General features: G+C 35.2%; 1 protein-coding gene across 1 annotated transcript; it reads right to left on the reverse strand.

Moving 5' to 3' along the window:
• Window positions 1-35,243: 35,243 nt before the first annotated feature.
• On the reverse strand, window positions 35,244-96,515 carry brinp3a.2 (bone morphogenetic protein/retinoic acid inducible neural-specific 3a, tandem duplicate 2). Its single transcript, XM_056460132.1, has 8 exons — window positions 95,934-96,515; window positions 74,436-74,739; window positions 61,777-61,967; window positions 57,201-57,391; window positions 47,331-47,436; window positions 44,363-44,599; window positions 39,871-40,093; window positions 35,244-36,834 (listed from the first exon to the last, which is right to left on the reverse strand). The coding sequence occupies exons 2-8, from the start codon at window positions 74,633-74,635 to the stop codon at window positions 35,718-35,720; spliced, it is 2,265 nt and encodes a 754-aa protein (XP_056316107.1). The 5' UTR covers window positions 74,636-74,739; window positions 95,934-96,515; the 3' UTR covers window positions 35,244-35,717.
• Between the last annotated feature and the right edge of the window lie 47,664 nt (window positions 96,516-144,179).

The raw sequence follows: 144,179 nt of genomic DNA on the forward strand, positions 1-144,179 counted from the left end.
CCTTCAAATCACTGAAGGCATATACCATGTTATCATAATGATATAATGTGGCAATAAGATCGTAACTAAACTGCGCATTTACACCCTGGTCATTCATCTGTGTAAACACACAAAAATAACATTAACATTATACTAGACACTGTAAAAAGGTCATTCCTAGCCACTAGACTTTTTTGACAGAGTACTTAAGTGTCATCGAGGGACAGAATGTTGTGGTATTGCTATACAGGAGTTACTATTATGGATTATAGATAGGGAAATTTTGCGGTTTTTATTTTAGTGTTTTTTTTTAAGCATGACGGTAAACACGAACGCCGTTATGAATATATTAATTATGCTTGTTTGTTGTAAAAAAAAAAATCCTAATACTAATTTGTCCATCTCCTGGCTTCCGTGTGCAGCCTTGCTGCCAATATAGGTGGTGTATTCTGGGAAATTTTTGTACTTCTTTGTTTCGAGTGTGGTCCCGGAAAATGTCAGCTTCAAGGGCTATCTTGCCCTTCCCCTTAGCCCTTCACCTGCAAACTCAAGAGAATTAGGGCACCCCTACCACTTCACGTGAGGGGAAGTGCTAAGGGGTAGAATTGAGATTAGGCCCTGGTCTTGCTGGATGAATCGCCATTTTGAACAGATCTATTGAATTAATGTGATTCAATTCTAAATATATAATATATACATTAGTAAAAATATAAATATATTAGTACATGTTGCATGACTACAGTATACTTAAAACTGAAAACATTTGCATTTTTAAAGATTTGTACTCTCATGTTATCAAAACAGTTGGCGTTCACAAAAATGACCAGAAATGCTGAACTACTTGTGTATTAGATGTGGTCTGCCTAAATAAAAAAATAGCAATATCTCTTTGTAAAAAAACTAAATTCCTGTACATCTGTGCACATACTAAATATTCGGTATTTTCAAAAACTTATATATTTTATTGTTTTCAAAAGTTGCCATTTTCAGGTCTCCAAATGCCTTTTTGGAAAAAAATAGAATGCGTCAATTCCTGCTAATTTTATTATGAACTAGACCCTTGACATCAGTGTTTATATTCAGAGTATAACCATTTATGCTAGTACTTATATACATACTAGTATATTTTATGCTGTTACTTTTGTAACATTTAAATGTTTGTAACAATAAGAAAACTACAACTGAAGGCTTATTTACTGCCATTATAGTTTCCATAAAGAAACTTTCACACTCACAGAAACTTTTCATTCACTTTTTATTACTTTCTTTACATGTTATTTTGAATGTTCCTCACACTTGAGAAAAATAAAATTTCAAAAAGTGAAAAAGTGATTTGAGGAAACAAACAATGGTGCTTCTCTAACACTCCAAAAATCCCTTCTTCAAACCCTCCTTTATCTGATAACTATAAAGAGATTTAAAGAAAATTAAACTGCCTTTTCCTTTTTAGATCATTTTATTCACTCCTATAAAAAATAAATGCTATACCTCAGTCACGCTACAACACTGAAGTCAGTAGTCATGTCATACAGAACTACACTCTCTATTCTTTTTTTACGCTCGCTGGAAAATCCATTGTACCCTTTTCTCATCTTGACCCTCTCGAGTGAAAGTGCACGGCTCTACAGGGCTGTGCAACTAATGAGTCCAAAAATGTAGCCAGACACTCACTCACCACAGGAGGCTTGAAATGACCATCCTAAGCATTCGGCCTCATATGAGCAGCTCTCCTGCTTAAAATGCACCAGTCAAATCCACCAATTAATGTGTTTAGTACAACCTTGATGGGAGACATTTATTTAAAGTCCTTGAATGAAAGAAAAAGAAATGATAGGCTGCTTTCTGCTGCTGGAATTTTAGTACTCCCGATTCCGTTTTAAAAATGTCGAAACTCTTGAATTATATAGCTGGCTAAACTTAAGTGATGGGGATTAGAGCACAGCTTGCATGTACTTGATAATACAGGAGAAAAGGAAAGGTTTTCAATAGTTGTGTGCAATAAGGCAGTAAGGTGATTTCTTTTTTTGTATTCCCCCCTCCCCCTCCTCTTTTTTTCTGCATTTCAATGGGTCGTCGTTTTCAGCTCACCTCAGAAATGTCATATCCATCTTCCGCCTGCCTGAGAGTTTTTAACACCCAAACACTTCCTCCACGAGCTTGGCCTGTCAGCCTAAAAGCTTCCCTCCTTCATTGTGATAACGCAATCGATAAAATGGAAGCAACAGTTCCTCCTCCTCCTCCTCTTCTTCTTCTGAGCTGCATTGAACTGCTTTATGTAAGATACACTCGAGCAGATATATAGATTGTAGGATACAGCTATTAACATTTGAAGAGGGAGGAAGGTGGTTTATTCTGAGATGAGTCGAAAGGTCTGAGGGGGGAAAAAAACATGTGATACAAGAGTTTTGCCACAGAGAGGTGCTGTAATGATAAACCCTGCTGGATCCTTTGCATTGTTTTGAAATCATCTGCTGGTAGTGTTATTAAGCAAAACTCAGACTCTGTGTGTCTTTTTAACTCCACGTTTATTATTTCGTGTCAGCTATCTGTCAGAGAGCAACATGAAGTGACTTACAGAGCAACTCGATTTGCAACATTAGCTCAAGACATTTTATTACATAGTGAATGATGAAATCGAAAGATGAACGAGCTACAATGATGAACATCAGGGCTTCTTCCTCTCACCCAATTCTTCAGTTAAAATGCCATATATAACACTATAAATATATTCATGGATTTATTAAATAATGCATAGGGATTCAGGACTTTCATAATTATAAAAGCATTTATCCCAATATTTTGTCCGTGTTCACCAAGTAATAAGATGTATTGAAGTGCTCTGAAACATGCATTTTTATTCAATAGCTGCATTTCCACTGTCGGGCCAGTGCAAGCCAGGGCTTTTATCGGGCCGGGCTGGGCCAATCACCCTGGAGCTTGAGCAGTGAGGCTGAAATCATGTTGCGTTTCCACAGTCAGGCTAATAACTCACAATGCGGCACGCAAATCCCGATCACCCTATAAATCAAACGTCACACAACCCGTCCAGTTTAGCGGGAATCAGGCAGACAAAGCACACTATCGCATCACCACGAAACGATTCAAATGAAGACAACCGAAACAAGCAAATTACACTTTACTGTACAGCATTACATTACATGTCTATACGCATAGACCTTTGTATGTTCATTCATTATATTTGTTTACTCCCCAACCAACTGTTTACATCGTACATCGAATGGTCTCGCCACTAATGGAAGGATGACCCATGTAGCACGCCATCCATAATATAAAACCACAGCATTTATCCGTTAATAACTCTGTGTACTCAGTTTTTTTTTAGAACGTCCTTGTTTCGCTAGACATCATCAAACACTCAGCCTAAATGCTCTGGAGAGACCTAAAACATACTTTCAAAATATTAAATATCCTTCTGATTGTAACGTGATGTGACGCTGACAACAGAAGTGTGGATCCAAATGCAAGTTTATTAAACAGAGAATGATCAGGAAAGCAATGGTCAAACCAGGAGTAAGCAGATGTACACAGGCAATCTAGAGCCGTAGTCAAACAAGCAGGCAGATGGTCAGAAGGCAGGCAGCAGACACCAGTAAACAGACAAACAAGGCGAGGGTCCAAACACGGCAAAGAAAGACAAAGGAAATGCATTGTAATGTCAAAAATGCAGTAAACAAGACTCAGCAACAGTGTGTGTGTCTGTGCTGCTTGTAATCAGTCCTTGACAGTCCTCCAGCTGTGTATATGCAATCAGTCAACATTAGGAACTGCTGTGAGTGTGTGTGATGCATGACTGGATCTTGTAATCCATAAAATGGCGGATTTGTAGTCTGTTAGCGATCAGTGTATATACCAGCGCTCTGCTCAGGCTGGATCGCTGGTGACCGTGACACTGATGAAGCTCTACATTTTAACTATAATTTTTAAATTTGACCACATCATATGAAAACATAAACACTTGTTTGAGGACATAGAACACATTTTTTTACGTTCAGTTTTCCCCAATCCATCTATCGAGCAGTGCAGGACTGGATGACAGAAAGGAATTGAAAGGTAGTTTCTGATGGTTTTGCTCACCCAAAAATGCTCTGTTTGCACAATTTGATTAATCTCATTGTATCCAAATACTTTATAAATAATCTTTCAAAACTCCTCCTTGTTTATTGTTTTTAGAAAATATATAAAATCTTTTTTTTTCAGATTTGTAAAATGAAAGTGCAAAATGGCTTAAAACGGTTTAATTTATTTGGATTGTATATACCTAAATTGTTATAGCTTTTGTTTATTTTCTATTAGTTTTTTATTATTATTTTGTTTATCAGAATATACACAATTTGAGATGATTTATACAAATACAAAGAAAATGTACAAAAATACAAAAAACAACAACAATACAGTCAAATACTGGCAGGTGCGTGTGTGCGCGCGCGTGCGCGTGTGCGTGTGCGTGTGTGTGTGTGTGTGTGTGTGTGTGTGTGTGTGTGTGTGTGTGTGTGTGTGCATGTAAAAGTAACTTGGTAAACAGGTTAATATATATATATATATATATATATATATATATATATATATATATATATATATAAAAGGAAAAAAAAAAAAACAGATAGAAAGTAACCAGTCAGTGATAAGGAGTGTCAACAATGCTAGATATAATGATAGTAATAATAACAGTAAACAAGCAAGAAAAGACAACAGTAATAATCATTAACAACAACTACTACAAGAATAATAATAATAAAATAAATCGCAAGCACTACACCAACTACTACTACTACAGTTTCTAATGCTACAACTATTACTACTGCTACTACAGCCACAACCACTACTACTACTACTACAATGTCTACTTCTACTCATACTATTACAACGACTACTACCACTGATACTACTATTACATCTACTACTGATACTACTACAGCAATGACTGCTACTACAACATCTACATCAACAACATCTACTACTTCTGATACTACTACAGCGCCTACACTGAAACAAATTATTCAAAGATGATTCCTTGGATTTACAAATTTTTTTTTACGTTAAGTGGTTGTAAACAATTTATTTGGGTTGAATTTAAACAAACAAATTAAGTTTAATTTTCTTAAATTTAATTTGTTTGTTTAAATTCAACACAAATAAATTGTTTGCAACAGTTTTGCAGACATCATTTTTTTCAGTGTACTACTACTACTACTACTACTACTACTACTACTACTACACATCCACTACTTCTGATACCACTATACCAATGACATCTACTACTACAGATACTACTTCAACTACTACTTCAAAAACCCCAACTACAACTACAACCGCTACTACTACTACTACTACAACTACAGCAACCTGAAAAATAACAATGGTAGAAATACTTGTAATAATGATAATGAGGAGATCAGTCAGGACAGCACTAATAATAATGATAACAAAAGTAGAAGTAAAAATATTAATGATAATAGAGGAAAATTCTAGTATAATAATACTATATTCTATTAGTTTATTTATTTAATTAGTTTTTATTATATCCGATATTTGTAATTCTTAAAATGATTTCAGCCTATATTAAATGAATAAGCCTATAGCTTATTTTATCTAGATGTATGACACTACAAAAGTGGACACGTAATTTGTAAAGTTTTATGTTTTTGTTGTATTCATATTTTGTATCTCCAAAAGAAAGAAAGAAAGAAAGAAAGAAAGAAAGAAGCTGCTCGGGGCAATGACAAAGCTGTGAAATATAACTAATTAAATTAAAACTACTTCAATAATTATTTTTACGCAACAGCTTTAAATTTAAAAGGGAAACATAAGGGCAATCTTAAGCAAAAGACTCCTAGTCTTTAAATTGTTTTATGCAATATCTTAAGCTGACCAGTAGCTATGTATTTTTTCTTTCCCTTATGTATTTATTCTTTGGCACATGGCCTCGTTCGTGATGGGAAAACTAGTGTAATGACAACGGCACACCATTTTGCATACTCTGCCTCTGCTTTCACTCCGCCCCGAAGCCCCAGCTGGCTCGCTTTGGCCCAAGGTGTTTGGTGGGCTGAAAAAGGCCAGCTGCTGGCCCCTAGAAAGCCCCGCTTTGGCCCGATCGGGCCCTGGAAGTGACTGTCGAAACACAACTGGTCTTGGCTCGCACTGGTTCGCTCACTTTAGGAGCGACAGTGGAAACGCAGCTAATGTTTGACATAATCTCAACTGAAACACATAGAGAGGGTACATAGAGTTGCTCCTCCCCCGTTTTGTCTCTGAGAGTGGTTGAGCTTAAGCACATCAAATAAAAAGCAAATGAGAAGCGTCCTGAAGGGGGCAGGGCATGTCAGACACGAGAGGATTTGACTGGTTATGATTTGATGAGAAACTCAAGTATGAGGTGACCTGAAGTGACAAACTAAAAGCTTTACAAGTTTACATCAGTTTTATATCTTTTAAACGTGAATTTGGCCACTGTTTCAGAGCACACTATACATATATTACAAACTAACGATGATGATACTAACATTTAAAAAACTTTTAGTTTTTTATTTAATGGGACTTTAAAGATGTTTTGGTCACAGGCAGATAATGGAGAAACGTTGCTGTTTACACTTAGCTATTACAATCTGTCTCTTTTGACCACTTTTGAGTCTATGGATGGGTAAGTAAAGTCTGATTTTGAAATCTAATATTGTGAAATAAGCTGCACTCTTTATTGTAATAAAATAATAAACTGATACAAAAATGAGCCAGGTGTGACTTAGATGCAATGTCGAATTGCAGAGCTTGTGCAAAGATTCACATTTTGTTAATGAAAAAAAAAGGTACAGTACATTTTTACAATATTTACATATTCATTTTAATACCACTTCAGCATCAGTGGTATTAAGATGTTTGCTAACAGAACACTGCTGATAAAGATTTATCCCCAAAGAACTAAGAACTTTGCTGCGAATATTTTAGGATATTTAGAGTTAGTCAAATTAATAGATTTTTAAATTTGATTGGTTGGTTGGTTGGTTGGTTGGTTGGTTGGTTGGTTGGTTGATTGATTGATTGATTGATTGATTTTTTTGCAAATTACACAAAAAAATTTTAAAGATGAATATTTTTTAAGTTAAGTGCTTGTAAACAATTTATTTAGGTTGAATTGAAACAAAAAAATTAAGTTACTAAATTTAATTTGTTTGATAAAATCCAACCCATATAAATTGTTTGCAACAATTTTGTAGAAATCATTTTTTTCCCACTGTAGTTGATATTAAACAGATATACTTTACTAATACTCTAATTACTGCTAGTTCATATTTACTTGCAAAGTTACTAAGGGTCAACAGAATATCTAATAGGGTCCGTTAATATAAAGTGTTACCACAATCCCGATTTCTGTTTTATACTGAGAGTAAGGACGATTATGTAATCCTTTGAATGCGTCCATGAAAGCAAACAACAAGGCCTTTGGCAGTGATAAATGCCTGATACCATCAGGGTCTTTATACCTTTAATCCTTTTGGTTTCTTTTACCAAAATCGGATCAGTGTGTGAAGAAGAACATATCTTAAATACAGAGATTATTCTTTTAAAAGCAATGTTAACAGCCTTAAAGGTCAAGTGGCTTACAATTGACTTACAAGCCTGGTCTATTTAAAAACCTTCATCAAAGGTGATGTTTTAAAGGGATAGTTCACCCAAAAAATGAAAATTCTGCTATGGTTTACTCATCCTACACTTGTTCCAACCCTGTTTGAGTTTCTTTCTTCTGCTGAGCACAAGGGAAAATATACTGAAGAATGTTGAAAAAAGCAGCTATTGACATCCATAGTATTTTTGTTCCTACTATGGATATCAAGGAGTCCTTTATTTCCACCATTCTATTTTTTCAACAGGAGAAAGAAATGCTTAAACATTTAAAGTCACTTGAGTAAATGTAAGTAAATGTGAGTAAATGATGAGGACATTTTCATTCTTGGGTGAACTTTCTCTTTAAAAAATATATAACATAAACCAGGACTCCAACAGCTCTCCATCCTGAAGTGTTACACATTCTTCTGCATTATGCTAGACTTCAAGCAAATCCCAGTTTAACAATACAAAACTGTATTTTCTGAGAACCCCTTTGCCAAACAATCAAAGGGAGCCTGGAAAAAGCAAGGCTGCTTAAATTCCACATTCAGAACAACCCTGTTCATGCTTAGGGCTGAGTTAATTATGGACAAAGTCATGCTTGGGTCTAAGCCAAAAGTTTGCCCTACTGAAATCAAAAATTAATTGGCTGTCTGAAAAGGCATTTGTGCACTTTTCAAACATGTCACACAAAATCCCAATCCTAAATTGCATCAGGGACAATAGCACAAAATTAAAATAAATCGTATGGCATCGGTCGTAGTTAGTTTTTAAATTGACTACAGAAGATGAAAGTAGTGTAATAAATATGCAGACTCAATATAAAGAAGACTTCATTCCTTCAGGTGATCGTCGTTCCAAATAAAATACATACAGAATGCTAATTTTTATTTTCTGTGTTCATATGCAAAGCACATTGGCACATAAAATATATGTATCTAAAGTGTTGACATTTATGCTCTCCATACATTAAAACAGAAACATGTGAAGAGAAGGATAATGTTCCTTATATGTTCCTTTAAAGAAATACACTACTTTGTTTGGCTCAAGTTACCCAGAGTTGAGTTTTATCATTAGCTATGTTTCCATCTAAAGATGTGAATTAAATATATGCACAAAACTGGAATATCGCATAAAAGACGTGTAAATAAAGCAGCATTTCCATCCAAAGAGTCAAAGTAAACAAAATCACATTAACAGGCATCAAAAATCAAGAGTAAAAACGTTATTTCAAGAGTTCCCACTTAGATATGCTTGGCGTATAAAGCAGGTTTGGCATGCTGTCCCGGAGAGAACCCTGAGCTCAGAGATATTTGAGCCCAGGGCTCCCGCCCGGTCGATAAGCATATCAGGAGATCCGAGATCAGGTAGGTCTCGAGAGCTCCCCCTATAGAAAAGGGAGGAAAAGGAGGAGATGGGGTGGAAGGGGGGATTCTTCCAAACGAAGATAGAAACAGTAGGGAGAAAATGATCCATTTATAGTAGACTGGGATCACTCTGATTAGATTATTACTGATTACAGATGAGTGGCCAGACGTGCTCAATCATATGACGTGCTCCTCTCGAAATTAGTTTATGAAACTCCACTTATTGAGGTAGGAGAATATGCATGAATCTTTTCCTCATTTAATAAATGACTTGGGCCTCAGAAGACAATGCCAACACACAAGGAATGCCGTGGTGGCATTCGAAGGCATCAGACGCGGAGCACAGACGCTCTTGACAGTTCTGAAGGTAATTCATAAAATAATAACACTAATACTAAAACAGTTATGGCATACTGTTATTTGTTAAGTAAAAGTGTTTCCATCGTAGTTTATGCACATCTTTTCTTACTGAATAAAAAGTTTACCCTACTCAGTAAGGCACATACTTTTTTTTATGCACATTTTCTAAACTGATGCGCATCTTGCCATTTCCATTAACCACCATCAATCTCTAAAATGCACATAAAATAGGTGGATGGAAAGAGCTATTTTTGAATCCATTCAGCCGATCTTCAGGTCTGGAAGGAGAACTTATTTTAGCTTAGCATAAATCATTGAATCGGATTAGACCAATAGCATCTGGCTTAGATAAATAAAAAATAAAAATAAAAGTAAATGAATAAATAAATTTGTGTTGTAAAAAGTAAATATAATTTTTTTGTTTTGTTTTGTATTAAATATATTTTATATTTATTTATTTACACATAGCACTTATACACAATGAGAACGCATACATTATGTAAATATATGAACAAATGCATACAAATATGTAAAGTTTTATTTTGGATGCGATTAGTTACGATTAATCATTTGACTTTACTAAAATAAATTAAAACATTATAGGTATTAAATTAAATAAAATTATTATTATTATTATTTTTTGCTGGAACGCTAATTGTCTTCTCTGGTTCAATGATTTATGCTAAGCTAAAATAAGCCAAGCTAAAAGTCTTTCCACAAGACCTGAAGATTAAGTAAATTCAGCGATGATGAAATTGAACTCTAGGGGAGTTGAAAAATTTGCCTATATTAAAATAAAAAAATAAATTAAATTAAATTAAATTAAACTAAAAACTAGGGCCAGACATTTTTTACTATTTCTGCGCAGAATATTGTAAAAAATCTGCAGATTTATGTTGAATGATTTGGGGTGTATCGTAACTAAAAACTTTTAATTAAAGTGAACATTGAAAATCCAATTAGATCCATTTATTTGGAAAACAAAACAAGTCTCTAATGAATGTAATATACAGTTGAATTCTGAATTATTAGCCCCCCTGTTTATTTTTTCCCCAATTTCTGTTTAACAGAGAGAATATTTATTCAACACATTTCTAAACATAATAGTTTTAATAACTCATTTCTAATAACTGATTTATTTTATCTTTGCCATGATGACAGTAAATACATTTTGACTAGATATTTTTCAAGACACTTCTATACAGCTTAGTGATATTTAAAAGCTTAACTGGTTAATTAGGTTGACTAAGCAGGATAGAGTAAATAGGCAAGTTATTGTATAACCATGGTTTGTTCTGTAGAACAAGGGGTTTAATCATTTTGAACTTAAAATGCTTTTTTTATTTTTTATTTTTAAAACTGCTTTTATTTTAGTCTAAATAAAAGATTTTCTCCAGAAGAAAAAAATATTATCAGACATACTGTGAAAATTTCCTTGCTCTGTTAAACATCATTTGGGAAATATTTAAAAAAGAAAAATAGACACTAATAGGCAGAAATTACTTTACAAACAGCATTGTAAGTAAATCATATGAACGTTTTCATATTAGTCAGTAATATTACTAAAATTATTTAAAAAATGAAATAAACTAAACTCAATGGGCTGAAAATCTGTGGAAATCTGTAGATTTCTGTGCACGCAGATTCCATGTGGGCCTACCTATAACTAATATTTACAGGTTTCCAATGGTTCTGAACATAAACAGAGGATAACTGGAAAATAATTCTACATAATTCTGAATCAGTTCAGAGGTTAATGTAATTATGGTTAGAGATCTTTTAAAGTCACAGACCTTTGGCTGTATAAGTGGAAACCTCAGATTCTTCAGTTCATCTGAGAGCATCATCTGTCTTGAGCGTCACAAGCACTTGACGTTAAAGTCAATTGTGAATGCACTGCTATGTTTCAAGCCAACAAAAATCAACCCCCTTTTTAGTCCTTTAGAGTCTGTATATATTTAAAGTTCCCTTTAGATGACTTTGTGAAACCCGACTCGGGACCCAGATCATGCACACAGGAAGGATCAATCCTCCTGTGATGAAAGTCAAGCAGTTTCTTATAGCACATAGACATTGATCACCCAGGTGGACACATCAAAAAGATTTTTTCTCTCTCTCTTTTCTTTCGGGCAGCAAGTCTGATTTATTCTACTTGCCAATCACTCATCATACTGGATGATTTAGCTGGGCTTTGCTTTGTTTCTGTTGCATATACCTGCAGCTTCACAGGGTTGTTAAGATGCATTCGTTTTCATTAAGATTCAAGTTGATGTCTGTAATTTTGTCGATGTTAAGGTACTTTAGTTTCGGCTTAATTTGCAGAGATGGCTGTAAGTATGCTATTCACAGTCTGAATGTAACCACTGAAGATGTTTTTCTGCTTTGTGACCAAATTAACACAGAAAAGCAGAGAAAAACAACTTCAGAAATCACTGCAGCATTTAGTGATTTTCCTTTTTCCCACTCAGAAGAAAAACAAAACTGCCACCTTTTGCTCTCTTTCTCATTTTACTGTAGATATTACTGTGAAACGTTACCAGCTACATTTGCTTAGTTGTTTTCACTATTTAAAACATTTAAAACTTTAAATTACTGAATTTAATGGGCTGATGTACAAATATGTTATATCATGAAGAAAATAAAAAATATATATTTTACAGAAAAAATGTAGATACTGTTAAAAATGCAATAAATATATGATTTTAGCAACAATATAGTCTTAAACTCAATGTGAATGAGTAATACCACATTTAAATTTAACCAAAACATTTTCCTAAAAAAAAAAAAAAAAGAAATTAAGGGATGGATCACAGGATGGATTCTACAGATTTGAATATTTTTCATGAGATCATATTGTTTAAAAAAAAGTACTGTCTCAGTGTATAGTATGGTTGGACTCGGGGGCAGACTTAGCCAATAAGCGAGGTAAGCAGCCACTTAGATCCCCAGGGAATTGGGGGGCCCCAAACATTGCCAGGAAGCCTATAGTAATCATATAGCTCTTTTATCATTTTTTTAATCTTATGTTGTAAAATCTGTCTATAACCATTAAGATTTTACCATTACTACTTCTTTTCAAAACCGGCGGCCCCCATGAACAGCCTAGTGGAACGTTCCTTCTGTATTGCGCATACAAATGTTAAAATCTAATTACAAATATGGCTAAATAAGGCTACATACTGTGAAAATTTCCTTGCTCTGTTAAACATCATTTGGGAAATATTTAAAATTAAAAATAAATTCAAATGTTAACATGCAGTTTATTTACAAAAAATAAAGAATCTACCGAGACCAAAAAAATAAATAAAAATAACTATAGAGAATTTTTTGAGTTTCAGTGCTAGGGCCCCATACTTGCTTAGGGTACCTGAATTACTAAGTCCGCCCCTGGTTGAACTTCATTTTAAGGTGTAATCAAGTTAAATGCTTAATTTATCTACTGAATAATGTTAATTGATTGCAGTTATAATTCGTCTATATGGTTTGGTTTAGAATCCGGGTTAGGTTTAGGGTTCTGTAAGGTGTGATTATGCATAGTTACAAAAGGTAGTTATTATAGTAGTAAGGGGAAGGGGTGTACTATTGTAGGAAGGGGGATCTGGTCAGTTTTGTGTGAAGTCCAAAAAGAGGTCTCATGTTAAAACAATGAGAATATATATACACATGTATTCGAGTCCTGATCGGGAGGTAACGTCCAATTCCGATCGAGTTTAAAACTGCGTGATTGGGCCCGATTTCCGATCATGTAATCGGATCTGGACATCCCTAGTCGACAGTGGCCTCTAGTGAATTTACGTGAGAACAGCAGGCGCAAATGACACTCGCGAGGCCTCTGGTGGATTTGCGAAAACAAAAACTGCAAAAAACGTAGCTCCTGGGACATATTTGGTGAACTCCAGAGATTGTATATATGGGTCAATGTCAATAATGAGCCTGGGTTGGATAAAATACAATGAAGCACTATTGATAAATGTTATTGATATTGATCAAAGCACATAAAAACATAAAAAAATATATTAAAATTAAGTGCGAGGTTTAGGGTTACTTACGTGTGATTATGCATAGGTACAAATGGTAGTTACTATAGTACAGTAAGTGTGTGTTTATTCAAGTACTTAATAATAAATACATTTTATTATAAAATTGTTTTCATTATTATAGCTATATTTTTTTATTTTTATTTTGTTAACAATTTTTAGCTTTGTTCTATGTGGTATTAGACTATATTAGGTATTATCTATATTAGATTTTGTTATAGCTAATAGTTATTCATTTGTATATGGTTTCAGATAACTAACACTAAAATAACATTAAACACAAATAGATTTTTACAATGAAAATGAAAAACTGAAACCATGATACTCTCTGAAACCCAGGGGTTGTGAAAACTATTTTCCCTTGTCTAGCCAGGTTGTTTGTTTCTGTCATTTTTGGTTTGTGAGAGGCTGTGAAGAGGATCATCTCTGTTATTGTCAGTGCCACAATGGTTTTCTCTCTCTGAGCCTGCAAATCAGGGAGATGCACTCAGTTCCTCTTGATTATTTTCAAGGCCCTCTTTTGTATCCTCTTAAAAGCTCCTGCATGCTTTTTGTACTACCAACTAATGGCACATTGCCATGATCTTATCACAGAGTAATGTGTACTGATGAGCTTATCCATGGAAGCTTTAATATTTTGACTCTGTCTTGGTCACGTTCCTAAGATTGCTTGCTTGTTTGTTTGAGTGGTCCCCTATGGTATTGCTACCACAACCAATGACATGAATGTAGAATAGGAGTATCTGTGTGGTCCATTCAGTTTAAAAGGTTGCTCTTAAAATGACATTTTAGTTAACAATGTATTTTTTCATGGTCACTTTTGTTGACTAAAGGCTAATTTTGTAACTAGACTACTATTCAACTGAACATATTGCTGAGTTGGCTCCCTGGTTAAGCTCAGGTGTTCTTGAGTTTACACAGGAATAAAGGGTTTGGAAACTGTCACTGAGTTACTGTTCATTCATTCTTTTTCTTTTCGAATTAGTCTCTTTATTTATTTATTTTATTTATACGGTTTTTTATTCCACAGCAGAATGAACCACCAACTTATCCAGCATATGTTTTACACAGTGGATGCCCTTCCAGTTGCAACCCATCACTGGGAAACATCCACATATCCACATCCACATACACACTCATTTACTACGGACAATTTAGTTGATTCAATTAACCTATAGTGCATGTCTTTGGGCTGTGGGGGAAACCGACCCAGCCAACTGACCCAGCCAGGGGTCGAACCAGCAACCTTCTTGCTGTGAGGTGATTGTGCTACCCACTGCGCCATCGTGCTGCCGAGCTTAATCATATGTATGGTAAAATTACACTGCATTTTGTTTTTGTCTGAATAAATGAAATATTGATTAATACGTCTTGAAGTCAGAAAAGTTATTTAGCCAAAAAGCAGTAAGTGATTTTTCTTTTTCAAAATTTTTTATTTGGTTATTAATGACAGAAAGTACTTAAGGTTACTAGGCTAGTTAGGTAGTTAACATGTAATGCATGGATAAGATCCACACAGGCTTATTGTGAAAACTTTTACATTTCTGGAGAGTGCAAATTATGTACCTAAAGTTCATATGACTGCATTTCTTCTGTAAATTAAACAATACAGAGTGGTATAATGCTTCTGTTTCTTTTCGCGCTACCAGCTGACCGCTTAGCTTTGTGTGGATGGCTTTTCTGCTGTTACCAGTTTGCCCAGTAGCTCACAATATACGTTGGCAGACGTATATGTATATATATATGTATATATATATATATATATATATATATATATATATATATATATATATATATATATATATATATATATATATATATATATATATATATATATATATATATATATATATCGGTTGTGTTAAGAAGGTTATTTTGACATAATTCTATAGCTGCCCATTCTTCAAAAAGCAAGCTACAGAAACAGGTCTACATTATCAAGGTACCAAATCTGTCACTGGGCTGGGATCTTTTGAAGGCAAATGTACATTTTTGTTCCTAACAGGTCCTTGAAGGTAAATATTAATACCTAAAAAGTACAAATGTGTACCTCACAGTTTTGTGTCATTATTTCTGAGATTGTGTGTTTTTCCTGACATTTAGACAAAATTTATAAGACATATTTGACATTATAAGATTAATAAAAGCTATAGAAGTATGTTCATATCGACTAAAGCAGATAAACTAACCTCTATTGTAAAATATTTTTACTGTATATACAGTACAAGATTCGTAAGTATACAATAGTTTTTAAATTCAGGAATTAGTAATGTCACACTTCATCAGTGTTTTCTCCAGAGAATGTTTGCCATTTAAATGAAAATATGTAGTTTTTATGTATTAAAAAGGTCAATTGTTCATCATATTTTTGGGTCCTTGCCTTTCAAGTTTTTTAAGACAACAAAGTCTAGTATTTTGTTGCTTGTACAGTTTATTCCATCAACATATGTAGCAAATTTAAATGCCTATCATAGATGTTTCAGTTTTTATCCACTACAGAACTCAAATGCATGAGCTCACCGGCCAAACCTTTTATTTAGTTTTTACATTTCTTTTGGTTTTAACAAGCCATACCATTGTATAGTTTTATGTACGCTGTTTGCTGTAATTGATACTGGTCTCATGTCCTGATTTATATTAGCATATTTTGCCTTTGAAATGAGATTTGTCTGTGATGTCACTTCTACAAACAAAATTCCAACACTCTTGACAGGCACTTTTAATAATTTGTTCCTGCCGACTATGAAACAGTGAAAAAATATGGGCTACACCTATAATAAGTATTCTCGTTGGCATAATTTAGCACCAGACTCTGCATACATTACCGGGTTGCACCGCTTTAATATATTGCGTAAAAGTCCTAGTATATTCTCCTCCATACTGAGAAGTCATAGTTCTGCACCCACCAGGGGCTATCAAACCATCTCTTCCATTTGGACTCTATTGCAGAGCTCTCAAGAGAGACTAAATATGTCACACACATAGAGACACATACAAAGAGAATGTGAAATCAGAACCCGGGTGATGAATGTTTGTGCATTGCATTCAAGGAAAAAAAGAGGAGAAGAAAAAAAAACAAAAACATTTCCATATTCAGCACGGGCTGTAAAACATCAACAGGAAATGTGGGCTGTGACAGCAAGAACAAAAACAAAGCCATTAAATTTTGACATTTTATAAAATTGTCTCAAGTTAAATGTATTATAATTGTGAATGCATGAACATTGAAGACATACTAACTACACTTCCATTTATAAAAACTGTCAGCGAAGTCTTTTTTGTTCTCAACATGAATTGCAACATTTACCTCATGCATTTTTCTCATATCATCAGTGTCAAGCAGAGATTTTTGTTTAATTAATCAATGTGCGACAACTACTTAGATCACACTGCAGTGAGCTTTTCAGATTTTGAATCCCTGCTAACAATGCCATGAATAGGAGTTTCTGATTCTGCCCTCTTTCTAGGTCACTAATCAAATGAGCAAATTAAGCTTGTTTACTTTGTACAGACAGTGCGCTAATTTTGTTTCCAGTTAAACACAAGATGCGATTCTCAAATCATTACAGAAAACATGATCATCAGGTTTATCAGCTTAAGTTCATTCAGCTTGAGTTTTTCTGTCATTTAATGTTTGTGAAATTAAAATATAGGGTGTAGGGATGCTCCGATCGATCGGCTGAAGTTCGGTATCAGCCGATAATCACATTTTTGAGTCTATCAGTACTCGCCAATCTGGGGTGCGTTTCCCAAACAACAATGTAACTCGCGGCTGAACTATCATAGTACGATGCATCGTTTGGGAAATGAACTATGTAGTGACGAGTGTTTCCCAAAACCCATATTTTCTCTGTCGCAGATCTATAGTTGGAACCACGTTAGTTATAATGTAAAATGCCCATAACGATGCTCTAAACAGGGTAGACTAACAACTTCTTTAGAGAAGAACCTCTCAGCATTCTACCCAAGTAAGAAATGAAGTTGCCCTAGTGTTTGACAAACGAATCTTGACACAAAGTGCAACTTTTTCCAAAGGCATGTAAGATGACACTTCTTTAATCTACATGGAAATAGAAGATAGTTTAAAATCTTTCCATCTCAATATTATACACTTTATGGCTTCTAATAGGGCTTGTCCTACAAATCTCTGATGAATTCTTTGTTGATCAAGTGTAGTATCTCCTAAAAGAGTAAGTCTAGGCTCTTTAGGCACATTAGTACTACACATCTCTAAGACCTCTTTCCAATATTCTTAAGGGCAAGACCACAGCATATGTAGGAGAGTCCAGCATATGGAGGGGCTTTTAAAAGAGTTCAATCTAAGTATAATAAACTATACCTAGTTTGGAATATAGTAAACTCTTTGCATCACAATGAATTGGATGAGTTTATTGATAGAAAAAGTCTGAGCTTTCTCACGTATTGTTTCCCATACGTCGTCTGTGAATGAGGACTCCAAGTCTTTTTCCCACTTAAATTTTATGTCACAAATATTACTCGCTAACAGCTGTAACAACTTGGCATAAATAAAAGAGATGAGACCCCTAGGACCTTTTTAGTCTGACAAAAAAAGCCTCAAGAGGTGAACGAGAAAGTTTAGATAAACGACCTTGCTTGATCTGAATACAGTGTCTAACTTGTAGGTTTAAAAAAAAAAAGGGGGAAGGGTAAATGTGCCTCAACCAAATGTCTTCAGCCTTTAAATTGTTTATCATAGTGCCCTGAGGTTTGTTACAGGCTTACGTAGACTAACTCACCATTGTGAACTGTATGCCAAAGCTGAGTGGCCTTCTCTGAATGTAAGAAGGTACACCCACTATTTAACTCTGGTCTACAAGGCTCTCCTGGCTCTGGCGCCTTTATACCTATATGTTCCCTTCTTCATAGGTTAAAAAAGCCAGTATATTCAAGTGAAACTCATGATTTATCTGTTCCCCGTGTTCAAACTGAAATATAGGGAAGCAAGCCTTTAGTCATGCCACCTCATCGTCCTAGAATACTCTTCAGTCTGAACTACAATGTCTGAGCTCATCCTAGTTAAATCATTTCACTCTTTCATTTATAACAAACAACAACAGTCCATTTCTTAATGTTTGTGTTTTAAACATATTGTAATGTGGTATAGCTGAGTAAGTAAATTGTATTTTTGTATTATTTTTACTTTTTATTTATTGTTATTGTTATTATTAAGTCGTGTGTTGGGGACCTCTTGGCCAGGTCACCCTTGTAAATTAGATCTTGATCTCAATGTTTTTTTTTATCTGGTTAAATAAAGTAACGTATACATATAAGTTTATGTTGTAGCTGCGCAAACGACATGCGTGTCCTCATAAGATTCATCAAAATTTGGATGCCTTTATCATACCACTGTTTGGCTATGCCATCTTTAAGGACAGGGGGTAGAAAAGGATTGTAATAAAAAGCAGTGGATCTGAACATAGTCTGCTTGCATTTCATCTTTTTTCTTGACGTGTGCAATAATTTTAGAAGTACCAACAATTAGTGTGTTAGAGGTCAATTTCTTCAAACAGTTTATAGAAACAAAAGGTATTGCAGAGTTAAGCTGCGGTCACACTTCACTTTTCTTCCCATAGACTTCCATTCATATGCACGCGAATGCTTCAGACCGGAAACGCAGGGTCATGCGTCAAGTTTCGCAGGTTGCTGCAGTGCAAAGTTCAAGCTTTGTGAACTCTAACCTGCTAAATCGCATCACTTTACTGCATGAAACCAATCGAGGATCAAAACACGACCTCTCTGGGCAGAAATGTAAAACATGGAGCAATCGCTAGTTTTTTTTAATGTCTAATCATCTTGTTTAATCCCGCCCCTTTTCGCAGCGCCGCACGACAGAATTTCGCACACACAAAGCCCGGTGTGACCGTAGCTTAATACCCTACTTGGGCCTCTTCTATTGTCACCAAGCAGGAGGGGAAATACATTTTGATTGTCAGATCCAGAAAATGTAATATAAGTAATATAAATATAAATAAAAGTCCAGTATTCTTATTCCTAATATTTTATAAAGGAATGATGCACAAAAAGAAAGCTTCGCCCCTACTCAATATTTCATTTCTGTTAGAAGTACATCAACATAATGAAATAACTGACTTAAAAGTGAAGCAAGTGAGAAACGAAGGGCATTGTGAAATGCTTGTTAATTGTTTTATTCAGTTTACAGCTGTTCTTTTTTTACATTTGCAATAAAAAAAAAAATCTGGAAAAGAAGCAAATTAAAAAAAAAAAAAAAAAAGAGAAGCATTTTCAGTCATGGTCTCTAAGTTTTGGTTTGTTTAGTAGGAAAGACAGTGAGAAGCATCAATGTCAGGAAAATGTCAGGATAATGAACCCCTCTCACCACCCAGTAAGCCAGTAGGTTTAATGTTGACATTGCCTAAATATACACAGACATACAGGTTGAGAGTGTGAGTTGCTGATGACTCACCACATGGGAACATTTTAACAGCTTTAAGCATGACTTACTCTTATAATGAGATTTGTATACGCTGCAGGAAGGCTACAACAAACAATTGTCGATTGTAAAATAAATAAATAAATAAAAAATGTTATTTGACTAAACCATTATTTGATAAAGTATGCTCTGCTTTTGTGGTTAAATATTGTTATACATATTGTAGTCACCTCAACTAGTAAAAATTTAAGATTATATTACAACTTAATTTGCATTAATTTGTGACTCTGGACCTCAAAGTCAGTCAAAACAATAAATTTTTGGAAACTGAAATTTATACAATATCTGTATAAATCATAACTACAATATGCTGATAAGCTGAAATGTAAGGTTTCCATTGATGTATGTTATGTTTGGATTGAAAAATAGTTGGCCAAGATCTGACTATTTGAAAATCTGAAAAATCCGAGTTCGATTCCACCTTGCGGTCCTATGCCGATCCTTCCCCTCTCTCTGCTCCCTATGCTTTCCTGTCAATGCTCTCTTCTGTCCTATCAAATAACCGCAAAAAAAAAATGTCTAAATGAACAGCTTAGCAATGCACATTACTAATCAAAGATTGAGTTTTATATTTTTTACAGTAGGAACTATGGAGCATAAAATATGCCAAAACAATCTGAATTTGATTTGTGTTCATTTGAATTATTAATAATTTTTATTTAATAAAACTGAATATTATATACCATTGAAAAATATTAGAGTTTCTTAATTCAAATTTCTTAACTTAAGTATTAAACATCTAAAATTTAACCCGTATGTACTGTTGGGGATGTTTTCATCCACTCTGGGGTGAGTTTGAGTCTTAATTTGGCTTAACTTTTTCTGTGTTTCACAGAATGATTTAGCAGAATGATTTTTGGTGACAACTTATTTTTTTTAAGAACTCAATGATACACTGTGCAAATTTACTACCCTTTTGTTATGTCAGGGATGAAAACATCTACTCTAGATTAAACTGCTGTAAAAATTAATCAGATAAATATTTTTTGCATAAGTCTGTTAATCCAAGCTCAGTCCTGATCAAAACTATTAAATTGCTTAGAAAATTACAGCATTTTATTTCTTTAATTTCCAAATACACAAATTATGTCACTGATTTGGTGAGAATAAAAAAAATATTTTTTTTAATATAAAAAGTAACTGTGGGCTGAATTTTTAATTTTTTTTACATTTGATCAAAGTCTTGGACATGTGAAAAAAAACATTGCCTTTTTGATGCGTTGTTTTTGATGAATTTTCTTTTTTCCTTCCTAATTTACTGTTGGTGGCTGTTTTTGCCCCATTGACTTCCATTATAACCACATTTTTTGGATTACAAAACCATGACACCATATAATCATGCATTTTTGATTGTTGGTTGTTTTTTCCAGTTGGGATGAGGTAAAATTAGTAATTTTTACTGTTGATCATCAGTTGACACCATCAACCCTTTAGATGCCTGTGCAAAAAAACAAAACAAAACAACTTTTTTTAAAATGGAGTGTAACAACACATTAAAGTGTGTGCATGTGTGTCTGTGAGGGTGTGAGAGTGACGTTTATGCACATACCTTGATATGTCTGAGAAAATCAAAATATGATTCTAAATGAACTACAAGGAGTAAATAAAAACAATAAAGCAAAAACAGCCACCTACATTAAATTATGGAGAAAACATTAAAATCTAACAATGAATCAAAATCAATGTTGTTACTAATCGTTCACATGTGATAAAAGGTTAAAAAAATCCAGTCCACAGTTACTTTTTATGTTGAAAATAAGTCTTTTGTGTTTTCATTTTCACAAAATCAGTCTCATCATGTGTGAACTTAGCAGTTAAAGAGTTAAAATCCTGTCATTTATTTTTTGGTGTGTTCCCTTTATGTTTTTGTGGCTAATTTTACCAAATGGTAAGAAGGTTGCATTCTAGTACCAATAAAAGCATGATCATGAAATATTGTGCTGTTTGTCTTCATGTGTGGCCATAGGCATCTATTAAAAACATTTGAGTTAATTTTACATTAGGTTATATGTAGCTAAAAACACATTTTTACCTATTTCTTGAAAACTTGAAATAGTATTTTAACAAACTGGATATCTGCAGTTTATGAATTCAGAACCAAAAAGTCTGAAATTTGAAAATACATCTATAAAAATCTGCCTTAAAAATTCAGTTGTCTTAAATTTCAGATGGCAGTTCTCAGTTTTATTAAATTTCAATTGTACAATTGTCAACACAATTCAAATTCAGATTGTTTTGGCATATTTTAAGCTCCATAAGGAACATGATTTTTTCTTTGTATTCTAATGGTATTTGGCATTAAAGTAAAATCAATCATTTTTACCCATTTAGTGTATTTTTGGCCATAGCACCACACTTAACTATCTTTTAGTCCTAACTAAAAGGGGCACTGGCATTTTTTAACCATAAAGCAATCTAATGTATGACCGGCTTTATGTGACCTGACATGACTGCAGTGCTAAGTTGCAGAGCTTGTGCAAACATCTACATCACTATGATAAGATGCTTTCAACGCCATCAATTTTGTTGTGTTTACTTTGTTATTGGAAGGAAAGTGTGCAGTACAGATTTGCATATTCACTTAAATGACACTCTCAGTTTGGTAACAGTAAAATGCTGCCTGCATACATAGTGAAAATCTATAACTTGACTTTGCATTAAATGAATCATGAGTTAAAAACTGGTCTCCTAACATTGCATAACAAAACTCGATAAAATCATCACCATCTACTTAAACGGGTGGATAAACTTTACCACAGATTTACTTAATCAATGTGTTCTAAAGGTTTAAGCTAGAGATTTATATGTGGGAGTGCTAAGATAATTGCTATTCATGATGTCTACTTGATTATAAAATGTCATTATTTAATAAAGGATGCTATTGTAAACACATTTAACAAATATGTATATTTGTTTGCCAATGAGTAGGCATATTCACAAAACAGACACAAGCTCTGTGTCTTGTGACCACAAGACAACATCAAAAATCTTTTGCAATCAGAAGTGAAAGACTTCAGAACAGGACATGGCTACCATCCCACACGCCCCAGTGTAACATCTGAATTATTTTTATCAGTGACTTGTGGACCACGGATAATGCAGGTGAAAATGCAGATTGTGAATCCCAGTTTAAGCAACAGTACATTGAAAAGAACAGAAGGACAAAAATGGAGGGTTAAAAGAAGTTTGGTAGACCTTGTATGGCGTGACTTATCCTAGTTGTTTGCTCCAAGTTGTCTTTCAAGAAGCAAATTAAAATAGCATGGCTAGGCAAACAATATGTTCGGATGATGTGTTCCTCTGGTATTCCAAATAAATTGATACATGTGGAAAAAAAATACTCTCCGTTATACCATGCGCTCTTAGTTGTGTCTCCTTCTGGCAGCAACAACTGCAGCCAAAATTTAAGACATACTTTTTAGGCATTAAATAATAGTGCAAATACTCGTACAGTAATTTGAAGAGCACAAACATTAGCAAATTGCGTTGTGTGATTCAATACATTGTCCTCCCATAAAATAGGGTCTGACTGGAAAACTTTAACAAATGAATAATGAATATTCAGCAAGGTAAGGAAGATAATTGTCCAGGCTTTCAGCACAAACTAGTAAATACTGACAGTAATGTTTTAACGCTAGGTGTCAGATTTGCGATGGAGAAATTTATTAACAAATCTGGTCCTACAGTATGTGCTGATGTTAATAACTTTAGTTTTATCATTTTGAGGGGCTACCATCATGCTAAATAGTGGTATTTGTCGTGCACATCTGAGCATGGTTTCTCTCGAGGTTTCTTCACTTTCGTCAATTGGTGAAGTTTGAGACTTTAAGTTTGATAGATAGATAGATAGATAGATAGATGGATGGATGGATGGATGGATGGATGGATGGATGGATGGATGGATGGATGGATGGATGGATGGATAGATCGATCGATCGATCTTGTTCCTTGCCACTCGTGTTTAAGATGTTTAGATTTTTTCCTCTTCCTAAATGTTGCTTTATCTATGTATTCAATATTGATTATTCCTGTAATTCTTATTTAATAGGGGAAAAAGAAAATAATATATCATCCATCTGTGATTGTGTATACGAGAGTGGATTTTCTGGGTGGATATGGAAAATGTTAATAGAAGGAAAATACATGTAATAGTTCAATTCAAATTAATTCAATTCACCCTTATTTGTATAGTGCTTTTACAATGTAGATTGTGTCAAAGCAGCTTCACATGAAAGATCATAGTCAATGCACGTAGCAATTGTACCTTTTCTGTTCAACTTGTATTATTTGAATATTTTTTATATTATTTAAAAAAATGGTCAGGATCCAATCTAAATGTCATTTATTTTCTTCAAGATACTACACTGCAAAAACAAAATGCTTTTCTTACTTTTTTGTATGGTTTATTGTTTCCAAACATCTAAAAATTCTTAAATCATGAAGCATTTTCTAGACAAGCAAAACTATTTTCTTTTTTCAGAAATAATATATCAAAATTAACTGAGTTTTTCCTTAAAACAAGCTAAATAATCTGCCAATTGGGTAAGAAAAATATATATATTTTTGTTTTGACATAAGATTATTTTGCTTTTGCCATTTGACAGACTATTTAGCTTGTTTTAAGCGAAAAAAGCTCAGTTCATTTCAAAAAAGATTTTTGTTTAAGAATGAATCATCATGAAAAAAATATTTTTTTTGCAGTATACAGCACCATGGAGAACTTTATTAATAATAAAAAAGCCAAGAAGACATGTAATATTTTTACATTTACATTACATTTACATTTAGTCATTTAGCAGACGCTTTTATCCAAAGCGACTTACAAATGAGGACAAGGAAGCAATTTACACAACTATAAGAGCAGCAGTGAGCAAGTGCTATAGACAAGTTTCAGGTGTGTAAAGTCTAAGAAGCTAAGCATTAGTAAAAAATGTTTTTTTTTTTTTTTTCATGAATATACGATGTTAATAAATGAATAGACACGCTGGCATAAAGTATGTATATTGATGTATATTATTCTAAATTATTTTATGTTTTTCCTTGTTTGTTATTTAACATAAAGTAGCATTACTTGGTATATAAAACAACCATGAAATCTGTAAAAAAAAAAAAAAAAAAAAAAAAAAAATATATATATATATAAAGAATACCTTTCTCCCTTTATTAGAATTTTTGAGTGTATTTGTGAACACTTGACATGGGTTTGATTAGTTTTTCAGTCACACCGAAAAGATTGAAACATTAAAATGTCAAATCAATTAAATACATGCAATAATAACTACCATTTATTAGCATTTGTTAGTATTTGTTAACAACTTTTTGACAGTCAGAACACTGTTAGACTCATGGCTTGATGATATCTCTTTGAAACTTGTTTCAAGCAATTTGTGTAATTGTGCATCAAAATTATTTCTAACCCTCATGGTTGAGTCAACATAGTTGAGCTGTCAGCAATAATTGAACATAATTGGTGGCATCTCTGAAACAATAATCAGTCATTTCAATAATCTGAAGTCTTTCAGGTCATTTTTTTGTTCATTGTTTTCTTTTATTGTGCATTTTGTTTTCTGCAGTTTTTTTTAGGGTTACCATTTTACATAATGTCAACATTTGCTTGCTTTTAAATGGCTGTGAAGTTGCTCATGAAAAGCTGTATCTGCGACAATGTTTTTGCCCTGTTAAGTAAAATAACAAGTGAACAAATGTTTTTTGAAATGTCATTCAGCCTGTAGCCTAAATATCAGTGAAAAAATAAAACTGTAATCTCCTTTTTTATGCGAAGGCACCTGGGGTGTCATCATCAAATGATGTTACATTTGAGAACACAATAAATTACTAATGTTTATTCCTTTTGAAATTATTTTTTGTGGTGAGTGCAAGTCACATAAATTCAAGAAGAGTTCTTTGTATTTACTTGTCTGTTCATTTGTAGTATGTTCAGATGTTTCACTGAATTTATAAAGCCCGAAGCATGTTGTTTATGCATTTATAGTTTCAACCTACCATTCAAATATGCACAAAGATAGCACACTGTATGAGGCTAATGGCTTTGCCTTTTAATGTTGATTTTCTTTCATAACTCAACACAAGTTTTTCATTGAATCAACTGTTCATACACTAATGCACACGCACAATGACAAACATCTCAAACAGGCACCCTGATAGAAGACATTTGTAGAATGTGCCTTTAGTCCTGTTAGGTCATAAATGACTCCTGCTCAGACCACTGAAAATCCCGGATGAGTGTTTCTGTACAGGAGGATTATCTAATAAGGGATGCATTTAGAACCACGCTAAGGGATCCCCAAAAGCAATTCGCTGGCAATTTGAAATGCGGTATAGATTGGTTCTTGTGAGCTGGGACTGATTGGGTCCTATTTGTTTCTGTCAGGCTGGACTTCTCTCCTGTAACCCCCTCATGAGAAAGCAGAACCATGAGTTTGACTCACTGAGATCAACACAACTGATCGGACATTAGTCTCCTGGGCTTTTGTGTTCCCAAAATCACTCCATAATTGTCTGGTTTTAATGAGTGAAATCATAAAAACAGTGACAGGAGAACTCAAATAAATGATGTAAATCAATTTAGTAATATCACATTGAGATATTTTTTTCTAGTTGGGAGGCAAAGTATCAGTCTTACTTATGGATGGATGGGTGGATGGATGGATGGATGGATGGATGGTGTTTTTAGCCAAACTTGGAGATTTAAAAAGACTCAGTGTCTAAGTTTAAAATATAGATAGATAGATGAATGGATGGATGAATGGATGGATGGATGGATGGATAGATGGATAAACAGTGTTTTTAACCTAACTTGGAGACTTAAAAAGACTGTATCTAAGTTTAAGATGGATGGATGCATAGATAGATAGATCTCTAAGTTTAAATAGAGATAGATAAATTGATTGATGTTGCTAAGATGCTTTATTTGTTTTTAGCATAGTTTATCGCACTGTTAGCAGGTTTTAACAATGGTAACATGATTGATTAAACACACAGTGATGGAATATTTCTGTTGAAAATGTATCATAACATGTCTTGCTTTTGGTAAAATCATAATGGTACCCATTTGTAGAATAAAAAAAAGAGGATTTGAACCATGATTGAGCACCAGTATTGTCAAATTATGATGGCTGCTGGTTTAAGATGGTTCTTTGCTGGTCATGTGCTGCCTTTTGCTAGCTGCTAGCATGTTGGTTGCAACCCAGGCTCATTCCGAAAACGTAGTCCCGAGGACGTTTCTGGGGACCGCGAAATACATCCCGGGAGGTACGTATTTTTGCAGCTTTTGGTTTTTGCTAATCCGCGAGAGGCCGCTGTGTGCGCCTTTTTCACTTCTCGGACGTCTCCCGCGAGTGCTGTTCGCGCCCGCGCTGTTCTCGCGTGAACCCACCAGAGGCCGCTGTCTGTGCGACTGGCTGAACGATTGACTGGGCGACCGGCCAATCGGCCGGCCGACCCACCCTCCTCCTTCCCCGAACCCAACCAATTTTACAGATTGACCCGCCCAACAATTTACAAATGCTGTCCGGAAAAAGAAAAGCCCTCATTCCATTTTTATTTTTTATTTTATTTTATATTTTTTTTTACCACGTTTTCGGATTTTACCACATTCTCACCCTGTTATGAACCTCTTCGCTTTATTTCTTGGATTCTGTTTTAGTCTTACCAGATTTCAAGAACCGCTCTTCCCCGGACTCGAACCCGGTGCATGTAGCATGTTTAAACGTTGATTTTTCTTGCATGAATTAACACACTTCTAATATATTTTAGTGCAAAGTTCAACACAATTTATCAGTCTCCTGTGCATTTGTGTTCCCATAATGACCCCAAAGTCATACTATTTTACTAGTTGAGAACATTGAAGATTGAAAAGATTGAAAAATTGAAAAAGAAAAATTGAAAACCACTCCCTCACTTTCCTTTGGCTTAGTCCCTGCTTTATCAGAGGTCACCACTGAGACTCAGTGAACCATGTATATCACGGCATGTATTTGTCTGAAAATATCCAACATAAACATTCATGAAGACTGCTACCATGTTGCATACTGTCCATAAAACATCTCATCCCATATTTATATACATTAAATCCAAGTAGCCATAGCCTGCCTTACTCTGTGGGCTCTCAGTTTATTCGTTTGTGATGTAGCTGCATTCTGGGAGTTGGATGCAAATTGTCTAATTCCTCCGACTCTTCATTACAGCAAAGCTCATCAAACAGTGGAGTTTGAAGCAGGTGTAGGCCCTTCCCTAAGGGAGCGCTTCCACTTGTTGTGATCAAGAGGGATAATGTAGGACTATATAATCCTTCAGGAGTGAAATACTTTAGCTTTCTGTACAGAAACTAGTGAGGGTGTAGTTTAAAGAGAAAACTGTGCAGGTTGGGAATAGTTATACATTTAGACCTGAAGGGAGGCTGAATATGTACTGTAGCACGATTTTAATGTTCAAAGTGGGAAGGTTGTCAAAGTCACTTATTTTCTCAAGTCCAGCCGACCACATGCAGCTTTTACCCCAGCAGTGTCCTTTTTTTGTCTTCTTTTTTCCCACTTGTTTATGTCAGCCAGCAGAGTGCCCTAGATTCCCAAAAGGACTGTTTTTGGAAGCAATACATTTCTTCAGAGTATCTGAAATCAGTGACCTCTGTAATTAAATTTCTCTAACCTTATGTACTTATAAAGATAATGCATACTTTTTCTTTGTCCTTGGGCTCTTGAGACTGTCTGGTTTATTCTCTGTTAAAAACGTATGTATTTGATTATGAATTATTAGTTATGTTAATGCTTTGTGTTAAAAGATGATTTTTTTCCTACTCCTAAAGGCTTACTTTATTTTAGGCAGACATAGACATCATGTCTACTATGTATTCATATGCTTGTGTTTAAGATAGACTTTCCATACATGCATGAGTGTTGAAGATGATTCAGTGATTCTTTTTAAAAGTAAGATAGTAATGCAGGACTCAAGTCGCCATATTTGTGTGTATGTATGTGAGTTATTTGAATTTTTCAGAAATATTACTTCATTTATGATCAAAAGAGCCCTTCTTCCTGCTGAAATATCCAGCTTAAACCAGCCTAAGCTGGTTGGCTGGTTTTGGCTTGTTGACCAGCCTGGTTTTAGAGGGGCTTTGGCCATTTCCAGGCTAGTTTCCAGCATTTTCCAGCCTGGTCTTAGCAGATCAGGCTGGAAAATGACCAGCTAAAACCACCTTGCCCAGCCTGGTTTAAGCTGGTCAAGTTGGTCATCTTCCAGCCTGACCAGCTAAGACCAGGCTGTAAATAGCTGGAAACCAGCCTGGAAATGGCCAAAACCCCTCTTAAACCAGCCAACCAACCTAGGCTGGTTTAAGCTGGTTTATTCAGCAGGGTACAGATAATATGTAAGTAAATCGTACTATGGATATATATTATATTTACATTCATTAATTTTCTTTTCAGCTAAGTACCTTTATTAATTAGGGGTCGCCACAGAATGCCAACCGCCAAATTGTCCAGCATATGTTTTACGCAGCGGATGCCCTTCCAGCCACAACCCAACATTGGGAAACGCCTGTACACTCTTGCATTTACACACATACACTACAGCCAATTTAGCTTTATCAATTCACCTATAGAGCATGTCTTTCGACTGTGGGGAAAACAGGAGCACCCAGAGAAAACCCACGTGAACACGGGGAGAACATGCAAACTCCACACAGAAATGCCAACTAACCCAGATGGGGGTCGAACCAGCGACCTTCTTGCTGTGAGTCGATCATGCTACCCACTGCACCACCGTGATGCCAATATATTAACATATTATTTATATTTACACTTATCATGTACAAAATAAGTATATGCAAATTGTATCACGTCTCTTGTCTGTGCTTTCCAAACTGATTTTGAATCTGTTAATGAGTGCTGTGGCTCTCTTTCTGATTGTTATAGCATTACGCCAGTAGGTGGAGACAAGTGACCGTCTTTATGAGGGAGCCTGTTTAATCACCCACACAACTGATTTAATCTAAACTAGAATTACATAGAATTATTGAATTAGTATGCTAGAAATTAAACAGCTCTGCTCTTTTTTTTTCTTTAAGCATACCCTTAGCTTTTGATTTTGCTGTGACTTGAAACTATTTCATATGATAGCTAAGAGTTCAAACATGCTGCAAGTTAAGAAAACACATCATGCAAATAGAAAAACATTATTGATTTGAGAAAATATCTTCAAATTTGACAACACGCACATGCCAATTCTTACAATACATGCAATAGGACACTAAAATTGATGAAATCAACTAGAGTATTTATTAAATTAATATTTAATGTAAAATTAATTGTGCTATTTGTTAGATTAGTAGGGCTAAATATAGAAACAATAAGAAACATAAGATCAGGACATTAAAATAAACAACAACAACAAAAAACACTCACCTTTCAGATCTCCTACATTAGTTGTCCTCAACCACCAGGCCGTGGCTTTGTACCAGTGCGTGGATCAATTGGTACCGGGCCGCACAAGAAATTATTAATGAATTAACTGTTTTATTTATCATCTGAGTCTAAACTGATCTTTTATTTTAAAAAATATTTTATTTTGAAAACTGACTATATTCTCTCACATCTCAGTCACTGAAATGACGTTACAGACGTCAGGGGAAAAGTTAAAATAAATCAGTATTATATATATATATATAATAATTAAATTGGTTTTTTGCTTTTTAAAAATGTCAGTGATCTCCTTCAAATTACTGTTATGTTTTTTTAAAACAGTTTTTTTTTAACTGCCCAGTTTCAGTGTTTTAATTTTGCTTCGTTTTTCTTATGTGCGTGTGAAATATGCACACATAGCAGCAACAAAAATGGGAAAATGTTGTATGAGATATATTTAAAAAGTATTGCAGCAGATCATTTTAATGCATTTAAATCATGTTTTTTAATGCATTTTTAAATTGTGTCTGTGTCAGTGTGTGTGTGTGTGTGTGTGTGTGTGTGTGTGTGTGTGTGTGTGTGTGTGTGTGTGTGTGTGTGTGTGTGTATGTCTGCTGTGCAGAATAATATATTTCTGCACAAAATTTAGGCCTAAAAAGAAAACTAGCTAGATAATTTAATCTATTTAATCTATTTATTATTATTAATAATGATGATAAACATAAAATTATTTTCTTTTCTTTTCTCGTTTTTTTCTAAATAGTTTGTTGTTAAGCAGCAGGGTTGCACAGTGGTGCTGAGTTCTACTTTTAAATAAATCACTTTTATTTATTTATTTTTTTTATGTTTTTATTTTTCCGTTTAGTTTCCCATTTCTAAAAATCTTAAATAACTGCCTTAAATTAAAGCACGTTGATAATTTTTTTTTTTTCATAAATAAAACTTGTATCAGAGTGACAGCAATGTTTTGTCAGCTTGTCATCCTCCTCTAAGGAAACGGTTGATGGTCGCCTAGCAATTTACGAACCACCGCCCCCACCTCCCTGATCCATGGAAAAATTGTCAAGCGTTGCCCGGTCCACGGTTATCTAAAGGTTGGGGACCACTGTTCCACATTACAGCTGTCTCTAAACAGGATTTGTCACTTTTTGAGTTTCCCTGTCACATTTCCATTGTGGTCTGAGTTACTTGCAGCATTTTTCTGTATTTGCATTTGTTGTCAAAATGAAAATTTCTCAGTTTGTTAGTGTTTCTTAAGCCTGGTTTATGCTTCTGCATCGAGTGATCAGCGTAACTCACAGCGCATGCCTTGGGTGTTGCCGTGCATTTAAACTTCTCCGCACTGTTTGTGTTGCTCTGCAAAGTGGGTTTTTAAGTTCATCTGTGTCGAGTTTCTTCACTGGGTTTTGTTTCTTCTGAACGCTATCATAATGTAGAAGTAGCTTAAACTCACCTATTTTGAGGCTGGAACCGGTGGACGTGCAACAACTTTAATCAGAAGGTGAACACAAAACAAAACTTTCCATCTGGAGCTCCTTTACGGGGCTCGACACTTGTAAACACTCACTCCAATGGGTTCACGTGGCTCTTGGTCCCGCCCATACTCATCAGTGCTACCAAGCCAACCAATCACAGAGCTTGCGACGTGTAGTTGCATTTTTTGAGAGGTCAGCGTCGACGAGGGTTATGAGCCCACGTGAGGCTGTGCTAGAGTATATGAGTGCGCTTGACCCAGAAGTATAAATCAGCCTTTAGTGTTCGCTGACCTACTGCTTAATTCTGAAATAGAATCTTTAAAGGTGCAGTATGTAGGAATGACCGTTTCGCCAAGGCAAGCCAGGGTTACAATAAATAATTGGGTAAACTGGCAGTGGGCATAGTTACACAGGCCAAAACAAAGGCAGACATTCCGAAACACAGAACCACACTTTTTCAAAGTAGAATAGCTTACTTATACACTGTTTTTTAGATAAATATTGATGCTAACTTACAATAGCATGTTTCCTAAAAAAATACAAACATATTATGGTATTTTTATGCTTTAAAATAGTCAAAAACTTACATACAGCACCTGTAATTAAACCCCATGTTTAGTATGTGCTTTTAAAATTCCACCACAGCAAAGTGAAAGCAATAATGCGACCCAATGTCAATTCTAATTGTATGTATCACCAGAATTGATTTCTGCTCATATGAAGCACATCAAGCGGAAAGGACAGCATGAGTAATAAAATGATGTTTATACGACCGTGGCCCTGGACAACAAAATACCACTGGTATGTGAGTCGGTGGTTCTTGATGGCATTGATCTCCCTGCGGATCCTTTTGTTCTCTCAGGTAATAAAGCTGCACATTGATTTATTGGCAGTTGACAGCTACCTTTTGCCTGCCTCCTGTTCACTGCAGTATCTAGCCTTCCAGAAACCTACGGTAAAGCCCAAGATAAAGTTGGTGTCAAGTTAGCAATGCATCTTCATCTGGAATCACAAGAACATAACAATGTTTACATTGAAGAGATCAAGGAGGCAACACGGCCACTATTGATCAAGCGTTGGCGCATTGCCTCCGAGTGCTTAGCAAATAAAGCGCTAACCTACTAAGCTGATCCGTGCTCTTTCTTTAATCTCTGTCGGCGCTCAAGAGTTTTCCATCTTCATCAGTAGAGCTGCACGGTAAATATGACGCAATGCTCAGTCTTTTCTTTTGCAGAGCTCTTTCTGCACAATTACAGCAGAGTGATAAATCGTTTGTCAGGCTGTGAGAAAGACCGATCGCCTATGTAATGTTTTGCCATTTCTTATTGTCATATTTGTCATTACAACAACGTGTCAACTCATTTCAGCACAACTGACAAGCTCTCATTTTACAGGCTCTCGGCGCGGCGCGCAGGTGATTTGTGTATGCATTCTGGCAGTAACTGCTCCCTTGGTCATTTGTGTTCGCAGAGTAATTGCTACAGCGTGGGGTGTTTCACATGTGAAAACGTTGCAGGAGCTGCATTGCGGTTAGACGCTCGAGGAAGACATAAAAGTCGACTTCTTCGCTCTAAGAACTTTCTTTGCTCTGGGAGCTCAATATAACAGATTCGCTTTGGGGATTTTTAAAGGTGTCTCTGTTATCATATTATATGTCATTTCTCTTCAGATAGCATTTTTCTTCTGACCTTTGCATTCTACAGTCTGTGTAAATCGCTGGTGGATTTTCTACAGATGTGTAACATCCCTTGAAAGAGAAAAACGAGAATCTCCTCTGGATAAGTATCAGCCCATCATCCATTTACCTCCATTTTCCAAGTTTCCTCACATGAAAATTCTGTCTTCCTTCACTTTAACTTCTGTGTGTTTGTTCTGCAAAATAGTATGTGCATTTTAAAAGAGGATGTAGATGAATTAAGTAAGGCTCATTTTATTTATTGTGCTAATTCTAGGTATAAGGTGCAAACACAGATTATGAAGAGGCGATTGACACTTTGGTGGCATTAAAGGATCTGTCATTGTGTGTTGATTCTAAGTAATTAGCATCCATGCTGTGTAAATGAATGCACTGTAATGCAAGGATAAGTGAGAAATAAATTAAGTGCATAAAAACAATTCACTTTTTGACAAGCTTAAACAGCTTTGAAATAATATTTACACAAAAATAAATTAAATTACATACTGAGATGCGCTAAACATGTAAATCAAAACTGTATACTATGTATTCACAAAGGCACACTGGATTCCACAATCGTTGCCCCATTTGGGGATCACTGTTACATTCCAATAAAAGGCTCTTTTATAATCAGATATAATTTATGGTTCAGAACATTTCTGATGTAACAAAGTGTTAAAAAACTGAATGAATCAAAAAAATATGGAAAAACAAAATGATGAAACATGCTCAGACAAAGTTTAGAGAAATCCTGAACATCAATGCAAAACCACCCAAAACATTGCATATGTATGGTTCGATTAAGTTTGCAGTAATATATTCACAGAACCCGTTATTTTACAACACAGGCTCATTCTGAAAATTTACCCCTATATACATTTCTGGAGATTGTGAGTTATGTAGCCAGAAGTATGTATGACGCCATTCCTAAGCTGACCGCTTACCTCCGTATGGACGGCTTTCCCGCTGTTACCAGTTTGTTCAGTTAGCTCGCCATGTACGTTGGCGTACTTGAGACGCAGAGAGGAGTTGACCATGACGATGGGGTTCAAGTCTGGCGAAGAACGGTTTCAGGAGCAGGTAAGACAAAAACAGAAGCCAAAAAATAAAATAAAGAAGTAAATAACAGGGTGAGAATGTAGATTTTCTGGATTGTTTTTTAAAACTGTCAGTTGGGTCTAGGGAAGTGGGTGGGCGGGTCAATTGGTGCTTTTGAAAACAGTATTGGTTGGGTTTAGGGAAGGTGGAGGGTGGGTCAGTCAGTCAGTCATTCAGCCAGTAGACAGCAGCCTCTGGTGGATTTACGTGAGAACAGCAGGTGCAAATGGCACTTGCTAGAGAAATCTGAGATCTGAAAAAGCATACACAGCAGCCACTGGTGGTTTCACGAAAACAAAAACTGCAAAAAAACTGAGCTCCTGGGACATATTTAGCGCTCTCCAGATATGTATAAGGCGGTACGTTTTTAGAATGAGCATGGGTTGTTATTTTCTTAAATGAAATCCCCATGGCTTTAAAAACGACATTAATAATAATTTTAAAAATCCATAAATAAAAAGACAGAGCATTTAAAACTCTCACCATTCCCTTTAGTCACCCCCCTCAACTTCTTAAGGGGAACAAAAATAATATAAAGGCCAACTTATGATTCAGAAAAGTCATCACTATACAGTAGCAGACTTGCAAAATCAATATAGAAATATGGGAAAATTATAATATGCCAGTGCACAGCTAATGTAATGTAGCACATTCTGATTATGAATAAAAAAATACACTCTTACAATGAAATCTGGATAAAAGAAATTAACTTGAACCTAACAAGCACATAATATACCCATATTAATAATTCTGTTTCATTCTTATTTTATCGAAGTCATATATCACGTTCATATCATTAAGTGCACTCAGTTGCAATTATAAAACGCAGTTGATTTTCCAATAAACTAAGCTGTCACATAGCGATAAAAAAAATCTGCTGATAAATAATGCAACTGTTACTCAATTACGACCATGATGTTTTAATAACAATTTATCTACAAAATCGACTGACATCACTGTATTCTTTCCAAGGAAAGTGCACTGTTACTGAAGCGTGAAAGAAAAAAAACAGATATAAAAATTACAAACATACACTCCATATATTTTCCAAACCTCATCTTTGATCTCAGTGTACTATACAATAAAAATCAGTCTGTTCTTTTGAGCAAGACCTTCTATTAGTCACAAAAACAGTGTCTCTATCACCGAAAGTCTTTGGAGACTTGACTCCGTTTTTACAATTCTTCTATTGCTGTCTGTTATGATGCTTTAGCTGTTAGCTGCAGAGTTTAGTGGTCTCGTAATCCAGAGAGTTGGGCAGACGGGCATTAAAAGATTGGAGCGAGGCATGAATGCGCACCACCTCATTAGCTGTCAGTTTGAGACGGTGGCGTAATAAGCATGCGAACAGATCCAGAGGTTGTTGACCCGGCGGAGAGAGACGGTTGACCCGGTCTCGGATCTCCAGCAGCTGGAGCAAGGCCGAGTCCTGCGAGCCCTGCGTGTATGGATAGTCCAGCTGCAGGATCAAGTCCCGGATCGCTTCCGGGTCAAAATGCATACTGTAGCCGAACACTTGAATGCTGTTAATCTTCATATACCCCAGGTTTCTAGTAGGGTCGGCCATTTCCAAAGGCTCTAGGTAAATGCTCTCATTAGCCCCGGCTCCAGAAGTTTTAATGCGGCTTCTCAGATAAATATGGATGGTTTCAAAGAAAGTCTTCCACTTGTTCCCGAAAGTCAAAGTCCAGTTAAAGCACTCCAGCGGAAGATCCAGCTTAGTCGACTTCCAATCTGGAAAACCGTTCTCATTTACAGGAATTAGCCAGCTTTCAGAGTGGCTGCCTCCGAAGGGATTGATAAAGAGGGTGAGCGCGGGTTCCAGAGTGCTGTTTTTTGTAAGGCAGATTTGAAGAGAGATGCCTAAAAGCATATGGACTAGGTTGGATTTGTATTTATTACTCTTTAGCGTAAGCAGCATCCTCTTCCTCCATGAAGGATCGAACCAGCTATTTAAACGCATGTCATTACTAATAAAGATAGCGTGGACTTCCAAGCGCCGATCGGCTCTTTGGAGGAGATAGCGAAGCTCCAGGTCTTGAAGATCGGTCTCAAAGCCCAAGTAGTTCTCGGTGGAGTCTGCCACCATTGGTCGACAGGCTCCTTGACTTAGCATGTAGCCGATATTGCAGCTGCCGCAGCGAGTGTGGTTGTCGCTGGCACACACAGCGCAGGCAGCACCTTCACCAACGAAGCATGGTGTGGGAACCTGGCAGGTGCTGTGGTCGTATGAACAAATGCAGGTGTGAAGTTCTTCCGAGAAGGATCCCAGCTGGTTGTTTTCAGAGCAGTATAGCAAAGACTGGAAGTAGTTCAGCCAATACGACTGTGGCCTGTATTTAAGGAAAGATAAGATGAATATCAGTCTGTTAGTCTGTTTAATCGATGGAGGCTGAGATTGCATTATGTACGGCGGCAGATGGCAAGATTAAAACTAGCACAAGCATAATTCTGCTCCCTAAAAAAGAAAAAAAACAACTGTCAAATTTAAAATGACAAGTACAGACATGTATTATTCCTTTCTATAAATGTTAAAAGTATGGAAAAGCTGTCACTTAGCATCTCTCTCTAACATAATCTTTTTTTTTTTGTAAACCTGTAGATATTCTGATACCAAAAGAAGTCTAAGCATTATGAAGACTATTTGAAACTTCTGGTTCTCAACCATAGATGTTTACATTAGACGTCACCTACGCTATTGTTGTCTATTGAAAGGAATGCATCAATAGAGCCGCCATTTTAATACCGGGTAGTGCTCCTTTGAAATGAATGTGGTACCAAGGTGTAGTGGAGGACTGGCCATCCAGAGCTTGAGATATATATATGATCTGGGTTTTCCGGTGGTCAGTATGCAAATATTTTTTTTACATTACGAAAATTATAATTTTACATCGATGGATAAGTGATCGCATGGGCATTTCTGACAAAGAGCGTGTATTTGTGTGCATAGAAATGTATTATCCTTCCTCCCTGTTAAATCTGATCTAATCCGTGTCCTAAAACACACCCTCTCTCCTGCTTTCACTTCTCATTCTAATGGAGGAAGCGATTCATTCGTGAATGAATCTCCATTATGAGTGACTCCTTCACTTAGCCGACAATAATACAAGTTTCTAGCAGCGCAGCATCTTGTTGTCATATTCCATTTACATTGTTTGCATATTTTATTCAACAAAACTAGCATAAGCCTGGTATTTAGTGCGAGTTGGTGCAACTTTGCCTTATGGTCAGTGCAGTAAGTTACTGTATTTCCATCAATACTTGTTTAGCACAAAAGTTTGTAACATACAAAAACGTAAAAAACTAAATCTTATCTATGAAATGTTCTGCCTTTGTGCTTTGTTTTCTTTGTTTGCTCATTACTACACCCGTACACAGCGCTAGTCCAGCATCTTCATATTGGCTTCAGTCTTGACTAAGTGCGGCTGAATGACATTTGTCCTGGGAGCCCTGTACAAATGTGGCGGCGCTATTGACACATGCTTAGGGTCCGTTTGCGATCTGGTGTATATATCTATGGTTATCAACTAGTTGGTTGTGACCTAAATCAGGGTTGCAGATATGTTTTGTGAGGCCAGGAAAAAGAATATGCTACTTTATCTGAATAATATGGATTTTTAATGTGTTTAAAAAATACTTTTCCACTGTGCATTATGTAATATGATTCTCTATATATTGGAATATGCAGTGTGTGAATCATATGTTTATAATGAATTGCTGCATTTCGGTGTTAGATGTGATCTGTGAGCATTTAAAAAATTAAATTAGCATCAAATTAGGCATAATTACAACAGAACAGCAGTTAGGCTTAATAATAAAATAATTCATTAAAATAATTAGGTCAGCTTTTTAAAAGAAGGAAGACACTTTAAAGCAGACGCTAACACTGATTATGAATAAACTATATGCCAACGTCATATCTAAACTAACTTGTTATTATTATTATTGGCGACGCAGTGGCGCAGTAGGTAGTGCTGTCGCCTCACAGCAAAAAGGTCGCTGGTTCGAGCCTCGGCTGGGTCAGTTGGCGTTTCTGTGTGGAGTTTGCATGTTCTCCCTGCGCTCACGTGGGTTACCTCCGGGTGCTCCAGTTTCCCCCATAGTCCAAAGACATGCGGTACAGGTGAATTGGGAAGGCTAAATTGTATGTAGTGTATGAGTGTGAGTGTGTATGGATGTTTCTCCGAGATGGGTTGCGGCTGGAAGGGCATCCACTGCATAAAAATGTGCTGGATAAGTTGGCGGTTTATTCTGCTGTGGCGACCCTGGATTAATAAAGGGACTTAGCTGAAAAGAAAATTAATAAATGGCTGTGACCTAAAAATGGGTTACTGGTCTGATTTGACTAGTCTTTATTTCAGAGGTTGCCACAGCGGAATGAACCGCCAACATGTTGTACGCAGCAGATGTCCTACCAGCCGCAACCCAGTATTGGGAAACAGTCATTCACACACACTTATACACTACATACACTTTAGTCTATTCAATTCACCTACAGCGCATTTCCTTGGACTGTGGGGTAAATTGGAGCACCCAGAGGAAACCCACTCGAACACAGGAGAACATGCAAACTCCACACAGAAATGCCAACTGGCCCAGCCGGGACTCAAACCAGTGACCTTTTTTCTGTGAGGCAAAATTGCTAACCACTGAGCCACCGTTCTCAGAAATTCACAGATTAAAAAAAGCTAACAATTAATGCTATTTCATCCATCAAAACACACCATACACTCTCAATTCCCTATGCATAATGTGATTACATTTACAAATGTATATATTTTTAATACCTGCTTTAACAAGTTTCTTTTCACTGTGTACACCATACATTTAATGTATTTGTGCATTTCAGTGTTAATTATTATTAATTATTCACTTGTATTTTAATTAGCCATACTTACGATAAAAAGTTATTATAGCATAATAGCAGAATAATTGGCCTTGTCAAAGAAAAGGGAAAGCACTTCTCAAAGAATCTTTCATTTAAGCACATTTTTATTTACTTCTCTAAAATAAACTACAACTTTGGTTCAAAGAATCCAATGCAAAATCTAGGTCCTGGAGCAAAAGCAGCTGAAACGCACTCTATCAACACTAGTCTTATTGATTGCAGGTAAACACAAAGTTATCTCTCCGGAGACAAGAACACTAGTGCTCTCTTTCACTCTGGAGCAAACTGACAAACATTCCTCTCGGCAGCCAATGGAGTCTGAAATACAGGCTCAGGAACACAAGTAATAATGATGATAAATGCTATGTGGAAAGCTTTCCTCTCTTGATACAGTAAATGGGGACATTATTCCGTCTCGGAATTAAGTATCAGTGTATTTATCACCACAACAATGAGGAGATAATGAGTCTGTTGTGCTCACCTTTCACGCGGCAAGTTGATATGGGGCTGCTTTTGGCACCTCTTGCTGAGGCTGAAGAGCTTGTAAACCACTCGCTGGGCTCGTCTGAAGAGACTTTTCATGTTGCTTTCCAGCTGCTCGTAACGCCGCTGAAACACACCATCCAGCGACCACAAATGTTGGATGGTGGAGGAGTTGAGAAAGAAATTCTGCGGCAGCCTCATCAGAAATGTTTTGAACTCATCTGTTGAAGAAAGAGTTTGTTCTTTCAGATATAGCAGAGTTGTCATGTAAACTTGACTGAACAATGGGCAAACGTCTGAACATGCCGCCTTTGTTCTTCACTCTTTTTGACAACAAGAAGAAAACATTGCACATTTTTTTAGCAGTTCCTTCAGAGTGTTTCATTTTTAGCTGATGGGGCAGAACTTTGAATGCCTTTGATGCCCCTAAAAGAAGGACACATTTACGATACCTGAGAAAGTGTGTATACCTGGCACTTCCTGATAGCTCTTATAACATAAAGTTTGAAAGTAATTGAATGCTGGGATATTTTGGGAAAGGTGGGGAAAAAAGATGACTGTGTGGAAGAAAAAAATCCATGCGTTTAATTTTGCTCGAGCATTAATGGTCACTGTGGGGTGACCTCGATGGGCTGTAATACAGTACCTAAACATTATGCTAAGTGCTCTCATTCATATGCTTGATGAAAGATGCTGGATGGGCAATAAAGCATTTTATGGGTGATTAATCCTGCTCGACGTACTGTAAGGCAATATGTTGAGCAGGATCTTTTTTCTGATCTCACACTGGCTCTGAAGGGCATGGATGTCGGGAATTACTGAAAGTTGTTCAAACGCATTCAGTCTGGCCTTAAAATTACTATGAGATATGACAGACATAATAAACTTCTTGTGGAATACAAGATTATCATCTGAAATGTGCTGAGATTTAAATAGAGAAATGCTTTTCAGGCAAGACAAGATCATTGATCATCGACAGATTTTAACCAAACTGGTCCAATGCTAATTTACTGCAATTTGTTTTAAAGAGAGCTCAGGGTATCTTATGCAACCTGGATCACCCATTGTACAATGTGTTTCAGCCACTGCCATCAGGACATCGCTTTAGACCTCCTATTTGTAGGACAAATTGAATTAGAAATTCTTTTATAATGGTGGCCATCAGGTCAATAAATGAGTCCAGCGGGGAGGGAGACGCATCTAAAAAATGATGTATTGTATGTTGTGTGGTAATATTTTGGTAATGTGTACATGGAACTTCACCTGTGTTATGGTACCTTGCTGCAATTTTACTTTCCCTAAACGGGATAATAAAGTTGAGTCTTGAGTCTGCTTGCTGCATATAATGCAATAAAAGGTTCAAGACACCCTGGAGTACTTTTTTTTTCAGATTTTGACATATTTGTGTGTGTTGAGCATCATTTAACACAACATTAGTACCTGTCAGCTTTAATTGTGGAGAAAACTGGATAATTTTTAGCTTTTGTCAGCAAATTTCATCTTCTAGGTTTAAATTATTTTTTGGGGCGGGGATCAGATCGATGACTTATCGCTATCTGCCTGTCCACTGATGACGTGTCAGTTTCTCATTATTATTATTCATAGACTGAGTTTTCTTATCCTATGAGAAGACCCTACTTCTTAATTATTCATGACTGCGTGTGCTTTCCGATGACTGACTAATATGGACAGACCACAGACCCGCCAAGCAGTATTTAGCTGTTCATGAAGGCTTGTATGTGTTTGTTTCCATGATCTATGGAGTTTGTTGCATGCTGCAATGCTGTAGGGGCACCGATACAGTCAACCTGTGGTGCGTTTCCCAAACAACGGCATAACTCATGGCTGAACTATCATAGTATGATGCATTGTTTGGGAAATGAACGATGTAGTGAAGTGTTTTCCCAAAACCGTAGTTTCTCTATCACTGATCCATCGTTTGAACCATGTTAGTTATAACGTAAAACCTCCATAATGACGCTCTAAATGGGGCGGAGTAACAACTTCTATAGAGAAAATGCCCATAATTTTTTTGTGTAAAATTATATTGTTTTACACACACACTTAAAAAAAATCCAATATTAGTTTTAGTAAAAACATGCACTTGTTTTATATATTAATTGAAATATATGTAAACGGCACACATTGACCTTATTCTTCAATGCGGAAGTATGGTCATTTTTAATATTATAACTGGGAATAACTGGGAATAGAACCCAGCCAGGAACTATGCTTTGAACTACAGCTCTAGAGGTGTAGTTGCAAGCGTAAAAGTTTGCGAAGCAGTTTGCGAATATTCGTTGGAACGACGAATTTAGTAACATGCCAAATCAATGAACTAAGTTTGTAACGACGGAACAGCAGCAAGCATTTTTGTCGGGAGAGCTGTTGGAGAAGGGCGGGCTTTGTCTTTTATCTGTTCAGTTCGTTACATTCAGACACATCACAGTGCTTCCGTGTTCGCACATGTTTAAAGTCCTCCAGACTACCGGCAGGGCTACTGCTATCCACGTTGTCTGCATTCAGACCCTGGGACTCAGGAGGAGAGAAGCACTCTTCATATATAGTGTTTATAAAAATATGATTATCTTTATAATGATATAACAAATTGTGATTATATATTATATGAAATTACGAACAGCCTATCGTTTATGTAACGGCATTAAATTACTTACTGTTTACTTCTTTGCATTTTAACTTTGTAAACTATAAAATCATGTCTTCTCGAGTTTTGTATCTGAATTTTTTTTTTATCTTGAGCTGGTGAGTAAACTGACAAAAGCCCTTCTTTTTTTCCCTTTTCTGCCGGTCACGCCCACTCATCCCTCTGCTTACAGCCCGTCATGATGCATTTCTTGGAAAAATTCTGAGGTAGAACAAAAAGAGGGGTTTCATGACCCATCAACATCACACGTGTTTAGATTTAGGCTGTATGCAAGAGGAAAATTAGATGTTTAATAGCCATTTTTGTAATTTTGTTAATAAAAATGGTGCTTATAAAAGATGTTTCAAATGAATTTCACTATACTGTTGGTTTTATAGGATACTTATATATTTAATTCCTTTTACTGTTCTAAATGCTTACATTTTAATGTATTTTTATGTTGTGATGCAAACTGTAATGACTGTTTATACTGGTTATAAATGTTTTTATAGGGCTTACAGTTTCTTTTTAAACAATGTAACTTGTAGGCAGGTTCAACATTTCAAACACCACATATCTTGTTTAATGATCAGCCCTAATTTTGTTCCGCTTAATAGAAAACCAAACTTTTTTATCTCATGTAATTTTTCCAAGTCAAAGATAATGATCAGTTTTTGAAATGTGACTAGAAGGTGCAGTGTAGTAACTTCTATTTAAACCATACACTTTTCAATTAATTAAAGTAATGGAGCTTGGATCTATTGTCTACATATTCAAGTTAAACTTTTAAAAATACAAATTTTCTCAACAAAACAGCCAATCACTAAACATACTTGGTCTTGCATGTTCAAAATGTCAGAGGCTTTGCTATACAGTGCTCAGCATAATTGAGTACACCCCATTTTGAATATGAATATTTGAATCCATTTCTCAGTGAATATAGGTAATGTATTTTGGTGCATTTAAACAAAACAGATTTATTAAGCAGATATATTTATTAAAGTAATATTTTAGTCACCAAACATATTTAGAAACTGAAAGATAATACAATTAAATTCAAGCAAAATACTGCAAAAAACTTTACAACCTACAAAATTTCAACTAAACTTTTACATTTTTTTGCTTCTCTTGTTTTTTCCTCTTTTTTTATGTGTATTTAATATATATTCTATAACATTTATTTGGGTGTACTTGTTTTTAGACCTTTATCATAAGTTTTTTTGTTAGAAAAGCTCCAAACTTGGCTTCACTACTGACTAATCTAATGCATATGCACAAATACGATATTGTATAGCTTCCTATTAAAAATATCAATTTAAAAGATACATTTGTGAGGGGTGTACTTATATATGCTGAGCATTGTGTGAACAGACTTTACAAGAAAGGTAAGTTATGTTCACCCATCTTCAATGATGATTGACCAAACAAAATTAAAATGAATAATTCTCTAAACCACTATAATATGAATTAGATTTCAGCTTTCATCATTTTGCACTCATATTAATATGCATGGGACAAAATTAATGCACAGTTTGGCAAATTGTGTCCCTCGTTCTGAATAAAAGAGCCAATCATCACCTAGTACAGTCATCAATCTCCAATAAAAAAAGGCAATTTGAGCATAATAAACAACTTTTATAGGACAGTTCATGTCAGATTGTGCTGCTGATTTTAAATATTTTATTTTTGAGATTTTCCGATTTTAGTATTCACTTTGCAAATATGGCTAAAGAGTGAAAAAAAGGAAACATTTCTTTGTCCTTACACAGTAGTAGTAGTTGAAACCTCTCTTCAGACAAATGAACCTGAAAAGAAGTGTGAAACATGACTTAATTCAGTCTCCTACCTGAATCTTCAAACTCTTTGTAAGTAAGAGCCCAGGATTCAGAGATTCGCAAAAGGCTTTCCTCCATGGCCTGAATATCCATGTAGGGGCAGTTGCACTCTGGAAACTTAGGGTCACACTTGCACCAGCAGTCATTCCCTCGGCAGACAAATGTTCCCTCTCCATTGCAGGCAATGTAACTGAGAGCTGCTTGGACAAATGTGTCTCTGAGATAATCTGGCAAAATGACCTGCAAGCCTTCAGTTACAGAGAAAAGAGAGAATACTGGGTTACCCGAATAAAGTGATTTGATAACAAAAACTGTCACCAAGTGCACATATTATTTTTTGTCAGATACACTGAAAAAAATTAATCAAAGTTGATTCCTTGGATTTACTAAATGTTTTTTAGTTAAGTGTTTAAGTTGAATTTAAACAAACAAATCAAGTTGACGATTACTAAATTTAATTTGTTTAAATTCAACACATATTAATTGTTTGCAACAATTTTGCAAATCAGACATCATTTTTTTTCAGTGTATTTTTATTCAACAAATGAGAATGCAGTACATTTCAATCTTAATCAAAGTACTTTTTTAAGTATGTTTTCGTTCCAAGTGAGCAAACATATCGTGAAAGTCAAAAACATGTTATTAGTTCTGTATTACAATTTATATTTGCTTTTAGTACATATACATGAAGTTTAATTGTCATATATTACAATTTTTTCCAAAATATTAAGCAGCACATTGCCGTTTCTGCAGGTGTTCTGAAGGTACATTTAAGACATAAGACATTTAAGACCAAGTAAAGAAAGTGTAATGAATAATTTGAAAGGAACACATTGTCAATATGTTCTCAAAGTTTACTTTTATGGGGAATAGATGTTGAGTTTTATTACCAACCAAGTTCAATCCTCATTACTTTTTAATTCATTGAAAAGCTTATGGTTTTAATAGAAAAAATGTACACTGTACCTTGATAACAAGAAACCTTATTTCAGTATTTTTCACTTAAAAAATATATACTGATATACTGTAAGTCAGGTTCTATAGATTTGCATTTAGTCTAATAGAACAAGACTTCAGTGACTTCATTTTAAATGTCAAGTACTGTAAATGTCTTGATTTTAGTCATGTTTGGATTTTTTTCATATTGGAAAAAAAATATTTTTGAAGATTTTGAAAAACATGCAGTAGTAAACTCCATGACTTTATGGACTTAAAGACATTCTGCTCTGATTTAAGACCCCTTTGAGGCATCACAGTGTGGAAGAGCGAATTGCAACATTTTAAGACCTGCAGAAACCCTTATTAAGCAGCTTACAACACTGATGATAACACCATTCTACAACACTATTTCTTACTTAAAACTGAAACCTTTTTATGGCATGTTGGCAGTTCTTGTACAAAACAACAGGCTTGAAAATTAAAACTTTTGAAAATGCGGCTTAAAGAACAAAAAGACAGTTTGCAAACTCTTAATAATACAGTATTTCACTGCTTTTTGGGGATCAGTATGAACAGAGATATTTTTTGACACACTTGTTTTCTATTTTTGTCATGTTAATGTACTTTTAATCACTAATTCATCATTCTGGAATAAAACAAACTTCACAGTGTCTCATAATTGCCCTAATCCTGAGATTCCAACTATATAAATGTCCTTTGTCAACTCACAAATACAACTTGTAAACTACTCAGAGAAGAATGTCATCTCAGAATTGTGATAATTACAAGATAGAAGCATCATGAGATAGGAGAAGACCATTTGCATCTCAAAATGATCAAAGTGTTTTGATATACTTCATATTTAAAGCTCAAGAATCTTTGCTGCTATACCACGGCTGCAGCAGATGCAATATTATGCAGAGCCTGAAAATTGGCTAACTTCTATTCAAAAGCACACTTTCAGTGTGTTCTGGTTCAGATACAGTTGAAGTCAGAATTATTAGCCCCCTGTTTATTTTTCCCCAATTTCTGTTTAACGAAGAGAAAAAGTTTTTCAACACATTTCTAAACATGATAGTTTTAATAACTCATTTCTAATAACTGATTTATTTTATCTTTGCCATGATGATAGTAAATAATATTTTACTAGATATTTTCCAAGACATTTTCAAGATATTTTTATTGTATAACAATGGTTTGTTCTGTAGACTATCGAAAAAAAAAATAGCTTAAAGGGGCTAATAATTTTGACCTTAAAATGTTTTTTTTTATTTTATAAAACTGATTTTATTCTTGCCGAAATAAAACAAAAAAAGACTTTCTCCAGAAGAAAAAATATTATCAGACATACTGTGAAAATTTCCTTGCTCCGTTAAACATAAGTTGGGAAATATTTAAAAAAGAAAAAAAAAATCAAAGGGGGGCTAATAATGCTGACTTCAACTGTATATACGGTTCAGGATCGGCGTCAAAATTAATATGTTCTGAACCATCTCACACAAATGACTCCATGTTTGCAAGGCATGCTCCCTGTGTAAGCAAGTGGTCATGTTAGTTTTGTTGAGTTACATGATTATTAGGTGCTGTATAATGTCATTGTGCCTGCTGCAGCCATGGTACGGCACCAAAGTTCCTTAACTTATACATTGAAATAAGAGTATAGTTCCTAGCCATATCAACCTAGGAAATAGCAACTTTTTTTTATTTTCTGTCAGTCTTGGTATACTGTGTAACTATAGAAGTCAACTTAAAATAGCTTAAAATCATTTTTTTCTAGCGAGATGCTAATGGTCTAATCCAATTCAAGGATCTATGCTAAGCTAAGCTAAAAGTGCTCCTGCAAGACTTTGAATGAATTAAAAAATGGCAAAAATCTTTTTTTATTTACTCTATAAAAAGTAAAATTTTGAAGTGTTCCTTTAAAATGCTCTTTACAAAAAGAGCTGTCATGTTTTTGAAAAAAAGAAAAAAAAACCTTTGTGTTATATGTCCATCATAGTATCACAACCTGACATAGTAGATTCGAACATCATTTCATACCTTGCAAATGGACTTTGTTCTCAGGGCTCTGAACCAGCACAGAACTGACAGAATCCAGGTTGTCATAATTACTGCAGCCGAGAGGACCAGTCCTGGTTTCAGTTACCTGGGAAACAAAATTCAGACAACAGCATGATCAGTTTCACCACTGTACCATTATATTTTACATGAAAAATAGTGTGTAATAAACCCATTCCCTGTTTTCCCTATTAAAACAGATAATAAGCAGCCAGGCACTGAGCAGATGCATTATAAGAACTTCCTGTGCCTAGTGACTCAGTTTGTCCCAGACATGGTGATAATACGCATGCAGTGGTGGTCCTTTCACAGATAATCACTTACTGTTCTTCTCATCTCACTGAGAGAGCTGCTGCACAATGTTTTCCCCCCGCTCTGTTATGAAATGTGTTTAATTGATTAGCTTCCTTATTCAGAGATTCTTTCACACACACAAAGAAAACAGAAGCTCATTTCGCTCTACAATGCAGAACGTTATCTAACCTTAGCGGAAGGTACTTAATGATGGTCCGACTCTGTGTGGCCATATTGACTAAGGCATCTCGACTGACCTTTACTGCAAGCTAGCTTCACTATTATCCGCATTTGCAATAAGAGATCACACTCGATTTTTTCTTTCTCTTTTCCAGTCATCCTTCTCTCCTCATGACACGGAGAAGCAGGCATAATTGATTCACACTTTTCTCTCTTATGGTGCCAGTGAACCTTCATCAATTCAGTGATCTCTTTCGATTCGGCCTGTCAGATGATATCTTTTCCAGGCTGGCAGTTAGATAAGGTAAGACAAGGTTGTCTTCTGCCACTCCATCACAAATTCACTGAAGAGTCCAGCGTTAGTAACAGGGAAGTCTGCCGAATATGGAATTGCACTGTAAGAATGTTCACCTTTATGGTGAGGGTTGTTTGTACAGGATTTTGACCTTTAGGTGTTATATGCTATACATATACAGTGACATTCAGTAGTTTACGTTACAATTTATCTTACATAAACAAGGAAATTATTTTTATATTTATGCAAAAAGAAATTTAAAACAGAATCTGTTCTTTTGAACCTTTATTTAATTAAATAATTCTACAAATAAAGTGAAATTATGGTTTACACAAAATATTATGGAGCACAAGTCTTTTTAACTATGATTTAAAAATAATAATAATAATAAAATAAAATATTTGCAGAGCTGCAAATTAACATAGCACTTTATTTGTGAAGAATTGTGTTTATATTTCATAATAATACTCATTTATAGTGTATTTTTGTTCAGATATTGTACTAAGATATGATCACATATTGTAACACCAAGTAATCAAATAAATAAATCAAACAATCCTAAACTTTTGAATGGTTGTATTTAATTCATTCATTATTTTACCTGGTGGTAATTTCTTTAATTATCTGACAAACCATATTTTACTGGCAAACTTTCCAGTTTTTGGAAGACTTTACATGATGATAAGAATTTAAACATGACTGAATAGGCTAAAGATCTATCTTGGAGGGAAAGCTTTGCAGTGTTGTGTGTACAGAGAACTGATCTTACTTTAGTGGCTAAAGCAAGTTTCATATATCTAGGTAGAGTGGGAAACAATTGCCCTATCATACACCCAGCACAATAAGGCTCGAGACGTGTTTGGCACGATTTGTTGCCATTTTCAGACCAGTGCAACTGTAATTTTCCTGTTTTGCGCCACGTTGTTTAAATAGCAAATCCATTTGCACCACTTTGTGGACTCATGGGTGTTCATGTCTAAAAAGGAGATGTGTAAAGGTGCATTGTTGGCGCGGTGCTGATTTGATAAACTGAAATAGACCGTGCCATTGATCAACTAAAAGCTGGTCCTGCGCAGAGCGCGTTAGTTATGCACCTATGCAGTTCTTAATGTGTACACATTGCTTAAGACACACAGAATGTACAGCAATACACAAATATCTTTATATATGAAAAAAAATGTAAAGGATTAAAATGTTACAAAAATTATTATTTTCTACATAAATATAAAAACCACTGCTTCAATGCCTTCTTCATGTCAGGGGGCTTTTTTCAGTTTATTCATGACAAATTGCATTTTTATAATGTTATTATTATTATTATTATTAGTAGTAGTATTTATTATATGCATATTTATATTTGTTTTAATAAAAACATTAGATTTATCAACCTGGCAGGTTTTGGAGATGTACTGCATGCGTCACTATATGGAGCATAAGAATAGGAACTTGAATTTTTTGACCACACTTTGTTATTATTGCTCATTTATGCTGGAAATTAGAACTGAATTAAGAAATAGTTTTGAAACAAATCTTTGCGCTTAACAAATTAAATTAAATATGTAGGCTGCTGGATGTCTTTAGTGGAGTGTGTGCAACACTGTTTCCTTATCCACAAAAGTAAAGGAGTAAAAGTAAAGTCAAGAGAAAGTAAAGAGGCTGAATAGAAGAGGCTCATTCTTTATCCTCGTGTTGCAGATGGGCTGTTTATCTGTTTTCTCACTAGTGATGCATTTAGTTTTTCCACTTACAAAGTCTGCCATGTAAATAGCCATTGCGCCATGGCTTCTGACTCTTAAAGGAAATGGGAGATGATGCTCTGATTGGTTTAATGCACATTATGCTCAAAACACACCCATAACTCATTAAGAGAATAAGCACTACCCTGTTAGACCATGCGTTGGGGCCCAAACTTTATTTTTTATCCTTAAAATAGCAAAAGTGAATTCGGACATGCCCTTAATGCTTTTGCCCCGTGAGATTTATGCTGCGTTCACACCAGATGCATGTGAAGCATCAGGCATGAGTGATTTACATGTTAAGTCAATGCAAAGATGCGAATAGACATCCTGTGGCACAATACGAGCGAAGGAGGCGGCGCGAATGACATGATTCGCACAAATAAAGTGGCACAAGTTGAGTGTTTTGCGCGATTGACGTGCTTATCAGGCATTTTGCGTGAATAGCAAGAGTTGAAAAATCTGAACTTCAGCAGACATTCATGACGCGTTAACCAGTCATTAGCTTTGTCTTGTAGGGACGTGATTATGACGTAGCGCCTGTTGTTGGTGTCCTGGGGGAAAATCCTCCTGCCGATACCGGACAACAGTTCATCAAACTGGGCACAGCTCAGTTGAAAGCACCGCTAAAAGCTTTCATGACCAAGGTATAGTTTCTGGAGGAGTTGATGAACTCACAGAGCTGGGTGCACCTCTATAAGGATCTAGTGGACTCAGACACGGCTCTAAATGAATCGACTCTGTTTTTCAGCCTTAATAAAGCACATAAACACAGCTATTCTCTTAATAAAATCCATTTGCGAATTTTATACGCAAATGAATCGGATTTGACGCACAAATGAAGCGAGTAAACTCAAAATGTTCACGCATCCTACAGCAGGAGTTGAGTCTAAAAAGCTATACTATAGCAGAGTAAATGCAACATAAAATGATTGATAGTAAAATCACCCTGCAATTTTCATGAAAGACCCAGTCATACAGCAAAACAGGAAAATCAGTTCCTTCAGGCTGAAAGTACTGAAACAATGAAATGGCAGCCCATAGCCCTGCTCTAAACCTGATTAAAAATTATATAAAATCATTGGATACAAAAGTATGGCTAAGAAGTGACTAAGCTAAGAAGAATAGGGATGTCCTGCGGAAGACTTGTGGCTTCTTGTGAGAGACTAGTGATGTCCTGAGAGAGACTTGTGTTGTCCTGTGAGACTAGTGATATCCTGTATTAGACTAGAGAGTTTAGTGATGCCCTGTGAGAGACTAGTGATGTCCTGTGGCTGCAGATGTGCTAAAGTTTTTAAAAAAGGACTTGTTCACTTTTTACACATTTTTACAGCAGTAATTAACAAACTTTAGTTGTAATCTTTCTTTGTGCTACATTCATGAGTGTTCTCTAATTTAGTTTAATTCACTTATGAAATATGCTTAATAATATATGATATATATATATAAACTCTACCGTTCTGACTCATCCCCAGTGAATATAAAACATATGGCTTGAGTTCTTGGCTTGAACAAAAGCTTGAACAGCAATAAATACCAAGCTTAGCTCAGCAGCAATTGATTTTTCTTTTATAAAACGACCATACATGATGCAATTAAATGATATATCTACATGCTTTATTATTTAATGCACCATATGATGTGCCATATGGTAAACGAATACTGATTGATGAACAAGTGAAGCGTGATATTAGATTTCCTTTACAGAAAACAGCTGTTATTCAAAGCAAATACTTTGTATGTCACAAAATACCTTGTAATGGCAAATTATAGGCCACCTGGACTTTCGTGATCCTCTGCTGTTCTGGCTTAATGTGAAACATCAACAGTCTGCTGTTGACTCTGACACTGCATAGCAAAAAGCTATGCAACACTAACAAATCTCAATTACAGCCTTAAAATATATATTCCGCCAAGAGATATCACTTCTCAAATTTTGATGATAGGAGGCTTCTTTTTTTCCCCCTTTCAATTTCACAGATGGACAAATACCACAGATTCAGCATTTAATTTTGAAAGCACTACTAGATTAGACTACGCATTCAAAATTTCAATAGAGGGTCTCACAAAGTCAACATTTTGACCCATGGTAAAAGCTGTGATCTTAAACTTCAGGACTAGAGAACACCACCTGACTGGATGGCCATTATGCCAATATGTACAACACATTCTCAAGCCTGATTCACCAGATTTTGATACATGGTCAGGAGTCGTTGGTATATTTTAAAAATATGTGCGCCGACATATAGCACTGTGGTGCTCGTGGCGACCTGAGTTTGATTCCCGCCTCGAGGACCTTTTACAACCCTTCCCCTCTCTCTGATCTACTTTCCTGTCTGTAATCTGCACTATCCTATCCCAATAAAAGATGAAAAACTCCTAAAAAATATAGTTATAAAAAAATGGCATCTTCATGCAATCTTTTTTTTTTTATTAATATTTTTGTACTGTGCATAAAGAAAACTGTACATAATCGTATATTTATGTGTTTATCATTTCCTGAAATTCCGAGTTAATTTGTTTGTCGATTGCAATTTAGAGATTGACATATTGAATTAATTATCTGTGTGTATGGTGCAGAGTAAAGCATCAACAATTAACTTAAAATCAAATGTAGCTGCAGTGTATACATGGTATTCCCAGGGCATGACATTAACACCTGCCGAATGCGGGTAGATTTTAGCTGTGGCGGCTTGGATAGACACTCACACTAGCCACTTTGGCTGATTGAAGATATTTTTTAAATTGCTGTTTGCTTAAAAAACGGGAGTGCAACAATAAGGACGAAAATAACGACAAAACGATGAAATTAACTGTGAATACCGAATGAGACCGAATGTTGCGAATAAGCGCAACACTAAAGCCCTCGTCAGTGAGTGCGGATTGCCTGTGTCTTACCATACGCGTGATCATCCTCTTCAACATCCTCAGTGTTTAAAAGTTTCAAAATGAAACGGTTCCTTGCGCAAAGCACCCGTGCCTGGAAAAGTAACTGGTGTGATTGGGTCTATTTGAAATAGACTGGACAAAAAGCGATGCTCATACACCCAGTCCTGCCGCTCTCAAGAGCTCGAGATTTTTTTAAATGTCTATTTTGTAAGCAGTAGCGGTTGCTTTCACTTTAACCATTCTTTACACAGATTATTAATAGACCTAACGTTAACTGTGTGCACATGATTGTCCTTTCATTATCACAAACGGTATGCTTTTCACCTGCTTTCTTTTGCTTCCAGTTATTTTTGTTAATATGGTTATTATTATTGTTAATATAATTATCATCTTTTACAATAACATGACTTTAATAGGAGATTAACTCTCTATTTATGTTATAGTTAACTGAACTTGAGCCTCGACAGACTACTGTGCATAATTCTTTTTTAAATGTCAATTAATTTTTTTTTTTTTAAAGTTTTGTTGAATATAACAATAATAATATTACAGATATTTGCATTCATTTGTTCCAACTCCAGTTGGGTTACTTAAGCTTTAAGTTGTATTTTTTATTACTTGTTTTTGTTTACCTGACTATGATTAATTTTATTGTTTACTGTTACTTCTATGTTGTCTAGTGTGAGCTGTTGCTGTTAATGTTCGGCTATTGCTGTAAACCTAATTGCCCTTCGGGGACAATAAAGACATTCCATATGTATTCCATATAAAATAAAAAAATATGTATACAGCTACTGTATATTTAGCTTGTTTTGAAACGATTTAAAAATTTGGGCTAATAATTATTTATGTATTTTATTTATTTATTTGTTTATTTATTTATTTATTTTATTTATTTATTTATTTATTTTTTGGTGTGGCTATGAAAAACTTGGTAAATAATTGGTGTTGAGCCCTGAAAAGTCATTTGAAATAAAAACTAATTGTGATGCGACACTAAGAAACCACAATCCATTTGCTCATGCTCATTGAGCAAGGTCATACACAACACACAAAAAGTGAAATGAATGAGGAGGCATGTGAAAAAACAAAATCTAAATCAAGTAATTTTAAAGTCTGATTTAGTCAAATGCATATTTATGCAAATAAAATATATTTTCCTAACAGCAAAATTGTGGCTAGTGAAAATGGCTAGTGACTAGTAATGTTGGAAAACTACTACCAGCACTGTGGCTGGTGATCAAAACAGTTATTGTGAAGCCTTGGTTATTCCCAAATTCTTAGCTTTGGCATTAGGGGTTAGTTAAGGTGCTCTAATATCAATAAACAGTACAATTAAATAATTTAAATACAATTATTTTGGCTATTTCAATTGTATATCAGTATAACATGTTCTAATGACACTACTGTACAATATACTGATGATACATTTCTTATCCTCCTAGAGTTCACACTCTTAATAATGGTTAATGGAAGGTGAAAAATGACGCCAGTACTCGGTGCATTAAAAAAGGGATGCCAAGGGGTCCTAACCAACTGTCCATTTGTGACAAGCTGGGAGTGAGAATGTGTTGGTTTGGTCCAGAAAAATGAATCACATTGTCATGACAGGCTCAATAAACTGAAAAAAATGGGGCATGACAGCTAAGACATGCTTTTTCATGAAAAATGTTGGTTATAACAGAACACAACAGTCAATTCTCTGCAAAAGAGTTGGTGTTGTTCACCCTGCGGTTACAATTCTAACGCGGCTTGTGTTTTCAGAAGGTATCATGGTTGTAAATTCAATTCTGGCTTGGCTTAGAGCTGATCTGGTATGAAAAAATGGTCAAATCATGAGCAAATTGATCCCCGCCGATTGCAGAATAGCTCAGGTTTTCACGCATTAGACAAACAACCTGAGGAAAACCACAAAGGTGGGATAAAGCCTGACTTTGTAAAGCGAGCTGCTCCCGTGTTTTCTGCTCACAGTCCCAAGCACACCGACACACTAATAGGCTTTTCTTCGGAAAGGAAATAGCAAAACTTCCCCTCTGTGGTGCCCAGTGGGGGGAGCTAGAAACCTCATTCTGTACTCCAGTGCTGTTTAATCTCAGATTCATATGGAGGAACGAACGCCTCAGTCTATCCCGTGAAATGTAGACATGGGTCAACGCCCTGTGGAAATGATGCGTGTGTCAGAAGCCCCTGCTGCTTCTGCGATTCATTCTCTTGCGCTGCTGGAGCTGCACCGTCCTGCCTGGCAGGCTGCTTCCGTCAGTCACAGCGCTCTTTTGCTTTTCTCACCAGAAACAGACAAACACAGCCTTGACACCTGAGATCTGCCCTCCCAACTGTAATAAAACTGCCTAAGCACTGCCGCAGTTGTGTGCCAAGGGAAAGCGCTGTTGTATATAATGGGATGGGGAGGGATCATCAAAGTGTGGTCTGGAATATATGTCAAACTGTGCATTGCTGTGACAGAGTAAATGTCTGTTTTGGGGATTTGGACAGCTTTGTGTGACCAATTTTAATGGCTGTCAGCAAAAGTGTAACGGCTACTGCAAATAGTGCATTGACTGAACGCTTAATTGTGACAAATGTGAGGCAAAAGGAGGTCTTATAAAGAAAACATATCTAAATCTGGCTTATATTAAACTATTTAAATCAAGTATTGAAGGATCCATTTCAATACATGATTTGAAGTTTTTTAAGTAACTTAAAACATGGTACAATTTAGTATAATCACTTTTTAAAAACATTTTAATAGGTACAGGTCAGAATAAGTGTTTAATTTGTAGGTATATATGTGAATGCCAGTTCAGACAATTATTTAAATGATATTTTGTGAGTTAACATTTTACTTGATTGTAATAGGCTTTCTATGTATATTAAACACTACATGAAATACACTACATGACAAAAGTCTTGTTGTCGATCCCATTTGTAAAACTAACAAATAATAACTTGACTTCCAGTTGATCCTTTGGAATAGTGGCAGAAGGTAGAATTTTCTGATGAATCACATGTTGAACTGCATGCTAATCATCACAAATACTGCAGAAGACCTATTGGAACCTGCATGGACCCATGATTCTCACAGAAATCAGTCAAGTTTGGTGAAGGAAAAATCATAATTTGGGGTTACATTCAGTATGGGGCGTGTGAGAGATCTGCAGAGTGGATGGCAACATCAACAGCCTGAGGGATCAACAAATTTGTGCTGCCCATTACATTACAACCACAGAAGAGGGTAAATTCTTCAGCAGGATAGCGCTCCTTTTCATACTGCAGCCTCTACATCAAAGTTCCTGAAAGCAAAGAAACTCAAGGTACTCCTGAATTGGCCAGCCCAGTCACCAGACATGAACATTATTGAGCATGTCTGGGCTAAGATGGAGGAAGAGTCATTGAAGATGAATCCAAAGAATCTTGATTAACTCTGGGAGTCCTGCAAGAATGCTTTCTTTGCCATTTCAAAAGACTTTATTAATAAGTTATTTGAGTCATTGCAGAAATATATGGATGCAGTCGTCCAAGCTCATGGGAGTCACACAATATTCATTCTTTTTTCACTGCACCATGACTTTATATTATATCCTTTGCATTATTTCTGTTAAGTGCCAAGACTTTTGTCTACACAAAGTCAGATCTTACTGTCCTAATTAAATAATTAAAAATCAAGGCATGATCATTTTTTTTTTTTTTGGAAAAATAAGCGTATGAAAGCTTCAATGAAAGCCTTTGCCTTTCATATAAGCCACTTCTGATACCAAATGATCAACAAGAAGTCAAGTTATTATTTGTTGTTCATAAAACTTGGATAGGCGACAAGACTTTTGTCAGGTAGTATATATTAATATGTCCAAATACACATATGCAAAACGCAAAAACTGAAATCCATACTCTTAACTCTTAATAACTCCTGTCACAAAAAATAACTACCGACAGTTTCTGAGGAATTTATTAGACAAGTGTGTTATCCATAAATAGTTTGGCATGTGATACATAATGAATATGTGATAGCATTTATGTTGTCTTTGTAGGGCAGTTTGTATTAAATGTTGTAGATTGCAACATGTACTAAATGCATTAGACTGCAAAATATGATGCAGTATTTTCATTTTTTCATTTTTGATATTTCCCTTAATATTACAATATGAACAACCCAAACATATATTAATTTCTTAACTTAATTACTCAGCATCACGAGCCATTCCTAAATATTCCATCCTTGAACAAAATGCACTGTACAACCAAAGCAACATTTTCCTATCTCACAATGCAGAACCCGTCATTTACAGTGGTGAATGGTAATCTCTAGATACCCACTCAAAACATCTGACACTTTACATAGCAGGATCGTGGCAACAGGGATAGTGAGGGGAAAAAAAACATGCACTTTGTTATACTCAACATTATTATTTTTGAGGAGTTGAAAGAAGGACGCTGAGGGCTCTGACTTGACTAATGACATACCTTGATGGCAGTGGAGGCAATCTGGATGTGATGCAGTTTTCGCAGAGTACTCTCTCTGTCTATGAAATAGGAGGCAGCCAGCTGGTGCAGGGCCTCCAGAGTCACCGCTGTGCTGTTACTGGTGTAGTCGCTTGCCTCTGCTTTCTTACTCAACTTTCTCTTGTCCACAAATATAGTCAAAGCCTCCTCTCCTAGAGGAAATGAAAGAGAATGCTTGCTGATACAGAAACAGTACAAATCGATATACTCTATGCACATTCAGAATGTATCAGTGATATTGATGCAAGCTATTAAAGGGTTTCTGATTAACCACATAACAATTTGAACAGTACTGAATAATTTCTCATTTTCACAGAGATTCAGCTATTTTTTTCTGACGTGTCTGCCAGTTATGTTGAAGAGTCAGAAAGAGAAAGCACTTCCTGCCTTAAATCTTTACTAATTTTACAAAAACATTGTTTCGTTGCAATTATGAATATATACAAAGAAATAAATACCCTTTACAGTTTTCAGTTTTATGTGTTTTCTTAGTAATAAGATCAAAAATAACAGAGTATTTTATGAATTAATGTGCTGAAACGTGTGTCTGCATTTGCTGACCCCAGGGGGTTAATTACACTGATTTCAAATCCCAAAATCAATCTTTTACTCAGACTATTTTTTTTGTGGCTGTGTAATGTATCAAGTGTCAGTTATTTGAGCACTTTTCAGGAAAGAACCCCTCTGTTGAATCTATATGCGAGTTTCCAGTCTGTACTGAATGTAATCCAATAAAAACAGCCTGTACTTTGAATTAATAATAAGAAACATCTTTCTTTTGTGATGACCCAGTGTAGTGAAAAAACTAAATTACATATGAAGCGGGGAAAATAAGTACTGAGTTTTTCTTCAGACTAATATTTCTAAAGAAGCTGCTGACATGGAATTGAACCAGATTTTGGTAAAAACCCAAACAATACAAACATAAAAATAAAATAAAACAAAACAAAAAAAATCTGAAAAATTAGTTATGTGTAATAACAATGGAACAACAAAGTACAGAACTATTGAAATGTAATTAGTACTTTATATAACACTTAAAGACGCCTTTTATATGGAGAATAAAGTCACATAAATTGCTCAGGTGGGATTTTTTTCACAGACTTCAACAGAGTGTAAAAATCTTGATGGTTATGTGGGTCTCGTCTATTAAATCTGATCTTTATTTTGTATTTATTATTGGATTCAAGCCAGGTGTTTGGCTGGGCCATTTTACAGCTTGATTTTCTTTCTCTGAAAGCATTTGAGAGTTTCCTTGACTGTGTTTTGGATCATTGTCTTGGTTCCATCTGTTAATGTCAATGTTTAACTAAAGCAGCTAATATTCATTTACACTAGGGCAGAGGGTTGATGAAGAACTAGTGAGAGATTTGAGTTGTTGTCTGAGCTTTCACTGCCTTTATACACCTCCCTATCTTCATGTGTTCAATACTTTTTCCCTGTGTCATTTTATTTTCTTCCACATAACTTCATTAATTAGATTTGTTTTCTTTGCACATATGAATTTCTTTGGTTGTTACCAACATTCGGTAAAAAATTCAAGTCAGCAGCGCCTTTATAAATATGTTTTCTGAGAAAAATGGTAACGTGTTCAATACTTATTTTCCCTGCTGTATGAATTAGTTATTTGGATGAATCAAAAAGCAGACCACAGTAAGTATAAAACCAATTTCCAAAATGAATCTTTTGAGGATAATGTTATTCCAAACCTGTGAATCTTTTGTTCATCTTTTTTTGAAACAGAAGAAGACATTTTTAATAAAATCTGATAGAGTCTGGCATCTTAAAACATTTGTAAAGAGATCAAAAAATAACTCCATCTGAATCGAGCAGTTTAATCTAACTCTTCCAAAAAGGCATGATTGCTTTATGTGATAAACAGATTAAATTTAGGCTTTCATCCACATATAAACAATGATCAGTGAACATGAACAGAAGCTCAACCATACCTGCTTGACTCACACAAACAAACAATGGTTCTCGCAGAAGCTCAAACACGCTGGTGTGACATGCAAGAATGGCCCTTTGAAAAATGACACTGTTTACTGATCAAGGTTCCTATCTATATTGAAAAAAAGGTATAATGAAAAACAATAACTAAATCTGTCTTTTATATAAAGCAATTGTGTCTCTTCAGAATAAACTGCAGATCACTAAACTGCTCAATTCATGTGAATTTTGCATGTTAGTTTATGGTGTTTTGAAGTGTCCAATTTTAATTGAATAAATTTTCAGTGGAAACCAAAATCTCCATTAGACATTAGATGTTACGAGGAATACTTAATAGGTTTAGAACAACATTAGAGTAAGGAAAAAAATGAATTATTATTTTGGGGTAAACTAATCCTCTAACAAATAGTTATAAAACACATACTACCAGTTTGAACAAGCCTGATTAAGCAATGCAGCTCTGCTTCATTTTCAGGCAAGAAAATATTTTTCTAAAGTCCCACCTATGGGCAGAGTGAATTTGCATTTATATTTAGCATATCTACTATTTATTGTAATTATGTTTTCTGTAGCATGATTTCACAAACAGACCATCAGATTTTTCCTCAATATTTTGAAATTGCATAGTGTAATTTAAATCACAAACAGCTCAAGCTAATCTTGGTTTGGGTCATGATTAAATTGCAGTGGTTGCATCTATTTTTAAATGATGACAGATACAGTAGTTTAACCTGTGATATAGCAAATTAACATTTTGGTCAGGTACTTACAGTTGAAGTCAGAATTATAAGTCCTCCTGTGAGTTTTTGTTTCTTTTGCAAATATTTGCCATATCATGTTTAACAGAGCAAGGATTTTTTCACAGTATTTCCTATAATATTGTTTTCTTCTGGGCAAAATTTTATGTTTTATTTTGGCTAGAATAAAAGCCGTTTTTATTTTTTAAAAACCATTTTAAGGTCAGAATTATTCACCTCCTTAAGCATTATTTTTTTCAGCTTGTCTTCAGAACAATGCACTGTTATACAATGACTTGCATAATTAACCTAGTTAAGCCTTTAAGTTGCACTTCAAGCTGAATACTAGTATCTTGAAAAAATATGGTAAAATATTATTAACTGTCATCATGGCAAAGATAATAGAAATCAGCTATTAGATATTATCTTTTCATTTTTATTTTGGGGTAAACTAATCCTCTAACAAATAGTTCTAAAAGACTAGACATAGTCTAAGTTAAATCACAAACTGCTTGTGCTAATCTTGGTTTGGATGATGATCTACTTTAAAAGACTACAGGTACAGTAGTTTAGCCTGTTATATAGCAAATTAACATTTGGTCAGGTACTTACAGTTAAAGTCAGAATTATTAGTCCTGTGAATTTTTAGATTCTTTTTCAAATATTTGCCAAATGATGTTTAACAGAGCAAGGAATTTTTCACAGTATCTCCTATAAAAATTTTTTTCACAGTATTTCCTATAATATTTTATATAATATATTAAGTCTTATTTATTTTATCTTGGCTAGAATAAAATCAGTTTTTAATTTCTTTTAAACCATTTGAAGGTCAAAATTATTATCCTCTTTAAGCATTTTTTCCCGATTGCCTGCAGAACAAACCACTATTACACAATGACCTAACCTAATTAACCTAGTTAAGCCTTTCAATTGTACGTTAAGCTAAATACTATTAACTTGAAAAATATGTATTAAAATATTGTTTACTGTCATGGCAAAGATAAAATATATCAGTTATTAGAAATTAGTTATTAAAACTATTATGTTTAGAAATGTGTTGATAAAAATCTTCTTTCCGTTAAACAGAAATTTGGGAAAATTTACAGGGGAGCTAATAATTCTGACTTTAACTGTATATATATTTTTTTCTTGTAAAAATAAATAAATAAATGAATAAATAAATAAAAACTGAAATTTGTAATGTAATCAATTAGCTAAACATCACCACAACTTTATAAAACAGAATTTAGAAATCTGTGCCAATATGCAGCTCTTTATAGGAGTGCGGATCAGTGCAATTTTAGATTATATGCCTCCACTGTACATGCTCTGAAACGCTGTGTGGCAGTTTGTATTCCAGTCAAATCTCTGCAGCAAAGCCATGACACGCATCTCCATTTTCATGCTCTAACCTTACACAATATTGCTTGTTTTCCAGAGCAGTGAAGGCCACATCAGTTGTGTACAGCCAATACTGTTGCATTACGTGAAGCAACTTGTAAGCGTAGGCTGCTGCGAGTTGCAGAACTGAGCGAAATAATGTGTGTGGATTTCGGAAAGGTAACCCATTTTGGCCATGATGCCATCTGTTTGCACCTGCCTCCCCCTTTCCGAGCACACAGCGGAAGAAGTAATACATTATAAGTCAGTGGGAGGCAAAGCATGTCACAAGTGATTTTCCTTGGCTTGATAGAGTGGAAATTGAGATGTAAATATGCATGAGATCTGTTTGTTTCTTTCAGAGGGGGAAAAAAACAAACAAAAAAACTCAAGCTCGCTCACAGTAGGTATTATGACCTTTTTGCTAAACCACCATGAGGATTTGTCACAGAAAAAATGTATATTTCTACCTCCTAGTGTAGCTGACAGTAGAAAATGGGTCCCATATTTCTTGATCAGGTTGTCAGTAATTAGCTGGGCTGTGGGCCTGCGTCCCAGGAGTCGAATGTTCCTTATAAACTCCGGGGTGAGAGGCAAGGGGGAGTTCAGGAAATCCCGCCGCTCCACAGCCAAGTTATTCACTTTCCATCGGCCAAATTCCCTGCATGAGGAAAACAGAGACAGTAAACAGGCCTGTCCCTAATGATCTGTTTTCATTAACATTTCTCAAATGTTTTGGACATGATAGAAGGAGGCCTGCAGGGCAACCGACGCTCCTGCCAAGCTGCATCTCTAGCCTCAGGTTCTCAGAGCATGTTTCATTTGGGGGATGAATACCACGCGTAGGGCGCCGTCTCCGAATGTGCAGCTGACAGGTGCTATGCTCAATAAACACTTCATGACAGAAATCTGCCCTGACAGAAAGACTCACAGAAGTCTGCCCTGTGGTGACAACCAATACCTTTCATAAAAGTGTGAAGAAGAAAAAAGTTAAATGAAAAAGAAGAAGAAAAAAATACCACCACAAAGCTCTGAAATCCTTCGAGGCAAAAGACAGACAAACAATGCCCCAGGTTTTGGTGACTCATCCCTTTTTTTTCATTTTAGCCGCTCCTGCTTCCTCCACAACACCATATGATATAAATTTAACTCAATATGATATACTGTACGTGGGAAATATTATGCTGTCTATTCTAGGGAGTTAGAATAATTATTGCTATATTATACGTCATTTAAAAATTCATTTTGGCATGAAACTTAAGTTGTGATAGCCTTTACTTGCCTATTTTTGATGTGTAATTAGGTAAAACAAGTTCTCAATCAATCAATTTAACAATCAAATTATCAATCACTCAATTAAAACTAAAATTTGGATCATTAATTTTCTCCACTTTCAATTTGTCAGTTGACTGGATCGTTGTTGTTTGCTATTGATCTCATGTTACGAACAGGTTGTGCTGCATTTTTTTTCTTGCCTCTAGGTTTCTGACACAACTCCACATGACATATATTTCACTCAATGATAATTATTAAAGATAATTATGATAAACAAAACACTCTTGAAGCTGTAGGAAAGATATTTATAAGAGGAATCAATTAGACACAAATTAAAGTTGGGATGAAATGGAAGCTGCGATAGTCTTTATTCTGATTTGTGACATATATACCCGAGTAAAATGGCTTCATTATATTGTTATAAAGTAAATTATGTTGTTAGATGTTACTAGTAAATTACCAGTGCTAAATAGCTTTTCTGTAGCGAAGCTATTTTAGAAGTCAAGTAGCGCGGTAGTGTCCACACAAGCTACATTTACCGATTGCTGATCAATAAGTGATGGCACCGAAATTCACAGAGCTGTGAGGTCGGTGTCTAGCCAATGAAAGTAAATCAACATGATGGCGAGAATGACAATTTCTTCTTTTACCCGTTTTATGGTGGTTGACAACAAACTTTTTGGTGTGTTCCTGCCACCTCTCGCTCTGGGGTGCATTTCCCATTGTTAGCCAACTAAGGTCGCAAGTTCTGTCATTACAAACATAGTTGGTTGATTTGACGTTTCCCAAATTCATCGTTCCAATAAACATTCGCAAACTGCGTCGCAAACTTGTGCACTTGCAGCTACATCTCTGGAGCTGTACTTAGAAACATAGTTTCAGGCTGTGTTCTATTCCCACTTATCCCCCTATGCCCTATTCATTTAGAACATTCTAACATTTAAACTTGGAATAAAAAAATAAGCATTAAAGTCATCTCACTTAGGTGTAATTTGCTTTCAAAGTATTTTTACAGTTCAGTTTTAGCTCCCTTCGCAGTACACTTTGAAAACATTGATGTCATTTGGTACACAGCCGAGACGAAAGCTATAGGTGACCTGTTATTTAAAAGCGGAATTTACATTACTTCTCCAAAGCTTGTGAAAACAAAAAACATAGCATACGTTAATGCTTTTAATTTATAGTAGGTTATTTATTAAGTATCTGTACTGTAAATGACACAGGCCTGTTGACTAGAACATTTCTGCAGTGGTTTGCATGTGCCAAATTGTAAAAGTAGACTTTTAAAAATAAATAAATAAACAATATCCTACTTAATATTAATAATAATCATCACCATCATCATTAATATTATTAATATTATTATTAAAATAGGATTTAAAATAGGCCCTATATGTGCCATTTACATATATTTCAATGTACATGGAAAACGAGTGCACGTTTTTACCAAAATTAATATTGGATTAAAAAAATAAATTAACAATATCCAACTTAATAATTATAATAATAATAATAAGAATAATAATAATAATAACAATAATAATAATCGTCATCATCATCATCATCATCATCATCATCATCATTATCATTAATATTATTATTAAAGTATGATTATTTTTATTTCCTAATAAATAATAAATATTAAATTTAATTTCTTAAAAAATAGCCTCATTATTTCTTTATTTATATGATTTATATTAATATTAGAATACGTGCTAGCTTTTGTAATGTTTTAGAATAGAATATGTAATGTTCTCAATAATATTTGTAAAGGAAACAGAGGACCTTTATATGCCATTTACATAGATTCCAGATAATATGGAAAGCGAGTTCATGTTTTGTACAGCATATTATTTGCAGTAAATAATTGCACTGAACAATTATGCCTCATCTGATTTATTAGCGGTTTTATTGATCACTAAGATATGATTGACTTGGATTTATGTTGCTTCAATTTAAAAATAAAAATTGCAAAAATAGCTTAGATGAAGCTAAGCTACTTTCACCAAGTAGCTTTTAGCTTAGCTTGCTACTTTTCCCAGAGGGTAGCTTTTAGTGTAGTTAAGCTACATTTTAGTGGAGTAGCTATAGCTCACTACATTTTTCAAGTAGCTTGCCCAACACTGTAAATTACGTTCTAGATGTTCCATTGGTGACTAATAGACAGTCAATTGTTTAAGGCTAAGAGGATGCAAACATTGTGACAAATTGCACACAAGTCCAACTGACATCCAGTTTAATGCACTTGTGTGCTATTGAAGTTGCATAATAAAACAAAACATGTGACATAAGAAACAAACTGCATGCAGCTGAAATATAATAAACAAAGAAGAAATGCAGAAAATAGTATTTATAATGTAAGTGTTAGTCACTTGTTTGGTTATTTTGATTTGGTAATCAAGTGTTCAAATATGGAAGCAAATAACTTGTGAGAGTATACATTACATACACACAGTATATCTCTAACATCAATGGTTTTGGTGAACTTTAGATATTTAAATATTGCAAGGATGTCAAAGTGGATTCATGTGAAAAGGTAACAGTTAAAAATAAGATTTGGATTATAACATTTACCAAAAATAATTTTACAACATTTACTGAACTTACACATTTAACATTTTAAGCTGTACCTGTTAGCAATAGTTAATGCACCATGACACCAATGTTCTGAATCAGAATCAGATCGAGCTTTATTGCTAAGGATGCTTACAGTAGTACAAACACAGTGCAGACATAAAAAGAATGAATAACATCAGTAGAAAAAAAAAAAAACAGAGGGAAAGAAATGCTCATAGATAGAAGCGTGCAGGAATGGCTAATATATTATTGTTAGTATTCATTTTATTATTACTATTATTTATGCTTCATTCTGTATTCATTTAACAAACTTGAATTTGTTGACCGATTTGTTATGGGTCAATGTGGTTTTCCTAGTAATTGTGATCAGTTGATGCAAATCAAGCTTGTTCTGGACACCTAAATTAAGGGGATAGTCCACTCAAAATTTAAATTCTATCATTTACTCGCACTTTACTTTTTCAAAACCCCATGAGTTTCTTTCTTCTATTGAACACAATATAAACTATTTTGAAGAAACCTGTAACTATTGGCTTCCAAAGTATTTGTTTTTCCTACAATGGAAATCAGTGATTACTGGTTTTCAGCTTTCTTCACAATGGGGTCTATTTTACCGATCTAGGCGCAAAGTCTAAAGTGCATCGCGCAAAATTCACTTCTGAATTCACTTTTGCTATTTTAAGGACAGAAAAACACAGTTTGCACCATGCCGCATGGTCAGGGTTGTGCTTATTCTATTGATGAGTTATGGGTGTGTTTTGAGCATAACGTGCCTATTCCCTTTAAGAGTCAGTTGTGATGACCCATAGCACATGTGCTATTTACGTGGCAGACTTTGTAAGTAGAAAAACTGAACATTTTACTAGCAAGAAAACAGATAAACAGACCATCTGCATCGTGGATAAAGAATAAGCCTCCTCAATTCAGCCTCTTTACTTTCTCTTTCTCTTTACTTTTACCCTTTACTTTACTCCTTTACTTTTGTGGATAAGCAAATGATGAAAACTCACTCCACTGAAGACATCCATAAGCCTACATATTTAATTTAATTTAAGCGCAAATTTTTTTTTCAAAACTATTTCTAAATTTAGTTCTAATTTCCAGCAAACTAATAAATAAACTATAATAACAGTTATATCTAAGTTATAACGGAGTTATATATAAACTCCTATTCTTATGCTCCATATGGTTATGCATATGTCTTCAAAACCAGACAGGTGGAAAAATCTAAACTTGTTTCAATTAAAGCAAATATAAATATGCATATAATAAATAATAATAATAATAATAATAATAATAATAATAATAATAATAATAATAACAACATTACACAAATACAAACTGTCATGGATATACTGAAAAACGCACCCCGAGGTGAAGACAGCATGGAGGTAGTGGTTTTTGTAGAAAATATTTTTTGTAACATTTAATTTTTTTCAAATGTAAAGATATCTGTGAATTGCTGTACATCCTGTGTGTATTAAGCAATGTGTAAGCATTTGGACTCACACAGGCACATAACTAACATGCTCTGCGCTGGACTGTAGACCAGCTTTCAGTTGGTCAATGGTGCAGTCTATTTTAGTTCCTCAAAATAGCAACGCGCCAACAATGCGCCTTAACACACCTCCTTTATACACCAGCACACCCGTGAGTCCACAAAGTAGTGCAAATGGATTTGCTATTTAAACCACTGGTCTGAAAATAGCAACAATAATGCTCCTTATTATGTTTTTCTCTTATTTTTCATTCTTTTATAACACATTTTATCTGTTTTTGTGCTTATTTTTATTTATTTTTTACAATTTTTATTATTTGTTTTTATTTCTATTATGCTTGTGTCTATTTCTATTATACTTGTGTCCTGTTTGTGTAAAGAACTTTGAATTGCCACTGTGTATGAAATGTGCTATATAAATAAACTTGCCTTGCCTTATTGTGCCGGGTGTATGATATGGCCCAAAATCTTCTTTTGTGTTCAATAGAATAAAAAAAAAAAAAAAAAAAAAAAAAAATCATAAAAGTTTGGAATACCTGAGTAAATAGAGTAAATTTCATTTTAGAGTAAACTCTCCTTTTAAATAAATTGTGACATCTTTTGTGTGAAATCAAAGAGGTTTCAACTCTTGCTGTGTATCTTGTAGTGAAACATTAATGCACAGGCATACATCACAGCACAGAGTGACACAAATTGTTGTTATGTGCACTAACATACTGGAATCCGGGATGGAAACACAGACCAATGAATCTTCCCCAAAGCAGAAGACTAAAAGTATTAATGCCATTTATTAAATGATGAGCAGCTGATGAAGCTATTAACAAAAAAAAAAGATAAAAAAAAATTAATCAGCCCTGCCAGAAACTATTTGACTTCTCAACCGACAGGTCAAGACTAATGCTCTTCATCGTCTCACCAGCAGCAACTCACAACGCATACAAAAATAACACATTTAATTCATGCAGTTACAGGCAATTAAGTATTCAAGCCTTTTCTCTGTATAATTCTTTCAACCCCCGGTCCTTATTTTTAAGCTCTGCGTTACATAATTATGCATATGCTAAAACAGACACATGCCTCCAAGAAAGGCATTGGCACAATCTCACACTCAGTGCACCTCAAAACACCCTCCAATCACTGCGCGCCTCTCTTCTATTTAAGCCTATCCTCTCAGTTAGCCGAGAAATAGTGAGTAACCTCATGCACAGGTGATGGATGGAGCCGGGGTGGCCTTCTGAAAGGGGATCTATCACATTAAATCAGGAGTAATGACAGAGGCCTCTCGACCCAGATGTTTGATTGATTCATTCCAGCAAACGCCCTTAATTCCATCTGCTGTTTTGCAATTCATTAGGGAGCAGAAGTGATAGAATTATGTCAAAATTATGTCACAAAACACACACATTATTAATGTATGGCCGAAGCTGTTGTTGGATTTATGTCAGGATATAATTTCCGCTAATTTCATAAGCTTACGCCCTCAGCTGCTGTAAAACAAGGTAATATTGCGCTTGGTGTGGCATTTAAGATTGGGTCTGTTCACTTGAATTTAGATGATCGCTTTCAATTTCACATGCCACCCCGATAACTACTTTTTTAAACTGGACGGTTCTTTGGGAACTGAGCTTTCAGGAGTTCAAAGGTGCTCCGCAAAGAGGAAAGTAAAGACGGAAAATCCTCCCTGTCATTCTCTTTCCCGTCACTGCTGAGCAAGATAAGCTTGGATTGTCTTATCAGGTAGGGCTTTGTGTGAGAGCAGTTTAAAGGCTTCTCTAGGAAGCGCTCTATGGGACTTCTGCTGCGCTATATGAAATGCTCATTACGATCATCAGTCTGAATGTGCGCTGAATGTGCACTGAAACTTCCTCTGTGCTTTCTATGGGAGAACAAAAAGTACTCAAGGCTTATGTCGTAAGCTTTTATCTCTGCCTTTAAGATAATTATTAAAAAGATGATCTGAATAGCATTCAGGAAGAAGAGAAACTTTAAATAAGGGCAGCTGTCATCATGAAAAGGAAATAGCATTTTATCAAGTGACCTTTTACAAGCAATTTCAAGCTGATTTCCCCTACTTACATTATTAAGATTGCGTGTGAGAGAGAGAGAATTGCTTTAGTGTGTGTGCACATCAGCATCTTTGGAAACTATCCTGTGGCAGTGCTTCAGTAAAGCAGGTGGTAAATTTGGACCCCATCTTTGAATGTTATGACATGGCATTTTCCCAATATTCTGCAAAGTGAAATCCTCCAAATGTACAAAAAAGGGCTATTTCCAACAAAGAACTCATTAAAATTCTTTCAAATTCAATCAAGAAGAACGTGGGAAATTGAAGGAGGGATGAGATGGTGCACTTTCATTACCCAGACGGTGGTGTTACACACCACTGTAAGTAGGAGAAGCACTTCTGGTAATTCATCTTCTACCTGTCATTGCGGATTATTTGAATTGAGCAACGCAACAAAGCTGCGCTCGAAGGAGAAAAAGCTATGCCCGATATAATATTGCCACTTTTAATCTCTCTGGGTCTGCTACATGCATATGTTGTTATCGGAAAGAACATGCTGATTGTCTGAGTAAAAAGGCTCCAGGCTCTGCAACATATTACGGTGAATCTGCATTAGCATTAAAAAGATGCAATCTGATCTAAGGATGTCACAAATGTAATATGAGACTTTTATAGAGCTATGCTGCATTTATCATCTTTTCCTTGCATTGACAAGTCGTGCTCTTAAAGGAACAAGTTATTGATGTGCATTCCAAACTCTATTTTAATTTATGAATTACTTTGTATACATATAAAAGATCTCTGTGAAAGCGATTTTAATCAAATACACACTTTTATTGTTGGCTGCATGCTTGTGTAAAGCATGGCTAATTAGCTTAATTAAAACATTTGATTTTAACTAAGATATGAAGAGTTGTGTGCACATTTCCCTGTATTTACAATATTTATATTACTAAGGAATATATTCATCTCATGTTGCCTGACAGATAGAGTCATCGTCATACAAACGCTTATGAAACATGAAGGCTTCATATAGTATAACACCTGGTGCATGTAACATGACTAGGATAATTATCAACAAGCTGATCTTTTTTTTTTTTTTGTATACGAACAAACTCTTCTCGACATCACAAGATATTAAATAACTAAACATGAAAACAACATCAACAACAAATGTGCAAATGAAAGTGGCAAACTGTCAAACAATGCATTTGTAATTATTCATGGTCCAGTGCATGCTGGGAAGGAGGTGAATGGGAGTGAAATGCAGAATAATTGTTATGCTCGCACCACAGGGAAGAATATGCATTTCTTATGTTCCTATATAATATAATATAATATAATATAATATAATATAATATAATATAATATAATATAATATAATATAATATAATATAATAGCACATTTGCCTCACAGCTAGAAGGTCGCTGGTTTGAGCCTCGGCTGTGTGGAGTTTTCCCCCGGATGCTCCAGTTTCCCCCACAAGTCCAAAGACATGTGTTACAGGTGAATTGGGGTAAGCTAAATTGTCCATAGTGTATGTGTGTGTGAATGAGTGTGTATGGGTGTTTCCCAGTGAAGGGTTGCAGCTGGAAGGCCATCCGCTGCTTAAAACAGATGCTGGATAAGTTGGCGGTTCATTCCTCTGTGGCGACCCCAGATTAATAAAGGGACTAAGCCGAAAAGAAATTAATATAATATAATATAATATAATATAATATAATATAATATAATATAATATAATATAATATAATATAACTGATTAATATTAAACACAAATATTATTACTATAAGTATGTTCAGTTTGTCTGTTAATTAAGACATGATGTAATGTTTTCCTTAAATGCTGGCTTGCATGTGAAAGTTGCACCTTTTCAATTAGTATTTTGATATAACACACTTATTTAATCAAGGAGTGGTTGTAATCTTCCCCTAACACAGGCTTGCTGCCGACAGTAGCCATCTCAAGGGAACAGGTGATAATGCCGAGTAATAAGAATTAAGAGCCCACTAATCAGTTGGCCACATGATAAGACTATTAATCTTGCAGAGGGTGCGCTGAGCCTCTGATGTACCAGGTTTAGCCAACAGACTTAAAAAAAAACCCTCCAATGTTTTGATGAAGGGCCAATCAGGGCAACCGTGAAGTAGCTCCCACAAATTAAAGGATGTCAACTGTGGCTTCTGAGAACAGATGAATATTCGATAACTGTCTGTGCGATGATGGAAATGATGTATGAGAAATCACCAATAATTTAAGAGCTGGAATGTCTGCTCACCTTCTAATGGACTAGAAGTGCAATTCCACAGATTTTATGTAATGCTACTTCTGCTAAGTTTACTGTAGCAAATTCAAGGCTTTTAGAAAAAATGACATCATTAGGTCATTTGGATCATTTAGAATTGTAAATAGTTTTAAAACTCACCAAGGATGTTTATTAAAAAAAAATAATAATAAAAAAATTAGCATTTAGAAATGGTATTAAAAATAAATCGGTGTTTTCCATTTGAATATATTTGTAAGAGTCACTTTTTTCTTGAAATGGCAAAGCTGAGTTTTCAGAATTCATTACTTCAGTCTTCAGTTTTACATGATCCTTCAGAAATTATTTAATAAATATTAATTACATTAAAGTGATTTTTCAGGATTTTTGTTTAATTGGAAGTTCAAATGAACAGTATTTGGTTGTTTGTTTATTGTACCACAATAAAATTATTAATTGTTATTTTTAAATAATTAGATGCTTCCTCACTAAAATGCCAAAACAAAAATGAATAAAATCTTTCTGACCTCAAACAGTGTTTTCACTGAGAGATTTATGCATATTCATGGGTTCATCTGTTGGCTGATCAGTAATTCAGTATTACAGCAACAGATTCAATCATATAACATGGCAAAACAAGTTGTAGTCTGATGATGTACGTTTTACCATGTGTAAATATGACAGGTCTAGTTACTTAAATTACTTGAAGAATAAACAATAAAGCTTAACTTACAAGTGATGGGTGATTAATTGAAAAGTAATGAAAATCGACATTCAGAACCTATAATCTGTCTAATTTTTTCATGCAGGACGACTTTTTAAAATTACTTCCCCTATCGCGTGTGGAGTCACGTGACCCTGCTCTGTTAAAGGCTGAGGCTGAATTATTCTTCTGCAGCCACTTTGCAGCCACATCTGATCTCTGATCAAGTAGGACGATGGACCCATTCTAGAGCCTTACTTTGCACTACAAGGACAATGATTGGAAGCTGCGCGAGAGATGGCTTAAGATAGCATATTTTTCATTACATTAAAATTAATATTTACATTAAAATATTTGTTTACAGAAGATGCAAGAAATGCATTGTTTAAAATGTTATTTACATGATATGTAAGAGTTATTTTATTTAGAAGAGATAGACCAAAAGAAGAGATGCACCAAAAGTGCAAGTTATTTATTTTCACCTTTTTATTTAAGAAGTGACTGTTGGTTTTAGGCAATGTGTGTTTTAATTTCAGTTGTTCATCGTTAGTGTTCCGTAAATAATAACAGAAAGTAGATAGTGTGTGTTTCCTTCAATTATTGTAAAATTAAGTAATGCACCCTTCATTCAGAAATTTCTCACTTGTAACATGTGAGCATATTTACTGTCCAAAACCTGTCAGTGAACTATGAGGGCAAATAATAAAATAAATAAATAAAATAATCGTTCATTAATCGTAATCGAGTTTAAAATGTCCAATTAATCGAGATTTTGATTTTAGGCAAAATCACCCAGCCCTAGAATAGCCCCGCTTCCAAATTAGTTGAATTGAATTGCCTACATTACACAGGACACTGAATTTCAATTTAAACTGAACTCCAGGAAACTAGGGATGCACTGAATTATCAGGCGAAAATGGGATTCTCAGTTTTCGACCAAAAGAGGAAAGCGGCAGAAAATATGTACTTATATAGTGGACTTGTTCTTGCTGTTTGCGATAGCGCTAGTGTGCTATCATGGCAGCACCAGTAAACTGATGCCTCTAAAACTATACAAACTTGAACTTCTATAATATGAGTTGAATATTGAGAAAAACGACTTCAAAGCAATGCATATTATTAATCGAAAACTGAGTTTTGATATATTTACAGTAGACAATTTACAAAATATCTTCATGCGACATGGTTTTCTTTACTTAATGATTTTTGTCATAAAAAATGGTAACATTTTAAATGAATGGTCCATTAGTTAATGTTATTTAACGTATTTACTAACATTAACTAAGTATCAATAATTTTGTAATGCATTTATTAATCCTAGTTTAAAGTAACATTAATAGATTAATAGAATCATTAATGAATGCATTATTAAAATCTAAAGTTGTGCTTGTTAACATTAGTCAATGCACCATGAGTTAACGTGAACTAACATCATTTAACTTAAATAACATTAACTAACAATAACAAAGAAGAATAAATACCGTAAAAATGTATTACTAATAGTTTGTTCATGTTAGTAAATACATTAACTAATATTAACTAATTGACCATTCATTTAAAGTGTTACCGAAAATCTATCATTTTGACCCATTCAATGCATTTTTGGACGGCTAAGTGGCTGAGTGGTTAACACTGTCACCTCACAGCAAGAAGGTCGCTGGTTTAAGCCCTGGCTGGTTCAGTTAGCGTTTCTGTGTGGAGTGTGTACATGTTCTCCCCTTGTTTGTGTGGGTTTGCTCTGGCTGCTCCGGTTTCACCCACAGTCCAAAGACATGCGCTATAGGTCAATTAAATAAGCTAAATTGGCCGTATAGTGTATGTGTGAGAATGCGAGAGTGTATGGTGTTTTCCAGAGTTGGGTTGCAGCTGGAAGGGTATCCGCTGTGTAAAACATAAGCTGGATAAGTTGACGGTTCATTCCGCTAGGGTGACCCCTGATAAACAAAGGCACTAAGCCGAAGGACAATGAATGAATGAATGCATTTTTCTCTACTGCCAAAAATATACTTGAACAACATCAGACTGGCTTTGTTGTAATGGGTCACAAATGTAATTATTTCATTGTTTTTATAATAAATCAGTATAATTTGAGTTATTGAGTTAAATTTAAAAAGTATAAAACAATTATAGACTTTGTAGCTGCCTGTTTCTCTGGATTGCGACCTGCTTCAAACGCAGGGGTGTGTACAGCATGAATACAACCGGCCTCTGAGCGAGCTGAGAGAGGATCACGTGAGCTCTGCTGGCATTCTTATTAGCTGTCACTCAAGAAAGTCGCTCTACATTTGCATAAAGTTGAAGCATTCTCAACTTTGTCGTGTCACTCGACACGGCCACCTGATCGCCAACGGTTGCTGTCGCTCACCTAGATGGAGTTTCTGAAAGTCGCTCACTCTCTGTTGAAATTAACGGTTGCTTGTCGATTTGCCGCTGTGAGACGCTGGTGGTGTGAATGAGGCTTAAATTTCTAAATTGTTTGGTTTAAGCCCATAATGTTAATTCTGGCACATTCCTACAAAAAAATGTTTAAAAGTTTTAATTGAACTGACCACACCTAAGAAGAAATGCCGGTATTTTCAACACCCCATCAAAAAAAATTTGTTATTAAGTTAAATTGAATTAAAGAAGAGGGATTTACTAGCTACATTGTTCAAATTCAAAGAAAATCAACACAATATTTTGAGTAAAATGTGAAAAATTTTGATAGTATTTAAAGTTTCAATGATATAGTACAACAGTTTCCATAAATGACTACCAGAACAAGCATAAAACCTATCATACAGTCCTCAGTTCAAGTGCAACTAACCTGTAGATCTTGTATCTTGTGGAAAATCCTTGACGGTTCCTCTCCACAAATTCAGTGTACTCCTGTGAGTGGTGAAATGGGCCCTTGTCAGAAAGAAGCCAGTCCAAGGGTCCTGCAGGGCCTTCTTCAGCTAAACTGGCAGAGCTTGTCAGCCAGTAGCGGAGGCTGAAAGTCAGCAGCAGCAGCTCCCATGGAGCCATGGGGGGAGCAGCACACGGCTTCAGCAGCACAGGCTCTGGTGCAGGACCACACTCCACCACCCAGCACTGAAGATCAGCATGGCTTCGGCCACGCAAACACTCACCTAAACACACACACAGCAGACAGATTCACACAGAAAGGACAAAGATGCATTTGTAAATACTTAGTCACCTTCAGTTCCACTCACTGAATAAATGCTCTTTTCAGTGTGCACACACAGACAGAGAGAGGCAATTAACAGGAAATTCAGTTTCTTTGAGGCCATGTAAACTATTTAGGACTCTGAAGAGATGATGTCAACACAGAGAGGGGGGGGGGGGTACGACGATTCTCAGTAAGAATAATCCACTAATTGTCTGTAAGTGAGAAGTGCAATATATTCACATAAAATGTTCTCTGAATGGTAATGGGTGTTTTAGTACTTCAGAGGAACAAAGTTTCACCAAATTAACATAAAAAAATGTAAGTGAAATAATAAGAACATCCTTTAAAAAAGCTTCCAATTTTAGCATCTGCACTGCATGGGTTTAAATGGCAGAAATTCTCCCTGCTCCTATTTGTCCAAATTATTTGTAACTCTTCACAAGCTTTTCGCAAACCGCATGAAAATAGCACCAGACAGTTTACATGCAGTCACTGTAATTCAGTCCCATGATAAACAGCTGCTATGAGCACATTTTCAACATCTTTTTAGTAGTTAGTTCTCAGCATTGACTTCTTTGAGGCCATGTAAACTATTTAGGACTCTGAAGAGATGTTGTAAACATAGAGAGGGCAGGGCTCGACAGTGCGACCATTTCGCTCGCATTTGCGACTAAAAATAGACGTGTGCGAACTGGAAAATTTATTTAGTCGCACATGTGCAAATTTATTTTAATACGCTTGATTGATGACTTAATTCACTTGGTCAGGATAAAACAACATGTTCCTCACACTGTTAATCAATGTTTTGGTGCATTACGTTGGAAATCTATTGTGACCGTAGCACACGCGGACGCTCTAAACAACAGCACATCTCTACTGGTTTATTTCACTTAAAGCGGTCTTTACATAAGTTGTTTTGTATATGTTGCTAAGCAACACAAGGCACCAAATGGTGGCGAAGCCGCACAGTGTGCCAGGCTTATAGAAAACATTTACAATTAGGTCATGGCATATCGTCCGCATCAAGTATGAGACACAATTCAACACCAGCACTTTCGACACAAGGCTTTACCTGAGTAGCCTGATTCTGTGATCGCGAGAAACTGAAAACACTTCCCCAACAGACTCACGTGTTACGCAGGCCCACAGAGACACGCTGGACACAAAACTACCTGTTCTGACTTTAGTAAGTTAGTAGCTTTGAGAGGAGCGCAAGGACATGCAGACAAAAAAGGCCCTATAGTAAATAGATTGACCAGCACATTATTTAGGGTGACAATACATCCTCTTTTTCCCAGACATGTCCTCTATTTGGGATTTAAAAATGCATTGGGCCGGGATTTCCAAATCTCCTAAAATGTCTGGAATTCTGCTTTTGGTTTTAATATCTGTCGTTAACTGAATGCGTTGTTGCATTACTTTATACGCAAACTTTGGCCAGAGCGACTCAATCTCTCAGCAGCACCAAGCCTACAGCAGAGTGAGAGAGCAGATTTTACCTTTCAGTGATGGACATGACTCTTAGAGTGAAATAGTGGATTTCTTATTTTTAATTTCAACAGTTTTTTTTTTTTACTTAAACACACTTAAAAGAAACAGTGTCATGTAAAAGGTGTTTAATGCAAAACTTTTTAAAAAAATTGTCAGTTATAAAAAAAAAGAAATAATAATAATAATAACAGAATACGAAATAATTCTGTTGCTGAGAGCCATTAAAGTTGAATAAAAAGGATGGTATTACTTAGGGATTGAACTGTGTAATATATTATGCAAAAATAATAAATTCGGGATGTCTTTAATGCATTGTCTATCTTATGAAAACAGAGTTTAAAGTTTAATTTCAATAAAGAGATTAAGTTATACTTGAATCCTTGCATCTTTCTCACTCACTTTACTTTTAGATCATTTTGACAGAATAAAATGTTCTGTCTTGCACAATTTTTTGAAATTTTTTTGAGAAAGCAATTAGAACTTTTGATGTAACCAGTATTAAAACAAATATTGTGAATTATTATAATAATATATCAAATATATTTTATAATAAAATTAATAATGTTTTGTTTGGGACCATTGATACAGCCATAATCTTCAAACACAGATCAAATAGCTCTGGTCATGTGAATGTTTGCTCTAATCATACTGTAATTTTTTGTTAACTTAACAATAACTTAATAATAACTCCCTATTTCTGCTGCCCAGTGTGAAAGATATTTTTTCAGCTTGAAACTGGATCAAAAATTCAACAAGAAGCTGTCTAGGCATGTCCACAACTGAAGACTTGATTCAGATCAGTTTCAAGAGGCCTTCGTTAGAGCAATTTGATCCAGTCCTGCTGTGGACCGCTACCGTCATGCAGCTTAAATTATAAATAATTATTAAATACTATTTAAGCTGTTGTTACAGTAAAATAAAACCTATTGATTTCAAATGAATGAAACTGCTTTGCTATTAAAGATCTCTTCATGTACATTTATTAGGCAAAAACACAATTTATTTTCTACATTTTCACTGTGCTCCTAAAATTCTTTAATGTGCTCCTAAATTTTTTAACTTAGGAGCGCATGTGCTACTCCTGAAAAAAATAAGCGTCAAGCCCTGGAGGGGGAAAAAGTATGACGATTCTCTGTAAGAATAATCTACTAATTGTCTGAGAAGTGCAATATGTTCACATAAAATGTTGTCTGAATGGTAATGGGTGTTTTAGTACTTTAGTGGAACAAAGTATCACCAAATGAACATAAAAAGTAAGTGAAATAATAAGAACATCCTTTGCACATGCTTCCAATTTTAGCATCTGCACTGCTAGGACGAAATGGAAGAAATTCTCCCTGCTCCTATTAGTCCAAATTATTTGTAACTCTCAACAAGCTTTTTGCAAATGCAGCCACTGTAATTCAGTCCCATAATAAACAGCTGCTATGAGCAAATTTTCAACATCTTTTACAGTAGTTAGTTCTCAAAGTCGGTTTCGTTGAGACCACGTAAACTATTTAGGACTCTGAAGAGATGTTGTCAACGTAGAGAGGGGGGAAAAGTATGATGATTCTCTATATTCACATAAAATGTTCTCTGAATGGTAATGGGGGTTTTCAAGAGTTCCCACTTAGATTTACTTGGCATTAATAGCAGGTTTGGCATGCTGTCCCTGGAGAGAACCCTGAACTCGGAGATAATTGAGCCCAAGGCTCCCGTCCGGTCAATAAGCAAATAAGGGGGTTCGAGATCAGATAGGTCTAGAGAGGTCCCCTTAGAAAAGGAAGGAAAAGGAGGAGATGGGGTGGAAGGGGGGATTCTTCCAAAACAAAGATTGGGCAGTAGGGAAAAATCGGTCCATTTATTGTAAGCTTGGATCAATCTGATTGGATTATTACTAATTACAGATCAGCAGCCAGACGTGCTCAATCATATCACATGCTCCTCTCGAAATTAGTTAATGAAACTTCACTTAGTAGAACAAAGTTTTCGCAAACCGCATAAAAACAGCACCAGACAGTTTAAATGCAGCCCCTGTAATTCAGTCCCATGGTAAACAGCTGCCATGAGCACATTTTCAACATCTCTTTCAGTAGTTAGTTCTCAGCGTCTCCTGCAGTCCCACCCCTTGTTCTAACCCTGCTATTATTTCCATATTTCCACCAAGTGCTGTCAATCATTCCTCACAGCCATGACCGAAGCAGATGTTGGAAAAGAGTCTCATTACTGTATTCTGATGACAGTCTGTCAAGTCATGTGTGCCATGTGACCATATGTGTGGGCGACTTACAAAAACCATCATACTTATGTGGAACAGTGTGAGACCAGATGCAAATACAGAGGTAACGTGCAATATAAATGCACCACACTGACTTGTGCATCAGTGCTAAGTATACGCTCTAATTACAGGGATGCCTATATCAAAACAAAAGCGCTTCTGTGTGTACACTTTGATAGATTTATTGCATATTGGATATAGCAATAGGATAGAAACGATACAGCTATTGGTCAGCATAACAGTTCATTACAAACTTTTAAGCTTAACATTTCTAATCATAATCATGAATTGGCCTTTATTCCTATGGGAGTCCTTTCTTGGGTGATTCATCTCCACTTTCATCTCCTGTAGAACTATATAATATACGTAACATGCTGATAAGCACATCCATAACGTAGTGAATACAGCCGAGATCTGGGCTACAATGCATTCTGCTGTGATTACAGCAGATTTAAAGGCACGGCTTTTGCTGCATGACATCTAATTCTTCAACGCAGACATCCGTACTTCTCTATGCATATTGATGAGGAAGCCTCGGTGGAACACAGTAACCACTCAGTAGGGATCCTACAATGCGCTGCACTTCAGCACCACAGTGCACCACAAAAAAAAAGGGCCTTTCAAATGCCGCAATCTTCATGTTTCCATCAGCAATTCTTTTGACTTGCTATTTTTCTGCCTTGAGTAACAAGCGCTTTGCTTTTGTGTAAAATCACTGTTTACATTTCTCCCAAGAGCAAAGCATTGTTATACGCATTCCAGTTTTATGCTCTGGGATAGTAGCTCTGGTTGGCAGGTGGCGATGTGAAAAAAAGTGACGATTAAAAAGCGTGTAATGTAAGTCACAAGGGCAGAGCGAAGCTTTGAGATAAATGATGCTTCTGGCTCTTGCTCACTTCTAAACATAGTTTACTGATTTCAGCTTAGCTCTTTCTAAAAAAGCAAAATACACTCAATTCCGTCAGTCAGCTCGAAGTCGGGTACTTTATTGAAAAGGTTGCGATCTCTTTAACTTGCCAGTCCTTTGAGATAAAACCTGCAACCTTAAAGGTGCTGTATGTAAGTTTTTGACCCTTCATTCATTTTCTTTTCAGCTTAGTCCCTTTTTTTAATCTGGGGTCGCCACAGTGGAATGAACCGCCAATTTATCTAGCATATGTTTTACACAGCGGATGCTCTTCCAGCTGCAACCCATCACTGGAAAACATCCATACACACTCATTCACAAACATACACCACGGACAATTTTAGCTTACCCAATTCACCTGTACCACGTCTTTAACTTGTGGGGGAAACCGGAGCACCTGGAGGAAACTCACGCAAACGCGAGGAGAACATGCAAACTCCACACAGAAAAGCTAGCTGACCCAGCTAAGGCTCGAACCAGCGACCTTCTTGCTGTGAGGTTACAGCGCTACCCACTGCGCCACCATTTTTGACTCTTCTAAAGCATAAAAATACTGCAATATGTTTGCAGATATTTAAGAAACATGCTAAGTAAACATACTTGTTTATCTGAAAAGCAGTGCTGAAGTCAGATGATCTGCTTTGAAAATGTGCTTTCCCTCCCTAAAAAATACCGTAATTTTTTCACTGTGGTGCCTTAAAAAAATGTAAAAATAACAGCCGTTAAATTACAGAAATTTACTGCAAAATAACAGAGGTTAAATTACAGAAATTTACCAGAATTTTAAATTTAAGAAAATTTCTGTCATGTAATGTCTGTTATTTTATGGTAAATCTCTATGATTTAACAGCTGTTATTTTACGGGGGTTTTTTCGGCACACCAGCTGCCGGAAATCATAATTTTTTTTTTTACAGTGTGTCTTTGTTTTAGTTATTTTTAATCTGCCAATTATATTTCAGCACCTTGGGTTGCCTTGGTGGAAAAGGACGTATTCCATTTATTCATTCAGAAAGCCTCTGAAAGCATGCATCCATTGGACAGTACAGTGTTTCCTCTAGGATTTTTTCCAGCTGTGGCAGCAGGCCTTTTACACAGATCTACCAACTACCTATGGCGGAATTTTAATGACAAATGTCGTGAGCGCAGTATTACAAGTCGAGATTGCATTCATGTGATGCGAGCACTCGAATCTCTTTGCTTGCGCTGCGATTTTCTCTGATAGTGCACAAAACTTCTTGCACGCCCCCTCAAATATATGCTCTTAAAGTGCAGATTTTTTTTGTGTACTCTCAAATAAATGCTGCTGAAGTGCAATTTTGTGTGTTTACGTAACAAGTGTGTCTCCAACATTTATTAGATTTGCAAAGAATATTTATGAATGTCTTTGATAGACCTACAGTGCGGCATTAATGCATCCTGAAGTAAAGTGAAACGGAGAGATAAAGTCATTGTATGCAGAACCATAGACCTGTATCTATAACGTATTATTATGAAAACTGTTAATCTTAACTGAAATCTACGCCGTGTTTGCTGGCCTCACGCAACTGTCAGTCAGTCAGTCAGTCAGCATGTCACCTTAAAGAGTTAAACAAATAACACAGAGCACTACTATGATTACAGAATAGATTGTGCTGTTATAATTTACTTACCTTTTAATACATCCATTTAATTTTTAGTGCAATTATAACCCGCTATTAAAAAAACAATGACTGAATGTTTTGAATGAGAAGCAGTTAGTGTAGCTGTGGTGGGATGAATTTTGGTGTGGCGCCCCACCATGAAAGAATGGATGCAGGGATGCAGCAGAAACCATGCAGTAGCAGACTACGAAATGAGACAGATTCAGTTACACATGAGGTTATTAATTACCAAATGATATAAATATTACAAACGTAAACATTAAGTGAGCAGGTTACATTGTAACCGTGTGTCCTAACAAGACGCTATGTGATGAGATTCGCAGTGTTAAGCAATTTGGCTGTTTGTACCAGACGAAACACGACAGAGTTTTAAATACAGCCATTCAGTAGCACAGAATATGAACTCACTCACGAAATGGTAAGGTTTATAATCGAATTAAAACATATTAAACCTCTTCAACATTATTAAATGTACATGCGTGTTTGGTTCTAAAGGTTAATTTCAAATGGTTTATTTAATTTTAAGATCTGAGCTGAACTATCTGCTGGTGCTTTCAGTATATGACAATAAATGTCATGTAAAATGGCATTCAAACTCACATTGTTAGCATTTTGCACATGAGGCACATGAGGTTTACCTGAGGTCATCGTTGTCATAGTTTTCTGTTGTTCACCTGTGAAAAATTTCAGCCGTTTCTAATGTATCGATTTCAGATGTTGGTTAGCACAAAAACTCCTTTTAATATGAAAAATATTTCCTCTATCGGGTGCCGTAGCTTTTATTTAGAACATGGTTTAAATCACTCGCTCCTGTGCTCAATCTGGCAACCTGTCCTTGCGTTTGTTTTGATCCAGGAATGCAGGAGTGCAGGAGTCAAACTTACATACTGCACCTTACAGTCAGCAGTGCAGACTTTTAGCTGTGTGCTGTCTTCATACACCAAACACGTAAACATGTATTTATTGAGGGCACTGCTCATTTCAAAGCAATCTACTGTGATAATCACATTATCTCCCCCACCCAGTCTGGTAACTGGGATTTTGGTTATTATCTGCAGAAATAATATCAGGTATGTGTCATTCCCGGTTTACAGGGACATCATTGGACAGTATCTGTAGTTACAAAAAAACAATACACTTCATCAGATGCTGTTAAACCGATCCACTCTAAAAGAGGAGCCGAGGTATACTTTTATATCACAAATAAAACGTCTAGCCTGAGAGGGAAATGCATTTTCTTTTTTTATCATCAGCCATGGATGCGTAAAAAATACCAATGGTGCCACTTAAATATAATTGAACACCAAGCCAGCTTGAAATATCCTCAGGCTGGTTTAAAATGTCATAAAAATGACAATTCTTCTGGTTCCAACAAACCCGTATGTTGATTAAACCACGCTTTCTGTAAAGATTTTCTAAAACAATATGTGCCAGGAAAGAGCCTGCACAAATAAAACTGACATGACTTGACAACTGTGATGTGTGGAGGCACTGAAACAAAATGGATGTATAAAATGTGTGAGATGAACAGAGAAATAAATGGCGGTGGAGAAAGTGTAAACACACAAATGAGGATAATCAAAAAATGAAATAAGTATCTGCATGAGCCAAATTAAGCAAAGGTCTGGTGGGAGAGATCAAAACATTAGCTAGTTTTCTGGGGGAAACAAGCATAAAAATAATTATTCAGAGGTATGTTGAATTAAAATTTGTTACCACGGTGAAACTCATAAAAAAAGTCTTATAAGTCTTTTATAGAGAGAAAATTATGTGTACAGTTTTGCACAATCATCCTAGCCTTGCTACATGACATGTAATTTTTCATTTAAACTAGATGTTGCTAGAGAATTTGTATCGTAACCTGCAGGGCCTGCAATAGCAATACAAACACTCGTATTGTAATTTGTCATGTAAATGGTGACTATGACAAGGTCCTGTGTATTCACCTAGAGGGACGAATCATTTTAAAACTACAGCCATGGCTAGTAATAAGGGAGAAACAGACTAGACAAATAGCTGTCTGGATGACAAAAAGCCAATCTGTATAAAATGGTATACCATTTTGCTCAAGCACACTGAGTTATTTTCATTAAGCAGCGGTGCAACTGTCATTTTAGATTATGCTTATAATGCGAGTGTGGACAGATTACATTTATTGCAAGAAATAAATAGTGAAATTTCTGTTCTTCTTTTAGATATAGTGAACTGGATATTTGCTTTTTTTTTTGTCTACATCAAGGATGCCCAAACTTTTCTTATGAAGGGCCAAATCTAAGCTTGATTGAGAGCTGTGGGTAGAAAGTAAATATAGCAAACTGTACAGTATATATCTAAGTTGCCATGGGTAATTTCTTAATTTATTTAATTTTATTTATAATAAATATAGATATTATAATATCTATAAATAAATTGAAAAAATTACTTCAACCGTATTTACTAATGCATTCTTATTTTTTGAAAATGTATATTATTTAAAGGAACTTATTACAATGAAACCATGTAAAAAATCCTTTTATAAAACAATGTGGTTCAATGCTGAATACACTAGTCACGTTGAAACTGTATTTGCCTTGATTTGCATGCTGATTTCTCCTGCTTTGACCCCTGTTCGTTAAGTACATTTTTTTTTTAAATCGGATTTATTAACAACATTTAATTGAAACATTTAATTTCACTTTGTTTATTTTGTAGCTCAACAATAACACAAAGAAACAAAAGTTTACATTAAAATAGAATTGAGAATCTGTTAAAAACATTCCCCAATCCTTCCCACTCATTTTCCCTCTAGCAGGCCAAATCAAAGGATACAAAGGGCCAACTTTGGCCTGCTGGCCCGAGTTTGGGGATCTCTGGTCTACAATGAAGATGAATATCTCTGCAATGTTGCTGAAATGGGAATCTTTACATTGAAGTTACTAAAGAAGTAAAGAAAACAAACATATAAATGCACTTTAACTGAGTTATTAAAGATAGAATGATACATTTTGACCAATGATATCATGTTTATTTCCTGCTTGTTGTGGAGATGGTAATTAATTCCAGTGAAATAAATTCACCCGCTGAAATGTGAATTTGACTCCAAACTTTGCTTCAACCCCACAGTAAACAACTGCTTGGTTATGCATCACAGAGGACATTGTGAACCAAATTTTGTTTTCCCAAACCTCACCCAGTTCAACAAGAGAATGCTTTTTCAAAAAGCTTGTCCTGAAGTGAATGTGGCAAATCTAAGTCACAACTACATTTAGATTGCATTTGATTTTAGGTATTTACACTTTCGTCCAAAGTGATAAAGTCATTTGCAGAAGACATCAATCATTGTTACATACACCGTGTTGATGCTTCCCATTGACTTTGAATAGAGAGACGTCAAGCACTGCTGAACTGAACTGTGGGTCAGTTGAGTCGCATTAGATCCATAACAGAAGCTGATTTTTTTTTTAAGCGCCAACGCAAGCACCAGCCAATGAGATTACTCTATGCAAACACTTGTACAGACAGTACAATCACATTTGTGCAATTCCAGAAAATAGTTTAGGGTTGCTCATTTCTGTGATTTTTGCCAGCCGACAACCACCGCTCATTAACCAAATATTAACCATTACTTGTCAGATTAAAAAAATATTAATAATTGATGTGTCTATTTTGACACATTAAATATTGTGTTGTAAAATACTGATTTATTTTAACATGCAAATATATTAACAACATAACATCTTCACGCACATTCAGTGTTTCCAACAGCATAGAAAAACAGAATAAAGTAAATAAAAAGAATAAAATAAATAGTCCTGCCCAAGATGGCAAGATAAATGACACATTTAGACTTGAAATGAAAACACGGACTGAATCCTTTTTTTAAGAACCAACATAGACTGTTTGTCCAATCATTTGTTTTGTTTTTTCTTCCATCAAATAAAACTAGCAGCCTCAGTTTGGTGCAATTATCATTATGCAAAAATCAAGAATATCTTTGAATTTGTCTGATTCAAAGATTATGTAGGCTATTTTAAAATGGATTTATATTAAGAACTATTAATAACTAATTTTCCCAAAGAAAAAAAAGTTGGTTTGTTGGTTGTACACTAAATCATCACAACTATAGCCTATTTGTTGTGTTTGTGAGCGGTGCGGCATCAGTTCGTCTGTTTCAAACTGTGACCAGCAATATTATTTTTTCATTTTGCTTCTTTTGCAAAATATGTCTGTACGCACATGTGGTTGCACGTGTTACCATTCCGTGAGTTAACAAATATGTGTTGCATATTTATGGAGCCAAAAAATAAATAAATAAATAATATATATATTGTATAACTGACACCATTAATCGATTAAAAACGCACCCTTATGGTTAACAGTAAATCGGTTATTCTGTCAAAATTGAAGTATATCATAGTTGGTAAAAATCACTCAGTACTTTATGATCAATGTTTATATACAACTACTATTCTGTACCTTTTTGTGGTGCAGTTCAAGCTGGATGTGATTGGCTGTCTATCTATAACTATAACTATCATGTCCATATGAGCTTCAGACATGCCCTTTGTGAGAACATGGCATTAGTGTAGGAAAATGGCAACACCATAAACACAACATCTACAAAGCTTAGAAAATACACACTTGTAAGATTAAATCTTCACACCTTCTGAGAAAATCAACTACATTTACATTAACTAACTACTACATTTACATAATAAGTCAGCACCGGAGCCTTGATTTATATTTTGACCTTGCATTTTTCAGTTGAAGCCTTTGTGTTTTTCTTTTGTAGAATGTATGATTATGCAACAAATGCTGATGACTGATTTAATCTTTGTAGACAATAAACCCAAAGCTTTGCTTTTAACAAAAAGATATTTTCCCTGAAAACACTGAACATTCAATTTCCAACTGCAAGCACATAATCGGCCCTTTTTAACATCTCCAGGCACAGAAATTTAACTTACAGAAAAAGAACCAAGCTTAAAAACCAAGCTCAAAGTGAATTATTACTCAAGTAGTTTTGAAAGGTTGAGATGATGAGATTTGGGAGCTCTCAAGCTTGAGTTCTGAATGGCATCCGAGTCAACCATGTTCAGAGGATAGACTCAAGTGAGCTCTTTGGACTCAGGGCATCTGTTCTGTTCTTTCATTTACAACCTGCGCAATTGCAATGCGTTTTGGCAGTCTCTGCTGGAAGCATGCAAATGAAGCTATGTTCTGTGAGATATTTCTGCCTCTAAACCTGGGTCCGCGGGGTGGATGGAGGGTTGTCTAACTGTTTGTAAAAGTGTGCATCTTGAGTGAGAGTTGATTACAGGGTTGTATTACAGCTTCTACAGTAGGAATCCACTATTTGTAATTCTGGTTCTTCCAGGCTTGACTTCAAGTCATTCCTGAAACCTCCTTCAAAGTCTGCAACAGGAACCAATAAACCTCACATCCTCCGCTCTCCGCTGACTAATGAGCTTTTACTCTTAATTAGCTATGTTATTCACCAAACCATGACAATCATTGGTGCCTTTCATTGAGTGCCTGAGGGTAAAAAGGTTTCTTAGTGAAATAATGTGGCTGGAAGTCATAATTATTTATCCGTGTTTCGTTTGAGAACAAAAGGATGTGTACAAAGAGATTTGCAGTGTGTAATGTATCAAAGAGAATATCCCAGCAGATGCAGTAAAAGAAATATGAAATACAAGCTTATATCAGTGGATGGAAAGGAATGACAACCATTGTGTTGAGTGTTAAATGCAAATCAAATATTCTCTCTAATCTTGCTGTCACTTTGAGAAATGGACCTCTAGGAGCAGACAAGCCATGAAACTAATAATTGTCAGATTCTAAACGAAATACAGAGCATCAGACAAAATAATATCAATTTGTAGTGAATGCAGAGGTTTGTTTAGCATGCTGCAGATACACATACATCTGACCTTGTTTGTCCATGTGCAAAAAAAAAAAAAGAAATACAGGTCCATAAATGACAACCTTATAAATACGCTTGCTCAGAGCATTACTCAAAAAGACAACAAATGACCCAAAGTATAGTGGGAAAAGCAAATAAAGAGATAACACACACACACACACACACACACACACACACACACACACAAAACGAACAAATGTATTTTTGTTTGCTCACCAACACTCTGACAGCCACATTTAATATAACATGTCCCTGAGAGCATAATGTCTCTATGGACATGGCACACATTTTAATATGAGGGTTTGAAAACACTCAGCTCATGTCTCTAGGGTGCAATCATTGGTATTTTTTTATTAATTGTAAACCAAATCTTTATTACTAAAGCCTTTGATCGTTGAGGAGGCATGAACAACAAGGTAGCTTCTCTTTTGATCATGAGTACAATAATTTGTTTAGATGATCCTAGATTAAAAGGCTGTAACTTATGGTTTTGATGAGTCAAGCGATTTAAATAGCTATTGCTATTCGGGTCAGGACATGTATGCAGAGAGTAAAGGTTTATAGAAAAATCAGTTAACCATGACTATTAAACAGAGGGGTGCATTCCATTAAAATGTCTGTTGGTGCGGATAAAACACAACAAAGAATTGATTACAGGTTAGAATTAGACCTCACAGTAATAGCGAGCAGAGCCAGTGGTAATGTACAAGATGCTGAATTAATTGCTGCTTTAATTATTGCCTTTTTGATCGTAAAGTTCTCACTTTTACATTTTTATTTGGCCACATATCAGTGAAAGGCTCAGCGCGATACTAGGGGAAAAGCAGCAATTAATCTCGGAAAACAAACTATGGAGGGGTTTTTTTTTTGTTTAATCCAGCCTGCCAGACAAAGAGTCTCCTCTTCAAACAAATGCCATTAAGAAAATGTTACATTACATATACATTTAAAGCCACAAGTTAAGTACAACATTTATATAAATATATATAAATAAATTGAATGATCCTGCATAAACTTGCCATCTTCTTGAGATTTCACACCATGTCCTAAGCATTCAGCTGCAAAATGTCCACACTGAAAGTGAAAATGTGGTTCAGTAACAGACAATTTTAATAGAGTGTAACAGTGTCGGTCCTTTTATTCAGAAAGGCTAGATTTGAAAGTATTTTTCCTGTTCATTTTTCCCCAAAGGGCTTATAAGCTATAAACCAAATCAACTAGCAAAATTAGACATGCTGATTTGAAGCAAAGCAAAAGACGGTGTGCTTTAAAATTTAAAACACTAGAGAAATGTGAATAGAAATATTAAACTATTCTGTTAAGGTTGTAGGTTGTATAAAATACTCGACTCCATCTATAAAAAGCCCTAAACTAAACCACCGGCAACATAACAAATTTTGATTTGATGCAGATAATATTACAATTAGGGTAGGTAAGGACAAGCAGGAGGCAGATCCAAACGCAGTATCAAAAAAATAAAATAAAAACAATTATCAAACAGAAACAAACAAAGCAATTAGAAAGAAAACAGCTTAAATATTCAAAGACTAATTAATAAGAGGTGGAGATAATTCTAAATCAAAACTAACAAGATGATGAGAGGGTGGTCACAATGAATAAAGTAACAAACAGCTAAATATAAGAAGATATGAACACAGAAACCTAAAGATAAATAAACATATACCAGAAGTGGATGCACTGTAAGAGTACAAGACAGGGTGTTTTTGCATTAAAAAATTAGGGAAAATATAGAAAAATATTTACTGATCAAAATGGCGAACACTTGCAGATTACTCCCAGTTAATAGAGTTAACCTGGCAGCTGGTGGTACATTCCTGAAAATCCCTATTTAACTGCCTAACTTGCCTGTTTTCACTGACTTTGCAAGATGATGAGTCATTCTAAAATGACTGAAACCCTCTGACAGCGGTCCAAATGAAGGCCAAAGGAGTGACCCTTTCAGTCACAGCAAGAGAAGTCAGTCATTTCAAATCCATGATTTTAAAATATCGCATCTGTCACTAACTCATTAAAGTCTGGCAAAGAGGCCATTCACCGAAGACAAATGCACAAGAGGATAGGATGATCTTGGGAATCTCAGTGGACAGTGGTTTCAACACTGCAGAAAGATTTGCTCTCCAGTTCAGCTCTGAACAGTGTAAGGACTAAGGACTACAATGCCTCAGTGTTTAAGAGAATTTGGACTGAAAGCCTACTCTGCAGTGACCAAACCTCTCATCAGCAGAAAGAATCAAAAGACTAGACTAACCATGGCTGGGGAGCATGTTCTGTGGACTGAAAAATGATTCAAAGTTTGCTCAAAAGCAAGTTTAATTTGGACTTAGTTGAACTTAAAAAAATAAAAAACAGTTAAAAACAGTTAAAAACAGTTTTGTGGTGAACAATTCATCTCTGCATGTCATAAAAAAAGTAATTTGCTCATGTAATCAAATATTTAAATCTGAAAATGCACTTCCTGTTTGTTTTCAGCTAAATTGTCAGATTATGTCTGTCTGAAATATTGGGCATGGCTAACATACTTAACCCATGCCTGTCAACAATGGGATGTGAAAATAAGGGATAACCCTTATCTATTTATCAATATGGAGCGCGTCTAACAGTCACACACTGCTTACATGAACTGTCTTGAGGATTGAATAGGAAGGGCGAAGGTGCCTGTAATGGAAAGGAAGGAAATGCCGACATTTTTATATTTATTTCAAAGTGTTTTCATGCCTAAATAAAATGAAAGCACAGAACAAATTCACGTTTAAGAGCTAGAGGCATCCCCTGGTGGTTTCGCGGTATGGGTTATGTATAGGGAGGATTGGCTCTTTAATGTTTATCGCATTACTGAAAATACAGGAAAATACCTTTACGAGATGATAGCGAGATAGAATTGTAAAATACGGGGGAATCCCGGGAAAAACAGGAGGGTTGACAGGTATGACTTAACCCTCAAACTGTCAGTTTTGACTGTGCTATGACAACAAACAAAAATGGTGAGGAGGTGTCTGTTAGCTTGTAATAACTCTCCTGGAACCCTTTTCCCGATCTTTTTGAATGAAATGCCAACTTTAATAATACATCTAATCAGCTTGCAGTAGAAAAAACAAGCCATGCCCACTGTTTGCTCATTTAATATTCCATTTCTCTGAGAACTCATCATAATATGAAAGAAAAAAAAAAACAGTTGCAGTTTCTGGTTCATGCGAACTTTAATAAACAGTATTGTGAGCTGGTTTTACCTTTGGTGTCATTTGTACTTGGATTTAAACCTGTTTTGATATATATTTTAATGTAAATCACTTTGTGACTTGTCTGTGGAAGGTGTTATATAAATACATTTTGATATACTTTTAATTTGTTTGTCACTAGTATACATTTAGAGAGCATAGGTAGACAGACTTGATTACTCAACTCATTCACTGTGCTTCATGGTAATGTGAGGATCTAAATATCTCTTTATGTGCATTGCTCTTTGTCTGGTGGGATTTTCCTAATGTAACATACAGACGTTGACAGCGAAGATGAGAATCCACATGAAGTTTATTTAAAGAGAAGTTGTGTAGGCAATGGTCAAAACAGGGGCAAACAGTAGCATAAAGATAATCCAATAAGCGTAGTTGAAATACAGGCAAATGGTCAGGCTAGGTGGCAAAGAATCAAAAGGAAAACAGATGAAGATCAAAAGACGGCAAGACAAACGGGAAATGCTTTGTAATGTTCGCTGGGCAAAAACAAGACGCCAAGTTTGTGTGAGTGTGAGCAGTATATACAGTTTATGTAATCAGTCTTTGATCAGCTCCCAGCTGTATATTGCCAGTGCCCTAGTAAATGCTTTGAGTTATGGTTTACTTTATATGTAATGTATTAATTAAGAGTGGTAATCCCAGACTAAAGATGATGTTTTCTATGTACAACAGAATCAACGCTTGCGAAAGCAATGCAATTTAATCGAAATCATTCGAAAATTGCGCTGAAAACATACTGTTGACGCTGACACGCTGCTCTTGCTCTCGGTGTGAATCCCCGTCGTTTACTCACTGTTAATAAATAGTGAAACCAGCGTAACAGCCATTAATGCAGAGATGATAATGTCTTATTTTGACAAAACATGGCTCCTGCAGGATTTTTTTTATTTTATTTTGTATGAAGCAGAAAGGTGAGATGACGAGTCAGGCAGGTCTCAGACAAAAGATAATTCTTATATATATATATATATATATATATATATATATATATATATATATATATATATATATATATATATATATATAGTTTTTTTTTTTTTAATTAGTGTTCTGTAGAATTGTCATATGAAATTAATATTCATGCAAAATATTTCTTAGAAGATCTTAGCTTATCACTCCAGTTGTGCCTTTACATTGGATTGATTTCTGTTATTTAATTACAATAGTAATTATATAATAATAATGATACTTTTGTACTACTACTGATACTAATATATACAGTTGAAGTCAGAATTATTAGCCCCCCTCAATTATTAGCCCGCCTGTTTATTTTTTCCCCAATTTCTGTTTAACGGAGAGACGAGTTTTTCAACAAATTTCTAAACATAATAGTTTTAATAACTCATTTCTAATAACTGAATTATTTTATCTTTGCTATGATGACAGTAAATAATATTTTACTAGATATTTTTCAAGACGCTTTTATACAGCTTAAAGTGACATTTAAAGGCTTAGCTTGGTTAATTAGGTTAACTAGGCAAGTTATTGTATGATGATGGTTTGTTCTGTAGACTATCGAAAAAAAAAATTAGCTTAAAGGGGCTAATAATTTTGACCTTAAAATGGTTCATAAAAAAATGAAAACTGCTTTTATTCTAATCGAAATAAAAAAAAATAAGACTTTCTCCAGAAGAAAAAATATTATCAGACATACTGTGAAAATCTCCTTACTCTGTTAAACATAATTTGGGCAATATTTAAAAAAGAAAAAAAAAATTCAAAGGGGGACTAATAATTCTGACTTCAACTGTATATGTTTTGTTGTTTTTGTTGGGGGGTCCGTGCCCCAGTAGAGCTTTACGTATAGCAACAACCCTGACAATTATCCTTTGGATATCCCCCCAAACAAATGACTGTTGGACTTTATTCATATTTCAGGATTTGGGGCAAATAACATTTCAAAACGGACATTGTGGTAGAAGAAAGAAAAAAATATTAACAAAATGTCCTGTTACTTGAAGCTTACCACTGATAAAACCACATTTCTGATTCTTTATAATGTCACTGCTGGTTAAGACACAATGTGACATTGAGGTTTAAAAAGACACATAGTTTTGTAAAAATCAAATACATTTTATGTGTCAAGGAATTGACAATGACACCTGAAACCTTTTAGCAGCATTGCTTTTATGTATACGTCTTATTGCTTGTCATTTCACACACGCATCAAGGTTTTTGTTTGCCTAGTTGAAAGGTGTCATGTCACATCTTTACCTTCTTTTCAACCGCATACTCCCAAGGGTCTCTTTGTTTTCATGCTCTAATCAAGGAGCCAATGTTCATGCGCCTGTCTTTTCACACGTTTGTCTCACAGAAACCTCAGCATCAGGATGGATTCGGTGATCCGGCTCATTATCATAAAATAATGGGCTACGGCTCACCATCATAAAGCTTCGCTCCTGCTCGGGCCTGTCTGCTTGCAGCATGTTCAGCCAATCAGTCGTCGCTGTGAAATTTCTGATGTGCTGGAATTGCTGCAGAAGGGCCTTCACGCATGACTCATTCATTAATTTGAGGACTTGTTAGGGAGCCACTTTACCTGCAGACAGCCATTTGAAGAAAAAAAGGCCCCATTGAGGCATATTCACAGGACTAGGAAAGGTGTTTTGCCGACTCTCTCGGGCTCTCATCCATAGCTTTATCGCACATCAATATAGGATGAATAAGCCATTGAGCTAGAACCCTACTGGATGCTGATGTTTGCGCGTATTTGTGTAATTGTCTGTGTGTGCCTGCGCTAAAAGGTCTTTTTTGTCTTTTATGTGTCCGCCAAAAGCTCTAAATGGTGTTTTTGGAAAATGCCGAAAACTGTGCAGCAGATAGCGATGATGAGAGACAGCTGGGTAACAAAGGCACACACACACACACACACACACACACACACACACACACTCACACGCACACGCACAGTTAGACCCTTCACATGAGGAAATGTGGATGCAGCATTCAGATTGTCAGTGTTGGGGTGCCAAAGACATCCTGTGCAGGGCTAACAGCAGTCACACAGTGAGTAAGCTTCCACAGTTACTTACACTTTAGGTTTGTGTGGCACTATGAATCCAAATAAGAAATGCAATTTCCAAGGTCTGCTGTCTGACTAGGCATGGGCCAGTATAATATTCTAACGGTATGATAACCTTGGATAAAAATATCACGATTTCACTGTATTGTGATTACTGCTCTAACTTGTTCTTTTTAAATGTCTGGGTAAAAAAAAAACACTTTTTCCGATATAAACACAATGACTGTGTGCGAAATTGCATACTTCCATACTAGTACACAAAAAACGCTATGCGAGCTAAGTAGTATCTCCAATTTCAAAGTATCTGAAAAACAGTATGCGAGAAGTACCTGTATGACCTACTACTTACAGCGAGATTCTGAAGTGCGCATGCGATGGACGCTGCGCTATACCCCATGAAGCATCGTGAGAGAATTTATGAATGGGTGTGAAGCAGGTGTGTCCTGTGATCATAATAAATGGTGGATGTAGTACATCCGAGCTCCATTCATACTACTCACATTCATACTGTATAAAACATACTTTTCTATTGGTCGAGTAGTACGTTCAAGTGATGGATGGTGGGTTAGGGGCTAGTGGCACGTTTGCCGCCCTTACTATTATGGCGCCCTAGGCGGCCGTCTAGGTCGCCTCTATGGATGCGCCGGCTCTGAATTTACTATGATCTTCTATGTGAAGCTGCTTTGAACCAATCTACATTGTAAAAGCGCTATACAAATAAAGATGAATTGAAAAAAAAATTAAATAGGCCATTTTGGACGCAGCCAATATATTTTATTTTGAGAAACATTTTAAATATTTTGCAACAGTAAACATGCCAGGCTAAATAATTCAAATGAATCATTGGTTTCTGCTGTCTTCATTAGTTTCAAAAACATTTATCTACAATTTAAAATGGCAGCTTTGGATATCTTTTTTGCTAGAGATACTAAAAAAAAGCAATCTTACATATACCGTAGGAACTAGTTTTGGTGGTTTTAAAACCTTGACTTTTCTAAAGCGCGATATACCTTAAAAAGAGTTACCGTCCCAGATACAAAAACACATATGCAATTCCCTTTGGTGCCACTAGTGGCACTGCAAGTAAATAAACATGCTAATGTCACTACTAATAAATCAAATAATCTAATATTTTTATCTTTTATAATTTTGTTCATAAATATACAATGTCTAAAATGAACAACCTGTCATCATTTCTGTGAAACATGAGTTATATGGAAGTTTGTACAGTAAAGAAAGCCATTGGAAGTACACAAGGTTAAGTACATATTAACTATTTATTTATTTTTTATTGATTGATTGATTGATTGGTTGGTTGGTAGATTGATTGATTAATTGATTGATTGATTGACTGATTGACTGACTGACTGACTGACTGACTGACTGACTGATTGATTGATTGATTGATTGGTGAACTATGCATTTAAAAGCAGGGGCAGTGCATGTTTTCTATGCTGACTCTATCAGAAAGACCCATTACAGCATGTCAATTGTGGATAAAGAAGAATAATGTAATAGAGTTGTACTAAAATCATTTGCTTTTTCTGTGCTCGCCCCATTGGCCAGAGACAGATGAGTACTGGCATAGTGGCTCAAACTATATTGTACACTACAAAACAGTGTATCCATCTCAGTGATGTCATACATAGAGATGATTTTGTTTCTCTGTGGTTCTGGTTATTTCTATAATTAAATGTCTTTTAGTTTTAAAGTAATTGCAAGTAAGCTACAAGCTATTTTGATAACAGATGGTAGGGATGATGTCGTGACACCAATTAAAGCAATGTATTTGCAGCTGATTGACAAGGCAGCAAAGTTTATGTCTCTTTTCTGTAAACCTACAGCTGTGTAGACTATAGTACCTGTGATATTAGAATCCCGCATTGTGATTACTAACAGTCTGCGAAAAAGGATCATGAGTATTTAATTCATCACTAGCAATTACATTCAGGGCTCATTGTTAAAAAGATAAATTATTAGTATTAGTATAACCCTCAAAATCTGTCATTTGTATCAGGTCAAATACAATCAATCAACCAATACAATGAAATAAATGACTGAATATATGAACAAATTAATATATTTAATTAATTAATTAATTAATTACTTAGTTTACCTTTTAAAACCAGACTAATTTACAGAAACATACAACATGTCATTTTAAAACTTGTTGTCACAAAATAAATATTGTATATTGGCATTGTATTGTTTATATCATTTTATGCTTACATTTGACAATAATAATACTAAGTGCTTAAAACATAAGCAATCTTAATTAGTTTTGCCACTGAAATATATTCTCTTGTTTTAAAAGGACATGCTCAACGAATTCTGAATAAGAGCAATATTTCTACAGTAATGCAGAAATATCAACGTGCGAGTGTGTGTGTGTGTGTGTGGTTGTGCGCGCGCGCGTGTGTGTGTATCAAGCACCACATGGCATGCATAAATACATGAACAGTCTTGAGGCATTACAGCAATAACTCGTGTGTGGATCTCTGTAGTCTTGATGAGCTGCTGTATGCACATCCTTCAAAACAACGATATGAGAGATTGCATTTGTTCAAAGTTGTCCTGCTGCCGCAAGAGGCAACGATCCTCTTCGCAGACAGTACCTAGCTATAGTATACTGACAACAATTTTAAACACGGTCGGATTGAAAATGCAACTCACCATAACGCTCCTCAGTGGTGAAACTTCATCCGTTCACGTCCCATTCTGCGTTGAATCAGTTTTTATTATTATTGTTTGTTACATCACCGTAAAAACCCACGGAAGTAACGAAAACTGTTTGGCGTACAGACAAAATGGACGAAAGGTCGTTTGGGCAGCACCTAAATATTTAAACTGGTGCTACTTCACTATAGTCCAACTTCGGTGACAAATCTCCCCCATCGTACAGCGAAGGTAAGGTTATCCCTGTAAAGCTCTGAATTATTCCTTGAAGATGAAATAACCGCGTTTAGTCAAATAATGTCGATTATAAATCCACTAGACAGTTAGAAACAGATCGCGCTATTCAGTTAACGCGCGCGCCTCAATTTAACATCCGCCAACGGACTGCGACACTCAAGCTTCTCAGTCTCAGTTGGAAGTGCCTGTGGATATTCCTCTATAAAGTCAGTCCCATCACACAGCTCTGCTTGACCCTCCTCTTCTGCATCTCTTTCCGTGTGTGTGTGTGTGTGTGTGTGTGTGTGAGAGAGAGAGACAGAGAGAGAGAGAGAGACAAATTTCAATGGATAGACGCTGGCAGACGCGAGCGCGCGCCCTCTCTCACACAAGTCACATGTTTAAAACACAAGTAGCCCTCTGTAATGGCTTTTCGGAGGATATGCATAAAACTCAGGACGAGGTTGGAATGATAAGCAGGCTATGTAACAAAATCTAGAGGTCCCTGTAAGTCTTACCTTTTTTTTTTCGTATATTTTTCGAGAAAGTTTTAAATACTTTGCTACGACTAATGCAAAAGTTCTGCTCATGTGCGCTGGATCGACAGGTTGTAACCCCATATCTGTTGGTGGAAATGTACCTCTTTACATTTGATGAATTTTTAATAGCATAGAAAAAATTATAACAGTTACTGGTATAGGCTAAATACAGTGAGTTATCATTTGTAAACATCAGTTATCTAAATTAAAAGCTATGAAAAATATTTAAACTTAATGTAATTCTACAGCAGTTAATGTTAATTCCAGCATATTTGTTATTTTTTACAAGTCACAAATGTTAAAAACACTGTATTGCTGGTTAGTGGTATTTTATGCATAATTGTGAAACGTTTACAAATTCCTACTGAATAATTAACCCGAATTATTTTATTAATTAATTATAAGATTTGTTTCAACACATTTCTAAACATAATAGTTTTAATAACACATTTCTAATAACTGAATTATTTTATCTTTGCCATGATGACAGTAAATAATATCTTACTAGATATTTTTCAAAACACTTCTATACAGCTTAAAGTGACATTTAAAGGCTTACTAGGCAGTTTAGGGTAATTGGGCAAGTTATTGTATAACGATGGTTTGTTCTGTAGACTGTCGAGAAAAAAAATATGTAGCTTAAAGGGGCTTATAATTTTGACTTAAAAAATTAAAAACAGCTTTTATTCTAGCTGAAATAAAACTTTATTCTAGCTGAAATAAAACAAATAAGACTTTCTCCAGAAGAAAAAAATCTTATCAGACATACTGTGGAAATTTCCTTGCTCTGTTCAACATCATTTGGGAAATATTTGAAAAAGAAAAAGGAAAAAGGGGGCTAATAATTCTGCCTTCAACTGTATGTTCATTTTGATGTTAAATGTTGTAGTTTACTGGTAAGAAGTGACATCTGTTTTTGGCATTGCTATTATAATAATGTGACATCATATAGATATTATGAGATGACATTTTGCTGAGTGTTTATTTGATTGTTATTAGTCATGAGATCATATAAAGTAATATAATAGCAAGTTTAAACTGTTATACACATTTACTAAAAAATTGTTCAATAGTGCAATCTATATGTTAAAGAAGGAATTTATTAGAATAACTGTTGATACTCATTTCAAAAGAACAGTGCAGTTTTGTGCACATAAAATATGATCAGTTTAACATTACATAATTGAAATACCATGTTGTATGAAACATTAATATAAAGGATAGAAAAAGTTACTTTTTAATATGATAATTATATATACTATCTATTAAACTAAACATCAACAATTACTCATTGTATACGGTAAGTACACTGTGATTACTAAATTAAATATTTATCCATAGCAAATAAGTATGCCTTGCTTTTTACTTATTTATATTTAAATGCATTCCATCCTAATCTACTGTAAAACTATTTTACTGTAACACTTATTAAATAGGCTGACTATAAAAAATTCATCATCAATATTTTACATATGGTAAAACTCATTCAATTAGATTTTTTTCTTTAGCATTCTTTAGCATTTAGCATTACTTTAACATAACTTTTTAAACTTTACTGAAATGTGAGCAGCATGTGTGGGTTCTGAAGTGTCCATCTCTGGCCCTGAGACCCTGTATATCTGTGAGGTTGGAGTGATTCAGACCACAGTGGCAGATAATAATAATCATACCTCTTATTTCAGTGTGTTGCATCAATGTCCACATTTTACTATCAGAATAAATCAGATAAAGACAAGAGACATTTAACCAGCTGGAGTTCAGTACAGAGAGTCTTTGATCTGCAGCTGATAGAATCAGGATAGATCAGAACAGGAATACATTATTTTTCATTGGTGTTAAAGAATTGGTTAAACCCAGTTCTGGCTCTCTAACAACGGATGAATGCACTACAAATCCATTACAGAGGTTGGCAAACTGAAATTGTTTGTCTTCTGGCAATCTGCTGGAACACGCACCAGTCCTGTGTGTGTGTTATATCAGGGAACTGATTGTGATGGATTAGATGGGCATTGTCCAGAGTGGACATTCTGTGAACGCAACACTGCACTGGAACTGTCCGTGGTGCTGAACTGCTACAGAGCCATTGAGTTGCACACTATATTGTATGTAGGAGTATCAGACTAGATAGTTAACCAAAAGTAATACTGCTATTTTCACAGTCATTGATTATGCATGTACCGTACATAAAGACGTGTGGATTTCAAGGATTAGAGTCATAGCTCTTGGGAAGGCATGTAACAGATGGCAAGTAGTATGTCTGCCAATTCATCACTTGCAGGCCAAACTCTTAGTGGTGTTTCTTACATTTTCAAGTGTAATCAAGTGCAAATGCTTTCTCAAAAATGTTTGAAGTAAAGTACCAACTATGATCTGTCCTAATATACAAATTAATGTAAGTAGTGTCATGAGTGGTTAAAAAATGTTGGCTTGGCTGAGTCTAGAAATGCACTTATGTTTGTTGGCAGATTAAAAAGAAATTTAAACTAAGGTGACATTATTTTAATGATCTCTAGTTCAGACATTATGTTGGATATAAGTAACTTTGCAATCGCATGTCATTAGAGGATTAGACTGTCTATTTAATATCTTCAATGCTCGAACATATTTGATGTTCCTGTGACAGTCATTTTACTGACTAAATGATTTTGCAGTACATGTTACTTAATTACAATAACCCAACTCTAATCTAACAGTCTACTGTCTACTAGGGCTGTGCAATTTGGGGAAAATATCTAATTGTGATTTTTTTTTTTTTTATTGCGATTTCGATTTGACTTGGGATTTAATTTTGTAGTCAAGCTTCAGCTCAATTTTATAAGTTGTTTACATTTTAAGACTTTTTATTTAAAAAATATTTTTAAATAACAAACATATATGTGTATATGTGCCACATATACTGTTTGCTATGGAATGCAAAAACTTTGAAGCTCAATATCTCAAAATCATTCAGAAAGCAGAAAGAACCTTATAATTCCAAGGTGACAATATATTACCTTACTTAAACATTTATTCAAATGTATATCTCAATATTTAGAAATTAATTACTCTTTTTTTTTTCTAGAGCAAGCAGTAAACACAAATAAACTGACTTTACCTTTCTGTAAACAAGTTGAACTCAAATTAGAGAGATAGTGTAGCTTATCATTAAAAAAATAATAATAATTATAAAAACACAGAACACTCAGCAAACTAACATGGCTGAAACAACTCTGAAATTGTATTTTGCTGTTGCTTGCTACTACATTGAGTGTCACTGGCAATACTTTTAGTTGACTTTTTAGCAAGACACTCCTCATATAGTCGCCTGTGGTGCTTTTTTAGGTGCTGGTTGTTGTATTACCTCATGCTGTAGCAACAATTCTACGACAGGTCTTACAAATGAACTGTTTTTGTTTAGTGTCTGTGACTTTAAAACCAAAATATTCCCATATTACTGATGTCGTTTTTCTTTGTTAATAATTAGTCTATTAATGCTTCTGAAGTGGCAAATGCCATCATCCCACTCGTCCGTGCTTTCCTGTTTGTTTGTGTTTTTTTTGATTATTATTATTATATATTTTTTTTTTGGTAGGCGTTCCGCATAGTTTCGTTGCACAATTCTGATTGGGCAGAACAAAAGTGTGCTCACTCAATTGGCTAGTAAGACTATGACACACAGACAGCAGTCACGCATCCGTTCTGGGCAGGGAAAATTAAATAATAATATATATTTCATATTGCAGCCTCTTGCGATTAGCTAATCGCAATGTTTCCAATTGTGATTGCGATTCGATTTCGATTATTCACACAGCCCAACTGTACCTACTAACACTCTGATGAAAGTTAGTTGGTACTGTACTTGAAAAGTTACTTATATAATTTAAAGGATGTCTAAACACGTTGTTTTTGCTGAGAAAATCTAAATAATTTAGGCCTGCTTTATAATCAAACTATCATAACAGTGCATAATTTTAATTACCCCATCTGTCAAAATTAATCCAAAGATTTGGCTTTTATATATATATATATATAATAATATATATATATATATATAATAATATATATATATAATCAAAAATAGTACATATTATAGTATGACTGGCTCAACCTCACGATAAGGTCAGAGAAACTTAGTTCACTTTACAGTTGTACAATTGTAAGCCGTAAACACAAAAGACAGCCGTGGCATCGCATCTTAAAAGCAAATTATTTGAGGCTCTCTCATTGAACCCATTGGGTTTTTTTGCTTAATCAAATCATCTGTTTTCTTGCCTACAGCACCATATTTTAACATGGTCTAAGGATCCTATCAGTTCTTAAGCTTTTAGTCCCTGCTGAGCACAGTTGGAGACTAAGATTATCTCTGACTGAGTTGGAAAACTTTATTTGGCGATGAAGTCTAATGCGCTCAGATTTTGATGTAATTTGACCTTGGCCTTCCTCAATATCCTGTAGTGAATATAGAGGACAGTTGATTCAGATAACTCCATTCCGTGAGCTAGTGAAATGAATTTAGCTCTGTCGGACTAAGCGCTGTTTCACCCCAGGTCTGTTCCTTCCAGGATTTCACGTTCCAGAATATCACCATCTGGAGCTGCTTTGTGCTTTACATTTATGCAGGTAGAGTTATTCTGAACCCTCTCAGCTGATGAGAAACACACAATATCTCCCACTGATTAGCACAAACTATTTATTTTATGTAGACGTGTGCATACTACTGAATATTGAAACGAAAAACATTCTAGTCAATATGATACCACAAGGTGAATTACAGCGCAGTCTTATTTGCTCCTTTCACTGCAGAAGCGTTTATTATTTATTATTTATTTTTTTTACTATTACAAGTCTCCCTACTTTTTTGTACTCATGCTGTTTTTATTATTACCTCTAAGGGGATGTTACTATTGATTTTGGCATTGAGTTGCCCTTGCTGAGAAAAATCTGCAGACACTTTGGTTGTAAAGATTTTTTTGCCCCATTCTTTCACATAAAAGCTCATCTCCTTGTACAGTGACTTACTGCTTTTCAGACCCCTGCGCATGACTGTAAAATGTCCCCATGGATGTGTGGTCAATATAGTAAAGATGTGATATAATGAAATTCATAAAGGTTTTGACGCAGGTAAAATCTCCAATATATTAACCTCATCATTCAGTGATGTGTCAAGTAATTCCACTGTACAGTGCACTCAATGGCCACTTTATGTGGTTACCTTTCTAGTACCAGGTTGGACTCCATATTTCTTTGTGATTTAACAAGACACTGGAAACATTCCTCTAAGATTTTTGGTTCATATGGACATGATAGCATGAATCCACGAACACACATTCCTTTCTTCTGCACCTTCAATTGTGCTCAATTAGATTCAGAACTGCTGACTGTGGAGGTCATTTGAGTATAGAGAAGTCAGTGACTACGTTTACATTGACATCAGTAATCGAATTATTTGCATAATCTGAATAAGACAATAACATCATTAAGGTGTTTACATGAGTTGCGTTTTGAATGTTCCTTTCATAATCCTGTTTTACATGTTATAGCAATTTGATTAACGTAAATGTGTCACCACACTTTCCATGTTTCCTCTGGAGTTTCATGTATTAAGGGTGTTTCATTTTTAATTTGTCGACTTTAACTGCAGTTTGGCACTTTCATTTTCATTCAGAAAGGTTTCTTTTTCATGCATGTCCCTGTGACAAATGAGATATTGGATGCAAATGTGGACTGTTGGAAGAGTGTTATTTTAATGGAATTTGATGGCGCATGCAGAATGGGAAAAATTTTTTGCAATGCAGGTGTCTGTGGTCCTTCACTGACTCGGTAGGTGCAGAGAATAGTGTCAAACAGCCGTTTGTGTATAAACTATCCTGTCCAAAATGCGGCGAAAATCCTACACGACGGTAATAGTTTGATTAAGGTCCCATTGACATCATCTGCCAATGTAAAGTTCTCAAGGTGAATGCCTACCTTGGCTCTAAGGGTCAAATGACAAAAAATAAGTTCAAGAATCCTGGTGTGATTCTGGAGTCAGATCTGAGTTTTAGTAGCCATGTCAAACCATGTCTCAGTGGAGGACTTGTTCATGCTTTTATCAGCAGCAGGGTGGATTACTGTAATGGACTCCTCACCGGTCTTCCCAAAAAGACAGTCAGACAGTTGCAGCTCATCCTGAATGCTGCTGTCAGGATTCTGACCAGAACCAGAAAATCAGAGCACATCACACCATGTCCTCAGGTCTTTACCCTGTCTCCCAGTTACATTCAGAATAGATTTTAAAGTATTATTAAATGGCCTAAGACCTCAACATATTACAAATATGCTCACTGAATACAAACCTAACAGATCCCTCAGATCTTTAAGATCATATAAACTAGAAATTCAACGAGTTCAGTCAAAGCAGGGTGAATCCACCTTCACCTACTGTATTACACACATTCAAATCAAGACTGATAAAACACTTCTGTTTAGCTGTGCCTTTACTGAATGAGCACTTTGCTACGTCCGACAGATCGCACTATTATGTCTTTCTTTTTTTCATTCTTTTATATCCTGTTTTATCACATTTTAATCTGTTTTGATCTGTTTTTAATCATTTTTATTTATATTATTTTTTTTCTTATACTTGTCTTTTCTATTCCTGTTTATGTAAAGCACTTTGAATTGCGGTGATGCAGTGGCGCAGTAGGTAGTGCTGTCGCTTCACACCAAGAAGGTCGCTGGTTCAAGCCTCAGCTGGGTCAGTTGGTGTTTCTGTGTGGAGTCTCCATGTTCTCCCTGCGTTTGCGTGGGCTTCCTCCAGGTGCTCCGGTTTCCCCCACAGTCCAAACACATGCAGTAGGCTAAATTGTCCGTATAGTGTATGAGTTTGAATGAATGTGTATGCATGTTTCCCTGAGATGGGTTGCAGCTGGAAGGGCATCCGCTGCGTAAAACATGTGCTGAATAAGTTGGCGGTTCATTCTGCTGTGGACTAAGCCGAAAAGAAAATGAATGAATGAATAAACTTTGAATTGCCACTGTGTATAAAATGTGCTACAGTATATAAATAAACTTTCCCTGCCAAGGTGTTAACATGTCTGTACTGCCAACACAATCTAACTACAGTTCGTAACTTTTTGATTTAGTGGCTAATTCCTATCAATTCGTACGATGTAATTCGTACAATTTTGTAAGATTTGCTCATCACCCAATGATGGTTGGGTTTAGGAGTGGGGTTGGGTGCCATGCCTTCTTTTTAAAATCATACATTTTCATACGACTGACCTCGTACGAATTAGCCACTAAACTGACAAAGCGTAAAATACTTACGTTTTCTTGTGAGATCAGGGTGGTACTGCACTTCAAAAATGTGTCTAAAATTGGCATACTCCACATGTCTTCAATCTCTGTTTAGTTCAATTATGACTTTATTCTGAATAAGGTAATCAAAAATGGCTGTTTACATGGTAGACTCTTAATCACAGTATTATCTTACTCGTATTAAAGTCGGATTATTGGTGGCCATGTAAACGTACTCAATGTCATGTTCAAGAAACCATTTTGAGACAATCTACTGTAAGCTTCGTAGCATGCCGTGTTATCCTTTTAGGAACTAGTCAATCTAGTCATAAATAGCTAGACATTTTCTGCAACACCATTCGGGTAGGTTGTGTTTTTTAACACATTTAAACAATGCTCAGCTGGTACTTAGGCCCCATTGTGTGATATGACACTTTCAGCACGAATCGGCTTGACTCAGCTTGCTTTACTTTGGCTCTCGTTGCTATTCCACTGTAGTTTAGTACTGCATCAAAGTGTGTGGGATTATAGGCATATTGTTATAGTTACACCGCTGTGACATTCCTGGCCACCTCATTTAGCTCTTGCTGCATCCGCTCCTCAGCTACCAATGAGAGGAATGCCTGCACCTCGTCTATTGACCACAATGCAGTCTTAAAAAATGATTCTATGGTGGCTGGTGTAGACTTTTTATTTATTTAAATATAGCAGGTGTCTAGTATATTCCAAATCCATATTCCATATTGCAAAAGTATATTAGTATCAGTGTGGCTGAAACCTCAACCAAGGTGGTACTAAAAAAATAGCAGGCATGCAAAGATGAAGTGTATTGAGACATGCCATGCAGTGGAAAAGCACCAAAAATGTACTAAGAGAATAAACACCTCACCATTACAACAGCAGTGGTAGCCTGAACCATTGATAAAAGTCAGAATGGATCCATGCTTTCATGAAGTTTACATCAAATGCTGAACATACCATGTGAATGTTGCAGAAGAAATTCAAACAGCAGCCGTCACGCTAGATTTGAAGCATGCAACATTTTATTGGACAATTCTGCAAAAAAGTGTCGAGATAAAACAAGATGATACAACACTGGTAAAGTGAGTGATTGCTCCACACTCCAAAAAAAAGATCACTGCTGCTTGTTCAACCTGTTAAAAATGAGCTGAAAAAGCTTTTATATTGTCATGTAGCTCAAGTATTTAAACATCGTCACCTTAGAATTATAAGGTTCTATCTGCATTCTGAATGACTTTGAGGTATTGAGCTTCAAAGATTTGCAGTCCATATAGCAAACAATATGCGTGTAACAGTTCTCTTTCATACATGAACATGACAGAGACCCTAAATGTACTCTAAATGTAAATTATCAAACTTCTCTTACATTTGCAAATTGGAGTAAAAAAAAAAACACGGTAAATGCAGATGCAAAAAAAGATCCAAAGAAGGTAAATGTAAACCTTCTAATTCTGAGAAGTCAATTTCCTCTTGGAATTATAAGGTTACATCTGGCAGATCATTCATTGAAGCATTATTTTTCAAAAAATACAATCAAAAAATAAATAATTTGGTGTTGTAACAATATGTTGATGCTTGAGAAAGTTACTTTTTTACTTTCTATTACATTTAATGAATGTTTTAGGATGAATATTTTTCCTTCTTCAAATTAAGCATACAAAGCTGTGCTAAATATTTTGTCCAGTGCAGATGTTAATTTTATCTAATTAATATGTTAATGTTTATTAAATGCTATGCTTTATATAAATTATTGAATTATATTATATTATATTATATTATATTATATTATATTATATTATATTATATTATATTATATTATATTATATTATATTATATTATATTATATTATATTATATTATATTATATTATATTGAATTCAATTAAGTATTTGCCCTTCAAGGCTTAATATTAAATTTAAAGACTTTAAAAGAAAACAGACAAGGAGCAAATGAGTTTGATAAACACTGAAAATTTTTTCACTTGGCACCACTTTGTGTGGTGCAGTATTATTTAGCTGACTCTGATTTTGTGTTTCTTTCTGGTCTTTTCCACTCTCAATGGAGCAGTCTGGCGAAATAACAAAGAAAGCTGATGCTGATTGGTCCTCGTGCATGCATTAAAAATGCTGATTGGCTCACAGAAAGAACCTTATAGAGCCAAGCTAGAGTTTGATTTGTTGATAAACTGTTTTTTTGTTTTTTTAAGTAAAAAGTCTGAAAATGTAAACAACTTATTAAAAAAAACATCCAATAATGTAAATGAATTGGCATTTAATAAGAATATGTGAATAACAAAATTTTGACAAAAATTTCTGATAGAACCTTATAATTCTAGGGTGACGACATGTCAATTAGAGAGAGAGAAAGAGACAGCGCAATATCCACCAGGTAACCAATATAAACTAATAACTGTTGCATCACGTGCATAAACCACGCCATAGACACGACATTAAGATGCCTACTGGTTTTAAAAGACCTAGATTAAAAGAAGATGGCCAAATCATAACTTTTCTGTCATAAACTATAGTAAAAAAGAAGAATAAATAAATAAAAAAAATAAACCCTGCAAACAGATTAAATAGAGGAATGAAAAAAAAAAAAACGCTTTTATCAGTTGTCAGTCAGTTTTTGATATTTGTTTTATCTTCAACTTACTTAAATTTGTAAACCATTATGTTAATTTAAGCGTTTTGTATTAGGACAACATGAAGGAATTGTGTTGGTCCAACTATCTGGTTAGGGGATTTGTAGTTCCCAGCATGCTTTGTGTGGGATTTAATTAAGAGAGGAAAATGTTGACAATACAAGTAATCTTAGGTGTTTAAAGTTAATAGTAGGACTTCACGTTAGTTTGAAGATTTAGTAGAGTTTCATGTAAAGCTTTGAGTTTTGACATTACCACCTTGCAGAAGTTTTGGCAGCTTAATTAGCAGAAATGCAGTTTGTTGCTTTGCTCAGTGAGCAATAACTGTCCTAAAATGAGTTCTGAGATCATTCTCAATCAGCTGTATATGTAACTCATGAAATATGCTTAAAAATGGCTTCTTTTAGTTCATTTAGGATAACTTCAAATAAAATGAAGAGACTTCGAAATGTACCACACATAATAGACATGGTAATATCAGACCTTTGAGTTTAAGTTAATATAAATACAAATGTATTTAAATGTTTATTTGATAAAATCATGTTGTACCAACTCAATTGCATTTAATTGTGTAAATAGTTTTATGTTGGTGCTAAACAAATTTATTGGATGAAAATCCTAAAAAATCCTGTTTTATTTTGGCTAAAGTTTTTATTTTTATAAAAACCATTTTAAGTTCAAAAACTTAAAATGCCACTTATTAGCCCCTTTAAACTATATATATTTTTAATAGTCTATAGAACAAACCAGTGTTATACAATAACTTGCCTAATTACCCTAACCTAGTTACCTAATAATTACCCTATCCTAGTTAAACTAATTAACCAGTTAAGCCTTTAAATGTCACTTTAAGCTGTATAGAAGTTTCTTGAAAAATATTTAGTCAAATATTATTTACTGTCATCATGGCAAAGATAAAATAAATCAGTTATTAGAAATGAGTTATTAAAACTATTATGTTTAGAAATGTGTTGAAAAAAATCTCTCCATTAAACAGAAATTGGGGAAAAAAATAAACAGGGGGGGGGGGGGGGGGCTGATAATTCTGACTTCAACTGTATATTACCTTTCTGTACCAAGAGGTCATGTTTTGTTCTTCCATTGGTCTCACGCATTCCTGTGATTCAAATTCGTAGATCAGAGTTCATCAAGCTTAAACTTTGGATTGTAGCGACATGCAAAACTTGTCTGGTCTGGCTCATTTGCAAGTTTATGAATTAAAGTCAATGGAGCAAAAAGTGTAACATGACTGTGCATTTATCCTTATTCCAGTCTTCTTTTCTAGTCTTGCAGCAAGCTTATGTCTGATCTTCTGTTATTGATTTTTAGTGAAGCTTTGTGAAATAAAGCCTCACATTTTTTATTTTTTTTTTTTTTACTAAATGTAATGGCACCAAGAGGTATATATATATATATATATATATATATATATATATATATATATATATATATATATATATATATATATATAATATTATTATTATTTTTTTTTATTTTGTATTTTTTTTTTTTTGGTACTTTTGTTTAATGTGTTATTAGTGTTGACACATTTGTATAATTGTACTATAAGCCATAGTTAAAACATTAGCAGGAGACATAACAGAAAAGGCAGAAAAATATCAAAGAAAAAGGCAGAAAAGAAAAGAAAAAAATGATTCCCCTGAAAACACTTCAGGGGAAAGAAAGTCCGATGCATATAAGGCTTGAGAATCTGATAGGGGACTGATGCTCTATACCTTGGTAAAAAGGATTTTTCTGTTCAATTTTGAAACCTGCCAGGCTACAGCAGTCCTAATCTGGAGGCGAATAGTCTTTGAGTTAGAGAGAAAAAAGCATAACACAGTTCACTGCTTTCTCTCAAACATACACACACACGATCAATAGACTGAATGGTAGCCTGACAACTGAACAAACAAATGTTATTTTAGATTTATGCACTCAGAACTCACCCCAACTAATGCTTCTGAAAATGCATTTCTTTTTATTTGTTAGAAAAAAAAGCAAAGACACATATTATTTAGCACTGCTAAATTAAAACACACGTGGAAATCGAGTGCTGTGCGTTTCAGAGGTTGTTTTGATAAATCTTTGAAGTGTGCGATGACGGGCATAATTCAGGGTCATAAGAATGACTGCTTTGTGACAACGTTGAGAAGAGAGCTGGCAAAAAAGTGCATGGCTCAGCATATTATATGGTGCCATTAAAATTCAATTTACAGCCAGTTTCAGGCATTGCCTGTACTTTCAAGCAATATGAAGGCAGCTCACCTTCCAAGCTGGAGATGTGGCAGACATTGCAAATTGACATGGCATTTCGGTGCTGTGGAGCTATTTATTAACCTTATCACTGCTTGAACTTTCTTAACAATACCCTTCCAGTGTGCAGACCTGGTCAGCATTGTCAGTTGCTGAAATTAAAGTGAAAATAGGTTGGCTGCATCTTCAAATTGAAAAGTATGCATGTCTCTAAGAAAGTACGAGATGTGCCATTGACAGGAGGACCTGCCAGGACTAGTGAAGTGCCTTTTTGCAGTAGCAGAATAAGTGGGGAAATGCAGCATGCTGGAAATATTAAACAGTTTTATTCACAAATCACTACGACCTGAATGTTCTCAAAGTTCTTTACCAGTTAGCCATTCTGCAGCTTTTCACACTTAAAATTGTGCAAGTCCTGGATGGGTCATTCTGAAACCAGGGTCGACTGAATCATTTGTTGTCATTTTCCATGTTCATGCTGTTTAGACTTTATTGTTAACACCATTCAGTTCATGTTCTTATTTGCATAAACGCACTGTAAAAACTATGGCTAAAGTATTTATTTTAGACAGGTAATGTTACAGTATGTTTTAAAGCTATTTCAGTCACGCAAAGCTGATGTAGATTGTGTTGTTTTACGAATGGGTTAAATGCACAGAAGTGTTGTTCAGCTACTGAAATCTTCCGGCGAACGATTGATGTAACTATTTTCAATTTTCAATAAGCATCGAAAATGTAGATTTTTATTTAGTTTAACAACAAAACATCAGATAATAGTGCTATTCCGCCTAGCCTGCTTTACTGAGATAAAGTTGTTTTAATATTCACACTGGTTTATTTTTGAACAATGACAACCTGTGACTCGGTCCCTATATTGTTTACCATGCTACTTTGAACATTCAGTTTGAAATAGCATGTAAGTATGGCTGAGTAGTAAGTATAATTCCTGCACGCCGCCGGCCAACCACTAAGCATACAGTAGTTGCTTTAGGACAAAGCACAATCTCTAAAAGACACCAGCATCATGTTGACAAATAAGGTTATTACAATTAAAGTGTTATGATAGTTTGATTATAAGTTTTTTTGAACCATTCTCACTTGATTTGTTCATCCACACTAATCAGAAGATATTGGCTGTTTTCTTTTGCTGTCTTGTGCATTTATTCTGAGCTTGAGCATCAGCCCTATGTTGCTGGTTGTTCACTTAACAGCCACTGGTGTTGTTAATAACATAGATTTCTGAATTCTGCATATAGCACTTCTGACTACAATTAACTCATTTCCATCAACACTTGACATTTTTATTTCTTTCCCTCCAATATATTGCATTCGAACGTTTCTGTGGCTGTTTCAAATGCATAAATGTTTAATGTGGTGCAAATATAGCTGAGTATGACTGGCTGTTTGTTATTAAACAATTGGCTTTTACATTCAACCGTTATTTGTTTTTGTAAGTTTTAACATGTATATCTTTGTATATAAAATATATATTTAAACTTCAAAATAGAATTGTACACTGTTAAAAAAATCAAGCAGCTTTGGTGAATTATTATTTAATAACTTTTTTATTTAGGCAGCACAATGGCTCAGTGGTTAGCACCGTTGCCTCAAAGCAAGATGCTGTGTTCGAGTCCCAGCTGGGCCGGTTGGCATTACTGTGTGGAGTTTGCATGTTCTCCCTGAGTACGCATGGGTTTTCCTCCAGGTGCTCCGTTTTCCCCCCGCAGTCCAAATCATAGGGTAAAAAAAAAATAGTTTTACTGTATAAGTGTGAGTGTGAATGCAAGAGTGTGTGGGTGTTTCCCAATACTGGGATGCGGCTGGAATGGCATTCAATGCGTAAAACATATGCCGGAATAGTTAGCGGTTCATTTCACTGTGGCAACCACTGATAAATAAGGGACTAAAAAAATGAATTTCTGCATGTTGATGGATTTGCTCTTCAGTGTTTGGACTTTCAGCAGTTAAAAATTAAACTACACTGAACTGAACTAAACTGAACGTCAACTCTGAAAACTGGACTGACACAGTTTCAGTTTACTAGAACTTCTTATTATCTTCTTAACTGAGTCCAATCAAAAATATTAACTTAACTTTTAACTTAACTTAGACATTTTCGCTCTTCCAAGATTTTATTACTTGACATTTTTACAGAGCAGTTTCCAGAGACTCTTTCATAATCACCATCAGACCTCTTCATGAGTTTCCAAATTTAAAATACCGCATCAGGACACAATTGCGTTTCGTCCAATCCCTTATTAATTTGTTGGCATTAGAAGGCAGACACCTGTTCTCCTATTGGGAAATGTGAGCAATGACCATTGTTTGCTCTTCCCCATCTCTGTTATTCTCTTTCCCTGTTCCTGCAGAGACATAGAGGGACGTCGAGCAAACGGTGATTGACAGCACAGTTAAATTACTGCGAAATTCCAGGAGAGCATAAGCCACTTGGGAGGACTGACTGCATTCTCCTCAAATCAGGCATGGGCATCCCCATGTTCCTCAGGCCTAAATTAACAGTTCTAAAACAGACCCATGAGCCTGGTGCTAAACAAAATGAACGTGGATAATGCCAAGTTAATTAACACAGACCCAGATGCTCAGCCTTATGAATACTTGGTCTGCCAAAGAGGGAATATTCTGCACTAGATATGTTTATTTTGACGTCAGTACCTCAGTGTCAATGAGACAGACAGGCTGTGGTAGCCTCTCTCACTGCTTTACCAATTTAGTTTTACTCAATTGTTGTTTTTTTTTTTTTCATGGGTTCAGTGATTAATTCCAGCATCCTGGTATGTGAGGACACTGATGGAGGCTCGGAGCTTTTAATGGAAGGGCTGTTGTCAGGAGTGAAATTAAAGCCACAACTTTGGCTGATGATTGTGGGAATGGAATTGGAGTCATCTTTTTAAAGTTATAACTGAGATGCATGATCTAGTAGGGGAGATCGCTTTATTTTCATTGATTTTATTATAGCATTTGTACTTCTTAGTCAGATGCAACCTGTCAGACTCCACAACAACAGGGACAATGCACTGGAGATCATTAGTCTCGAGCAAAAATTAGATCGCACAGCATGATTCACCTTTAAAGATCCCGTCTCTAATGAATGATTCATATGCAGAGTCATTAGTCTGTAATCTAAAAACAAAGCACTCTTATTTTAATAACCTTTGCAGCTTATATAAATCAGAATTGAATAGCTTAGAAATGTGTCATTCAGACAAATGGAATTTAGAAAGAGCACTTAAGCTATTGTGGCTTTTTTAAAAGTGGTCCTTAATGGTGCACAGTTTTAAAGATTCAGGTCCTGTATAATTTGATTGGCTGAAAGCGCTGATATTTATTCCAACAGCACTCAAACTTTTTTAAACTGCAGACAGACTGTCAGTCTGTGTATTAGTGGCTGTCTGTGTATTATTTTTCTCTGACTTGTGAAGTCTGTACCCTTGAAAGAAAAATACAATGAGTAAAATTCACATGATTTTATTATTTGGAAAGTTATTGCATGCAGTGTTTAAAACAAATGTAATGTATAGGGAATTTGCCTGACTTAGTTATGCAAATAAATGTAATTTGTTCAACACAGGCTCATTCTGAAAACGTAGCTCTACAGACGTTTCTGGAGACAGCGAATTACAAAGCCAGAGGTACATATGGCTGCATTTTATTTTATTTTTTAAAATGAACCTACAGGGCAGTGTGATGCCGTTTCTTTTCGTGCTTACCAGCTGACCGCTTACCTCCGAATGGATGGCATTCCGGCTGCAACCATTTTGTCCCGTTAGCGCGCCATGTACGTTGGCGGATTTGAGATGCAAAGAGGAGTTGACCACGACGACGGGGTTCAAGTCTGGTTCCAGAAAGCGGGTAAGACGAAAACAGAATCCCAAAAATAAAACAAACAAGTAAATAGCAGGGTGATAATGTGGTAAAATCTGAAAACGTGGTAAAAAAAAAAAATGCAGAAAAACGTGTATATCGCAGTCTCCAGGGAAGTCTGTAAAGGTACTTTTTCAGAATAAGCTTGGGTTGAATTTGTTGGACTTTGCTGGGTTTCAAGTACATTTCTGTTTTATTCAAGCAACGTTACATTTAATTAATCAAGGAATTAATAAAGGCATTCTTTACTTAGTAAATAACACATTAGACTTGTTACAATCTAAATAATAAAATATGAAAGAGGTAATGGGTGATGCGGTAGCACAGTGGGTAGCACGATTGCCACACAGCAAGAAGGTTGCTGGTTCGAGCCTCATGGTTGCTTGTTCGAGCCTCTTCTGCATACCTCGGTTGTAATGAGTGGTTATTTGAGTAACTGTTGCCTTTCTATCAGCTCAAATCCGTCTGGCCATTCTCCGCTGACCTCTTGCATCAACAAGGCATTTGCTTTTTCGGACCATTCTCTGTAAACCCTAGAAATGGTTGTGTGTGATCCGAATACTCAGACCAGCCTGTCTGGCACCAACAACCATGCCACGTTCAAAGTCACTTAAATCACTTTTCCTCCCCATTCTGATGCTCATTTTGAACTGCAGCAGTTCGTCTTGACCATGTCTACATGCCTAAATGCATTGAGTTGCTGCCATGTGATTGGCTGATTAGAAATTTGCGTTAATGAGCATTTGGACAGCTATACCTAATAAAGTGGCCATTGAGTGTACATGTTAAATATTTAATTCTTACAAGCTTAAATTAATGGCTATCATAGAATCAACTTTAAAAAAAAATTATATTCTTGCTTGAGTTAATCTGTGTTATGTAGACATTTTTTATTTTTTGTTCTGCAGTATTTACTGCATCACAGAATTGTTTTTTTTTTTTTTTTATCAATGCAGGCGGTTGTCTGTGTATTACGTCTATCTACATCCTGACTCATTCATTCAACTCCTTTAAAAAAAAAAAAAGATTTATTTAGAAATGTAATAAAAGACTGTGGCTCTGTTCCATTCTTAAATGCTCATCCAGAAATCAAGCTTTGAAAATGTGTTGGGTGGTGGACAAAAATAACTGTTTCTTGAATCACACTTCTGCTACATCTTGCAACAGCACATAAATCACAAATTAAGCATATGCAGAAAATTATGAGAGTAAAAAGTGTCCCTCGTTCCAAAGGGTCCAATTGAGGTGGTCACTTTTGAGCCCTTCCATTTGAAAGAGTCTTTCGTCATGGAGCTCTTTTCAGTTCTCAGTCCAAAGTGTCTTCTGAGATAGATTTAAACAAATTGCAATACAGCACGAGTAAATCACTGACCCATCCACTCAACCAGTTCTTCTAAAAGCACTGATTTACGAATCAGAAACAAGCTAGAGTGACATTTTCTTAATCATTTAATGCCTTTCTTCATAATGTTCTTGTTTGGGTTATTCTGTTAATATTTCAATATTTCGATTTCATTAAAGGCTGGTTAAAGACTGTTCCTAACCCTCTACTGCACGCATTATGATAAATCTATTAAAAAGAGTATTTGACTGTTTTACTTTATTAGAATGGCTGTAAAAAAAAAATTGAATTTTTTTTATGGCCAGTTTCCACTGAGAGGTACAGTATGTACGGTACGGCTCACCTTTATCAAGCTTGCGTTTCCACTGCCAAAAGGGTACCCTTTTGGTGGACGTGGTGTATGACAGAAAGTTTCTGACGACGTCATTTTTACTTGAGGAAATGTCTACACTAAAGCTGTATGGGTCGTTCACATATCAAATGAGAAGCACTTCTCACAAAACAGATGCTTTATACACATAAATACTTGTGTAGAAATGTTCATTACTAACTTTCTATGAACATGATTTGATTATAACTGCAGATCAATGATGTGAAATATCCTACTGTAACATCTGCAATTAGCACTTAAACTCTCCGATATGTTACCAATTACAGAAAAACTACACACAGCATACATTAAGTCCTTATTTGGGTTAAAAAATAACACAAAATATACCCCACAGTCAGTGCAAACCTCTTATATGTGTCTTTAATCTTCAGCAGCACGTGTAGCCTCTTGTTAGAAAGTAATTCCGTCATTCCGAGTTCATAATAGTCCAACAGGTGATGATAATAGCTAAACATGGCAGTTTGTTCATGTTTTAGGTTGGAGAAGCATCATTTGCTGGTGTTTTTTCTGGCTTCACTCTCGTGTTTGTCTCTTTCTGACAGGATCGGATATCAGAGTGATTCAATGATCACAAGCATGTTATTAATATGAGCTCAAAAAGTTTATTATTTCAAATATATAAATGCGTACACGAGCGATCGGGAGCTCTCTTCATTTGATAAGCGTACGGAACCATACCGTACTGTACCGTACAACTCAGTGGAAATGGGCCATTAAGGTACGATATGTTGCAATATTGCAAGAACGTCCAACAGTGGATCTAACTTCAAAATTTCAAATTTAGAACTTTCCTTATAATTAATAATTTTGTTGTTTGAAATTATTTAATTGGTGTTGCAGTATTATAAGCTTTAACACAGAACTTATAAATGACACCTTAAACATAATTTCCAACAACTGACCTTGCCAGCTAGCTAACCCATTCCAATATTGCACAGTGTTGCCATTTGGCAACACATGCATTTGATTAAGTTACAAAAAACTAATTTGATAAAAACTTTTTTTGAGTTGTGAATATGTCATCATAACTTACTGGAGGTGATGTTTCAGATGTTTTTGTGGATCATTTGATCCTTTGTTTTTATTGACGTTTTAATTTGCATATAGCAACTACTCACAATGAATGACAGTCTGTCAGAAATCACGCCACAGAAAAACACTGCACGTCATGTGACTTAACCAAAGCACATCATTGGCTAAACTAAGGTCTTCTCTTTCCAGCAAAAACAACAAAAAAAAAAATATTATGTTGGTCTTAAAGAAACAGCGGCAGGGAAATTAACATAAATATCATACTGCCATATGGCAACATTATGCGGTAGAGGGTTAACTTTTGAATCAGCTGAGATTGATATATTAAATAAAAAATATATATTTAAATTGATTAAACAATCCCCACAATCCAAAGACATGCGCTAAACTAAATTGGCCATAGTGTATGAGAGAGTGTGTGTGTGTATATGTATAAGTGCTTCCCAGTACTGGGTTGTGGCTGGAAGGGTGCTGCTGCGTAAAACATATGCCAGAACAGTTGGCGGTTCATTCCTTCATGTGGTTCATGACCTCTCATTAGAGACATCGAAGGAAAATTAATGATATTTGTCTGCAAATACAAATTGACTTTTGCTTTTTAAATCTTAAGTTCCTTTATTAAATACAGCTCTGAACTGATTACTTTGAGGTGGGTTTTTATTTCAGATACAGTGTTCTGAATTCCCATCAACCGGTTGCAACAACAATAATTTATTATTTATTATTTTGCTCTACAGGCTGAATAATAACAGAACAAAAACAGCTTTTGATTTTTTTTTTTTTTTGATAACACTATGATAATTCCTTTCTACAATAAACTGAAATAATTAAAAAATAAATAAATAAAGTTAAATTAAATATTTTAGGATCTGAAAATATTTGAACATTTCTCAAGATTTTTTTAAAGCAATTGAATAAAAGCAAATAAATTACTATATATATATATATATATATATTTATATTTATATAAAACTTAATCCAGATTTAATCCAACAACTCTTATTTTACTTCTACTGCACATAACAAATGTGTCTGTATGTTTCAGATTATGTTTTCAGATACACTGTAAGACCCAAAAATTTAAGGTAACTTAAACCATTTGAGGAAACCAATTGCAACAAACCATTTAAGTTCAAAATATAATCTTAATGAGTACTGTGAACTTAATCCATTTGAGTAAACGGAGCAATTTGAGCACAGTAAACCCAATAAATAAAGAAAACTCAAACCGTTTGAGGAAAGCGATTGATACAAACCATTTGAGTTAAAAAAAATTATCTATTTGAGTACTGTGAACTTACCCTATTTAAGTTGAAATAATGAGATTTTTATTTAACTCATTATACCTTCAACACTGAGTTCAAAACTCTTTTCAAAGTAGAATTATGAGTAATGAGTAGAATTAACTTTCAGTGAATTTTTGAGACTACACTCATTTCATTTGATAAAGTTGACTGTTGGGTTTTACAGTGTATAGCTACAATAATACATAAATTAATCGATCAATCAACCAATCAATTTGAATTAATTAAGAACAAAACACATGCGTAACAATACATTCTTAAAAAAAACTTAAGAGCTTAAGAAAAAACAGCTCTTATCAAGACCCTCTTTGGCCCTCACCAATTAATTAGCATAACTGAACAGAGAGATAGCAGTGTCTGTTTATTGGTCATGGTCAGTGCCTTTATCAGTGCTGGTTTTAAGAAACGATAATTAGAGGACAAACAAGTGACCAAAGCAACAGGGATGTAAGGATAGAGGGATATTTTAGGAATCCCATCAGTCTGACCGATAACCACCCTCTTCATCCAATCATTTAATTGACTTGACTTAACACGCCATATCTCCCAAATTACAAAGGAGAACAAAGGACAAACAGTGAAGGTCATCAATCATTCAATAACTCACAAACAGCTTTTGAATTGTTTTTGAAGACCTGCATCGATTTCCTTCAGCCACTTTGGTCTTTTACATTTTTCTTTTCTGAAATGAGATAGATCTAAACTCTATAGTCCATATAGGACATACTTGAATACAGAAAGTCATGAAAGTCTTCAGAGTTAAGTAGTGATATGTTATGCTGTTGCACATATCACAGGCCTATGCAATGTTTTGTGCAGACTTTGTAGTATTCCTAAAACAAAATTCCCCAGTATGTCTTGTCGATATCTGTGGCTGTAATAAAACTGAAAAATGTTGACATTTTCTCTTACCGTGGACTGCGCAATATTGATTTCTCCGAGGCATAATCAATCACGCTCGTAAGTTTGAAATCACATATGTTATTGAGAGTCATCCTTCAGTCATCACATAGAGCATATTCAATATGGAAAAAAATATATGCATGTTACCTACACGTGTTTACAAGAGAGCAGTATTACTTTTAGAAACAAAACAAATTGGTCGGATTAGCTTTTAAAAAAAATGTAATCGCTCAGGCTTAAGCAAGTGCTTATTTTACTCCAAAAAAAATCCATGTTCTTTTGTGGAAAAACATGAAAAATAACTGTCACATTGTGTTTTCTATTGTCAAAATAATACCACACTTGAAAAGAAAAGCAGTGCTAAGCCATATGCTATTTAGACACTTTGGAGCAGAAGCATTTATGTACGCGCCATTAAATAATTATAAAGGCCACTTTGAAGAATACCTAGACATCAACATGAGTCCTGTGAGACTCAACTGTGCCCAAATAGATTAAGGACTAGAGTGGCAGTCATAGCAGGGTAAAGTAGACCTATTATCATTTCAGGACACTCGTCGAACGGAGACAATATTCTTCCTGCAATTTAATGGATGGGCTATTATTATGAAAGGTAGAAGGCTGTTGGATTACGAGGATGTAAACCAGATTTTGAATGGCATCTTGTAAACATGCATTGCATATAATATTTGTTGAAAGATGGTGATATCATACTGACCTTGTCGCACAATGAGGGTCTTTAAAACACCTTGACTGACGGATCTGAGGCTGTCATTACCGTACTCAGACAGTAAACAACTCAAGACCTAACAACTCAGAAATTGTGTATGGTCATGCAAGATGGGTGGATGGATGGATGGATGGATGGATGGATGGATAGATTTTTTAGAGTTTTACTCTACTGCTTTTGGTTTACTAGACATTATTGCTATATATATATATATATATATATATATATATATATATATATATATATATATATATATATATATATGGTGATGTGGTGGCGCAGTGGGTAGCGCTGTCACCTCATAGCAAGAAGGTATCTGGTTTGAGTCTCGGCTCGATCAGTTGGCATTTCTGTGGAGTTTGCATGTTCTCTCAGTATTCGCGTGGGTTTCCTCTGGGTGTTCCGGTGTCCCTCACTGTTCAAAGACATGTGCTATAGATGAATTGGATATGCTAAATTGTCCATAGTGTATGTGTGTGAATGAGAGTGGTTGGTTTATTTTCCAGTGATATATACTGTATATGAGCAATAACACACTCATAGCACGAGTGTGAAATTGCATATATACAACAGTTCTAAGGCATAATCGTGTATATAAAAAAGATAATCAAACACGAAGAGTCTAAAGATTCTTTTGTATGAGGAACTACTTTCTTCTGCCATTCATTCACATCATCAGCTGACGTCAGAACAGCAGAAACAGTTACTAATTTACCAACGTCACTTTAGATCTAGTATTTGAATGATTCTCTAGCGTAATGTCTAAAGTGATGACAAAACAAGTGATTTTGTTAACATTTAAAGATTATAAGGCTGAACGGCATGAAATGACATCAGTCTAGAGACATTTTCCAGTATTTCTCTGTTGCAACTGGGAGATCACAATAATTGACCACAAAAAAGCAACGCAATCAGTACCAGATTACTGTTGTGTTTGCAATAAGGAAGAACAATAAACACATGCGGGCATATCTTCTTTCTTTCTTTTTACTGAACTATTCTCCAATAATAAAAACAGGACACTCATTTGAAACAAACAGATGGAAACCAAAAATTGGGTTACACAAAGAGTGGCCAACACAAAATACATGCATTCCTGATATGTGAGTCCCATCTCACACTCAATACACTACAATTACTATGGTATAAATACAGAACTACAACATACAAAAGAGAAAGATTGACTTGAAATGTCAGCTGTATCTCCGAAATTATAAATATTTAAAATAGGCACTATCCTTATAAATACACTGCATATATGCAGTGTAAACAACTACATTATCACCTAAAAAACCTCAAAAGTTCATTATGTTGTCCAACAGCTGCAAAGTTTGTTAAACTGTAGTGAGCTTATTCATCTGCTGTCACTCTATGTGGGCGGAGTAATACAAAAAGGGTGAGGAGGCTGTAGGATATTATGGGAATATCGCACGGCTATCAGTCCATCAGATTCAAAAACCAGACAGAACCGTTGCATAAATATACTCATATGCTATATAACTCTATGTTATTAGTATAATAACATGTTCTATTAGTACTTTTTTTTACTATTTTACTATAGTTTCTAGATTCTAACTAGGTTAGACTAAATATACTTATATATGTCGATTTTTTTTGCACTGTAAAATATATGATCAATAAGTCATGATCATATATTTTGATCTTTTAAAATTTAATGTTTTTTTTTAAGTTTTAAAGAAGTAGCACACTTGAATAAACAAATTTTTGCAAGCGAGACCTTTGCCAAATTATTAATTGCCTGCTCTTTAAAATTAAATATTTACAAAACACTTTTGCCGCCTTTTGTTTGGAAATTCATAAAAGAACAGGAGTGTTCTGTCTCAGACATGAGCTTTGAAAGCTGTGTTTCCGTCTCCAGTTGCTTCCACTTAAAGTAAACAAACATCTATTAAACTGGAGCACCTATCTTTTCCATTAATGTCACTACAATACTCATCTGGCATCATATGAAAAATTCATGGAGAGGTTCAAGACCACAGATGAAGATATATATTATGAGTGGCATTGAACAGAGTAAGTGGTATATTTAGTCCTGACTATACTTATACATTTTTTTTTTTACAAATAATAAAGTCTTCAGGTGTCATGACTGTGTCTTTAATCCTTTAAAGGACAAAAAAGGTTATGACACATACAATTGATCTGATACCTGCTAAACTTTTAGTTCCCAGCATTCAACAAGCTTTTGAAACCTTTATTGTACAGTGCCATTATGGAGTGTTAAGGAGAACGCTTAACCTTTTTACACTCTTTGTGAAATGTTAATTGGTTCCTTTTGTGGTACACTCGGTTCTTGCTGGGGGTAATAGGGTTTAATGGAATTCATTTCTTTAGCGTAAACAAATTGTTTAGTGACATGGGTATTTGCCATTTCACTGGCTACAACAAAGTCGGAAAGACATCAAGTGCACAAGCGTTTAATTCAAAGAGTCCCAACAGGTCCCTCATTTATCACTCAAGCAGAAGAAAAACAAATAAAGATGTGAATTTAAAACACACTCTGACAGGAAATACTCTAACCTTGACAGAGGAGCTAAACTCATGCGAATAGCTGTTTTGAAATGCAACGGGGACACAGTGACCTTCATTCTGTGCAGATTAAAGGGAACATACTAATAGAACATAATTGAACCGTTGAGGTGCATAAAGACTGAAATACCTTTGAGTCTGAGATGGAAAAGCTGCCAATTCCGAGCTGTCATCTGTTATCAGGTGATAGCCTGCTTTAAAGTTGTTTGGTTGGCGTTGGCTGGAATGGAAAGGTGCCTCTGACACTGATTCTGTGAAAAGCAGACAGTGATGTCTCACTGCGGCGGCCAAAGAGACAGACTTGCCAAGATTACGCAATCATCTTTATCATCAGGATTGAGGCATGTGATTCTCCTCTCCTAGAATTTGTCAAGATATTCAGTCACTTCTGTAGCGGTGACAGATCGTTAGAAAGAATTGTGTGAGCATGTTCTCATTTGACTAAAATCTGAGATGACCATCATAGTTTAATTGTCGTGCAGAGCTGCATCTCCAACAATATTTATGGCTAATGAAGTGAAGCACAGGAATCCAGCAACCCTGGTATGCAAATATAGCATTAGAGCCTATTACGAGGAACATCTTACGCAATTATGAAAAGAAAAGAAAAAAAGCATGGAAACGAATTACAGGCTGCATAACAAATAACCCAGAAAGCACAAAAAACATTACAAACAACTGAACAGTAATAATGTGCTGGAAATTATTTGAATACATTTAATATGTGAACGAGGAGAGAGAAATGGTGATTGTAAATATATGTAGATTTTATTCAACACTTAAAAAAACTTACTTTTTAATCTTTATTTGTGTTTGCTAGGTAGTTTAAGCTTGAGATATTGCACTGCACATATCAACTTTTATTGGAATCAATGCCTGTGTGGTGCACAGAGTTGCTGGCTATGAAACACAAATGTAACATATATACATTATACAATCTCTTGGGAGTCAGGATGATACTTTAGAATGAAAGTGTTTATGTAGGCTACATGCTTGTTTTTTTCCATCTGATGCAACAAACAGTGTTACTATACAGAGATGGTGTAATGCAATACTTAGTACTCAAGAACAGTTTCATATGCCATTGCATTGTCGTTGTATCAACTGAATTTTATTTGGTATTGCCTTGGGTCTCAGGCTAAAAGGTGAGCTTGTTTTTATACATGTTACAAACATGACACTTTTTTCAAGTAACTTTTTTCAGTCAAACATACTGTAAAATTCACAGAAGAACTGTTTTTTCCTAGCAACATAGTATTTCTTTAGTGAATAAATCGTCTGCTTTGATCAAATTTGGAAAATGATTGTGACTCATTCATTAGATGATGTTGAAGTCATATATAATAGTCACTTTTGAAGTGGATCAAATGATTGTTTCTTTTTTCAGAACTGTCATGAGACTAGAATGAGTGTTGATAGTTTTAACGTTGATAAAAGGTTCAAATGATTAAAGTTCACGTTAAATGTTGACTACTGCATATAGTAATTGCAGTGTAAATGACTGTGACCTTGACATCTGTTCTGTCAACATTTGATGTTTAAAAAGTACCCTCGCCCCCAGTTTACATGATTAATGTATTGTTTTAAAAAACAAAAAATGTGACAAAATACCCTTTGTTGAGCTTTTCAACATCAAAAATAGTGAAAGCAGAGATTAAAGGTGCAGTATGTAAATTTGACACCTGGTGGGTGAACTAGGTATTGCACTCCTGGTTCAAAACACATTTTCACTCGGCCCCTCCTCTTACGACTCCTCACAAGTGCAGTTTGTCAGATTGGCAACATTAACAGGAGCATGCCTGACTATTGAGCCTACAACACCTGAAATTTCTATTTTAAAAACAGGTTCGTGCAGCTGAACCACAGGATACATGAAATGATCACCTCAGGTACTTTATTTAGTGTTAAATGCTAGTAAAGTGAGATTTTAACATACTCATAATTATACCTAAAAACTTTTTTTTCTCTTTTTATTTTACAGGACCTTTAAGTAAGCCACTAGTTTATAGTTTTACTGTACACTCTTAGAAATTAAGGTACGCGAGCTGTCACTAGAGTGGTACCTTTTCAAAAGGTACAAATTTGTACCTATAAGGTCTATATGAATACCTCAAGGGTACATATTAGTACCTAAAAAGTACAAAATGCGCTCCTCTTGAAATTTTAGGTACTAATATATACATTAATGTACCAATAGGGACCCTTCAAGTACAAATGTGTACATTTTGAAAAGGTACCACGCCAGTGACAGCTGGTGTCCCTTAAGTTTTGAGAGTGAACTGCTTTTGGTTGACTAGATATTATCCAGTATACTATGTGTATATGCATGTACAGTTGAAGTGAGAAATATTAGCCCCCCTGATTTATTACCCCCTGTTTATTTTTCCCCCAATTTCTGTTTAACAGAGATTTTCTCAACAGAATTTTTTTAGAACAATTACTAAACATACTAGTTTTAATAACTAATTTCTAGATTTATTTGATCTTTGCCATGATGACTGTAAAAAATATTGTACTAGAGATTTAAATGTCACTTTAAGCTGTATAGAAGTGTCTTGAAAAAAAAAAAAAAAAAAAAAAAAAAATATATATATATATATATATATATATATATATATATATATATATATTTATATACACACACACACACACTCGCACACTTCATGTTCTATTACACCTCATGTGCTTTATTTAGTGTTAAATGCTAATAATGTGAGTTTGAATGCCATTTTAGGTTACATTTATTGCCATAATGAAAGTAGCAGATAGTTTATCTCAGATATTGAAAATAAAATAAACCATTTGAAATTTAATTTTAATACTTAGAGCAACAAAATTCACAAAAATTGCATATCCCTGCAAATCTTGTCACGTTGCGTGTTGTTAGGACACGGGATTACAATGTAACCTGCTCAACTAATCTTTACGTTTGTAATATTTGTATTTTTTGCTAATTAATATCCACCTCATGTGGAACTCTGAATCTGTGGCTCATTTCGGAGGCTGCTACTGTCCACCAGAGGTCGCATTTCAGTTACATACACATTCTTTGAGAGCCTTCATGAATGAATGAATGGAATATGGTGTTTTCCACTAAGGCAACCTGGGCTGCTGAAACATAATTGGCTAAACTGCCATTGGGCGGGTTAAAAGAACCAAAACAAAGACAAAAGTTCTGACACAGAAAGCACATGTTCAAAGCAGAATAACTGACTTTAGGATTGTTTTTTAGATAAACAAATGTGTCTGCTTGGCATGTTTCTTAAATATCTGCAAACATATTATGGTATTTATATGCTTTAGAAGAGTCAAAAACTTACTCACAGCACCTTTATAGTCCCATGGTGCATTTCAAAAGCATAAATAAACTAAAAACACACATGAACTACTAAATATTACAAACTTTTAATAAACAGATAGGCTACTTTTTTTTTTTTTTATGTAACCTTTATCTTCATATAGAAATCTCAGATGGCCAAAAAGTGATTTATCATTTATGAGCCCAGAGATTGCAGTGTACCCTCTGAGTTTTAAAGCTTAGCTTAAATGTGTAATATCAGCAAACTGTGCTCCTAAATGACTGCTGAAACAAGTATAGGTTTAGACCTAAAAGCAGTATGCTATGCGTCACAATGTCAAGGCAGCTCCCTAGGATTTGGAAGCAAGCTATTGATTCAAAACTCACTCCACAAAGCATATGCACCTCTAATGCGTGACACCTGCTGGCGCTGAAGGCATGATTTCAACCAGATGTTCATGTTCCTGTTCTTTCTAAAACTGTTTCAGGTCGTAGATATTTTTGGAACGTCTTGTAGCAACTGCTCACTTCGGGTCATGGCACCAGATTTCAGATGTGTTCCGGTCTGGACTCTGCCTTTCCAAAATCTAAAAATCCATCTGCTTCTTCAGCTGCTCGGTTGTAGAGTTACTTGTCTGTTTAGAGCCACTGCCAAACTTTGACCCACATTCTGGCTCCAACTCACAATTAATTCTAAGCTTCAGCTCAGAATGAATTGTACCCTCAAAGATTTCAAGCTGTCTGTGTCCTGAGATATGCTGCAATGTTCTCCCTCATTACATCCTTCTGTGTATACTTCTATTCTGTTTTCCTCCTGGTGGTTTCATGAACATTTTAAGGGGCACCGTGGAGTATTTCTCATTTCATTTTTTTTTTTTTTTTTTTTTTGAGAATAAATTATTGAGGTAGTGCATAAAAATCTATGTTCAAAGCTGCATTTTGCCTATGCAGTCACTACAGTAGTCCTGCCAATTGAAATCACACATACACAAAAACCCCATACTCCCATAGACCTCTGTTTTTTTCTATTTTTTTACAGTAAAAAATAAAAAATTAAGCAATTTTGCCAAATTATTCATTATATTAGACTAACTATAAATATAATTTTATGATATCATGCATTTGAAGCTGGTATATAATAGGTCCAAAACAAGATCCTGTGAAACTTTAGCTGTTTTGCTTTGTTTACATGATGTGTCTACAAATGTGTGGAAAGTGTTGTTTTCTCCCTGCACAGAAGCTCGGGAGCTTGCAATTTGGTCACATCTATGTCATCATAGACCCTTATGCATCTTCATGTGCTGTTTCTCCAGTTGAAATAACATGTGGTTGACAAATTGCTGTACAGCTACTATCACATTGTGAAAACATCTTGGCTGAGCTTACAATATCGTTATGCAAAGACGAAGTCGATTGGATTGTTATTGTGACATGTATATTTCATCTCACTGCAATACAGATGGACATAGAAAACCTTATATGTGTGCAGGGTGTGAATTACAGGGGGATTTGAGGGGGATTTACCCCCTTATTCAACATTTGGTCCCCCTGAAGGACGTCAAAACAAGTATTATGGGGGGTCAGCTCTTTAATTGTAAGACATAGTTTTCTCTGATCTCTAACTTAAATAATATTATTAATAGTTTATATAATAAATGCATGTAATACATTTGACCACTCCTAAACCAGTTCATAACATTGTGAATGCATAATCCTCCCAATTGTTAATTAATTTTTCTTCAGCTTAGTCCCTTTATTTTGCCACAGAGGAATGAACCGCCAACTTTCAGCTGCAACCCACTTCAGGGAAACACCAATTCAGTCCCACATTCACACTCATACACTGCGGCCAATTTAGTTTATTTAATTCATCTATAGTGCGCGTCTTTGGACTGTGGGGGAAACCAGAGCACCCGGAGGAAACCCACACGAACATGGGGAGAACATACAAACTCCACACAGAAACACCATCTGACTCAGCCGGGGCTCGAACAAGCGACCTTCTTGCAGTGAGGTGACAGTGCTAACCACTGAGCCATCGTTTCACCCTTGTGCCAATCAGTTTCAGACAAAAAATATTCAACAGTCTGAAGCCAGCAGATCTAGAAGACTGGTAGACATTGCAAGTGTTCACAAGATACTTCTCTTGTAAAATAGGTGTTTGTATCTTCATATAAACTAAAAGTAAATTTAAATTAAATGCATACTTTGAACTTTGACCCGCAGCAAACTCTGAAATAACTAATCAGAGATTACTGTTGGTCTGAATACACTAAATATCCCTCAAAACATCTATTCATTTTCCTTAGGCTTAGTCCCTTTATTCATCAGGGGTTGCCACAGCGGATGGCACCACCAACTTATCCAGAATTTGTTTTACACAGCAGATGCCCTTCCAGCTGCAACCCATTACTGGGAAATATCCATACACACTCATTCACACACAAACACTATGGCCAATTTAGTTTATTCAATTCACCTATACCCTGCATGTCTTTGGACTGTGGGGAAAAACTGAGCACCCAGAGGAAACCCACGTGAACACAGGGAGAACATGCAAACTTCACACAGAAATGCCAACTCACCCAGCCGGTGTCTTGCTGTGAGGTGACAGTGCTAACCGCTGAGCCACCATGTCACCTTCCTCCACCTTCATCTAATACGTTTTATTAATAATTTTAAATAGAATTTGAATAAGTACATATATTTGATTAACCAAAACATGTATTACACAAACTAACATTACCGAAGAAGTTGACCCTCCCAGATAATCAATGTATAATTCGTAGCCTGTATGTGTGCTTTTATCTCCCCAAAAAGAGTAAGCATTCTGGTCACTCTCAAAAAAAGCTGAATGTCCTGCCTAAATCCGTCAATCACTTTCCAGTCTGACCAATGACTTGTAGACTTTCCAGCTAGACAATGCAGACATGCTGAGGCATGTTGATTTGACTTCCATCTTAAAACAATCAACATATCACCAACAATAGTAAAAAATAAAAAAACTGAGAAAAAAAAACCCGAATGGTGCTCAGAATGCTCACTGTTTGAGAGGAGATAAATGACACTTGTGTAGCTGTCAGCTTTACATTACTTTATATACTATAAAAAAACAAACTTTATATTATTATTATTAGGGCAGTGCTGATGAACGATAGTATATTGAATCGCGATAGAATTTGAGTCAATAACAATGATAAGCTCTGGACTTTTTTTTACTCTTTACTGGTCTAAGAGCCAATCACACAGCAGAAAATGTGCAACAATGGGAATCTAAAAGTTTGTTGATATTAAAGATGTACTGAATTTTCGACCACCGAAAATCTATCGGCTGAAAATATGTTATGCCATTTAATGGACCCTCTAATTTTTGTAGCTTCAGTCGTTGTTGGGGTACTCTTTTAAATCTGGAAGCATTAACAACCTATATCAAAATATATATCGTTATCGTTCAATATGGAAAATAATTATCGCCCAGTCCTAATTATTATTATTTTTATTACATTTAAAATAAGTAAATCTTTTCAATGTCATGGTTCATGACACTTTTATCATATTGTATATCGGCTTAGCAAAAAATCTGCTGAAGCGCATTGTTGTTGCAGAGTCACCTCATGTGTTCATGGATCAGCTTTGAGAGCATGGCAACAGCTTATGTACTGTACAACATAGCAGCCAATAGAAACAGTTGCTCGCTAATGAGACATATGCAAAGGCATTATCTGTTCATGTCATCTCGTAAATACCATAATATCCGTAGGGTTTCAAGGAAACAAGGGAAACACTGGAATTTCACTAGATGGAGGAATCTGAGTTTTCTGGGTTTCAATAAAGAAGCTAAATGTGAATATTATGTTAAGCTAAACTTACTGTAAGCTTTTGTCACACAGTCAAACTTTATATAACATACTACAGTATTAAAGGTAGAATAACATTCTTGGAATATGTATTCGTGAAATGGACTTGGTCACTGTAACCGCTATTGTTTAAAAAAATACATTTTAATTATTCTGCTTGGTAACACTAATATTACAGAAAATCTATATTTCACCTTTAACATGAAGATCATGCTGTGCATTCTCTTGAAAGATTGGGCAAGCGAGCAGAATGACTGATATACACAGACTGGTATAAAACAGTTTTGGTCAGTTTTGGTGAAACAATTGTTGTTATCTAGACTGACCAAAACTGTGTCCGTTGTAAAGTTGATATAATTGCAAAATGCTATGATGACCTACAATATATCTACTTACAAGCCAATAAAAATGCAACACAACATTAAGCAACTAAAATTAAACAGTATCTAGCAGACAAGAGTTAGATTCAATTACAATATAGAAGAAAATTTTTGTAGTCTATGATACAATACAGTGTACACTACTGGCCAAAAGTTTGGGGTCTGTTTTTTTCATGTTTTTTTTTTTTTTTTCCTAGAAATTATTTTGTTCATCAAGGTGGCATTTATTAAATGCAAAAAATAGTTAAATTGTTAATTTATAATTTATGTTATAATGTTATAATTTATAATTTATACAAATTTTAAATAACTGCTTTCTTATTGTATAATTTCAAATGAAATTATTACTCCAGTCAATGTTGCTTTTATTATTATTTACTATTAATAATAATAATAATAATAATAATGCATTGCGGTGGCGCAGTAGGTAGTGCTGTTGCCTCACAGCAAGATGATCGCTGGTTTAAGCCTCTGCTGGGTCAGTTGGCATTTCTGTGTGGAGTTTGCATGTTCTCCCTGTGTTTGCGTGGGTTTTCTCTGGGTGCTCCGGTTTCCCCCACAAGTCTAAACACATGCGGTTCAGGTGAATTGGGCCACCTAAAAATTGTCCGTAGTATATAGTACTCTATGTGAATGAGAGTGTATGAGTGTTTCCCAATGATGGGTTGCAGCTGGAAGGGCATCTGCTGCATAAAATGTGCTGGATAAGTTGGCGGTTCAATCTGCTGTGGCGACCCCAGATTAATGAAGGGACTAAGCCTAAAAGAAAATGAATGAATGAATAATAATAATAATAAATATTAGAGTGATTTCTGAAGGATCATGTGACTCTGAAGACTGTAGAAATAAAGCTGAATCTTTAAAAATCACTGGAATAAATGATTAAATTAAATGATAAACTACTTTTGAACCGTTATTCTATAGTGCAATAACCTTTCTTAATTTTACAATTTGTACTATATTTTTGATTAAATAAATGCAGCCTTGGTGAGCAGGATAAGCTTATTTTAAACCATCCTACTGACCCCAAACATTTGACCGTTAGTGTGCATGCAAACATTACTAAGATTGTACAATCTGTGGAAGGCTAAAAAGAGAGTTTTGTTTTGTGCTAATTAGTAGCGTATTCTCAATTATAATTTGTCAATATACGGTTGAAAGTAATTCATTTACACTCACCGGTCACTCTGTTAGATACACCTTACTAGTAGTGGGTTGGACCCCCTTTTGCCTTCAGAAATCTAAAATCCTTCATGGCATAGATTCAACAAGGTACCGGAAATATGCCTTAGAGATTTTGGTTCATATTGACATGATAGCATCACGCAGTTGCTGCAGATTTGTCGGCTGCACAACCATTATGCAAATCTCCCGTTCCACCACATCCCAAAGGTGCTCTTTTGAATTGAGATCTGGTGACTGTGGAGGCCATTTGAGTACAGTGAACTCATTTTCATGTTCAAGTAACAAGTCTGAGATGATTCACGCTTTTGAAATGGCACATTATCCTGCTGGATGTAGCGATCAGAAGATGTGGTTATAAAGGGATGGACATGGTCAGCAACAATACTCAATACCCGTCTGGCACCAACAACCATGCCACGTTCAAAGATGCTCGGTTTGAACTTCAGCAGATCGTCTTAACCATGTTTGCATACCTAAATGCATTGAGCTGCCGCCATGTGATTGGCTGATTAGAAATTTGCGTTAGCGAGCAGTTGGACAGTTGTATCTATTAATGTGACCGGCGAGTGTATGAGAGTATGCAGATACTCGAATAAATAATTTTCTGAGCAAGTTGTACAATATTGTTTGTTAATGGTCTTGTAGTTTGATGTTTCAGCTATACTGGATGTGGATAGATTGCTCAGTGTTTAATGAAATGTCTGTAATCCACCTAAAAGCCTTGAACAACTTGTCCTTCTAGTGATTTTATCTGGACGCTGATCAGAGTAGGAATGGTGATGAAATTCTCCTCGTACTTTTGACTGAAGATTAATGAATGCCTTAGTCTTTTTAGTAGCAATTGTTTTGTAACCCTCTCCAGCCTCATTAGCGCTGACAGCCATTTCTCCAGCTTTTCAGACATATCTTTTGATCATAGAAGGATTCATCCATAAGCCATACCATTAGAAGTCGCATACTACAGCTCAACAGTCCATGTCAGGTCAGAGTATTTAATGCATTAATTCAAATATTTTGGGTTATTTTAACCTGATGTGATTTATAAATACGAATCACGACACACACTTTTATTGAATGTGTCACATTTCATTTGTAATAGTTACTGAATGTACTCATTTAAAACATTATATGTATAATGTGTGTGTGTGTGTGTCTGTATGAGCAGTAATTTTAAAGTGAATTTAATTGCCTTGGTGAAACACTATTGCACAAGCAAATGATCATTAGTCATGCACTTTTAATTATCATGCAGCCCAGTTCTGCAGAGATATAGAAAAGAACTATCCGACAAAGCATGATGACGAATAGAGAGGTTAGTGCGCACACTGGGTATGTCTGGATCACAGGACTGAATTATCAATGTCCACATGAAGTCTAAGCTGTGATGGTAGAGCCCCCCGGTCTTTGTTGCTCTTCAAGGGAAAAAATCAACAAATGTCAATCAAAGCTTTCTGGCTATGCTATTGAAGATAGGAGAAGAGGGCAGGAAGGCTCCCCACCTGGCTCTCCCCCACCTTTCAGTTCGTACCCTTCACTTTCATCCTCCACCGAGACCCAGTCCTTGCCCAAGGCTTCTCTCGCACTAGGGAAGCAAGCTCTTCCGGGATAAAAAGGATAGAGATATTTTGAATCATTGGCTTCTGTTAATTAGCTCTTTCTGACTGTATCAATCAGGTAGGCTCTGGACTGTAAATATCATTTTAATGTGCGACTGTACGCCACATACTGTCTAGTATTATTGTGAATTTTATGAGATATGTGTGAAATATATTATGTCAGATAATTGATATAATGTTTTATATCATGTGAATCCTTCTCTCAACATGGACAAAATGCACTTTTTATTACATCTGTGAAAACAGTGGATTTGTTTGTTTGTTTTTACTTTTGCAAACTAGCTAAAAAATGTTTTGTCCATATCATAATCAAATCAGTATAAAATAAATTAATATGTATTTTATATGCACTTTCCATTCACATTCTTAGCGGCAGGCCAAATGTTGATTGGTTGTGAGGTTAAATTCTTAGTTGTTGTGAATGAAATAGTTTATTTCACCAAAATGTACTGTATGCATGTGAAAATTGGATGCAGTGCTGATCACCTGGTGGTGCTATAAATAAAATAAAATAAAATAAAATAAAATAAAATAAAATAAAATAAAATAAAATAAAATAAAATAAGCAAAGCAAAGCAAAGCAAAGCAAAGCAAAGCAAAGCAAAGCAAAGCAAAGCAAAGCAAAGCAAACTAAACTAAACTAAACTAAACTAAACTAAAGTAAACTAAAGTAAAATGAAATATAGTCAAATTAAATCAAATTAAATTAATTAATTTTTTTCGGCTTAGTCCCTTTATTAATTAAAGTAAAGTAAAGTAAAATAAAACAAATAAGTAAAGCAAAGTAAATTAAAACAACGCAAAGTAAAATAAATTTAATTTGCTTTAATTTAATTGAATTTAATTTGCTTTAATTTAATTTAATTTAGTTTAATCAATTTAATAGTTAAAGTGAAATAAAATAAAATAAGTAAATTAAATTAAATTAAATTAAATAAGAAAAATAAAATAATTAAATTAAATTAAATTAAATTAATTTTAAATTAAATTAAATTAAATTAAATTAAATTAAATTAAATTAAATTAAATTAAATTAAATTAAATTAAATTAAATTAAATTAAATTAAATTAAATTCATTCATTCATTTTTGTTTTCGGCTTAGTCCCTTTATTAATCTGGGGTCGCCACAGCAAAATGAACCACCAACTTATCCAGCACATGTTTTACGCAGCGGATGCCCTTCCAGCTGCAACTCATCACTGGGAAACACCTATACACTGTTATTCACACTCATACACTACAGACAGTTTAGCTTACCCAATAAATTATAAATTAAATTAAATTAAATTAAATTAAATTAAATTTAATTAAATTAGATTAAATTAAATTAAGGCGAAGCAAAGTAAAATTTAATTTAATTTAATTTAATTTAATTTAATTTAATTTAATTTAATTTAATTTAATTTAATTTAATTTAATTTAATTTAATTTAATTTAATTTAATTTAATTTAATTTAATAAGTAAAATGAAATAAAATAAAATAAAGTAAAATAAATTACAATAAGTAAATTAAAAGAAAATATAGTAAAATTAAATTAAATTAAATTAAAGTACACTAAAGCAAAGTAAATTAAAGCAAAGTAAATTTTATTTAAAATCTCCAAAAATCTCCAAAAACATAGCCACCCTTGGCCAATGAATAGTGAGTTTATGGAAGTAAATCGGAAAGAAACTTGCTGGGCCATGTTTATCTCATGTCCCTAGAGTTCGTTGAGAAATCTGAAAACTTTGGGTGATGCCATCACATTTTACAAGTGTATAAAAGATTGTGTTCACACGTTTTTTCATTCATGCATATAATAATCTTCATTTATCTTTCTGAGCAGCTTTGCCTGCAAGATTGCTGCTGCAGTAGGTATTTTGACTATTTAGGTCAACATTCAATCAATAAATGCACCAATCCATCCATGATTTGATCTATCAATCAATAAATCAATCAACTGCAGAGTGAGGTCAGAGGTGGCTGATGGTGGTGGGGGAGGGGGCCTTTTGAAAAGCATATTTCTTTAAAAACATTTATGGTGTGTTCCCTCTGGACACTCCAAATAACTCAAAAAGGAGGGGGATACACAGAGTCTTTCCTTTTCTCCAGTTACCTCCTAAATGTTTCAACTGACTACTATAAACTCTATATAAAAATAGCCAAATTCACTCAGAAAGTATGCACACTGTACTGTATGTGTTTGCGTTCTATATATAGTTCAATTATGATATTCAGGTTTTAGTAGGTTGTCCAGGGAATCATATAAATGCAGATATGCATAAACCTTCTTTAATATATTTAAAGCTGTGATCCTCTCATAATTTCAAATACATGCATAACACATAACAGTAAATTACATGGTTTGCATTCTTTTATATGGTGGCTATGTCATCTAACCATTATGCAAAAGAGTATAGCAGAGAGACAAAGGAAATCTCTTGCTTAAATTTGCTCCTCAAACAATTGGTAATACCAGAGATAACCATTTATGTACTTGTGACTTGAGTCTGTTTTCTTTTCTGATGATTTAAACTCAGTAACTTTGCGTCTCGTTTAGACAATGAGTCTACACCAATACCTGGATTGCAAAGGCGCAGTGCTCACAACACAAGGACTTCCTAAGAACCTCCAGATTTCCACATGATTCAGGATGCTTGCACAGCAAGAGAGAGTAATGCAAGTACATTTTCATATGCATTTAAAGCTGTGCACCTTTTAAGGTGTTTTATGAACCCTGGTGATTCTTGTTAGGTGTAGTTAAGTTGAGATCACTAGAAAAAGTGAATTTGAGTCAACTAAAAAATTCAGGACAGCTAGATTTTTTATTTGTTTATTTTTTTACAGTGCAAGACGTATAATATTGCTTTTTGTTAAAATAAGACAATTAAAGAGTCAGCTCAAAACACAAGCAGATCAAAAGGCAAGCAGATTTATACTGCCAACCATTATGGTAATTATATTTATATATATATATATATATATATATATATATATATATATATATATATATATATATATATATTTTTTTTTTTTTTTTTCCCTAGACCTTTCTGCTAATGAGAAGGATAATAATAAAGATCTTAAATCACTCAAACTCCGATAATTACGGCATACATCTATTTTTAACTCAACAGTATAATAATTCTATAGTATTTCCAATGTGTGTCTGCCTTCGACTATTATACCTTCTATCACTGTTGGTCAGCCGTCTTGCAAGAACATTTATCCAGGTTTGACTGAACATAATCAATTTGCTCCAATCTGCAGAAAAATGAGAGCGTATGATCAGCAATATCTCAAGTCATTAGGACAAAATCATTAGAGTATACGGTAGAATGAGGAGTGTTGATCAAAAGTCCCATCAATATCAGCAAATTAATTATTTTTGAAGATTGAAAATAGTCCCCATTGTCTCCTCTCATCCACTCATCATAATATCAGATTTGAATGGCATCTCTTCTCATTTATGGAATTATTGTAAAGTACTCAGTGACATATTAGATTATGCTCGTTTTTTTCTGGAGTGGTTGTGAAGCATTTTTGTTCAGTCTTTGGTTTAATCTCCAAAAAAAAAAAAAAAAAAAAAACATGGGCACAAATCACTAAATAAATAATATCTCATTGGCATAAACTTATAATTAACACATATTATAAAAATTGTTCTACATGTTTTTATTAACACAATACCAGATAAAATAATGACTACAATGTTGGGATTAGGCTTTTATTTATTTAATTTATTAAGCTCTGGTGGTGGCGGCAGCTCTTACAACTCAGGCAGCTTCAAAAAGCTCAGCAACAGAAACCATGACAGGAATAGAAGTGAGAAGGAATTGCAGAGAAAGTTGTCTTTTTGAGCTTGTGGCAGATTGGCAGTAACCATCTTGTTAGCTGAAGTACCGGTTGTGGCCATTTTGTGAGCTGGCGGCAGCCATCTTGTGCAATAATGAACTGGCATTAGCCATTTTGCGAGTAGGTGGATAGGTGAAGATAATCTACGTTGGCGGTCTGCGTTCATTTTCCTTCGGCTTAGTCCAGGTGTTCTCAATTCCGATCCTCGGGCCCCCCTGCCCAGCATATTTTGTATGTCTTTCTTGCTTAACACACCTGATTTAGATCATCATCTCTTTACAGAGAGATTCATGAACTGATCCTTCTGTCAAATAAGAGAGACCTACAAAATTTGCAGGGCGGGTTGCCCCGAGGACTGGAATTGAGAACCACTGGCTTATGGCTCGTTTCCACTGAGTGGTATGAACATAATTTGATTACAACTGCAGATCAATGACAGTGTGAAATAAAAGTCTACTGTAACGTCTGCAATTATATAAAATAAATAAATGCAACAAATATGAACACATACAGACCCTTACAGTCTACGATATGTTACCACTTACAGAAAAACTACACACAACATACATTTAGTCCTTAGGTTCAAAAACAACACAAAAGATAGCCCACAGTCATTGCAAACCTCTCATCTGTGTCTTTAATCTTCAGCAGCACATGTAGCCACTTGCTAGCTTGCTAGTCATTCCGAGTTCATAATAGTCCAAAAGGTGATGATAATATACATGGGAGTTTGTTCATGTTTTAGGTTGTAGATGCATCATTTGCTGCTGTTTTTTCCAGCTTCTCCTTCTTTTTTTCGCTCTTCGCACGTTTGTTCTTTTCTGACAGGATCGGATATTAAATCACTTCAATGATCACGAGCATGTTATTATTATAAGCTCAAAAGTTAGTTATTTCAAATATAGATGAGATCGCAAGCTCTCTGGACAAAGTGAAACCGCTCGCACTTTTAGATAAGCTCGTAAAACAACAACAGGACACAGCAGATTTTTGTTCTTCTTGGCTTTGTGGCTGTTCATCAAGACGACGACAATGTTTGTTTGAGCTCGGGTCGACTATGGCTTGTTATTATATGTATATAATGTATAATGTATGGAAGAAATCACTTTCCCGAACTCTCGCATTCAATCTGCCCAGTTGGTGGAATGAATTCCCTAACTACATCAGAACAGCAGAGTCACTTGCTGTCTTCAAGAAACGACTAAAAACTTAACTATTTAGTCTACTTATCCCTCCTAATCTGTAACTGCCTCTCTGGCTATACCACTAACTGTATTCTCTCTCTCTCTCTCAAAAAAAAAAAAAAAATTAAATAAAAAAAAAAATTTCTAATGCTTTGCTTCTTAGACTACACACCTGAAACTTGTCTATAGCACTTGTTCACTGCTGCTCTTATAGTTGTGTAAATTTCTTCCTTGTCCTCATTTGTAAGTCGCTTTGGATAAAAGCGTCTGCTAAATGACTAAATGTAAATGTAAATGTATATATTATTAGGGTATAATGTCTAGGCTGTGTATTTAAAACATGGCAGTTCCTTTTTTTTCATTCTGGCTTGCTGCACGAGCGAATGACGTATCTCTGTAAACCAATAGCTTTCAGCTGCATGTCTAGCTCCGCCTTTTGTTACCCTTGGTACCCTTTGCAAAGGGTGCCGCAAAAGTGGTACAGTTCGGTTCGGTACGCCTTTTGACAGTGGAAACGGCCATAAAAGCCATACCGTACTGTACCGTACCACTCAGTGGAAGCGAGCTATTAGTCCCCACTTTTCGGTTTTACCAGCACCACCCCCCTGCCCCTCACTCTTCACCTGGGGCCCTCATCAAGAACCCTTGCGTGGGGGCCCACGCATTTTGCACTACGCCACTGCTTATAGCGCATGTTTTTGGACTGTGGGGGAAACCGGAGTACCCAGAGGAAACCCACGCAAACACAGTGAGAACAAACTCCACACACAAATGCCAACTTGCTCAGCCAGGACTCAAACCAGCAATCTTTTTGCTGTGAGGCGACAGTGCTGTTAACTTAGATACTGTGCCGCCCTTGTGTAAAACTGTGGGACCAAATAATGTCATTTGTGTATACATGGTCCTATTAAAAGTTGACATGCATGTTGTGCCATTACTGCCTTTCACAGTCAAGTGGTTCTCACTGCAGTGACACTTTGGCAGAGCTTAGCTCCAGCAAGGGGGAGCTTGAGCTCCAGCTCCTCCTTCTTCAATTGCACTATATTAGTGTACTAATATAGGGAATAGGTGACGCGGTGGTGCAGTAGGTAGTGCTGTCGCCTCACAGCAAGAGCGGGGTCAGTTGGCATTTCTGTGTGGAGTTTCCATGTTCTCCTTGCGTTCGCGTGGGTTTCCTTCGGGTGCTCCAGTTTCCCCCACATGTCCAAAGACATGCGGTACAGGTGAATTGGGTAAGCTAAATTGTCCATAGTGTATGTATGTGAATGAGTGTGTGTGGTTGTTTCCCAGAGATGGCTTGCAGCTGGAAGGGCATCCGCTGCATAAAACATATGCTGAATAAGGCTGTTCATGCTGCTGTGGCGACCCCAGATTAATAAAGGGACCAAGCCGAAAAGAAAAAGAATCAATATAGGGAATAGTGACTGAGGGTATATACGGTGAGCATGGACACAGAACTAGCACTAGTTATACTTTGGTCATTTTTAGTGAGATAATAACGGTCTAATATAATAAAATAATTGTTGCTAAGTTAAAAGTGCTCCTGCTACACTTAGAGATTGGCTAAATGGAGATTTAAAGAAAGAAAGAAAGAAAGAAAGAAAGAAAGAAAGAAAGAAAGAAAGAAAGAAAGGGAACAAGATTCCTTCTCTGTGCTTCTTTCCAGAGAGAGAGAGAAATAAATAAATAAACAAAAACAATAAAATAAGAAAAGAAAGAAACACACACACGCGCACACACACACACACACATACACACACACGCACACACACACACACACACACACACACACACACAGAGAGAGAGAGAGAGAGCGATGGATTCACATAACAGATACCTGTCTAGTCTGTTTGCAGATATGATACACTGTTTTATCAGGATCCAACACTTTCATGGCACTTCATAGCTTATTGGTTTAGTAGCTAATCCATATGATTTTGTACAATCTCATTCATACAGTTTTGTACAATTTGCTAATCCCCAATGACGATTGGGTTTAGGGGTGAGGTTGGGTGCCACGCCTCCTTTTAAAAATCGTACATTTTTGTATGACTGAACTCATAGGAATTAGCCACTAAAGTGAGTGAGTGAGTGTGTTGGGGTAGTGTGTATGGGGATGTTTCATGTCTGATGAATTAATTTCCTATGGCGGTCACTTTTGACCGGGAACACCACAGGTGTAACAAGGTTTATTATAACACTCAAAATTCAATGAAAGAGATGATCATCACTTTTATATGTTCAAAAGCATAGTGTGGAGGATATCTTGAGGCCTTGAGGCAATCAGATGTAAAACACAATATTTATGAGTGATTTAAGTTGTAAATCGGTCAGATTTGACCTGAACACGACAGGAGGGGCAATAAAGAAATAGTGGAATAATAAAGAAAACAAAGCTTCTTAAACCGTTCTCCTGCAGATGCTGTCACCTGACAGAAAGAAGAGGAGAACAGAACAAAGGCAAGAAGAAAGTTTATTTAACAAAAATAGGCAAGGACTTTGATTGATGTTTAGACTTGTGCTTTCAGGTGAAAGGAGACATATGCCACGTCAAACGTGAGTGTGTTAGTACACAACGCTGTCTGCCATACAATTTATTCATGGATTTTGTGACAGTCAAAAAGAAAACTTTGCCTTTGAATTCATTACCCTACAGATCATCTTCTCAAGGGCTGTCTAACTCATGCTCACAGAAAGCAGACAAGCAAAAAAAAAAAAAAAAAGATTATACATTGCAGCACAATTACAAACTGGCATCTTTTTTGTAATTGAACATGAAAAAACAGCCCTCTTTTTGAGCACATTTCTTGTTTGAAGGCAGGCATATTAACAGTACAAATGTTCTCTGACAATGAGCATGTTTACGTGCATGGCTTATTTAGAAACATGTTGTCCTCTCTTGTGAAAATTAACCATTGTTTTATTGCAGTTTATTGCACTAGTGAGACTCTATTTTTTGTAGTAAAATCATAGTAACCACAAAATGAACTATAGTTTTACTATGCCATTTGAAGTTAAATCATAGTAACTACAAAATGAATGGACGTAATATCTGTGATGGCACCCATAGGTTTCTTAATAGCACAAATGAAGCTACAAGTAGACGTGGCCAATCGTCGCCATTTTGTTTGCATGTCATCGCACCGACCGTGAGTGTCCAAGTAAGGGAAAAGAGGCGGAGTGTCAGGTGAGCTACAGAATCCTGCTAGCATTTTACAGACTTTTCTTTGGGAAAAACACTTAATACTTTATTACCGCGACTCGTTTTATGTTCTGACCACTTGTGCTTGGTTATGCACTATATCAATAAAATGTTTAGACTTTTAAAAACACTGCTGTAATACATTGAGCCACTAAGAGGAAAATGCGAACAACTCCCAAATACTTCAAATACAGTCTGTGTTAATAAATCCAAGGCTATTTATGACATCCAGGCATAACACTGTATGACAACGTTTCAGATGACTGTTCTAGACCCTACAGCTAATCAATCTGTCAGATTCTGGAGTGCATTGCAGTTCTAAAGAAAATTATAAATGATTAATTATCCTAAATAAAACAAATACATTTATAGTTATGGTATACAAGTATGTAAGAATTGCACTCACCTGGGAAATAGAGGCAACTTGAATGGTTTGTGAGCACCATTTAGTGCACACAACATGCCTTATTATGTGATAATTGTTGAAAATAATTCCAAAAGGCAATTGACTGTGTAAAGCTAGATAAAACAAAACAAAAATACAATATATATGCAGAGCTCAGCGGCTAATCAGCGGAGTCAGCTAAGATGACATGATGGCCAGCAGCGAGACCTATCTGTCACTCAAGTGGCTACACCCTTAATTATGCAGACTTAGTATAACTTAATAAAATCGAAATGAATTCACCCCCCTCATAGTTGTCATAAGGGTTAATATTAGCTATATACACCAAAAGAATCTTTTGTACCAGACAGTAAGCATGTTTTTATCAGCTGTAAAATTGGCCAGTTTAGCATTGCAGTCAGTGAACATCTGGATGTCCTGGAGCCAGCCCCCAAAGGCGAGTCGATGAATTGCAGTTTCAGTTACTTCCGTATTGGCTTCACAAGGGAGAGCGGGAGGTTGCCGCTCGAGTGAACCATAGTTAGTACATATCACTATAAAATGAAGCATAGTTTTGCTATGGCATTTGAAGTTAAATTATAGTAACTACAAAATAAACCACGGTTTTACTACGCCATTTGAAGTAAAATCATAGTAATTATAAAATGAAGCACATTTTTTTCTGCAGTGGATTTCAGTAATTGAATAGTTTGTTAATCATTTACTTACTCATTCTGAATGATCTTAAAAACACCAAGTAAATAACTGGTTTCTAAATAATGCATTACTTAATTTGATAATGACAAAGTAATCATTAACTAAAATAATAAATTGATATAAAAATGTAATCATTTTATATCATTAAATATGTGCTTTTAAGTGAGGAATACAGCATTTGTAGTTGTATTTATAAAATGTTCGTTAATGTCGAGTTAATGCTTAACAAATGATGAACTAACAATTAGCTAATAGATAATAAATGATTTTTGTTATTTATTTGTTTTATTTATTTGCTTTTGTTAATTATTATAATTATAAATTACAGTAATAAACAAAGCAGCAAGTAGCAATAATCGGGGCTAAGCAGCCCAGCGGCCACATCAACAAACTGGAAAATTCTATAAACATTTTGGCAGCATGGTCTGAGCCAAATTTGGTGGAAATTGGGTTAAGGATCTATGAAAAGTTCAAAACAACAGATTTTCAAACTAATTCAAGATGGTGGAAAGGAAGTCATGTCAATAAGGGAAAAATTATATCTATGTTCTCTGTGTGATACAAAGAATATGCAAGACCAGTCTCATGACAATAGACAAAACTAGTCAAAAGTCATTTAATAATTGTTGTATGATTTCTAAAAGTCAATTTTACTCAGAAGGTGACTCAAACTGACGTAGTTGTCAATGTCAGGTCTAGATCACACACATTAAGTTTAGTTTTTAATACTTCAAACCATTGCAGTGATTCAGCCTGTCATCTGGCAGCATTACATCAAGTTTGCACATATGCTAAATGACAACAGTTTTGTCTATCATCATGAATGCCATAAATTTTGGTCTACATGGTCTGAAAATAATTTAAGTCAAATTTGGTGAAGATTGGACCAAACAGTTTTTAGAAATATCGTTATTATGTTCGACCAAAAGGTGGCACTGTAATGAGCACCTTCAGGGCACAGTCCTGAAGACACATGCCGACTTTCATAACAATCCACTAATGTGTTTTATTTCCATAAAATATGGCAATTTTTAACATAATTCAAAATGGTCGACTGCTGAAATGGCAAAATTACATCATTTGACTCGGCATGCTCCACTAGATGTAAAGATTCCAGTTTTATGAATTAAAAAAAAAATGGTTGAAACGTTATAAGCAAAAAAGCCATTTTTGTATCTTCAGACCACTAGGGGACAATATGCTGAAACAATGCAGCTCACTTCAGACCATGGTTGTGATGACACACACCAAGTTTGGTGTGAATATGTCAATGCGATACAGAGATATCACCTTAAATCAGTTTTTACAAGCTCTACATTAAATTTGTTTGGATTGGCTTGAGACAAGGAATCAGAAGAAAAAAGAATTTTGATTGTAGCCCATTCGGATCAACAGTTATACAGATAAACATAAGTGAAAATTTGGACAAGTGGTGGCGCTAGAGAGTTTGAGTTAGAGAGTCCACATTTGTTGTGATTGAAGATCAGATTGTCTTATATCAGTTTGCCAAAGTTTGCGCAAATGCCAGTTCAAGGGGCTGCCATAGACTCCCAGAGCGGAAGAAGAAGCCAGAAGAATAACAAGAAGAACCGGAATGGATACAATAGGTGCCTACGCACCTTCGGTGCTTGGCCCCTAATAAGAATAATAATTGGCCCCTACTCATTTACCTGACATGCGAAAACCAGCCAGTAGAAATGCCCTGGGAGGCATCCAATAATCTTTTTTTGTGGGATTATTTAATAGTTCAATGTCAACAAGTGAAAAGCAAATTTTCAAAAAAAGGTAGCTCAGTTTAATAGATAATTTTTTTGTTAGTTATTTGTTTGCTGTGCAATAAACAGTTAATTTGCAAAAAAAAAAATGTTGGTAACTGTTTAGCAAATGAACTGAAGACACTATTCACAAGTGGGTCAAAAAGCAAGACTGTACTTAGTTTTCAGTGTCAGAGAACTGACTACCACATGTAGAGGTGAGTTAACTATCAGCAGGTAGGACATTTATTGATATAATAGCATGTGTGGCTCCAGAGGAATGAGCCTGCTCTTTGTTTCACTGAGCACGGCTGCTCTTGAGTGAACACAGGCAAGCTGCAAACTCATTAATGCTGAATTCACAAGTCCTTCTGGCACTGACTGATTACTTATTCAACCTCTCCCGAGTCACTTGTGGAGGAACATTTTTACCCTGAAATGTCTTGAAAGGCAAGAGTTATGAGGGCCACACTATATACCTCACATACAGGTGTGGAAAGTACTACAGTATATTATTGCAGACTTTAGTTATTCTCGTTGGACTGCACTGGAAGTCGTGAATATATGCAGCCATGGCCAAAATTATTGGCACCCTTGGCAAACATAAACAAGAAAAGCTGTACAAAATATATAAATTGTTGCTTTGTTTACACTTTTTATTTTATGTTTGCTAAGGGTGGCAACAATTTATCATCATTCTTAAGATTAATGTATTTTATTCAGGTTTTTATTTAAAAATAGGTTTGTATTTATATATATATATATATATATATATATATATATATATATATATATATATATATATATATATATATATATATATATATATATATATATATATACAGCTAAATCCACTTCTGATTTTTATGCAAAACCCTCTAAATCCACCTATTGGGACAAGACATTCTAATAAGTTGAAAATCACTAAAGATGCAATTAGAGATTATTTTACCAAACATAAAACACATACACAAACCACCTGAAATTAAAAATACATCTGTCAAGTAAGTGGTGGTTCGTTCAGCTGTGGTAACCCCTGATGAACCAGGGACTAAGCAGAAGGGAAATGAATGAATGAAATCTGTCAAGTGCATTAATCAATAACATTAAAACTGACGTGAATTAAATCTTAACAATCTGTTGTCATTTCTGATATTTGGGATTTGGATTTAATGCAAGTAGAACAATATAAACAAGCTTGTTAAATTCAAATAATGTAGTGTAAAAACATTGTGAAACATCAATATTTGTGCATTGTCCATTACTAAAAAAAGGATATAATTTATTGAAGTAATATAAATAATGTATAGTTTTATACATTATATTTATCTTTTAAAACATGGCTTGCATTAGCAAATAAAACACAAGGTTTGCCTACTGTGTAAAAAAGAGGATCTCTCTCAGAAGCTGTCATTTATTCATCCTCTCTATACTCAAGATCTTAGTCTCTTTTTCGTCTCTTGTTTATCCTCATAGCATCCATGCGGAAAAAAAGAACGGCACCTTAACTTTGTCTTTCGTGAAACACAGTTGCCGTTTAATGCTTAGTAAATTGGATTCATTCAAAGTAGCACCACTGCGCAAACAAACGTTGTGAATGCATGCTACATTTCCGACTGTACATTGTGTTTTCTCTTCCTTATAATGAAGAGTTTTGAGGTAAGGGACGTTTTTATTTACCATTCACTGACAGTTGGACAGGCTCATCCAGTTCATCAAACTCCATCTTTTGAAATCGAAAGCGGAATTAAACTTCTCATAA

Source organism: Danio aesculapii, chromosome 6, assembly GCF_903798145.1.
Source record: "Danio aesculapii chromosome 6, fDanAes4.1, whole genome shotgun sequence".
Lineage (NCBI taxonomy): Eukaryota > Metazoa > Chordata > Actinopteri > Cypriniformes > Danionidae > Danio > Danio aesculapii.

What these genes read in the sequence shown, in the direction of transcription:
- brinp3a.2 (XM_056460132.1), bottom strand. Translation starts at nt 74,635, where the DNA reads ATGGCTCCATGGGAGCTGCTGCTGCTGACTTTCAGCCTCCGCTACTGG. An exon ending in ACAAGATACAAGATCTACAG is followed by an intron (nt 61,968 to 74,435) that starts GTTAGTTGCACT and finishes TTCCTCATGCAG; the next exon opens with GGAATTTGGCCGATGGAAAG. An exon ending in CAAAGAGTTTGAAGATTCAG is followed by an intron (nt 40,094 to 44,362) that starts GTAGGAGACTGA and finishes TTTCTTCAACAG; the next exon opens with ATGAGTTCAAAACATTTCTG.